Genomic DNA, 144,179 nt, shown 5'->3' on the forward strand with positions numbered 1-144,179 from the left:
TGAAATATAATAAAATTCAAAAACACTTACTGTATATGAAGATCCCAAAATACATAGTTATTTTTAACACTATGACATGACGCACAAAATCTATTAGCAAAATGGACACCTTTTGCTGTTACAGGAATTGTATCTGCCAGGGACTGTAACTCTTCGTTGGACACATTTTCACATAACGAATGTTCGGAAGTACTGGCATTTACCGGACAACTAGCAACTGTTAAATGTCCGAACAATCCATGTTTTTTAATAGCAGATCTTATTGTCAGTTTTTTTTGATCCCGGTATTTATACGGGTCCATACATATTAAATTGTCCAAATACTGTCTGAACAGTTGAAGACGGTGAAGGTGACCAGTGCAGTTGTTTGTTCGAACGTAAGACTGAAAGCAATCAAACATCAAGCAACAAAATGACTCATTCCTTTGAATAGTTGGCTTTACAGGAAAACTCCCAGGAAGAATGTCGGCACCAGACGGAGATACGAGATTTGGACATAGGGAATATAATGCAGTAATGTAAGTCTTCATCCATTCTTCTTTCATTTCTTTCAAAATATCAATAAAATAGATTTCGTCTTCACTGCCTTTGGCATTTTGGCATAGCCACATTAAAAACAGTGAAGTCATTATGGCTTTTAATTCTAACTCCATTTTACAATGTTTCAAATTCTAGCAAATTGTGCTAAGGTTGCAACTAAATGTTTGTCCAATAAATGTTAAAAAACCTTCAGAAAGAAATGTTTAACATGAAACTGACTTTATCAGTTAAAGACACGTGTGATCTTACATAACAGTTATATAACATGACGTTGACATTTGATACAGTGAATACAACTGTACTGTTGTTCTCAAATATTACATAATCTAAACATAACAACATTTATGTACTTTAACTGTAGGATTTTCATGTGTTGCTCATTTAGTTAGACTGAATCGTAAATTAAGTCCTAGTATTATGTCTGTGTAAAAAAATAATCAAATAAAGTACTGTAAGAGTTTCTAATAAAACATTTAAATGGTCTTTTAGAGATAACCACTGAATTTGCTTGAATAGAAGAAAAACACCTTAATCAGATTCTGATTTGATTTTCCTGAATAACGTCAATATTTGTTTTTTCATACAAATGCTAACAAAGGAAATTATTTTCAATGAAAAAGTGACATTTACAAAGAATTTAGATAATAAACTTGAGTTTATTTATGTCCAATTTCATCACAATTAATTTATATCTAACAATATAACAAGGAGAATGTAAGAGAGCGTCTTTTTACAAAAAAAAATTCTATTTGTCAATTATTCAATCTTAACATAATTCACAAATACTTATTAACGTAATAAAAAGTCTTCTCTCATTTATAACATAGAATGGTATTGTTATATTTTCTATAAAAGTGAATAATATATAATAGTTGTTATTAATAGTTGTTAGACCGAACACTGTTTATTTTCATCTCAACGTTCTGTCCTGTGATATCCAATGGAAATACGAGAGCTGTTCAAAAAGTTCGTGGACTGCGTCTGTACTGTTCACATCTTTTAATTTGCGAACACTATTTTACAAGAGACAAATATTAGAACATGTCCGTGTAATTTGTGCCGTGTGGCGGCTGTTAAAAGTCTCCCCGTACATTTAATCAATGATGTTATATTTTCGATCCTTGAAGATCGTTCAGCACGACATTATTTTAAATACAGTGAAAAAATCAATAAAATGCGTTTACAAATAACAATTCTGTAAAAATTACAAGTAACAAGGGGTACGCGACACGTCGCACGCTAATGATAAAAAAATGTTACCAGCGTCATTGCCTTTGAAAGCACACTTTCGAAAGTTCTGTGTTTCCAAATTATGTAACCATAACAATTTTTCTGTTTGTTTTGATTTAGCGAGAAAGAATGCGGTCACCTCTTCGCTCCATTCTCTGTAATACGGTCTGATAGCTGGCCACTTTCTACATCTAATCTTGACACTTAACGGACATTGTTTTAAATGAATTATAGTATTAATTTAAAATCACCATCGTCTGATCTTTAAACAATATGATTCTTAAAAGAACAAAAATAATCTATCAACTGACGATTGTTATGCAATAGTATATAAAACTTATTAGTTATGAGGATATAACACTGACTGATTGACATCAAGGGGTGTGTCTTCTAAAACATGTCGAGGCCGTTAGGCGGAGACAATTCTTTGCAGAAACATCCCGAGATGTCGCCCCAGTCAGTGTTATACCCCCGTAACTAACGAGTTTCATTTACTTTAAAAGTTTTATAGTGATTGCTTTATCGCATTTTCATTTTTTTGTTATAGAACTCAGAATAAAAAATACAAAAACGTGCATTTCTTTTTCTTGTGCACTTTAACTTTTTCACCTTCTCATTCGCAGGTAAAATGAACCAATACCAGCTAATGATACTGTAAGCTACTTAACAGCTTTTTTTAGTGGAAATAATTCATTCAGCGGATGTACCTTTTGATTTCAGCAGTTGCATAATTATATGAGAATAAATTAATTTAATGAATTTTCTTTCTTACTTATTATTTCAATTTTTTTTTCCAAACCATGCGATAACTGCGGTAGATCTGCGGAACACCGGCTAGTATTTAATATCAAACAAGTCAGGGAAAATACATTTAATACAAATAGTATTTATTTATTGTAAATACGCATGCATCCTGATGAATAAAATAAAATATGGTTTAAATTTAATTTTTTGGTCAGGATTGAATGTGTACGGTAATGAAATAAAAAAGTAAAACCAACGACTTTTTGTAAGCTGCCTGGATACCTTTCCCACATGGCACGATGTTCCTGGCAGTAAAGCCGACAGCTATGATGGGGTCATTGATTCTAAACTTTACAAAGCATCTAAAAAAGAATTCCCTCTAAAGGTTTTGCAGAAACAACAACTGACTTGTGATATAATCTTTATTTTCTTTAAAGATTAATTCAAATGACTATGAAAAAAAAACAACCACTAAAAATACATTATTAAAAGGAATACATCAGAGAGTCAGTTCTCTTTTGAAAGTAACTTATTGCACGATTGCAGAAAACCGATTTTACCCCATTTCCATTTTGTATAGTTTCTTGCTGGACAGCTTTCCAAAAGCAATATGAAAATGTCTGCAAATTTCTAATATATATTTCTTTTTCAATGTTGCCAGTGAAATTAAAAACAGTTTTAACCTTACTAACACACCTTTCTAATAATCGAAACTTATTCAAGAATGTTTTTAATTTGAGATTTGATTAAAGCTTTACTTTGAAATAATGAAAAGCAATTGACTAGTTTGATACAATGTACAGCTGCATGCTTTTAATCTACATAACATCATGCCATATGTTCTAAATAATTGTAGAATTAAAGAATAATTATTATAATCTTATCTTAACGAGTGTAGGGGCAATTAAATTATCTAAAACAGCGAACAAAGCGGCGGCACGTTTAAACTGACATTATGCTCATTATCGTAAATCTCTTTTTCCCAGGTTCTATATTAATCCCAATATTTTTAAACTTGACAGATAAATGAATACATGTGTAGTTGTGATAAAAAGATTCTATGAAACTTGTCTTTATTTTGTAAAAACATTATGTTAAAATTTAGATACTTAATACTTCTCATTCTCCGTTCCAATTTGTTACAATGTAAAATACATGTATTGAATTCAATACTTGAAATGAACAATATGATCTCCTTTTTTGTTTATTTAGCTAGTCATAATTGTATTCCTTTATTGTGATATTAGTGATTTTGTCTGATATTTTTCTGTTTGTTTGTTATAACCTGTTGCATATTGTATGCCTTGGTTAAATAAAAACTGAAACTGATTTTTTTACTGTCAAGCTGAGATAAGTGTGTTGTATATTTAAAAAGATTACATATTTCAATTTCGATTGAACAATAATTTATAATGCCATATGTTAAAAAAAAATTATCAAAATGGACCCAAAATGAAAAGTCTACCCCACACATTTTATCGGACAGATAGTATGTGAAGGATATTTATAGATATTTATGTGGTAACGGGGATTGTAGGTAAGAAGATGTTTATTATACAATTGAAAACAAACATATGACAAAATATTAAGTTATTTAAATTTTACTTGAACATTCCTATATACTCTCGGATGTGCTGTCAGTAACCATGTTTAATGGGCGTAACTTTCTTTGTATCTGTTCGCAAACCAGTTAGAACCAATGAAAATTTTGAGGCGTGGTAGTACTCGTGGAAATTCTCAAAATGAATATTTGTTTAATATTTAATAAAATATACAGCCAATAATAAGATTTTCTGATTTGTTACCCTTACTATGAACAAGCGTAGGATCAATTAACTTCAAAATTTTATTTGAATATTGAATAATAGCGAACCATAAATATAGATGTAAGCAATTATCAACGGTGTATTTTCCCTTAGATATAACGCTTTGATAATAGATGGTGTATCATACAGAGTAACTATACATTGTAATCGGAGTTTTATCATTTAATCTAAATATTTGATATAGTAAATGAAACCCGCTTCTGTCATTAACGATAATATATGATATTGATTAAATTCTTATTGCATTATGTTTACTGGTAAGTTTATTTCTTTATTGATAAAGGCTAATTCAGAAAACAAGTTACAACTATTATTTACAAGATAGAGTGATTTTTTGAAGAAAAAAAATGCTAACTTGTTAGAAATGGGACGAATGATTTACCAGCAGAACAACATGATTAAAATTACAGCGTTCTTGAAAAATGATGCATTATTTTGACACGAATACGTTGATAACACGTATATCCAGTTAAATTAAATAACATAATATTTAAAATAAATGTTTAATATTAAATCCGTTTGTCAGAACTGAATAAGTAGACCAAATGCAGACATCAAACATGCCGGACAGTTCGCGGAATGTTTACTGTCGATCTTGTTGTAGGCATTTGCAATTGATGCCAATTTGCCGCTATCATCCTTGCCCTTTTCTATTTGTGATTTTGTATTCGTTTTCTTTGAATTGCCTGAGCAAGCTGTAAATATATGTAAGTGTTCTGATGTCCGATTAACTGTACTTTGTTAATTTCATATGTTCGTGTGTATCTGAAGGTGTATCGCCAGTCTGTTTGCAAAGTTTAACGATTGCATACATTTTCTGTTGTTTAACGAAAGTCATATTTCTACATTTAACGGCATGACCACTCACTGCTGTTCAAAACTTAAAAATATAGCTATTTTATGTATGAAGAACGTCAAATATTGACATAATGCCATTTAAATATAATAAAACGTGATGGCGGAATATCTGGAAAAATAGAAAATGAGATATGAATAAATAAGAGGTACAACTTAGCTAAAAAATCTTTGTTGATGTGCTACATCGGATACGTGTTACCATGCTTATACAATATTACAAGGAACGAGTGTTAAGCGCTAGTACTTTGATAATTTATTTATGCTCAAATTTCAAACAAAACAACATTTTACAATCGTTGTACATATAAATATTTTTAATTGAATGTAATATGAAGATGCAAGACTCTTAGTCCTATTACTTTTTTAACAGCCCTCTTATAACAGACTTAGAAATATTACGGGCGTTCACCGAGCAAGGGAGGGGCCGTATTACTTAATAGCAGCAAACGACCAATTCACTAGGGCAGTCTTGAAAAAAATACTTGACTAGATTTGACCTAAATATTTTGACAATGTTCCATTGCATTCATTTACTTTTAAAAAATTCTCACAAGTTTCTCAAATGTGCTAGGATGTCTGTGCTATCTAATACGTCCTATTTTAGCAAAAGTTCTGTGCTATAACTTAAACAACATTGATTTATCTAAATGGACTTAATAATTCTGCGGAAATGCGTTCAATTAATCTTACGTTAGTGCATACGACATTTTAACGAGATGTTTTAAACCGTCAGTTTAGTTTTTCTCTCTAAATATCAAATAATAGTTCTCAAAAGCTGTACCATATAGTTATATAAAGAAACTTTGTTTCAAAGAAACGAATTGATATAATAATAATTACAATAAAAACAACAAAGTTGGTGTAACTTACCTATTGAAATGCTGATTTTCTATTTCTGATATTTTTACGGTTAATTTATACACAGTCATTATGAAATAATGTGTTTACACGTGCTTATTTACTCTTTCTTAAACACAAACGTAATAATATGATAAACAAGATCGACAAGGAAAGGCGGCGTTCAATGAACGCAGCCTCCACCCGACCCAGCAACAAGTTTACTATTGCAAAATATTTCACACATTTGTATAGTACATCGTTCGTTATCTTAATCAACATTTTTTAATATGCAATATCAAATGCATCTAAAAGAAAAGTAATTTGTTTTGAGGTGTGTACAATATGGTACTACTTGACATATTAACAGCAATGATGTCGCAAACATTGCGATTTTTTTGCAAGTTAAACATGGTTTGATTCTTTGCATATTTTTGTAATCACATAACTTTTTATAGTAAAGTTAAATTGATTTTTTTTCATTTGAGAATACTCCTGACTTTTAAATATAAGAAAACTTCTTAGATCTGAAATGTATTATTTCACTGTAAACTCCTTTCTATTTTTCTCACCGCATGCTTTATATGCTTTTCTTAGTTATTTTCCCGCCTTTAATTAGTATTGAAGTTAATAATTTAGCATAGAAGTCACAATTAAAAGTCTTGTTTAAATTTGCAGTGTTATTTATGAATAGAACATGGATAAGAACGGGATTTTTCTACATACTTTTCAGTGTTATAACTTATCTTTGTCTAATACGTATACACAACACAAATTTCTAAATAGTAACATAACAAATCTTAAATATTGCTGATAGCCAGTTAGTATTTTGAGAAGCACAATAGTAATTGAAACAATATATTTCAACAGGGAAGATCACAGTTGAAAGGTCTTTCAATAAGAGATTCATTTTTATATTTTATTTTACAATCTGATTAGAATCAGCTCATAAACTACACCACATGTTTTCATAAAAAGATTTGGTTAATAAATTTGATGTTGATTCGAATTTACAAATAATTCAAGTTGCAGTGGCTTTTTGCAGGGGGAAATACATACAATCTTTTTGTGGGTTTTCATCAAGCCTAATTTGGTAACTTTCTGTTTTCTCATTGGTTTTCTGTATTTTATTCAGGCGTATAAAGCGCGAACGTGTCGTCATATAACAGTGTTTGAAGTGTAATTATTTTCCTATACTGAATTTTATCGAGCATTTAATATGACATACAGAATATAAACCCAACTCAAATAACGCAAGCCTAAACGAATGACTTCATAATTTAATAATTTAAATCTTGCAATGTTTGGGGACTTGTCACACTTTTCCATTATCCATGAAGAATATCTGCAATTCTCATGTGTTTTTTTTTTTTTTTGTTTGTTTTATTTCTTTGTGTGTGTTGTTTCCATTGCATCTGAGGGGTCTCCCTTTTTCCAGATTTTATCGGATTATTCGGATATAATATTATTACTTTCGAAACTTTAAACTTCGAAAGCTCCATGCTCCCTGCCATTTTAACATGTTAATCATCGGCTTTTTGCTACGCGGGGTTGTGGGACGAAAACACGCTAATTAGCGGAGGGTGCGAGGCGAATTTTTATTTATTTTACTTCGCCTCGCGCCATCGCTAATAAGCGTGTTTTTGTTTGGCAGAATCGCGGGGCGAAAACATGAATGGCACAAATCAGCCACCATAAAATCCGGATTTACATTTTAATTCAAGAACAGTAATAATGCAAGTTATCGGTATTAGTAGTAAAACGAGAAACACTCTTTGCTCTATGCGCACATGTTCGCACAATTAAAAACGTTACATTTAGTTTTCACAAAAGATATTTCTGCACATGTTTGATTCATATTTTGTGTGTGTTTTATATGCATACATGGCATTGACACAAACGCATTTGTGTTCATTATGCAGAGAAAAGTAAGGTATAAATTGTGTTTCCATAGAAATCTTACTTCATATAATATTACCATACATATTATATGTTTGACTAATGCAGTCACATCAAGAACAAATCATAATCAATTTTCATTCTATATTTGGTATAAAACAATAAGTAACTGGAACACAGTTCTATTTTGCATTTATATACACGAAATCTTTCAATAAATACAAGAGTTTTCTGAGTGTTTACATTTATTTTGACTGATTAAGGTTGAAAATACAACGCAGTGCCGGAAGTTCATTTAATAACTAACCGGAAGTTATTGAATTGATAACTCACCGGATGTGTATTCGATTATTCACCGGAAGTTCAGTATATCAGTTGGTGTGATATATGTTGTATTAATTAGAAAATAAGCATATGCCACAATTTGATATATTATTTATTTTCTGTCAGAACATTTAAAAAAGTATAAGACAAGTGCATTTTAGTACTCTTATTCAGTTCATAGTTTTTGCATTTTAATAGAGAAGTGCATTAATTCAGTGATATTTTACTGAAAAATATTGACAGGAAAAATAACCAAAATGTCAACAACTGAAATCGTTTCTACATTTCTGTTTTTGTTTCGGGAAAGTTTAACGATAATTTAAAATATGATATTCTTTCCATTGAATTAATCAGAACTTTAGAAAAACAATTCATCACACATGCTTGTCTTTGTTTATTCAGATAGGATTCTCCACTTGAATTTAGGTGTAATATTTGTAGTTGGTAAAAGGCTGCTGAGGTTAGATGGCATTGATGATGAATCGGCCTTAAAGTCTCAAAACGTTGCTCAAATATTTTCACAAAAAAGCAATAAAGGATCGGGATTGAAAACCATATTTTCCAATTCATCCACAATTGATGGTTTTTATACTATGTTAAAAGCTGACCTAAAACTAACTAAAACGGTGAAATGTAAGAACGTTTCTTCGTTACTTAGGATATGTGCTTAAAAATGATACAAGTTTTGATCCCAAACGTTCTTTTTTATCATGGTTCTTGAAATATTTCACTTTTGTATTTTTATTGTTTACCTATTCCAAAACATTATCCTTAACTATGCTAATTTCGTTCAGCTGTTTTTCTTTTCTTTTTTTTTCAATACCTTACAAAGATTGTTAGCCTTATACAATATTCTTGAATGTTTCATATAACAACGATTAAAATTAATTAACTTATAATTTAAAGCGGCATGCCTCAAGATTCTTACTAGTTTTCATGAAACTTTTAAAACTTATTAAAAAGTTAAATATTGTCATGTGGAAAAAGAACATATTAAGGCAAAGCAAACGGTACTATTGATTTATTTAAATTATCCCCTCCCACCCATCCCCTCCAACCCTCCCCCTCCCCCAAAAAAACTGAGTCATTAATTGCATGTAAAATGTAACTGATTTCTTGAATTCTAAATAGTTTTAATGTTCATAAAGGTTTGGTAAATTTTTCTCAGTGTTGATTTCTTTGAAATATTTGGCTCACCTGGAATAATGGATTTGGCATAATTTAAATTTAGGACTTTTAAAAGAATAATTGATTTAATTATAAAACAAGATTGCATTTGTGAAAAATGCTATGCCACCGCATTAATAAAACACTTGATAGTAGTGTAGGAACAGATTTTTTTCTATACAATTGAAGATAGCCATAAAGAATAGATCCCTGACCTATCTAATTCTTCTTACCCGATTAGTGGTTAAATCTGTTGTTATTCAAATAAAAGATCAGAGTAAGAATCTATCAATGCAGTTGAGTTTATTGAATCTGGTGCTGAAGGTCATATTTCACATGGCCGAAATTCCATGACTGTACATCAAAGGACAACACATAAAGACACGTTGTCAAAATCTAGGCCAGCTGATATCAAAGTTCAATTATAATGTTGAATCACCCTTAGGATATGTTGCCTGCTTTTTAAATTTGTCTTTTGACGTCTTATCTGTGATACGCAGGCTTCATAACCTCTGATCCCCTTTCAAAATTCCATTTTATTTGGTTCCGCCCATTGTTTTCTCGTTTAGGGCACACGCATTCTATTACTTGGGGACCATACGCCGCTTTTCATGGAATGGCACGGAAGTGTCACATTGAAGGTTCCATGATAACCGCCGTATGAACACATCTACGGATGTTTCTAAATTCAAATTTTGCTATTTCACGTTTAAATGTTGAATTCTGCTTAAGCCGGTGCTAGGGGGCGTGGACGGTAACTTGCACTTTCCAGTACCGTCCATGAACAGGCTCAATCAAACCGAGCCTGCAACATTTTCAATTTTGCCGCGTTGGGCTTTCTTTAGGGATTCTGTATTCATCTATTTTATGATCACATCCGTGTTATTTGTGCCGTGTGGCGGCTGTAAAAAGTCTCCCCGTACATTTAATCAATGATGTTATATTTTCGATCCTTGAAGATCGTTCAGCACGACATTATTGTTGTGCTTGTGTCATTTTTAGTTGCAAGTTTTCGGCATTTTCTAGTTGGGTGGTTCCAATATTCCTACTTGAATAATGTTGAATCACCCTTAGGATATGTTGCCTGCTTTTTAAATTTGTCTTTTGACGTCTTATCTGTGATACGCAGGCTTCATAACCTCTGATCCCCTTTCAAAATTCCATTTTATTTAGTTCCGCCCATTGTTTTCTCGTTTAGGGCACACGCATTCTATTACTTGGGGACCATACGCCGCTTTTCATGGAATGGCACGGAAGTGTCACATTGAAGGTTCCATGATAACCGCCGTATGAACACATCTGCGGATGTTTCTAAATTCAAAATTTTGCTATTTCACGTTTAAATGTTGAATTCTGCTTAAGCCGGTGCTAGGGGGCGTGGACGGTAACTTGCACTTTCCAGTACCGTCCATGAACAGGCTCAATCAAACCGAGCCTGCAACATTTTCAATTTTGCCGCGTTGGGCTTTCTTTAGGGATTCTGTATTCATCTATTTCACTTTACATCTTAATCTGTGCACACGGTTCAAATTTTATTGCTACACATCAAAGGACAAGAAAGTATGTCACATCATCAAAATATAGGTCACCTGATTTCAAAGTTCAATCTTACAACAAAAGGTGTGCAAATAGTCCAAATCTCATGGCTTTACATCGAAGGACTAGAAAGTAGGTCACTGTCCTCTTGAACAAGGCAAAATTTTGACCCAAATGTTAAATTAAAAAAATCTTGATACAGGTCTACCAAACAACATTTAATGTCAAATATTTAAGCTGTAGCTTTCTCCAATTCAGAAAACATTTGTTTTACTTTCTGTTTTACTATGTGTACATAATGAAGTCAATGCCCCCGGCAGGGCCAATTTTGACACCCAGAGAATAATTTGAACAATTTTGGTAGAGGACCTATGGATGATATTATAAAGCAAACATCAAAGCTCTAAGCTTTGTACTTTCAGACAAGAAGATTTTTTAATTTTTTACTTTGTGTACATAGTGAAAATCAATGACCCCCGGGGCGGGGCCAATTTTGACACCAGGGCTATAATTTGAACAATCTTGGTAGAGGTTCACTACATAATGTTTCATGCAAAGTATCTTACCTCTAAGCTTTCTTAATTTCGAAAAGATGATATCTAAGTTTTTACTATATACATCAAATGTAAACCTATAACCCTCGGGGCAGGGCTAATTTTGACACTAGAGGCAAAGTTTAAACAACTTTAGTAGAGTACATATAGATAATATCATATACCAAATATCAAAGTTCTAAGCTATATATATAGTGAAAATTGATGACCCCCGGGGCGGGGCAAATTTTGACCCCAGAGCTATAATTTGAACAATCTTGGTAGAGGTCTACCAGACAATGCCTTATGCAAAATATCTATGCTCTAGACCTTATTGGTTTTTACAAGATTTTTTTAAATTTATTCTTATAATTCCTTTTGGTTGATATGGCAACCAGTTTCTGCATGGAATGAAATTATTTGACCAATTTTGGAAGCCCTTTACCCAAGGATCAATCCCGCCAAGTTTTGTTGAAATTGGACAAGTTGTTTTTCACAAGGAAATTTGTATAAGTTCACTAAATAATCTATATAACACAGTTTTTGCAAAAAAAATCTTTTCTCGATCACTAACATAATTCTTTTTCAGAATTCTAGATTATTTGCAGATAAAGGGGAAATGAGCATCAACCAAATAATTCAGCTGAAAATAAATCTTGATATCAAGGCTGCAAATTAGCGTCTATACATTATACTATTTAAAATTACCTACATTACTTGACTGAGAAACGCACTTAATAATATACCTTTCCCAATTTTGAATGTCACATTATTTGGTGTGTTTGAATCATCACATATGTAATCCTATTCAATAACAATTGAAAATATGTTTTTGTTTTCTGTGCTCTTTTGGATGTCCGTCATTACTGCCGGTTGTGTCTAGAGCTGCATTCTATGCATTGTTGATAATTTGTTTCATTCTCTCATTTTCTGTAATATTAAGAACTATTGACTGGTTTCTTTGCTATTCTTTGAAAGGAGTATGTACTGCATTCAATAAATAATCGCCGAATATCATTTCTGTGAAATCAATAGTCAGTTAAATGTACACTAAAAGTCAAATAATCTGTATGCATACCTCGTGCAATAGCAGTAATCATATTTACGGGTGTAAATGAGCACAAATGTCTAGCAATAAACATATATTATGAACCATAAAGGCACATAAAATCAGGCGAAATAATCCCGTTGTCTCTTTACTGATAATATACACCTATACTCCCACTAGATGGAAAGTAGTTAAACGTTATAATATTGCCCAGACAAAGATAAATATTTTCTTTCCATATTCTGTATAACAGATTATTGATTCATAAATACCAAGTATATCACAAAATACTTCCAAAGCAGTTTCTGATGAGTTCTTATTATATGGTTGGTCCTTGTTGCTGGATCGTGTTGGAGTTGCGTTCATTGCACGCTACCTTTCCTTGTTGATCTTGTTCATCATATTTTATAAAAAAATATTTGTTCATGTAAACAAAACAACTTTTTGAACTTTTATTTACAATTATCTTGATGAAAATTGTAATAGCGCATTTATAATTCAAAATGTTACATAAAGGTATTTTCCTTTTGGAAACCTTAATCAAGATAGCTAAGAGGTTAAAACAGGGAAATGAACTTTAACTGTTACAAGTTTCTAACAAGTTTAACGTTAAATCTTATACAGAGCTTGATTGTTGAAAGACATACTTAAGCGTGTTGAATAACTGATAATTCATTTTTATATTTGTGTTTGCATCAGAATGCTTCAGTACAGCATTTCGTCTTTTCAACACATTTACTTGGGATACAATAGTATAAATATTAATATTCCCTAGGAAGTCTGCAGATGTAATTACTTTACAGATATTTCATGGAATAAGCTTAGAATAAAAGACGAATTTATCACTAGTTTGTCCGGTTTAAATCATAAGTGTATTTCCTAGTAACAAAATCTTTAGACATTTTGCAGCAAAAGTCAGCAATGACATATTATGCCAGTAGCGTAAGTACAAAGATCAATGTCTCTCATTTCTTTGTTTAGATATCGGTATAATTTTCTGCTGTTAAAAAAAGATATAATTATTGATGTGTTCCGAGGTATGATTTTATATTTTTGCTGAGGCAATTCTTCATTTATTATCTTGTAAACTATGTTAATTATTTTTCATTAATCATGGTCATTAAATATATCATTTATTAAGCTATTTATTAAGCTAAGGAAGCGATTATTGTTCATGTTATTAAAGGGAGACACAGGCAAAGTTTTCATTTCTTAGTTTTGAATTTTTCATTCATTATTCTATAAATGCCCACAAAATGAATATATTAGACAGTCAAAGGAACAAAACTTTTCTCTTTAAAAAGAATAAAATGGTGGTTTCCTTACTTGACCAGCGTGGGTCAGGTTAGAGCGCTAGCATTTCACAATAGTTGTCAAAGTGAACTCTGGAAACCTTAGAGAACATGTAAAATGGATGACGTAGGCTTGTTTCAATCATACAATATCCACAATATCTGTTATTGTAACTTCAAGGATTTGCTCAAGTCACCTGACTTGTTTAAAAACTATTTGGTGATTGATCCTATTGGCGTCTAAATTTTGTTCAACAAATATAGATATATTTACGCTTCAAGCCCAAAATATATAGAATTTAAACAAAAATTCATGCTAAAACTTCAATAAAAGTCATTTAAGCGTGATTTGGGTACATAAGATCATTTTAATATTTTTGCCTGAATATCCCTTTAAGATTTAATTACTAAAAGCGATGATGAAGCTGATACGACATTGTCAGTATATTACTTTAAAAAAAGTGTTAAACAACTTGAAGTTTTGTTAATCACGACTTCCATTGGTTCTTGATGCACACGAGAAACAACTTTATTCCGGAATTAGTGCTACTATATGTCACATACGACAGACATATTAGATTCCGGCGATATTACAATGTGTAAGATCTCAACGCCGAAAATGAACGACCTGTCTTTAAATAAATTCTAAACCCTACTTTGTACCAGATCAACCAAGGTTACCACCATTCAGAAGTTGAATGCTCATCCCCGTTCACAGTTACAGGTAAAAATTTCACTTTATGTCCGAGAAGAAACCGATAGGGATTCTAAGGCTTAGTTGGGTTTGTTTTGTTAACTTGCGCATCCACTCGAGCTACATACTCGAGAAGACACATTTATGCAAGAACTTTGGCGATTTGTTAGCAGACGGTCACTGCATAAACTCTGACAACGCAACAACATTTCAAGCAGTATCAAACATTTTTAAGTCCTTGTTAGAATAACAGACATTGAAGGAAAAGCTAAGTTATACAGGAACCGATTGGCGATTTATAGCAAAACGAACCCTATTGTTTAGTGGATGGTTGGATTTTTAAAGACAGCTTTTAAGAAAGTACTTAGTTGGTTATTCGTTACGTTGGAAGCTCTGCAGACGGCATTGAGATTGAAGTTATTTTCAACGACCGACAAGTTAATCACGTAACGTCAGATACGTAACAAAACAATTTCAAATCCAATGAGTGTTAAATAACATATTGTGGACGAAATCGAAAATTGATTATTTGACGTCATTACGTGAACAACACACAAATGTGGTCATAACGAGCAGACGATGGTGACGTTGTACAGGTGTGATATTTATTTAATATCAGATATATTCAGATGAATCTCACTCAAAGGATGATTTACTTCTTTATGCTTAAACTTTTGGTAGAAAAAGAACATACTCCGGCTCGAATTTTCTTGTACAATTGTTCGAATTCCTTCTGATGGAAGCTAAAATATTTAAATATTTATCCACAGAAACAGCTATCGCTGCCATTCGTAATTGTTTGTATAAAAATATAATTAGATTAAAACAAGTGCTACATTTTAATGTAATATTTTTCATATGTTATGCATGTCTATTTTAAAAGATAAGTAAAGTATTTTAATAAGAAATCATTCGTTTAAAACATTGTCATTTACACCAATTAATTTCAGTCATAAAACAGAAACAAGAGTTTGTGAAAATCCATAATTATATTACCTTGATACAATGAGTGCCATTTAATCTATTGTTTTTTCTTTAATAACAAATTTACTCTCTTATTGGTTTTTGTTTTTTAAGAGGACGTTTACCTACTTCTTAACAGACATTTCAAAGCTTTTTACAGGTGATATCATTAAGAATTTAACAGTAATACTATATGTAAATGAGTAAAAAAATATGATAAACAAGAGCAACAAGGAAAGGTGGCGTTCCATGAACGCAACCCCCACCCGACCCAGTAGCGGCAAGGATGTGTCAGGACATGGATATGATATATGAGGACATGTATCAGGATTCAATATTTTATTGGCTGCAAATTTGTATTATGTTTCACTCACTTGAAATACCTTTCGGGACATTTCAACAATACAAATGTATTTTCATGCTAAGGAAAGACAGTATGTTTGTCCAGTAAGCAGTACAGTATATACGTAAAAATACGTTAACTTTTTTATATAATGTTTTTTGTAAATCATATTATTTATACAGACGCTTAATATTCTTAAACAATTAAATGTATATGTCAAAAAGGTGAGAATCAATTCCGGAAGCAAACACATTCCTTTGAAATAGAATTCCCCGTTTTGTTACTTGAGTGATTAAAGGAATTTAACGTCGTTTAAAGAATTATATTGGAAATCTGAAACATGAGAAATAATTATCAGAGGAAATTTCCTCTCTGAATTATTTTTGAAGTTCTTTAGGAAAACATATTGATGTTCTTATCACAAATCATGCACAATACAGTATTCTGCATACCAAAAAATAAATAAAACATTATTTATAGTGAAATTGAACAAAAACAAGCTCTATCTTATTAGGAATAAGAATATTGATTTTTATGGGATATTAAACAACAAGTCTTGTAAACGGTTTACTGACAAACGACGATAATATTTGGAAATATGCTACTTTATCAAATTCATACTTATTTGAATGCTAATAAGCTATAACTAACGTTAACAAAATGTCTAATTCACATTTATACATAAATGTTCTTGTCCTTAATTTTGATTTCTCTCCCAACACGATTTATCGTCACAAAGCCACTGAGTTACTAACATTCTATTGGAAACGTGTACAAATTTGAGAGCTCTGACTTATGTTTATATTATTATATTATAATATTCTTGTAGATAAAGTGCATTTAAGTCGCATTTTAGGCTTATAAATCTAGAGGTGGGAATTTTTTCTCATATTTTGAAATGATTTTCAAAACTACTCTTTAAAAATGAAAATACCTCAAAGTTCATTATTGAAATATGTTATGTTTTTCATTGACAGCTAAACGTTGGGACATTCCATTAAAACAAAATAATATGCATTTATTTAATTTATAATAAACACAATAATATATTCAGTTTAATGATTATTTAATACATTTAATATCAAGTGAAGTTGTTAGCTTAAAAGAGCACGTCTATTCCCTTTCCTCAAACTGGGCAGTATTTGGTAGATGTAAAAAAATCGTTGTGACCCACGATCTTTGCTGAGAGGCAGACACCTCAAAATGTTTAATAATGTAAGGTTTAAAACAATGCAATGTTTTATGTTGTAAATTAGAATTGAGATATTATAGCATGAGATTTTAACATTACATGGCATCTACTTCATTATTTACATATTAACTTTATCGTAGTTGTATATACACTACAAACATATGTTGAACAAAATCAAAGAAGCTTTCTTCGGTTTAACTTTTCTTGATATATGGCGTAAGTGACATGTTTAGACAACATATCATCTTGACATACATCATTTTACCTTCAAGCGTATAGAAATACTGACACAAATCACTTCAGACAAAAGGTAATTCAATACAAAGGGTCCCGAATAATACTGTTTGATCCATAATTAGATTTTTCAAGAGCAAATTTGATTTCATATGAGCGAAAATTCCTTAATGTTCGATCAATAGTTGCCATCAAAACAGGAGATAAGTTATTGTATCACGAATTTGACGTTGGAATTGTGCATATCTAGTTATGCGTGAGAAAAATCCCTATAACCTATTCTAGTGTCGGTTTCGTGATACAATAACTTACATCCAAAGCTCTTTGCATCCATAATAACTCAGAATGTCAGATTCATTAATAAGATAACATATAAACATATCAAGCAGATTTAGATGCATAATTTAAACTGCGACCATGACGTTTCTTGATTTCATAACTGGATCAAATTGATATAAATAATGATATATTGATTTAAACCATATTTCCGTAAATTTTGCAAATTACCAGAAACTCAAAGTGAAAGTTGATAAGCAAAACTATTATCATATTTTTGAAGTTTCTTTCGGGAAAATTCATTCATCGAAATGATAGCAAAACATCCCCTAAAAGATGTCTATATTTGTTTAATACCAAACATATAGACGTGCCATGCTAAAGATTTCAGATAAAAATCAAATACTTATTTCTACCATTGATTCCATGATTTAATTTTGTACGGACAAATTGGATTTCTTATGACCAAAATAGCTCTTTTTACTTAATTTATACTTAGGTTTTGCATATTCTGGCGGCAATCCTTACCCAGACATTGACCGGATTTCGATGTATATTACCCAGTTAGGCTTCTATGTACAAAATGGGGCACATGCCACTTGCACATGAAACACCCGCCTTGAACTGATGTTAGCCAATACAATGATTTCTTTATTCTGTATATTAACTCAAATGCTCGTGAAAACTGGGATACCAATTTGTCGGTTTTCTTTGCAATAGCTCTAAATCTAGTGCAAAGAAAACCTGATATTTCCGTTTTCGAAAATATAAGGCGCGTGACACTTCATGCACATAATATAACATACAATGTATAATTTTTATACATTGATCAACTTTTAAATTTAATGACATAATTTACGATGTTGATCTTTGTAAAATGTACTATAAATTATTGTGAAGTGATATACGGTTTATTTAAAGAATTAATGCATCGACGAAAAAAACGTATATCATATTTGAGTGTGTTGTTTTAGAATAACGGCTCGAGTTTGGCACATCCTTTGATTATTTGTCAACTGGGGTGAAGTGTTTGCTTCGTATGACGGTCGAAAAAAACGATGTTCTTTTTTTCAGTGGAAATGCAGCCTACGACAGACAGACTGTAGAGATTTAATCAAGATATTCAAATGTACAGATTGCTTTAAAAGATGCCAACACAAAAAGGTTTGCAGAGTATAGTATCGATAACAACATCATTATTAGATTTGGGGTTAGATATTAGATGTCAAAAATATACAGTTACAAACAATACGGATAAAACAGGATGAAGGGATGCCTTTTCCGATTTACATCGCAATTCTTTGTTAACAAAATTATGATGATAATTATAGAATGATATCTATATCAAATATCTATTACCGGTAACAAAAATAATAATTGTTAGCGTTTTTATCAATTTGTATCAATTTATTTTTTATATATATCAGAAACACACTTTCAACCTCCTTTATATTTACAAATATAATTTTTATAGCTGTTTCACACCCACGACTCATCTTTACTGGTATATTTACATGATTTTCTGAACGACCGACCTGAACGAAAATATATGGATAACAAACGGTATGTAAAACAAAAAAGTAAATAGATTTTGACTTCAAAAATCTTTAAATGATCAGAAACAATCCTGAAAGCACCCATACTAAGCCCTTAATAAGTTCTAAATGTTATCTTTCCTATTATTTCGAGAATTAAGCTACCATTAATGTTTTGAAACTATTGAAAACAATAATACATATTGCACATACTTTCGTTGATCATTACAATAATTATATCATTAATCAATTACTGCAATTCCTCATTTGTCATGTTTACATTCTATTACCTCAAGTTAGCTAGCACCTTTCACATCATAGATTGGTCTTTTTGAAAATACAAAAAGCATATTTCCCATTGCCTCCTATTTTAAAGAGTGTTTTAGTTATATTTGTTAGTTAACATGTTACATGGTGATAAATAGATAATATATGTTTACTATAAAATACATGCTTTATGTTAAACGTTTTCATAAATTAACTTTCCAATACATGTTTTCTGTTAAACGTTTTAATTAAAAAAACACTTCCCTGATTAATTAAAAATATGGGATCTCTTTTCCATGACAGAGGTCGCGGGTAGGTAGCAATACCACCTACTCGAGTCTTACCTCAAAACCTGTATTAATCATTGGATAAGAAAAGATATATCACGATTCCATATAACGCTTAGACCATAGCGTTTGATTGTAAAACCGGAACAACTCTGAAGTAAAGAAACAAAGTGATTTATTTAGGGAGTAGTTAAAAAGGCATAGACCAGTGTTTCTCTTTGGTGCTGATCTTGTAGCAACTTATCGACAAGATGAAATATCAAATTTGAAAACTTGTATCAACTATTTGTTCAAGTTTTGTTGAAATTCTGTTATGTTGCGGTTTAAATTTTTCTTCATTACATGTCAGGGCATATCAGGGCAGTATTCAGTTCTTAATATTGTCAAGGTACTTCTTCCACTAGAACTCATAAATAGATTGGGCAAAATAATAATTTCAACTAACTTTAATTGTTTTTTTATTAATCTACTCAACTGTATAGCATTTGTACGTTATTTTAAGTGTAATATTCCGGCTACACCAGGCTTTAAGATCAGATTTTTTTCTGAGTTCTGTTTCGTGATTTTCATCGGTCAATAAGTTTTTGTGCTTGTGTCTGATCAATCAAATACCTAAGATACTCCTCCGGGTTTTTGTCATAACGGGACTCGAAATATTTTTCAGAGGCTTGTGTAGGTCTGGACCAATAACTTGTGTGCAATTTTTCAGAACATACCATAACACCCCAGATCATCATTTTGATTGTGCATTTTTGAATCAGATAAATACATCTTTAAACATTTTAAATAAACTTAAGAAAATTGTTTATAATCTTTCCTCAACCAGTGTCCCTTTCACATTGAATTTTAATAATAACCAACAAAATATGGAAGGTCAAACTGAAAATCTTTAATCTTTAAATAATTCAGAAATTCAACGACATTTTCTACAGAATAATTTAATTTCATTTTTTATGTATCATGTTAAACTATCTGCACATTTAAAAACATATCAATTAAATCGCCATATCAGTATGTTGTTATTGATGTTCCATTGAAAAACATGTATCTTAATATTCGAGCTTTATTCAAAACAGCATTTTTATCTTTCAATTAAAGTTGATGAAATTCTATTTATTCTTAAAACGTTGATATTAACATTGAAATACTATCTCTTGGTTTAAATGTACATATAAAAAATTTCCAAACAACTTGGTATTTTATGATAGCTGTATTATATTGTTTACTTTTCTACAGAAATGATTTAATTTTATTGTACAAAAAATGACTTCCTTTATATCGTGTTTTTATGTTATAAAAGTTATAAAACTATTGCCATAATGCCGCCTGTATTTTCGTTGCACTCGTGTTTATATTTTCATTGAAAAAACTGAAACTTCAGCAAAATTTATAATATTTGCTAGCTTTTTCTGAAAACGGAAATCACTAGATTTTCTGTTCCTGGTTTCCATGACATCAATCATTCAATATTTCGTGTTGCTTTCACAATAAACATTCTTGTTGTGAGCATTAAATATAATTATGTCATAATATTTCAAATAAAGTAGGCAGATTAAAACTCTCTGAGGTGTGAGTCATACAGCAAAGAAAGAGATCCTTGGATCGATATTCAAAAGAAACTATAAATGCATTTCTAAGACAACATTAATGGATCCGAAGTAGTTTAATAGTATTATATTAGACAGGTCGTTAATTCGTTTACTGTCAATAGACATATATAGGGCATGGTTATTTGATTACATACAAATACGTAGCAAATAAATTGGGAATAAAACCATTAAATCAGAATAAAATTTGTTTTGGATAATACGAGTATAGGTGGTTCGGTCAAATGTCAGAAAATGGATTTGATTACTTAATAAAAACACATTCGTAAATCTGAATGCCTATGCATGATCATGTTACATTTAAGAAAGGAGACACTCCACCGAGAAAAATAGTCAAAATTACTATATTTGATTTGTCGCAAAGATCTTTGTTATAATGCTATTACCCACTTAAGTAAGATGTCATTCATACGGTGTTCCGTTCGGACAATTGCGAATTTTTATTTCGTCTGTACCAGCGATGCACACGATGGTACGATGATGAAAACGCGATGGTACGATAGTGAGATCAGGACGGCGCGGTAGTACGATGTTAAATCGCGATGTTATATCGCATTTTCACGATCGTACCATCGCGTTTTCACCATCGTATCATCGCGCCATCGTGTTCTCACCATCGTGCCACATAAAGCTACTGTATGTTTATGTAACGATGTGGAAGTCAAAAGATATATGGGGAAATGCATGAAAATAACTTCTTCACTTAACAAAATAAAATGTTAACATTAGTTTTATGTGTATTTAAAAATTGTTTTTGTACAATATTTTAATGCATAATAATACATATTAATAACTTTACACATTGCTGAAATTGTTATTATTCAAATATTGAATAGAGATATTTCTTAATTGAATGTGTTTAAGTATACAAAAAGGAGCTATTCTAGCGTTTAAAATTGCTGCCTTGTTATTTTGGGAATGTGGATTCGAGCCGCGAGCCTAAATGTCTAATTGTGGCTTCTTATCCAAGTTCCTAGAAAATTTAAGCTTTTAACCCATGAAAAACGGTCAAATACTAGTACTGTACTTCCTTGGAATTTTCACTTGATATTAACACTGTACAATGTGTATTATAAGCGGCCCTTTAATAAACTCATTTACTACTTCTCACATTTATAAATAACGAAGGAATGGAAGCATAATAAGGCACTGTAATGCTGACCAATGGCAGTCTTCATATGCAGTTAGTTATCTGAGATAATATGCTTAGATACTTAAAGTGTTAGCCCTTTTAAAGGCTGTCTCGTAAACTGTATATTGCCATTAAACTTTCTTGCCACTCAGATATTTAATGGGTATTTTAAAGTAAATTCACAGAGGAGCTCTTGCCCAAGACTTGAAATCATTGTCTACATGAACAAAATGTAACGTATTGAAAGCATCTTCAAGACTCCTGAATATCTGAACATTATAATAAATCATCCTAATACAATTTTTTAAACAAGGTTTGCTTGACATTCGATATAAGTCTTTATTATGCAAAGTATCTTAGGTTTGATAACTTAGAGAGAGAAAAAGTATTACGTTCAATATTTCGACCTAACATTTAAAGGGATATCACAAACCTACTTACGGCGTGGAAAGTAGCTTGCATTAAACACTAAGGTCCATGAACAGACTTAAACCCGAGCCTGCAATAATTTTGCCAATTTTGGCGTTTAATAAAGATTCTTTTTTTCCCTATCTTAAACGAAATAATTTTTATATAAATAACGATTTACTTTCTAGCAGGCAAATACCTCCATGTATTAGGATCAGCAGACGGATACATACTTTAACTGTTCAATTGAATATCACAGTTTTTACTAATAGCAAAGCTAAGAAAACAAATTGAAAATAAATGTTTAGATATTTTGATTACATATCGTTTTTATAGCATGCGGCTACCTCGTACTTGAAAATTTGCGTGAAATCTGTAATTAAAGCAGCAAAAGTCTTGATCATTAAGTTAAAAATGATATATAATAACATAAAAATACTTCATTATCTCAATCATAATATTAAGAAATAATTGCTGTTCTGTGAATGAAATATGTATCACATTAAAAAAGTGTCGTATTTTATTTCTATAAATCTAATGGTTAAAGAACACTAAATGTCAAATAATTTGCATGCATATTCCGTTCAATAACAGTTGTTATATCTACGGGTGTATATGAACACAAATGTCTGGCCATAAAGATACCTTATGGCACATAAAAGCCGTAAAAGCAGGAGAAATAATCCCGTTGTCTCTTTACTGAGAATATACGTCTATACTTCACGTAAACTGATCTTACACTTGAGGGAAAGTTAAAGGGTGTTTGGACAAAGATAAATGTTTTCATTCCATCGTCAGTATAACTGATAATTAATTCGTGAAAATCAAATATTCTGCTATATACCCCTCAGGAGTTTCTGGCGAGTTCTAATTATATGGTTTATAGACATATATTTTTTCATGTAAAATATAAAGATCAATTAAGAATTCAAGCATGTTAACTCACGTTCCACATAACATTGCTATTTAAAAGCATCTTTAATTTACAATAAAATTGATAATATTGTAATACTGCATTTATATTAACAAAATGTTATATATAGGTATTTTCCTTTTTGAAACTTAAATCAAAACGATATTGAGGTAAAACAGTCAAATACAATTTAACAACCGTTATAAGATTCCAACAAGTTTAACAGAGCTTGATTGTTGAAAGATATACTGAAGCGTATTGATAGTTCGTTTCATTATTGATATCATCTTCTAAGCATTCCATAAGGATGCTTCAGTTCGACATTTTGTCTTTTCAAGATATTTACTTGGATGCAATGGTATAAATCCTAATATTCCCTAGGGAGTCTGCAGATGAAATTACTTCACACATTAATGATGGAATAAGCTTAGAAAAAAAGATGAATTTATCACTAGTTTGGCCAGTTTAGACCATATGTGTATTTCCTAGTAAAGCAGCAAAATTACATCTCCTATATCTTCAGCAGATTTCTACCTTCACCCAGTGAAAAAGAAATTGCGTTTTGTGGCTATAATATAACGAGCTGCAGTCTTACATATATAGGATATATACGTCAAGATAATCGGCAGGACACAACTGTAATATTACAGAAACTATATATTTTTAGATATATAATCTATTAAAAGCTTTGAAATGCTTTTCTCCGATTGGTTAAGAGGTTTTTTTAATGATAGCAGGCCAATACCTAAAAACATAATTAATTGCGAAAATAAAACAGTTAACTCCTAAGTCTTCTTATGAAAATGACACTTTTTTCTGAAAAAAGAAAAGACATTTTCTTAAGAAGAAAATATTTATTAGGTATAGTGTGCCTTAAACTTTTACATCTTAAACTGATTACAGAAAAGGCATTTGACAAAAAATAGTTTTATTCAAAGGCCTCCTAATCAAACAATTTGGTTCACCGTAATTACATTTTTTCACAAATAAATTTGATTTCCTGTGGCCATGATAACTATTTCTGTGCGATCAAAAGCTTCCATCAAAGGGATAGAAATAATTGTCCTAGATAACCCAATCCAGAGTAAGTTATTCTAAGTTAAGAAAATTATCCTGGTTTAGTTTAATACAGAAGTAAGAGATAAGAACGCAGCATTTGTAAAAACAAATATGTAACTTTTGCGTGTTTTTACTGTAAAATAAAGTAAGTCTAGACTATTAAAACTTCCTATTATTCTGTATGATTTTGCAATTCTATCGAATACATTGTTCAATACATTATCGGCAGCTAAAGGCAGTAAAAATCAAATGAAAAAGCGGTAAGCGTTTGCAATTGAAATGACTCATGCATCGAAGAATGCAAACAGAAGGTAATATTTTCACAGACATAAACGTATAATACCCTTATACTGGTTAGGGAAATAAACGCCTCCCATATATCTAACAATCTAAAATGTATATTCATTTTTTTTAATAAAATATTTATATCATAAAAACACATTTTAAGCATTATATAGACAATCACAATTACAAGTATTCTAGTATTATTTTTCGGACGTTCTAGGTGGTGCTATTTACACTTGTCTGTATATTAGATTTCAATATACAGTAGTCACAATAGTGAACTTATCCAACCTTACATTCACTTTAATTGTATTTAAAAAATACTTATTATCTTTTGGAAATGTTTCGATTTCGTCCAATTATGTCATTTATCAAAATACCTTAATATGAAAGTAACATTTGTGTTCATTAAGATATTTTGATGTTTTGCTACCTATTGTTATAATCAAATTTAATCTAGTATATTTATGCTTGATGTTCATTTATAACAAGAATTGCTTAGATACTATTTTGTTAATGCATCTGGTAATAATACTGAATGTTTTGTTCATTCAGTAAATCTAAGTCATACTGAAATATAAAAAATGATAACAATAGTAGAAAACAACAATATTCAAGTACACAATTGGATGAATAAAAAAGTCAATGTTCAATTTATATATATCAGTGGATAAGGATTTTTAACATTGAGCAAGATCTCGGTATCCTCTTAAATGCAATTGTATTTATTAATTTAACTGTGATTATTTCAATTATATACATGTATAATGTTTCGTAATAAAAATATATATAATCAATCTTGACTTTCACAGAATAAAGTACTTTTGTTATTCAAATTTGAATCGTAATTTTCATTTATCAATCAGTCATAATATCTCCAAGAGTGCGCATGCGTGCATGTGGTATAACACTGCTGAATATGTAAAATGGTTTTACGCTGCTTAACATTTTATACAAAGCTAAGCGAATTTTAATGTCAATTTACAAAACTTGGGCTACCAATAGTACAGAACCTGGTCAGACTGGCAACTGCTAAAAGCATTCTAAGGCTTGAGAAAGGTCTTTTGTTGACCAATCTTATCATGCAATATTGTTTCAATATTTACTTGTCATTATCATATTTATGCTTTTGTAACTGATGACATACATATATAACTGACCACTTTACTAGATGAACGTATACTATGCCTATTTTAGATATATGAAGATTGATATGGAGATTAATATGGAGAAAATTAACTGTCACAGGGCAATCTATAACTTGGACAAGTTTTTATGACAAATATACACAATGCCCCCATGTAAATGGGAATATAAAACAACACTTTTTGGAGACGGGTATTCCAGCTTGACACAGAAAGACAGCATGTCTACACCACATGGCCCTTACTACAATTACAAGCAAATATACTAATACTATACTTTTAAATATACATAAAACACCGCGTTAAATTTGGTTGAAATATCAGAGACAATGTTTTAGTTATAAAAATTTGCAATGAATGGAGAAAGCAACATCAATATATAACCTTTCATCATTCACAGAACGCAAAAGAAATCACGTACGAGTATATATTCCCTCATATGTAGTCATGACTTTAAAGATCCTATATGCAACATAAATATAGAACCTTTCATCATTTACAGAACACATCAAAATTTCCCTCTTGCAATGATATCCTCCGGGATGTCCTTAGTTGAATTGAATCATTAAATTAGTCTATGTTAGTATGCACATTTTGTTAAAAATGTTAATTGCTCGTCTGACAGACGTGTTAAGAGGTTATCAGACTGTCCGTTAAATAAAACTTTAAGGAATAGACACATTAAAATGTCCAAAATAAAGTTTAAACAAGCTACTTTAAAACACAAAAAGGCCACGTTAGAAGTTTTATTCTATGAATATAAAATGTCATTTTATGACGTCTGATGACAAAACAATTAAGAAAATGTGTTTTATCACTAATTGTTCTAACTTGAATAAATCTAATAAAAACTGATTATGTCTGCGATTTCTTTCCACAATCGCTCAGAGAGCTCGGCAAAAACACCTTTGGACAATTTTCTGTATATAAGTGTCAGACATTATCAATGTATTATCATATTTGCAATATCATTATGACAATTAATATATATTTCCCTAAGAATCAGGTCGTAGTCCTTTGAGCGTTTGCATTCATCTTAAAAATGTTTGAGAGAATAATATAATTTCTTATTTTTAACAATGCTTATATAACAAATAGAAAATATCATGCTTTGAATAAATCGGTTTGTCATAAAATCAAAGTGTAAGTGTCATCTGTCTGAGGCTATTATCTTATATAAGCATAATTGTTAAACCGGTGATTTCTTGTAATTATATTAATTTAAGTTACCTCTGTTCAAGTATTATAATCGACATAATGTCAATTAATTAAAGGTCTCTAACCAAGAATAGGCATGGTTTTTTTTTTTTCAATATATTTTGATACGTAGATTACATAAAACGTCTGCCGCCATTTATGCTGTTGACGTCTATATTCCTACCTTATTGTGTTGACCTATATCGTCGGTCGTTTATGTCAAAATATTTCCCACACATACATCAACATATCTACGTATCAGCTCTAATTATTATGTCATTAAACGTGTTGGAAATTTTTGTATCATCACTCATTTAATGTGCTATCCAGTCAAGTTCGACAATGTCTTTATCCATTGGTAAAAAGACTACGCTAGTCTTTTTATAAATTGAACATTACCTATACATTCCGAAGGATATTTATAGAAAGTATTTTTGTAAACCATATGTGATATTTATTTTTTATTGAAGTACAATATATAGGATAGGCATAATATCACTTGAAAATAAAACACCCAAACGAAATTATACAACTGTTATAATATTATCACAACTTTAAAGGAAGTCCGATACAGAGCTTGATTGTTTATAAATATACTTAAGCTTGACAAATAATGAATAGTTTTGTTCATACGTTGAAACTATTTTGTTTGCTTGTTGATTACTTCGACCTTTTGTCTATCTATAGCATTTATTTGGTATACAGTGTTATAAATCCTAATATACTCTAGGGAGTCTGCAGATGTAATTACTTTACACATATATCATGATATAAGCCTCAATTCACTTCAGAAAAAAGAGACAAATATATCACTAGTTTGCCCGATTAAAACCATAGGTCTTCTTTTTAGTATCATCATTTAGACCATCTGGAGCAGAAGACAGAAATGATATATTATGCCGGTAGCTTAGAGACAAAGATCAATGTCCCTCAATCTTTGTCTAGATATCTGTTTAATTTTTCTACTGAAAAAAGGTAATTTAGTTGATGTATGATTTTAGATGTGTGCTTATGTACGACTTTATGTTGATATTATGAAACTACTTTTTTATAAATGCAGCAAAATTACATCTCTTCATCAGATTCCCGCTTTTTGTGACTGAAATAAACGAACGTGCCATAGTCAGATAAGAATATGATATATACATACGTCAAGGTAATTGACAAGACATAGCTGCAGCATATTTTACTACTACAATATAACCTCTAAAACGCTTTGACGTGTCTCGCTCTGATTCATTATGACTTATGTTTATAAACAGAAACGCATATAAATATAAGTGTTAAAAGAACAAAATATTGTCAAAGATCCTAAAATACTATTTAGTTGAAGGTATGTAAGAGAAAATAAATTGCGTCTTATTCTGAAAATGAATCTTTGTTTATCTTCTGAAAATAAATCTGTTAAAATATATCCTGTTCCAATGATTTTCGTTAATTGATAAAAATTGCGAATATTCTTTCTCTTTAAAACACTTTAATCATATACATGTACGACTGATGACATAAATCACATTTGATCAAAAGGTTTTTGCTTTCAAAGGCCTCCTAATTATACCACTTGGTTCACCCTAATTGGATTTTTCACGAACAAATTTGATTTCGTAAGGCCTCGATAGCTAGTTCTATACGATCAATAGCTTCAATCAAAAGGGATAGGAATAATTTAACTTGAAAACCCAAGTAGAAATAGGATATCATGTCTGTGATGTGGGCCAAGTATACTTAGAATTTAACACTTTTTTTAGTTTTAATGGAATATTAATGATAAACTAGAATTATCTTTAATACTTGGCTGTTGTAAATGTGGTTTTACTTTATATTTTTTTACTTAAAATTATTTCGGGTTTTTGTATTCGTGAAGAACGCTAGCAGTGCTTGTTCAATGATAATATAATGACAGTAACTACTCGTGCAAATTCAAAGTTGTGGTTGCAAACAAATGTGCAGGACACTCAGAAGGTTTTGTCCAACAAACTGTACTACGAGTTGAATCACTGTTTTTCTTACATTACTTATATAACACAATACTTTACTTTTGAAAGTGATGTATAGTTATTAAAAATAATAATTATCAAAAGTATTATTTATTGTATATTAACCTTTAAACCCTAAATATGGTTTCCCAATATCCCAAAAGTATTCCACTATAAAATCCATTATCAAAGATCGAAGACGCCAATATGTACATAAGACACATTGATTCTTATAATTTATTTCTTTTCTTTTTTACCCACCTGTACATCATATTTAAGATTATGAATGTCGGTTTAGATTGAAACAGAACTTTTTCATCAATATTTACAATCATGATTATCATTGTGGATTTCAAGAGAGTTACTTAAGAAATTAAAGTTTAATCAAATCGAAATTTTAATAGTTTAAAAGTTTATAAATGAAAATGTGTTGTCGATGCTAAATCTATGAATTTGCATTTTATATAAAAAAGGAAGTATCCTAACAGTGTAATCTAAAATACTATTGAGAAACCATTACAATTGACATTCTATATAATCGTTAGAGATAACATAATAATTTCAGTATGTATAAAATAATGAAAAATAAACTATATATCAATTCAACACAAATATTTGAGTACATTTTGCTATCATCAACAAGTGACAAACTTTAATGCTAATAACGTTTGGTTCCATTAAAGAATGTGCTCTATTGGCTAACTTATTTTATCTTTACTAAATTGTGTCAATACTTTTGTACAAAAGTAAGATTTGCTTTTCTTGTATAAATGACAAATATATTCCACCAACATACATTATATGACATATGTACACAACGCAGTCGTGTAAATAGGACAATAAAAGTTTTTGAGGAGGGTATTCCGGTGTGGTTATGCAACATCCAAAGGTCCTTACTACATTGTAAATGTTTAAAGAATATTAACAATTACAAGCAAATATACATTACCATAATATAAACTGTGGAAAAAAAATGGTTGAAATATCACAAACAATATTTTAGTTATAAAACATTTTCATCCAATGAAGAAAGGAATAACGAAAAATGCCTTTTCATTCACAGAGCTGTATATCATTTTATTCTTGCAATGAAATCTTCAGGGATTTTGTTTGTTTTTTCAAGGACTTAGCTGGATGAAAATATTTAAATCGGTTGTGCTTAAATGCGTATTCTGTGGATAATGTGGATTTATCGTCTAACATGTTAAGGACTCACAAGACTGTCCGTTAAATAAGACAATAAGGAAATGGCACAATAAAATGTTCAATATAAAGTTTAAAACAGTACCATAAAACACCGGGAAAGCATTTAAGCTGTTTCATCCTATAGACAGTTAATGATAATGGCATTTTATGACGTCTGATGAAAAAATTATAAAGAAACTGTACAATTATAGAATATAGAACAGCCTTATCTAGATTCAGAACATCGTCACATAATTTAGCTGTAGAATATGGAAGATATCGTAATATTCCAAGAAATGAACGTTTTTGTTACAATTCCCAATTTAATCAAATAGAGAATGAATATCATTTTTTACTTATTAGCCCTAAGTTCTCCTATTTGAGAAAAAATATCTTAAACGGTATTACTATACATGGCCGACTTAGCAAAAGTTTATCAATTTAATGTCTGAATCATCGTTAACTGTAATTAATGCTTTAAGCAAATTTATAAGTCATGCTAACTCTTTAAGAAATTGATTCCAATAAAATATGATATGTATTTTATTCATATGATCGTTAGGCTCTTCTTGTACGTGACACATCCACCGCATCAAAGCAATGTCTTAGACAAGCGTCCTGGCCAAGTTTGATGACAATTGAGTCATAAAAGGGGACCTCTAGTGTGTTAAAAAGGTTTTACCATAATTGGGCAATGTGACCTAATTTTTGACCGGAGACGACCCATATTAAAAGTTGACCTAGAAATCATCAAAACAACCTTCCTAACCAATTTCCAGGTAATTTTAGCTCCTGTGACTTAGTTTTTGACAGGACATGACCCATCTTCGAATTTGACCTAGAAATAATCAAAACAGCCTTCCGGACAAATTTCCAAAATATTTGGATCAAAACTGCAGCCACTAGTGTTAACAAGCTATATCTACTTTTAGCTCCTGTGACCTATTTTTTGACCGGAGATGACCCATCTTCAAACTTTACCTAGAAATCATCAAAACAACCTTCCTGACAAATTTCCAGAATATTTTGATCAAAACTGCAGCCACAAGTGTTAACAAGCTGTTTCTCTTTTTAGCTCCTGTGACCTAGTTTTTGACCCGAGATAACCCATCTTCGAACTCGAGTACGAGTCAAAATCACTTGAATGTACTAAATAATATTACTAAATTCATTAAATGAAACCACTTACAACTGTCAGTAGCATCTGATACACGCGATATTCGAGTTTCACACATTTACATGGTCTTTCAAACGCTTTCTATGCCATTAGTAGTCCAACTAATTAGACTTGTCAAAGAGACACCGAGATAATTTTGGACGGGCGCTGTCTTTTTTCCAAGACCAACCACGAACTGCATTTTTATGCACGGACGCTTCCCAATTAGAAGTTGTTGGGAGCAAAAACTAGAAAAGTTTCAAAGAAACGGTCTACATTACCTGAAAGAGAATCGTTTTTTTATGCAAGGTTCCAAATAATCATACTTCAAAGTCGAACAGAAGTCTAAATATTTCACTTTAATTTTTTAATCGTTGAAAATTATTGAAAGCGGCCATATTGGAAAGCGGTGTCATGGTAAAAAGGTAAATTCCCATGGTGTAATACAGGTATCGGTGGCAATCGATTGTATCTGCCAAGCTTTATTATACTATTTGTTTATGTTATTTATATGAATTATTGCAGAATAACTCTTTTATTCACACACAAATATTTCAGCATTAAAAAGAGAATGTGAAAAGGAAATTCTGATAACCTTACTTAGAAATTAAATAGTTTATGATGTCCTATGTCAGATCATACTGCATTTAAGCCCGTTTAAATTGTCAAATTAGATATTATTAAGTTGGATTTTTTAACATTTGTGATCATAAGGTTAAATTTCTGAACTACCTTTTTATTTTATAACCCTGCCATGATTTCCCACATACGAAAATACAATGTAATTGTAGGTGCATCTTGATGAATTATAATTATACTATACATGATGAAGCAAAGAAGAATTTCAATTTATATAACATTCCATATCAATTTCTAGTTTATCATCTTTAAAAGAAATTGAGGACGGTTGTGTAGGGGAAGAAGTTCAAAACAACCAAAAATAACTTTAAAAAAAAAACTTCTGAAAAAAAAATCTTAAAATTTCAAACTATAAAATGGAATTTCAGACAGTTCTCAGTAAAATACAATTGTCGCACAGATATGACGGGGTTTATGATAAAAACGCAGCAAGCGGAAATTTAGTGACCGTTATTTAGACGTTGAATAGCATAACAATGTAAGACAGATGGGAGAAATGTTAGAACGACTGTCGCAAAAGGACACCAAAACCTCTGATACCCATTTAAAATTCCATGTTATCTAGTTCCTGCTTTTCATTGAACAGCACCTCGAATGTGTCACATTGAAAGTTCCATGATTACCGCCGTATTATGTACACATCTGTGGATGTTGATTAAAAATTTCAACATTATTATGTTTAAGTGATCAATTCTGTTTAAACCGGAGAAAGGGAGCACTTGCACCTACCAGAGCCATCTTTGGCACTTAGTGTATTTATGTTCCGATTTTTCAGTTTCAGGCGTTTTGGTGGGGTTTTTTTGGAGGGTGGATACATGTATGTGGATAAGTTTTTTCTGTTTTCTTTACATTTCTTTGCTTGCTTGCCGTACCTTGTATTGATAATCATTATCTGTTTGTTACGGTTCGGTATACATGTATACAATATGATAAACAAGATGAACAAGGAACGCAACCCCCACACGACCCAGGTACAAGAACCATTGGCAATGAGCCCAGGAGGATCCTAAATTAAAACGGGACAGGGCGCAAGGGAAAGCACGGTCAAGCTTATCACTTAAATGTAACTGAGAAGGAAATCAAAGAAAATAAATAAATGAATGATTAATAGGACCACTAAGTTAATGGGCACAGGGGAAAGGGATAGGAAATTCGGGGAAGGGGGCGAAATAAAGAAATAAAACTAGGGGCAAAGGGAAGATACTTACCAAAGACGAGAAAACAACAAGGGACACAAACAAAAGTGTCACCAAAACAGTATGAAACAGGACCACTAAGCTAACGGGCACAGGGGAAGGGGATAGGAAATTCGGGGGAGGGGGCGAAATAAAGATATAAAACTAGGGGCAAAGGGAAGATACTTACCATAGACGAGAAAACAACAAGGGACACAAACAAAAGTGTCACCAAAACAGTATGAAACAACAAGACATACACCTTATACATTTATAAGTCTATTAATCTGTTCATTTGAAAAATCTCATCTTGTCAATGACTTTTTTTTAATATCCTCTACTTAAAATTTATTTCATTAAAATATGTGACCCTTCCTTTATAGTTACACAGCATATGACTGGATCACAATAAAGTTCCTTTTTAGTAAATTAAAAAGTATGTCAAGAAGACATTTAACTTGATCAATAGGTTTAATATGGTATTATATATCGGCAATCGGTGAAAAAGAGCTCTTGAAATATTATTTGTACAAATACTGAATAATTTGAAGTGTATTTCAAATAGTTTCTTTCAATATTTCTTTTACGTTATAAATTGTCATATAAATATGCATGTATAAATGAAGTCAGTATTTTATCCGAGAGTGACATTTGGCAGTCATTAGCAGTAAACAAGAAGGCAAACCACCAATTGATAAATGTTGATTACATGTATTAAAATATTTGAAAAATATTAAACAACAGTACTTTTACGGAGCCTTTTTGCGACCATTGCATTTTAGGTTAAATACAATGATACTTTTCAATAGTATTTAATAATGCACACATTTATTAAAAATAATGAATATATTTATTTCCCCCGATATTTTGTTTAATTTAATCTTCATGCGTAACCCACACTTACCTGCTAGACACACTGGTAGCTACTACCAGCTTTCACGGAATCGATTTTTTACGATGACGTCATAACATGTCCGCCGAAGATAGAGTAGACAGTACAAATTAGAAATAAATCGCATGTATGCATTAAGACAGGTACAATCTAATATTTTTTCTAGGAGAAGTTAGTACTAAAATTTATATTCTATTTATCTTAAGAGGTAATTGAAGTTACTTTCAGGTTTAAGCAGTAAAAATCTGTCCAAACTATCGATAGTGTTACCGGTAGATTTTCCGTGCGTAAAAATGACAGTTAAAATTAGGCGTAACGGTTTGACAGTAAGAAAAAAAGTCTGTAAAATGGGTCAAACCGTTCACGCCGAATTAATTAGGCTATGCCATTAGGCATCCTTGTGTGAAACGTTGCGGTTTCGTGACTATTGGCAAATCAGGAGACTCGTTACAAAATATCAAACAGCTGATTGACAATGGCTTAGAAAGGAATCTTAAGACCGTGGAAAGGTTTGAAATTCGAATTTCGAGTGTATAAGATGCTACTGACAATTGTGAGTGGTCCAACTTAATGTATTTAGTAATATTATTTAGTAAATTCAAGTGATTTTGACCCGTACTCAGCTGACAAACATGTATTAGTCTATGTTTATATACCGAATCGTTGTGCCGCAAGTTTGTCTACCAAGTAATTTTAGCACAAGTTCGCTCGTTTCCTGATAGATATTTCATGAACGGGAAGGGCTAGAGACTTGGAGTCGGTCTCATTTGGAAGCTTAATACAAACGTAAAATAGTTACAAACGTTTTTTGTTTAATTGTCTGGTCAATTGTTTTTACAACGGCCTGGGAAATGAATCCTCGTAGGCTTGATGCTAGGTGCTAGGGGGCGTGAGTGATGTTGCACCTATTCATTATCACTCATGTACAGACTCAATCAAACCGAGTCTGCAATTCTTATGTTATTTTGATGTGATAAATGCTTCCGAGGGATCACTTTGTTTCCAGAATTTTGTACTTCACAACAGCAGGTGTCAAGTGCCGTGTGGCAGCCGTAAAAAGTTGCCCCGTACTTCACTTCAGTGTTGTTATATTTTCTGGTCCTTCGGGATCATTGATGCCAACACTATAAAGTGTTGAGAATTGAGTACCGCTCAAGCCGGTGCTAGGGGGCGTGAGTGATGTTGCACCTATTCATTATCACTCATGTACAGACTCAATCAAACCGAGTCTGCAATTCTTATGTTATTTTGATGTGATTAATGCTTCCGAGGGATCACTTTGTTTCCAGAATTTTGTACTTCACAACAGCAGGTGTCAAGTGCCGTGTGGCAGCCGTAAAAAGTTGCCCCGTACTTCACTTCAGTGTTGTTATATTTTCTGGTCCTTCGGGATCATTGATGCCAACACTATAAAGTGTTGAGAATTGAGTACCGCTCAAGCCGGTGCTAGGGGGCGTGAGTGATGTTGCACCTATTCATTATCACTCATGTACAGACTCAATCAAATAATATAGATAAATACAGAATCCCTAAAGAAAGCCCAACACGGCAAAATTGAAAATGTTGCAGGCTCGGTTTGATTGAGCCTGTTCATGGACGGTACTGGAAAGTGCAAGTTACCGTCCACGCCCCCTAGCACCGGCTTAAGCAGAATTCAACATTTAAACGTGAAATAGTAAAATTTTGAATTTAGAAACATCCGCAGATGTGTTCATACGGCGGTTATCATGGAACCTTCAATGTGACACTACCGTGCCATTCCATGAAAAGCGGCGTATGGTCCCCAAGTAATAAAAAGCGTGTGCCCTAAACGAGAAAACAATGGGCGGAACTAAATAAAAAGGAATTTTGATAGGGGATCAGAGGTTGTGAAGCCTGCGTATCACAGATAAGACGTCAAAAGACAAATTTAAAAAGCAGGCAACATATCCTTAGGGTGATTCAACATTATTCAAGTAGGAATATTGGAACCACCCAACTAGAAAATGCCGAAAAGTTGAAACTAAAAATACCACAAGCACAACAATATTGTCGTGCTGAACGATCTTCAAGGATCGAAAATATAACATCATTGATTAAATGTACGGGGAGACTTTTTACAGCCGCCACACGGCACAAATAACACGGATGTGATCATAAAATAGATAAATACAGAATCCCTAAAGAAAGCCCAACACGGCAAAATTGAAAATGTTGCAGGCTCGGTTTGATTGAGCCTGTTCATGGACGGTACTGGAAAGTGCAAGTTACCGTCCACGCCCCCTAGCACCGGCTTAAGCAGAATTCAACATTTAAACCGAGTCTGCAATTCTTATGTTATTTTGATGTGATTAATGCTTCCGAGGGATCACTTTGTTTCCAGAATTTTGAATCTGGAGTTTCCGGCCTTCTCTTAACTTATATTTTTAAAGGGGGTCATTATTTACAATTTTGTTTTGGTTTTTGACACTTTTAAGATGAACACATTTTTTTTATCAATCTGGTCATTTTATCTTCCCAGGCCCGATACTGGTGCCTGTGTGACAGCCATCAGCACGAAGAACAAGTAAACAACCCAGCGTTCCTGAGCCAGCTTCCAAGTTTTCCATTTTCCTGACTGCTTTTTTGAATGTTTTTACATCTCTCAACACTTATTTTTTGTCTGTTACAATCCTCAAATAAGTTTTCTTTCTTTTAAAAAGGTGTATGACTAACAAATCCAAATGATATAACTCTGAATCAAACATATATCCCTCTGAATCTGAATCTCATGAACTTTAAAAACATTATTCTCACTCGTGGCTGTTTTTGAAGCCCACTCGATGAAATAAAATGAAAAGGAACTGTCTGCTGACCATAAGCCTCCACAGGTAGTTCAAAGTTCGTCTTATATCTTTTATTTACCTGCCCCCTTTCCCGGGTCTCATGTCCCCTTCCCCTGTATCCTTTGACCTTATGGGCCTATTAATCAATCATTTATTTATTTTCGTTGTGTTACTAGTACTAATCAGTTATTAATAATTTCTTCTTATGTATGAGTTAATCAATGATGTTATATTTTCGATCCATGAAGATCGTTCAGCACGACATTATTGTTGTGTAAACATGTTAGATGGTATTTTAGTTTCTTGTATTTGGCCTTTTTCAACTTGGTTGGTTCCAGTATTCCTACTTGAAATTTCCAGTACCTTCCATATACAGGCTCAATCAAACCGAGCCTTCAACAGTTCAGCTGGACAGATAATCCCACAATATTTTGTATTCCCAGGAAAGCGCATGAGGCCAGAGCTTTAAGCAGGATCATCATCTGGTGCTAAAGGAACTGTCAGTGAAACTGGATGGTCCAATGGTGTAATTTTCAGGGATCTTGAAAACCATTTTCTGAAATATGTTCCTGGTGGGAGTAACCAGAAAGTGCTTCTGATAGTTGATGACCATACGTCGCATGTAACTGTTGGTCTTTCTGATTACATCTGACGGACCAAGTGGGAGACTCTATGATGGACAGTTCTTTCAGCCCTTTGGGACTGAATTGCCTTAATGTTCGTCTTCCGTCTTGCTTCAGCGGGCCCTTGTAGGTGATTTTCGTGTTGCTCTGTCTTCCTTTAAGAAATTGGGTGCTTTTGTTATGGTCATTGGGTATACTTTAATATGTTTCTACATGATCATTTTGGTGTTTCACTTATTTAACCTTTTGTAACCGTAACAACTGTTAGAATTTCACTTGAAGGGGGTTCATTTTATTTACACTGTCTCGTTTATAGGAACATGGTGGGGCTAAGAGCGAGGTTTGGTGCACCATTAACCGGTTTAAACTTCCCAGCAGTATGTATGCTGCTGACCGTCCCTGTGTTCCTCAGATGTATGTCTATGTTAATTCATATTGTTTTGGTGACACTTGTGTCCCTTGTTGTTTCTCGTCTACGGTAAGTATCTTCCCCCTTGTCTCTAGTTTTTGTTTGTTTTGATTATCCCCAACCTTCCCCGGGTCTCCTGTCCCCTTTATGGGCCTATTATTCTATCATTTATTTGTTTTCTTTTAGTTCCTTATCAGTTACTAATAATTTATGATTTTTGTGGTAAATAATTCTGGAAACAAAGTGATCCCTCGGAAGCATTAATCACAACAAAATTACAAGAGAATTGCAGACTCGGTTTGATTGAGTCTGTACATGAGGGATAATGAAAACGTGCAACATCCCTCACGCCCCCTAGCACTGGTTTGAGCGGTACACAATTCTTAACACTTTTTAGTGTTGGCATCAATGATCCCGAAGGACCAGAAAATCCATCACATTTTCGAGGGCTCATTCACATTGCCGATGGTGCCAGCACCTTGTCGATGGCTCGATCACAGTAATAAAAATGTGATTATTTGGTTTTCAACTAAGTTCTGTGAGTTATTTTTTGTGTTGGTCCTAAGAGGAGGTTGGGACAATGCTATATGCACGATTAAATGGGCCAGCATCTACTTTATGGTAGGGAAATCACTCAAAATGTGTCTCCTCGTAAAAGAAAACCAACGATATTATATTTGGTAAAAGTTCTAGCAACGTCATTTCAGGGTATTTCTTATCGAAACTGCACCCAACATGATGAGAAAAATGTTCTACGTGGCATGACATTCTTCGATTTGTGAAAAACAAGCATGATCTTTTAAAATTGATATTATTACATAAATTTCTTACCTTTTTCAGCCTTGTTTTCATCGAGGGCTCTGCAACGGAAGTGTCGATGGCTCTCATTTAAACAGATCACCAAAATGTGAAAGAGCCACCGTTTAGTAGGCGTGATATTATAGTCATAAGATGTTGCATGTTATGGTCCTTTTCATGTACAGTGTCACAAGGTAGTTCGTGAAACTTCATCTGCTAAATCACTTTACAATATATGTGAGTTGGGCCTGCAACGTTTTCAATTTTATCGTTTTGGACTTTCTTTAGGTATTCTTATTTTATCGCCACATCAGCGGGTGGTTCCAATATTCCTACTAGAATAATGTTGAATCACCCTTAGGATATGTTGCCTGCTTTTTAACTTTGTCTTTTGATGTTTAATCTGTGATATGCAGGCTTCATAATTCAAAATTATTCCATTTTATTTAGTTCCGCCAATTGTTTTCTCGTTTAGGGCACACGCGTTCTATTACTTGGGGACAATACACCGCTTTTCATTCGCAATGAAGTGTCGCATTGAAGGTTCCATGAAAACCGCCGTATGAACACATCTGCAGATGTTTTTAAATTCATAATTTTCCATTTCTTGTTTTAATGTTAAAAAAAAAGAAGAAATGGAAAATTATGAATTTAAAAACATCTGCAGATGTGTTCATACGGCGGTTTTCATGGAACATTTCTTGTTTTAATGTTTTATACCGCCTCCGTGGTCGAGGGGTTAGAGTCGATGACTTCTAATCCAGTTACCTCTCTGGCGTGGGTTCGATCCCCGGGAGATGCTTTGGTAGTTTAGCGCGGAGGAAGGTTGTCTAGTACTGGTGTAACTCTCCAGGAACGATGGTTAGGAAACTACCCGCCTATATGACTGAAATACTGTTGAAAAAAGAGGAGAAAAGAAACAAACAAACAAACAAATGTTTTAATGTTGCATTCTGCATAAGCCGGTGCTAGGGGGCGTGGACGGTAGTTTGCCCTTAACAGTACCGTCCATGAACAGGCTCAATCAAACCAAGCCTGCAACATTTTCAATTATGTTGTTTTGGGCTTTCTTTAGGGATTCTTATTTTCCATATTTTGGCTTGCCGTGTGTACACTAAAGCTCTGACTCGAGACAATATTCAATCTGAATTTCGTCGTACTGGTATTATTCCATTTTATGCTGATGCTGTTCCAAGGGTGTATCTTTAACCAGCAGAGGTGTTTCAATATGATGATTGTCAGGTAACTGTTGAGGGTAGTGTTCTTGTAGATGATTCTGAGGAAGTCATGTATGTAACTGTTAGTATGTTTGAAGAAAAAGAAAAGCAATTGAAAAAAAGTGAAATCTGAAAAACAAGGTAAAATAAGATGAACAAGAACAAAAAGGAAAGGCGCAACGTAAACCAAGAAACACTATGGGTAAAATTGTTGCTGGTCGTGAACGTTGTTGTAAAAATGAAAGAACGTGAAATTAGTCAGAAAAGGTTAAAAAAAGTCAACAAAGTCCAACGAGACACCTAAGAATCAATTCAAAATAAAAGGTAAAACCAAGTTAAAATCAAGGTCTCCACAGTCTGGTCCATCTCATATAAATATGGCTTTAGATTCAGATACTGATAGTGTGCAGTCAGACATTGACAGTGATGATCTTTGCTGTGTATGCAACAGGTTCACACCAGAAGAAATATCTAGGAGCACATCAGTCATCTTTGTAAAATGGGCAAAATGTGACGGGGTGAAAAATGGTTGCCACTGCAAACATTGGGTCAATTTAATATACTGTACCCCAGAGGTCTTAAGAGACGAGACACTTTCCTGTGTCCTCACTGTGTAACAGAAGAGTAAATTAAAATAACAAAAACAATTAAACCAGTTAGAACAGTTACATTTATTGTTTTCTTCAAGTTAAAGTGTTGTTGGAACATTTTTTTATTTTTTTGTAAAGACCAGTTAACCCATTAATTAGATTTGTGTGCCTAAAATGTCAGTGCATCTGCTATGTGACGTCATCGATTTCAAGGACAATAATGGCGGCCGTTTTGTTGACAGATAGTGTGATAATTTTTAAACTTTGTTGACTTATTTGATGTGCATAACTGATGAAAATTATTGCAAGAGTTAGCGGAAGGGTTATGTTATCAAAGTAAGTTACTGTAGTGTTTTTGTTGTTTATTTTTATACGGATCTGATTGCTTATGTCATCGGAATATGGACTCTCGAGGGTATGCAATTTATATACATTTTCAACAGAATATTGTTAAAACTAATAGTTTTGAAATGACATCAATACTGTGTCCTCGCTAGCCGAGTGGTCTAAAGTGTTGCTTTTCTAAGCATACTAATGACGATTCGCAACCGGCACCAGACTTATTTTTTATATCTATATTTTGTATAAAATCTTTTTTTTAAGTATAAATTATTTTGACTTCTTTAAGCTATTAGATGCACTTTAAAGCGGGAAACAGAGTTTTCAGGGAGAATGAGAAGAGCTTGTTCAAACCCACCTGAGGATATTTTTTTAAAATTTTATATTTTGTTGTGTTTGGTCAGATTTTGGTTTTATTTTTATTTTCTTTGAGAAATATTTATAGACTGCAGTTACTTTTTAATATGACATGAGTGAAAATATGGTGGTTTGACAAGTTAACTTATTTATAAATTATGCATGAAATTAGTGAAATTATAGTTGGAATTGTTCTAATTTTCGGCCTAGACAAGTCAACAAAATGTATTCAATGTAAGAGGAAATTGAATTTGAATTTCTGTTCAAGTTTCTGTCACATATCAGCATAGAGTCAGTGCTTAAATTCCATAAAACTTAAATATAATAATAGTGATATACCTATGATTATTTATATCCTGCTGTATAATATGAAGAAGAATTCACATACAGTTTTAAAGAGATAAAATTCTGGAAACAAAGTGATCCCTCGGAAGCATTAATCACAACAAAATAACATTAGAATTGCAGACTCGGTTTGATTGATGTACATGAGGGATAATGAATAAGTGCAACATCCCTCACGCCCCCTAGCACCGGCTTGAGCGGTACTCAAAGTTTAAGTTTGTAAGTTTGCGGGGTGACAACAACATCCCCGATTTGGTACCATTCGAGGGCTTACGTTAGCAGCAGTAATATCAAAACAAATCAGATTGATGACATTTAATTTGTAATAAGATTAAGTTTAATTCATAAACATTCACATTGTTTAATTTATCCCAATCTCAATATGATATGATATTATCAAATATAATGTAAACTGATGAAAATAGGAGTTTATATTTAACTTGCAATATACTTTTGAAAAAAAACAAATCATCAGAATTTCATAAACAATTGGCTGGAATTGAGGAACGTACTTTTGTTTGCAGGAAGGGCTTTCATGCACTAAACATACATGCAGTATGTGATTCAGAGCTGAGGTAAAGCAATTCACTACTAGTATATTTTAACGTGGCAAACCTTACGATTATTAAATTGTGTCTAAAGAAAAACCTACTCATGATTTAAAAATATGTAGATGTTCACAATCCAGTTAAAACTGTGGGTAAAGTATGCACAATATAACAGTTAAATTAACTTGAAATTTTTTCATCAATATTATACCTCATTTTAATGGAGTAAAAGTAATATCAGAAAAAAAATCACAAGTTGATTAAATTATGTGGATATTAAAAAAAGAAATGTGCAATCTAAGTTAAAAGTTTAAGTAATTCAATCTTTACAATTTGCAACATTTTTACACATTGGAATGTTCTTTGTTTTTGTTGCGTTTGTTTAAAGCAGCACGTTTCCAGATTCATCCTACTTTTCATGAAAATTTTGAAAAATATTTAAAGAAAAAAATATTGTGAAATGAGCAAAGAAAGTAATTAACACATTGCAATTGGCACTTATAACCCATGTAAATTACCAAAAAGAGGTCAAACTATGCAAAAATAGCCCCAACTGTGTTAGTAAGACAGTAGAAATATGGTGATAAATACATAAAAAAATACAAGAATGAAGATCAACAAGGCAAAGGCAAAGTTCACAGTACGCGGCCCCCGACACACTCAAGTAGGGCACTAGAAGGCAAAGTCATAAATTGCACATAAGATATAAATTATCACTTGAATATTTAGTCTGTCTACTTTTCTTAAAATTTTAGTACAGTTTTTCCAACTTAAACTTGTCTTGAAATATTGTGGCTCATCTGAAGGCATACACCTTTAAAGTTTATGTAACAATTATCAAATATCTAGAGGTGTGCGTCTTCTTATCAGATATAAACTCATTCTTTAAATCACATTTTATGATAGGGTCTGTAATTATCCTAACTGTAAGTATTGAGGACATACATAAATGCATTCATCACTTATGTTGCAATAATTTCTGTTTACTAATGATATTCCTAGGTTAACGAATATTGTTGTAAGATGGCCAGGCTTAACCCATGATGCTTTCATTCTTAGCAACTCATGCTTACAAAATACCATGGACAAAACAAATGGCTGGTTACTTGGTGACTCTAGATATCCCCTGACGAAATGGCTTATAACACCAGTATCAAACCCCAGTAACCAGCAAGAGGTCAACTTCAATCTAGCCCACACCCAAACAAGAAACACTGTAGAGAGAGCTTTTGGTGTGTTGAAAAGCAGATTCAGGTATTAATTCTTGCACAATTGTTTGATACTGCACTTGCAGAATTAATTACTTTTATTTAATTTCACCAATGAAACATGGTACTATATCAGTCACATTTACTTCTTAGGGAGTGTTTCTCTCAGAGCACCATTTCTGACAGTCAGTAGCTTCATCTACATGTATTCATTTCATTATCATAAATTGTAATAAATAATTAATCATCATTAAGATTTGTTAAAAAAAAATATTTTTTTGTATGCATATGATATATCAGAAAAAGATATGAAACATTTAGAAACATTTATTTCAATGAAATTTATATCTTTCAGATGTATGCACAAAACTGGAGGAAGCCTTCAATTTACTCCAACAAAGTGTTTGAAGATAGTAGAAGCTTGTTTCAAACTTCACAACCAGGCACTGAAGGACAAACTTCCAGCAGAAGTGAACAATTTTGTTAATATTTATCATAATGATGACATTTATGTTCAACAGGGCAACCAAACTGAAGGGCAAGCAATTCGACAGAGGCTCATTCAACGATTTTAAAGATTGTCAACTAGAATCAAAATAATGTACTTAACAATGTTCTTTATAATTTACATCACATTGTTCCACATTTTGACAGAAATTTGTAATCTCAAGTGAATATGATATTGAATTTTGTTTGTTTGGATTTTTACGGCACGTCAACACATAACTGGCCATATCGTGCCGAATGCTATAATAGGCTTAAAATGTTATGTTAAACTTTGTGAATGACAATAGAAATGAACCAATTAGATCCAAGAATACAAGTTTATCTCTTTCAAATAATCAATTATGTTTTTTTGATGGAATTGTATTAAAAAGTTCTTTGAGTGAATTTAGGCCATTATTTTTTGATATTTCGGTTTACTGACCCGCCGCATCCATTTTTTGGGAAAATGGAAAAAAAAAATCTGCCCGAAAAAAAAGTACTCAAAATATGCGGTAATCAAATTTAGATCTAAATGTTATATGGGAGATTTATAGAAGTCCAACTTATTACTTATGAGACTTGTCAAAGAAACGTCGAGATAATTTTCGACTGCGTTGTATTTTGCATGAAGAAAAATGTCTGCAAAATGAGTTAAACCATTCTCGCCAAATTAATTAGGTTAATATATATTTATTTAAAATATAATTCATGTATGTATGTATAAAATCATATGTTTGAAGGTCCAATTGTATAGAAATGTCAAAGAAAACAACTACAAAAAAAAAGAAAGAAAAAAGCCAAAATACGCAAGTTGTCACTTTCATGGATACAGCGAGAGAAATCTTATTCAATGAGAATCAGATTAAATTAAATTTAAAAAGAAATATAGTGACAAGATCACTATTTACAGATTTAACAAAAACAATAGTCTTTAAAAGGAGATTAGATAGGGGTTTCCTTTCAAACAAAATAAAAAAATGCACTTACTATTGATAATTTACATGTCAGTAATTGACCGCTAATTTTCCGATAGAAATATTTTTCAACTTGATTATGTCTATGTCTCTGACTTGGACAATAATTTAACATGTGTAATCTTTTCTTGACAGGTTTTTAAACTTCTGTTATATAAATAAATGAGTGCAAGTCAGTTGAGTTTCGGCACCTTTGATGATTCGGATTAAACAACTGGGACTACATGTGTGTGAACATCAAAGATTTACCGACTCTTTTGAAGGGTCGGCGAGGTCATCTCGTGTGTATATTAAATAATAGCAACATGATATTTTATCAATTTGTGGATGCTATTTTGTTGTTTTGTGTATTTATAAGCACTGTGGAATTTAGACAGTCGGTCATTTAATTTCTCTCGTAAGTACAACATACGCATCACATTTATCAGAATGGGAATGGACTAATCATAAGAGAAGGGATACTTATAAAGTATCTCACCTTCCAGACATGAAGATAATTATGAAAACTTTTTTCTTTTCCTTTTTTTTTTTTTTTTTTTTCCCTCCTCCGACCCTACCTTTTTTTGGAAAAAATCAGTAAACCAAAATATAAAAAAAAATGGCCTTACAGAATAAAATCTATTACGGGCCTGTGAAAAATCATGACATTCAAGAAGAAAATGCTTGACAGTAAAATTTTCATTACAACCTACACAGAAAGGGGCATTGTCATTTGTAAGGAGCTACGAATGGGTAATTTTAGTGTGTCCAATTCGGCATCGAAGAAGAAATGTTTGATCACGGCGGTTTGACAGAGATAGAGATGGTAACACAACAAGAGATGGGTTTGTATCGTGAAGTTTATTAAAAACGGCATTTTCCCAATTTGCTTTCCATTCAGATGATACGAGTTTATTTATAGCCGGTCTAAAATCACAAGCGGGTAACAATAAGTCAGTTTTTTGAAAATTTAATGATTGTTAGCTAAAGCATCTACTTTTTCATTTCCTCGTATTCCTATATGACTTGGAATCCAATATAATTTAACATATTTTGTTTTTTGTATATCATGAAATCGTAAAAAAAAGTTTCTTTACCATGATATTGTCAGATTTTTTTTATTTTTAATGGATATTAAAACAGAAAGCGAGTCAGAAAATATCACAAATGTATCATGGTTATGCTGTGCTATGTATGACAATGCTAAATCGATAGCTTTTGCTTCAGCAGTAAGAATTGATGCATTATCTGGAAACCTCATACTAGATGTAAAATTATTTTCAAACACAGCCGCACCTACTTTGCAACCTTCTTTTGAACCGTCCGTATTAATCACGCTTTTTCATTTAAACGGTGCTAAAAAGCAAGTATAAAAGACAAATTCTTAACATATCATGAAAAATATGTAAGTGTAAAATTATAAAAGTACAACCTTTCAAGAAATAATGTGCAAAACAGTTTGAACATAGAAAGTCCACCTTTCAAGAAATGATTCTTCATAGTAAGCATGTATCGATTTTATTTTTTTCGTAATGAATTGTCCGTTACGTGAAACAACATTAAAAACACTGCAATTAAATTTAACAGTCTGTATGCAAAAACCCATTTAAGAACTGTTCATGTAATTATATTCATTTTTCTTCTAAATTCTATCATTTACAAACGTATCGTTGTATCTATTATTGAATTCATTTGTGCCTTTTTACAACCATTGAAAATTATCGTTTGATAAAATGTATGCTTTAAACGCAAGTGGTTATATTTGTTTATCATAATAAACAATCAGAGTTGTTTTTATGTATAAAAATTGAAAGGCCTTTGTTGTAGAATCTGTATACAAACTTTAGAACATATAACTTGCCGTATGAAGCAAACATTTATCATGTCACCTATTATTACAAATAAACTGTGAGATATAACGAACATTTCATGCATACCATATTTAGACAGTTTTTATATGCGAATGTAATTGAAAGCGTTTGACCTGCAGTTTGCATATCCTTATATGTAATTTATAAATTACAGTGTTAAATTGGAATGCCGTTATTCATCCAGCGTTAAAACACTTATATTTTGCCTAATTGTTGTTAAGACTGTACACAATTAAAAAATAATATAAAGCACCAACAATATTCCAGAACAAACTTTATTAAACAATAACATGTTATTTAAAACTAATTTGAAAACTTTTTAAAGAAATATTTAACTATTAACATCTGAAACTAGCTTTATAATCATACATATGCTTTAATCTTTAATAATAAATGTTTGACATGTTCGATACCAACACTTTACTTAGCTACCTATGAATATCACTTTTTGACCAAAGTCATGTTATTAGCTACAATAAAGATGAAATCGGAATTAGACATACATTTTTCTCAGTAACTGTCACTTACTTATTGAAAATACTGCATTAAACAATTTTTATTGATAACGAACATTTCATAATTTAATGTGTTAAGACTGAAACTATACAGTAACAAGCTCAATCTATAGTTACTAGTTGTACAGGTTTGTCACGTGCATATATGTAGGCATAAACCAATGACGCGGTAACTGAACTGTTTTATGCAAATAAATTCTCAATTTTTTCAATATCAGAAACTGGTAAACTCAGCATTCGACCGGTCTTTCCAGATTTGACAGGCGGAGAAACCTTGCATAGTATGTCATGGATGTCAACCCAAATAACATCTTCACGTGATGGCCATTGGAACAAAGCCTTCTTGTTTTCCATGAATGAGATTTCAAATGTATTATCGTTTTTATCTGTATTAAGATTTTTTCCAATGTACCATTTACCGCAATATATTGCAGCAACAAAATCACCTTCCTGATAAATGTCGTTCGAAGATTTGGCCTGTTTTCTACTGGACATTGTGCTTTCTTCTCTCCAGGATTCACATGGAGCACCAGTCAACAAATCTGGCAATAGCAACTTGTATCACGCACCGCAACAATCCCATAATCTTTGCCAACGACTGCGTGTATTTTCATAGTTCCGGTAATTGTTTTTACAGGCAATTGTTCTATATCAACGTTTTTTTTTCTGACAACTTTCAGATGAGATAAATACAAATCGAACGTTTTTCATTGTGCAGGCGGACGACTGTGTCCACGCGTAAAAATCGGCCGCGTCTTGAATGCTAGTTTTTCCGGTCTTTACTGCTTCGTCGGCCATTCGTTTAACCGTGCCTCCCAAGCCATCACAAGGGCCCTTTCCATGACCCGCCTCCCAGTAATTCCACTTCGCTTTCACATGAAACTTCAGTTCATGACAAGCAACAAAATTAAAGATCTGTTTATTGCGATACTGGGAGGTCGGGCCATCGGTCCAATAATTGATGCAAGATATATTTGGATTAAGCTGTTTTATATGTGGAATCAACTCATCTATGATTGTTAAAACTGTGCTAGCATTATGACCCATTGTGTCTGACACTACAACTGTGCTTTTATGGTGCAGTTCATTTGAATCATTTGTTTTATAGTACACTACAATTGGGTGAAGTGTGACGCTAGTCTGGTTCCAATAAGCGGATTGAACCTCATCTACTGACTTGCACATATAATTCTCACTAAAATCCATGTGCACTATACACTGGTTACTGGGTAGCTTCTCCTTTAAGATCTTCATAGCAGCATACTGAGATTTAATTCTTTCAACATGACTTTCAAACTCTTTAACTTTTGTCTTTACATGTTCTGCAAATTCAGCCTTTGTCATATTTACTTCGACGATTCTCATTTTTAATTTCTTTTGGCCCTTAACTTCAACTTCTATCCTTTTCCACTGACTCACAGCAATATTGCCGTTAGTTATTTTGTTTTCAATGTCAGTTAGCAGATCATCCTTGTGTTCCAACATTTTCTCACCATGTATGCTAATGTCAATATTTCTCGCGCCTCGCTGCTTTCAGGGTAAGTGATATGTTTTGGTGTTTTGTACACAAACACGTATCTCTTGTTATCAATGATGTCAGCAGAATATGTGATGGTCTTATTCGTGTAAAAGATGTAAATGACAACTTTGTTCCGGGATTTTCACTCATGTATTTCTGGTATAGAGTGGCCAAATAATCTGTTAAGATTCTTTTTTGATTTGTGCAGCCATCTTTATCCTTAGAACAATCTGCTTTCCCTGGCATAACTCGTGAATTGTCATCTCTATTGAAAAATTCAATGACTTTGTTTCTATTTCTGTTTACCTCTCTTGAGCGTGTGATGCTTTGCACATGTATGCTTTTTGTTTTAGTACCAGAGAGCCTATTTCTGCTTATCCCTGTTTTATTACCAAATTTTGTTAACAGTTTATACTTTCTTAAGATATTCCCGGCAACCAAATTTCGAAGTACCTTTTTTACTTTCAGAGGAGCTTTTGATGAACTGTCTTTAATTTCTTCCACAAGTGCGTTTGCAAAGGTTAGTTCTTTTCGTACACTTGCTTTGTCTTTAGGTAATAAATTAGACTATTTCAACATTCGTGCCGCCTTTGACCTTGGCGTGTTTGGGCTGGCTTCTGCTTTTCTCTTTAGCCTTTGCATCGATCTCATTGTTGATCTATATTTTCTGTTCAACGTCTCATAGTTTTCTCTCATCTTATCAAGCTCTTTTTTCGCCCGCTTCAACTCCTTTGAAATCCGCATCCTTGGTCCATTTCTCCGATTAGGGAAGTTCATGTTGACCACAAGCCGCGAATTACTCTGTCCACTCTCGTACCCGCTTGTGCCTGGTGTTGCTGGTTGTTGCTCATGTTGATTTCGTGCAAGCTCTTCAGCCTGTCTTTCTTTGTTACGAAAAACTTTCAGATAATCTCTATTTTTTTTGTTACGTGCATCCCTCTCTTTGTTTGATAAAAGATGGCTTGGTGTGTATGACTGTTTCCTCCGCAAGCGTTCTTTTGCCAAATATAAATCGTTATTTTTCTCTTTAAGCCTTTGCCTATACGCTTTCTGAACCTCAGCTCGAGACTTCGGCATACCTGAAAATTAGGAAAAGAGAAATGTTCGTTACCATCAAATGAAATGTTCGTTACCACGATTAATGTTATTTAAAGTAATACTGTAACATACTTGTATTTTCGAATGTCATATTTCTATAAACAAAGGTAAAATGTATACTAAGCTAAATAAATACACTTAAATGATGTGGTTATTATAAGAAATTGTAAACTTTTGTATATTATATCAATATCTTGACTAAAGTATCTAATAACTCTTTTAAGTAATAATTTATATATTAATGTATGATATATCATTCAAATATATTATGTTTTAAGACGGAAATATTGCAATATGACAGAAAAAAAGTAAGTTTTAAACTTAAAATTACGTTTAAATGTCTATGAAATGTCCGTTACCACACGGTAACGAACATTTCAAGAATCATTTATAATATATATTCGTGTCCACTTGCTTCATAAACACTTATTATTTCTGTTTTAAGAACCTGGTACCAATATCTTTGCATACATATTTTATATATCTTCTATACATATGTAGAAATAAGAAAACTTTTAACAAAAAAATAAGCGACTTACCTTATTTTTGCAGATGATGATACGAAAAAATATATCAACTTTCAGCGTCCGTTGAAAGTCACTGAAACAATTCTTTCTTGTGATGTCATCAAAATCAATGACGTAATAAATATTATGCAAAACTATCATATTAAATTAATATTCATATTTTGATAACGAACATTTCGATCACGAACACTTCAATTTTTATTAAGGTCGATTATATAATTACAATATTTTATTGATATAGTGAAACTGCATGTTATGTGAATTCATCAAGCTTTAATCTTTCGCATTAAAACACAATTCATAGAGTTTATAGCAGCGTTAATCTGTCATAGGCAGTAACGAACATTTCATTTCAAAGTGGTTTACTCTACGTTGACTTTTAAAACGTGCTGCTATAAGGTAACTATAAAACATTTAAAAAAAATTTAATAGGACAAGTAACAACGATGAATTATACAAATGGTCCTTATATTAATGATCTTATGTCTGATCAAAGGATTATTCAAAACATCGTTACAAGATACAGTAACGGACAATTCTTTCATTTATCACGTAAATAAAGTTCAGAAAAAGCTGATTATTTTTTATATTTCATAAAAAGAACAGCATTTTTTGTCTATTTGTACAAGTTTTGAGTTCAAATTTATAAAGATAAAACACAACGCATTTACAACAATACGGTTTTATTTCTCATAAAAGTACATTGAATTTATAGCACCATCGAGCAGCGACGGTAACGAACATGTCATTTATCATTCTTTTAAGACAAAATTTTCAGACACACATTCGGACGTATTGAATTTTATACATGTGATTTTAAGCATACATGTCACCTTTCAAATACAAAAAGAAAAATAATCAAATTGATTTCTAGATTGTGTATTATTCTCCGGCGACATTAAATGCACCGTTTTATTGAAAATGCGTGTAATATGTATAAAATTTTCATGTTCTTCCTTAATTGCTAGAAACTTCTCTTTGAAATGTTCATGTGAATTTGATGACTGTTTGATATTTGAAAGGTTAATATTTATTTCAGGGGAATTATACGTCCAAGATGGAACATCCTCATCGTCATTTTGAAGGATATTGACAGGATTAATTTTAAGTTTATCTAAATCATCTTTTAAACGAAGGCCTAATGGTTTTATTTCCTTTGGTTTGTTAACAAATTTTTCAATATAACTTGGTTTGAAAATAATATTTTTGGCTGGATTTTTGCTATTTGATGAAATTCTAGTTGCATATTGAAGTGATAGCTTTTTTCGACGAAGTTGAAGCGATGGTTCCCCAGCTTCCGCATATAGACTTTCTACAGGTGAGGTGCGAAATGCACTTAAAGCTAAGCGTAAACCCTGGTGATGTATGGTATCTAGCATTTGAAGATATGATTTTCTTGCAGACTCATATACAACAGAACCATAATCTAATTTTGATCGGATAAGACTTCTGTATTATTTCAGTAATGTGGAAGAATTTTATCCCCAATTTGTACTAGATAAAACCTTAAGTAAATTTAAAGCTTTAAGGCATTTAGTTTTCAAATGTTTAATGTGTGGTATAAAAGAAAGTTTTTTGTCAAATATAATTCCTAAAAAGTAAATGGGTTGAACACTAAGCATGCGGTTTGTCTTAAAATAGTAGGGTCATAACCCTTTTTAATATCACGTTTAATAGTTTTAGTAAACACACCAGAGAAATTACAATGACCCATGATCTTACGAAGTTTGTAAACAACCTCCCCGTAAATATCAGGCTGGCTAATCCCCTGTCGCAGAAGTTTTTTTTAGATCACTATTGATTTTTTAAATTAAATCAAAGTTACGATTGTAAAATTTTGTAAAATTTTACGTAATTTATAATAGCGGTAGCCCTGTTTCAGTAGCTTACCGGTTTCGCTCGTTAAAATCCTTTACGTTGCTAGAAGCTCAAGCTAATCTAATTAACTGAGATATATAAACCACGTAAGATGTTGCATGCCGGACGTCTCCATCCAAATGAGGATAATTTACTATACTAAAATCAAAGTCATCTCTTTTATCATGAAAAGAGTCCTTTCTTTTATCTTTAAATCGATGAAATCGATACATTTATTAATAAAGGTAACTATTAGGAAAATGGCTGTCATGGTTAAAAGTAATGTCAATATGAGGTCTTAGAGCTGCACGCCTCCAGATGAGTGAAAATATTTCAATAAAATCAAACAGGAGAAAAAGGTACTAAGATTTTAGGAAAAGTGTAATGATTCAAAGTTCTAGTAATAATTTACATGATATGTGCGATTAATGACCGATTTTTCAGTATTTATAACCATATTTCTACTGCGTTATTTACGCAGTAAGGGCTATTTTTTGCATATTTTTAGTAATTTATGTACGTTGTAAGTGCCATTGATATTGTGTAAATTGCTTCCTTTTGGTTATTGCACTGTTTAATACTTTTAAAGACTTTTTAAAAAGTGTCATGAAAATAAGCCTGAATCTGGAGGCGTGCCGCTTAAAGACATGCTGAGTGTAACTTTGAATAAGATAAGCAGCTGTATATAAAGGATCTGTTTGAATAACTATACTATCTGCCTTCGCGTCAGATATGATAATGAAAGGGAAGTAAGACGTGATAACATTGCATGTTTACCAGACCTTTTTAAGATATTATTTAAGTCGGTGACAGACAGGGTAATTTTAGATTTACGTTTGATGTTACGTACTCCATGAGATCGGGATTTACGTTTGCGAATGTTCAGAATAGAAAATATATCACTGCAAGAATCTTTTTAGATGTTCCTTTGTTGAAAAAAATATTGTCATTTAGGCCCAGTGTGAGTTCTTGATCCACTTTAATTCTGCCAAGTGTCTAACTTTTTCTTTAAAACTAGCCGAAGCATCAGAATCAAATTATATGTTCCACTGGTTGAATTGAAACATTTTTAAATGAATGACCATCTTTACGAAAATGTTGATATAGTAAAGTTGTAAATTTTGTGCGATTTCTCACTTTATAAAAATGTTCACGGAATCGAATTTTAAGAGAACCTTCTGTCTGACCAACAAACTGTATGCCACACCCAGGGGTGTTTCAAGTCAAAACATAAACAAAATTAGTTGCCTTTTAGTAAATATCTGTATTTAAAATTACATTAAATGTTCTGCCATTGACATTAGAGCTTATTGTAGACCTGTGCGATAGGCACTTTAAAGTAAGACTTGGTAAGCACAATTAAGTGTTGAGAATTGAGTACCGCTCAAGCCGGTGCTAGGGGGCGTGAGGGATGTTGCACTTATCTATTATCCCTCATGTACAGACTCAAACAAACCGAGTCTGCAATTCTCTTGTAATTTTGTTGTGATTAATGCTTCCGAGGGATCACTTTGTTTCCAGAATTTTTGGTTCAACTTTTTCTGAATATCACCAACAAGAACAAGGTGTTCCTCAAGGAAGCATACTTTCTGTTACACTTTTTGGCCATAAAATAAACAATATTGCTAGCGCTCTTACGCCAGGCATATATTGTTCTCTATATGAACATGATTTTCTTATCTGCTATCGATCGAAAAGTATGAGAACAATTGAGAGGCAACTTCAACAAAATTTAGATAAAATTCAAAAGTGGGCAAAAGAAAATGGTTTTAAATTTATGTCAAAACCTCAATGTGTTCATTTTTGTAGAATGCGGAAACACCATAATGATTCTGAACTTTACATATCTGGTTCTAAAATTCCAGTAGTTGATGAAGCTAAGTTTTTAGGAATTATATTTGACAAAAAAACTTTCTTTTATACCACATATTAAACATTTGAAAACTAAATGCCTTAAAGCTTTAAATGTACTAAAGGTTTTATCAAGTACAAATTTGGGATCAAATTCTTCCACATTACTGAAATTATACCGAAGTCTTATCCGATCAAATTTAGATTATGGTTCTGTTGTATATGGGTCTGCAAGAAAATCAAAATTCTGGAAACAAAGTGATCCCTCGGAAGCATTAATCACAACAAAATAACATAAGAATTGCAGACTCGGTTTGATTGAGTCTGTACATGAAGGATAATGAATAAGTGCAACATCCCTCACGCCCCCTAGCACCGGCTTGAGCGGTACTCAATTCTCAACACTTTATAGTGCTGGCATCAATGATCCCGAAGGACCAGAAAATATAACAACACTGAAGTGAAGTACGGGGCAACTTTTTACAGCTGCCACACGGCACTTGACACCTGCTGTTGTGAAGTACAAAATTCTGGAAACAAAGTGATCCCTCGGAAGCATTAATCACAACAAAATAACATAAGAATTGCAGACTCGGTTTGATTGAGTCTGTACATGAAGGATAATGAATAAGTGCAACATCCCTCACGCCCCCTAGCACCGGCTTGAGCGGTACTCAATTCTCAACACTTTATAGTGCTGGCATCAATGATCCCGAAGGACCAGAAAATATGACAACACTGAAGTGAAGTACGGGGCAACTTTTTACAGCTGCCACACGGCACTTGACACCAAATCTTTAAATGCTAGATACCATACATTACCAGGCTTTACGGTTAGCTTTAGGTGCATTTCGCATCTAACCTGTAGAAAGACTATATGCGGAAGCTGGGGAACGATCGCTTCAACTTCGTCGAAAAAAGCTATCACTTCAATATGCAACTAGAATTTCATCAAATAGCAAAAATCCAGCCAAAAATATTATTCAAACCAAGTTATATTGAAAAATTTGTTAACAAATCAAAGGAAATTAAACCATTAGGCCCTCGTTTAAAAGATGATTTAGATACACTTAAAATTAATCCAGACAGTATCCTTCAAAATGACGATGAGTATGTTCCTGCCTGGACTTATTATTCCCCTGAAATCAATATTAACCTTTCAAATATAAGTCATCAAATTCACATGAATATTTCAAAGAGAAGTTTCTAGAAATTAAGGAAGAACATGAAGATTTTATACATATTTATACGGACGGATCAAAGGAAGGTTGCAAGGTAGATGCTGTGTTTGAAAATAATTATACATCTAGTATGAGGTTACCAGATAATGCATCAATTTTTACTGCAGAAGCCAAAGCTATAGATTTAGCATTGCCATACTTTGAACAGCATACCCATGATAAATTTGTGATATTTTCTGACTAGCTTTCTGTTTTAATATACATTAAAAATAAGAAATCTGACAATATCAGAAACTTCTTTTACGATTTCATGATATACTTAAAATAAAATCTGTTAAATAATTTTGGATCCAAGTCATGTAGGTAATGAACAAGGAAGATGCTTTAGCTAAACAATCGTTAAATTTTCAAAATAAACTGACTTATTGTTACCTGCTTGTGATTTTAGAACGGCTATAAATAAACTCGTTTCATGTGAAAGGAAAGCAAATTGGGACAATGCCGTCTTTAATAAACTTCATGATATAAACCCATCTCTTGATGTGTCACCTTCTATGTCTTTGTCAAATGTGGGTCTATTTCATTTCTTTGAATTCCTAATCAGTTACAAATTATTTATCATTTAATCATTAACCTGTCCGTACTCTGTCTTTGCCCTGTCCTGTTTTTGTTTGGGGTCCGCCTGGGCTCCTTGCCGTTGGTTCTTGTTGCTGGGTCATATGGGGGTTGCGTTCATTGAACGCCGCCTTTCCTTGTTGATCTTGTTTATCATATTAGTCAAACCGCCATGATCAAACATTTCATCTTCGATGCCGAATTGGACACACTCAAGTTACCCATTCTTATCTCCTCACGAATGACAATGCCCCTTTCTGTGAAGCTTGCAATGAAAATTTTACTGTCAAGCATTTTCTTCTGGAATGTCATGACTTTACACAGGCCCGTAGTAGATTTTATAATGTAAATTCACTCAAAGAACTCTTTAATACAATACCATCAAAAAACATCATCGTATATTTGAAAAAGATAAACTTGTATTCAAGGATCTAATTGGCTCTTTTTTATTATCATTTTCAATGATTTACATAATATCTTAAGCTTATTATAGCATCGGCACGATATGGCCATTTATGTGTTGACGTGTTGTAAAATCCAAACAAACAAACGCTTTGCGATAAAAAGTTTTATTTATCCGTGTTATTTGTGCCGTGTGGCGGCTGTAAAAAGTCTCCCCGTACATTTAATCAATGATGTTATATTTTCGATCCTTGAAGATCGTTCAGCACGACATTATTGTTGTGCTTGTGGTATTTTTAGTTTCAACTTTTCGGCATTTTCTAGTTGGGTGGTTCCAATATTCCTACTTGAATAATGTTGAATCACCCTTAGGATATGTTGCCTGCTTTTTAAATTGGTCTTTTGACGTCTTATCTGTGATACGCAGGCTTCATAACCTTTGATCCCCTTTCTAAATTCCATTTTATTTAGTTCCGCCCATTGTTTTCTCGTTTCGGGCACACGCTTTTTATTACATGGGGACCATACGCCGCTTTTCATGGAATGGCACGGAAGTGTCACATTGAAGGTTCCATGATAACCGCCGTATGAACACATCTGCGGATGTTTCTAAATTCAAAATTTTACTATTTCATGTTTAAATGTTGAATTCTGCTTATAATAAGCCGGTGCTAGGGGGCGTGGACGGTAACTTGCACTTTCCAGTACCGTCCATGAACAGGCTCAATCAAACCGAGCCTGCAACATTTTCAATTTTGCCGTGTTGGGCTTTCTTTAGGGATTCTGTATTTATCTATTTTTACAACATCCGCACCTCTTAGAATTACACTTATAGATCGATCTAGAGTGTATCCTTCTATTTATAAGGATAATTTGTATTAGTGATATTATATTACTTAAGAATAGTATGATTTATTAGGGAAAGCCTAAAGCGTAAAGAATTATTGACAATATTAGAATTTACGGATCGTGGAATATAAAATGAATTAACAGATGACAAATTTAAAGGCGAAAGAACGACGACTGGAGCTCGTATAGGTGTACAGTGATGTTGCATTTGTATAGAAGTTGTACACGTAGAATCTACCCGAAAGGGTGAAAGAAGGTGTATATTATTCCTAAGTTATCGCATGGCTGTGAGCTTTTCCTTTGTTCTTTCCAACCCATTATACTCAGTACACCTCAATGAGCATTTCAAAACTGTATTGATATATAACAGTACAGTTTTTTCATTGATTCATATAGGAAAAAAACTGTACTGTTATATATCGGTCTAGTTTTTTTCGCACCTTGTATATATCAATACAGTTTTTTCATAGAGGCTCCAATGGGACAGTGGTAACGACCATTCCAAGTAGCAAAAAAACTCATAAGATAATAAAAAATTAAATCAATAAAATAAAATAAAATAAATATATAAATACAATGAAAAATATAAACAAAGATAATTAATGAAATGAAAAAGCCCTTTAATCTTAAATCAATCTTGGTAACAGTATACAATCCGCCTCTTATATTGGATGTCTTTTGTATATTTTTTTTTGCGGCAGCGAAAACAACTTGAAAAACTGCCTTATGATAAATAACTGTAATGAAGCTAACGATTAATTTATTTATTTGTTTCTATACAAAAAAGAAAACATTATGCCATTGCGATAAAACAGTTATAGTATATGAAACTCGTTAGTTACGGGGGTATAACACTGGCTGGGGCGACATCTCGGGATGTTTCTGCAAAAAAATGTCTCGGCCTAACGGCCTCGCCATTTTTTAGCAGAAACACCCCTTGATGTCGCCCCAGCCAGTGTTATACCCTCGTAACTAACTCGTTTCATATACTATAACTATTACTTATTCATAATTAAGTGTAGTAATAAAATGACTCTGTGTCAAGTGGGGCACCAATATAAAAGTAACGAGACTTAAAATTATCAAACGGTTTATTAAAGGAGGTTATGACCCAGTTATGTTAAGGCATACCGCATGCTTGGTGTTCAACCCTTTTACAATTGGACGCTTCGCTTTCCTCTTTTGTTTGTTTGTTTAGTTCATTTTACGCCTTTCCCAACAGTATTTAAGTCATATAGGCGGGTAGTTTCCTAACCATCGTTCCTGGAGAGTTACACCAGTACAAGAATACCTTCCTCCGCGCTAAACTACCAAAGCATCTCCCGGGGATCGAACCCACGACAGTGGGGAAACTGGATTAGAAGTCATCGACTCTAACCCTTCGACCACGGAGGCGGTCACATCCTCTTTTGTTTCCTCTTTTGATTACATCTGACGGACCAAGTGATAGACTATGATGGACAGTTCTTAAAATAGATAAATACAGAATCCCTAAAGAAAGCCCAACACAGCCCTTTGGGAACTGAATTGTCTTAATGTCCGTCTACTGCCTTGCTTCGTCGGGTCCTTGTAGGTGATTTTCTTGTTGCTCTGTCTTCCTTTAAGACAATTAATCCCGTGTGGCAGCCGTTAAAAGTTGCCCCGTACTTCACTTCAGTGTTGTTATATTTTCTGGTCCTTCGGGATCATTGATGCCCACACTATGAATTGTTGAGAATTGAGTACCGCTCAAGTCGGTGCTAGGGGCGTGAGGGATGTTGCACTTACTCATTATCCCTCATGTACAGACTCAATCAAACCGAGTCTGCAATTCTTATGTTATTTTGTTGTGATTTATGCTTCCGAGGGATCACTTTGTTTCCAGAATTTTTTACTACCGGCGGTACCCCTTTGTGTTCTTGTCTGTACTGTTACTTTTTTTGGATGTTTACATGTTTGTGATGTCTGTCTTGTTGAATTTCCGTTGTCGGTAGGAATTTTCTCTCCCCCCCCCCCTTCCATTTTAACCCCCCCCCACCCTTTTTACCCGTACAGCCCTTTTCCCTTGTGGGCCTGTTTTTGTTTATATTATTTCACATTACATGTCCCGCTCCTTATGTCCACTCCAGGTACTTGCTTGGTGCCTTCTGTGTGTCCTGCTTGGGTGTGTCCGGGGTCGGCGTCCTGTGAACGTTGCCTTTACCTTGTTGATCTTTATTCTTGTTATTTTAAGTATTGGTGCCACATTGGACACAGAACATGCAAAATGGTAAGATTAAAGAAAGTTTGAGTATGAAAATTATAATAAGTTGAAATAAGTATAAACCAGTTGACTATGAAGACTGGCCAAGGAGGGGGACAACCACACCGAACGCCGAACAATCAACATTGATTGCATGTACGGGGCGACTTTTCACAGCCGCCACACGGCACAAACAACACGGTTTTGAGCATAAAATATGATAAACAAGATCAACAGGGAAAGGCGGCTTTTCAATGAATGCAAACCCCACCCGATCAAGCAACAAGAGCAAGTGGTAAGGACCCTAGGAAGACCCCAAACAAAAACAGGACAGGGCACAAGGCAGAGAATGGGCAGGCTAACCACTAATTTATCAGCAACTGATAAGGAACTAAAAGAAAATAAATAAATGATTAAATAAAAGGCCCATAAAGTCAAAGGGCACAAGGGAAGGGGACAGGAGACCCGGGGAATGGAGGGGATAAATAAAACTAGGGGCAAAAAGCAAGAAACTTACCGCAGACGAGAAAACAACAAGGGATACAAGACAACAGAAAAATCACAATGACCCAAGATCTTACGAAGTTTGTAAACAACATCCCCGTAAAATCAGGTTGGCTTATTCCTTGTCGCAGAAGTGTTTTTAGATCACTATTGAATTTTGAAATTAAAGACGTTTTCGGTAGTTTTCTGTGCGCATCGTTATGCTCTTCCAAGAAAGATAATCACGGATAATTACTCTTCAAATGAAGGTCAAGTTAAATAGTATTCGGATAAGTGTTTAAATTTCGGCTATAAGCAAATAATAAATAAATAATACAGAATAGATATTTCTAAATGTTCAAAAGGAGATCGGTTCAAAAGAATAAGAGGTCGTTTAGACAACATCACATAAAGGATTTCTCAAAGCATTAGTACGACAGCATTGGTGATAATTCTGTGCGCGTTACCCCACCCACTTGTGGTATAGTGACGAAAGTGCGTCGCGACTTGATTACTGGCAGACAACTGGGCAAATGTGTTTAAAATGATATATTTTAAAGTGTTGACTAAAAAACAAAATTAATATCCAAGAAATGTTCTGAATTTTATAATTTTATTTGTAAATTTCTGAATACTTGCTTACTGTTCGGGTATGTTAGTCGAGTTAAAAAAGATATTGCCCTCGATATGTTTTAAAATAATATTCAGTATCATTTACTTAATACAATATCAAAAGAAAAAGAAATTTTTATTGCAACATGTTTGACAATACATTTAGTATAACACTGATATTTCTTAAGAAAGCGTGGTAATTTTGACAGTTGGCATATGCGGTAACCATGGAAACTGCCCGTTTACAAAAAAACCAACACGTCAACATATATGTTTTATTTCTATTTTTGAATCCACCATCAAATATTACTTGATATATCAATAATGTAGAAAATTCTATAAAAGAAAATTCTTGATAGCTTTAACTTTTTACAGAATTCATGTTTATTTTTCTCATTTTTTGTTTAGTTAAAAAGCATGAAAACTCATTTTTTAAAGAAATATGTTAAAATTATCGTTAGTTTTATACAGAACCCTAAGATAAAGCAAGCTTTGTATAAAATTATGTTTATTGTGAGTGTAATAACACAGTATGTAAACGATTGTACCCCAACTGGATCTTGTGAGAAAATCTCAACATCAGTTTAATACAAACAGGCGGGTGACCCATAAAACTTTTAAAGACGGCTTGCATTTAATCTGTGATTGTATGTAAACATTTGAATCATATTTTAACAAATAAAACATGGGCTTGAGGGCAATATGCAAGTTTACGGACTGGTTGGTCAGACTGAGGAAGGTGCGCTTCGGGCCATATTCCTTCCGAGGTCTGACCAACCAGTCCGTAAACTTGCATTTTGCCCAAAAGGCCATGTTTTATTTGTTATATTATACCGAATCTAAATCCTTTCATCCATTTTTTTTTTGTGCTGTCATTTTACTATTATTTGCTTTTAAATAATAATTTTACTTGTTCAGTGAGTGAAATATCTCAAACCCTACTTTGATTTTGTTTAATTACTTCCAAGCGATGCAGCAAAAAATCATGCTCTTCTTTTAATATTCCATTTTTGTTATATAATGTTACTAGGCAAAAAACCCGGACTTTAAGGATTTCACAAACTGTATAAATAAAAGTTTTAATTAGATTAAAGACAAATCATGACTTTTGATCAACATGTAATAAATTTATTTCTGTTAACCAGGCGAATCGCCTGGCCATTTTGACAGTTATCGTCTGTTTGTGTCGTCGTGAAATTCGCACGTCCTGAAAGTTACGTTTAAACGGTCTTCATAACAATTATGGACCGCCCCCGGTCTGTATGCGGTTTATGGACCGGGTGACGTCATATTAAATATAGAAGAGCGTATGCAAATGAGGTATAATATTAAGAAATATTTTTCCCTATAGATATATCTATAACCAGCTTTTTTTTAATTTATGCACATAAAACGCTGTGCTCTTCGCTTCGTGTTTTGTTTATGTCAACACACACCGATTACACAAGCAAATTTATGCCTAAATTGTTTTATTTCACTATAACTCGTATCTGAATCTTAATTTTATTGTCTTACCTCGTCTTAAAGCACAGACACTTGTGTGGATATCTTTGAATATTGATAAAAACATAATAAATAATAGAGAAGAACATTCTGATAACTGTACCCGTCTTGCTAAAACAATTTTAATGATCTGTACCTTACTTGTGTTTTCACTGAACCATAACTTGCGAGTCACTTTTGATGATTTTTATTGTTTTTGTCCAATGTTCCTTTATATCTTGCAGAATATGAAGTTATTGTGTCACAAGAATATGACACATCTTTTACTTCTATATAAGTTACTAATACTGCACATGAATGGACCTTCATCAAGTTTTCACTTTCCATACATGTTTTTCAGATGGATTTGGATGAATCATTTGTAGTTGAGGGTCTTGACAGTAGCTTTCGTGTAACAAACACTTCTTAAATGTGGGATCTGTGGAATAAGTTGACACCAAATTTAAACTTAAACTCTTGGTCATCTGTACTAAAACGTATCTTTTGTTGAAGTGTGAACATCTTTTACAGGTGTTTTCGGACATATTATGTTATACCCCCTGGCGTCTGTCCGTCCGTCCGTCTGTCCGTCCGTCCGTTAGCAATTTGGTTTCCGGAGCATAACTTAAGTACCATTTGGCCCACAATATTTAAACTTCATAGGATGATTGTCCATATTGGGTAGAAGACCCCTATTGATTTTGGGGTTATAAGGTCAAAGGTCAAGGTCACCATGACCTTAAAACTGAAAACAGTTTCCGGAGCATAACTTAAGTTCCATTTGGCCTACAGTGTTCAAACTTCATTGGATGATTGTCCATATTGGGTAGAAGACCCGTATTGATTTTGGGGTTACAAGGTCAAAGGTCAAGGTCACTATGACCTTAAAACTGAAAACAGTTTCCGGAGCTTAACTTAAGTTCCATTTAGCCCACAGTGTTCAAACTTCATAGGATGATTGTCCATATTGGGTAGAAGACCCCTATTGATTTTGGAGTCACAAGGTCAAAGGTCAAGGTCACTATGACCTTAAAACTGAAAACAGTTTCCGGAGCATAACTTAAGTTCCATTTGGCCTACAGTGTTCAAACTTCATAGGATGATTGTCCATATTGGGTAGAAGACCCCTATTGATTTTGGGGTCACAAGGTCAAAGGTCAATGTTACTATGACCTTAAAACTGAAAACACTTTCCGGAGCATAACTTAAGTTCCATTTGGCCCACAGTAATCAAACTTCATAAGATGATTGTCCATATTGGGTAGAAGACCCCTCTTGATTTTGGGGTCACAAGGTCAAAGTCACTCTTACCTTAGAACTGAAAACAGTTTCTTGAGCATAACTTAAGTTCTATTTGGCCCACAGTGTTCAAACTTCATAGGATGATAGTCCATATTGGGTAGAAGACCCCTATTGATTTTGGGGTCACAAGGTCAAAGGTCAAGGTCATTATTACTTAGAAATTGAAAACAGTTTCTTGAGCATAACTTAAGTTCCATTTGGCCTACAATATCCAAACTTCATAGGATGATTGTCCATATTGGGTAGAAGACCCCTATTGATTTTGGGGTCACAAGGTCAAGGTCACTATTACCTTAAAACTGAAAACAGTTTTCGGAATACAACTATCATTGATACAAGTATCATTTGGCCTACTGTGTTGAAACTTCATAGTATGATTGTCCATATTGGGTAGAAGACCCCTAATGATTTTTTTGCGTCACAAGGTCAAAGGTCAAGGTCACTTTTACCTTAGAATTGAGAACAGTTTCTAGGGCATAACTTAAAGTTCCATTTGGACCACAATATTGAAACTTCAAAGGAGGATTGTTATTTGAAGGAGGTAATACTTTTTTTACTCCCATGTCTTACAAATGCTTCATCTTTACTAACAAAAATCACTTTCGGGCATATATTGCTCCGCCTAGCGATGCTCTTGTTGACATTTCTTGATTGGAGATTATTTTTCAAGTCCTTCTTGTCTTGAAACTTTTACTGTTTTTGTAATATCATTTGCTTTTAAAGACCTTCTTTATTTATTGATTTCAGTTCTTTTGTAATAATTCTAAAGTCTTTGGAGTATGATTTTTATGTTTCTGTATTGCTTTTGTTCTTATGTCAAAATTGTGTTTCCGATTTTTTTGAAGAGAAAGGGGACAAAGAAGACAACTGAATTCTTCCATTTTGCCTGTCAATAAACAATAGATACGTTAAATGATAATGGTTTAGTAGTTCGATATCACAATTCAAAGTTTAACTTAATAAATCATAAAATAAGACAGATTTTTATTCGTGTTCAGTGTTGATCACCTGAAAGCAGTTCGTGAGTTTCGATTATTTTATAGCTTTAATGCTAACATTTATATTTTGCATAACTTAAACGTTTAATAAAGTATCTCTTCTACGATATAAATAAAGATTTTACTAACATAACGTCCACATGTATCAATATAAATACAAATCGTATATATACTGTGAATAAGCTATTTTATACATTATTATAACACAGTTTGGCTATTTTGACAATTTTGTGATATACGGTTACCATGGAAGCTGCCATTTTTCAAAAAAAACCAACACGCCAACATATATTTTTCTTTTTGAAGTTGTCATTAAATTTTACACAACATACAGAAAAATTAGAAAATCCTATGAAACACTTTTTTCAATATCTCTAATTATTCTGAGAATTCATGTTCATTTTTCTCATTTTTTGTTCGGTTGAGGAGCATGGAAAACTTATTTTTTAAAGAAATATGTTCAGATTATCATTTGTTTCATACAGAATTATTAGATAAGGTTATCTTTGTATAAAACAATACTCGTTGTGTGTTTTAAGCTATCTTATACATTTCTATTCGTTATAACACAGTTAGGCTATTTTGACAGTTTTTAGATATACGGTTACCATGGAAACTGCCATTCATTTTACAAGAAATCAAACATATATTTTTATTTCTATTTTTAAATTCGTCATTAGATTGTACTCATCATACAAAAAAATTAGAAAATTCTATGAAAGGATTGATTTTTCATAAAACTGTAGAAAATGTCTTTAAATCAAAGTTACGACTGTAAAATTTTGTTAAATATTTACGTTATTCATAAAAGCGGTAGCCCTGTTTGAGCAGCTTACCTGTAATGAAAATATTCGCTCGTTAAAATCCTTTACGTTGCTACATGCCCTAGCAAATCTAATTAACTGAGATTTATAAACCCCGTAAGATGTTGCATGCGGTACGTCTCCATCCAAATGAGGATAATTTACTTTACCAAAATCAAAGTCATCTCTTTTATCATAGATCTTCGTGTTTTTGATAGTTATATGAAGATCCAAAAATGATGTAGTTAAATTTCAAGAATTCGTTTTATCAAAAAAAAGTTGTAGCTCATTATGATAAATATTAGACACCATTTGATCAAAAAAAAATTATCTAAATTAAAAATGTCATTGAGGTATCTGGAAGTGTTATTAAATGCTGATATAACATCTTGTTGTGTATTTTAAGAGAGAGAGACTCAACATAAAATCTCTTTCTTAGCAATATTAAAACAAATCGGCGACCAGGGGTGCACAATTAGTACCCAAAGGAATTTCTGTGATTTGTTTGAAATTGCTATATTATACTATTTTACAATACAGTTTGTATAGAAGGCGTTATAAGAGTTACATGCAAGAAATGTTGTTTTTTTTAAAGCCTTTGGTTTTAACCTAAATGCTGGAACACACGCTGTTCGTATTCCTGCCACGACAGACAAAGATGTCAAAGCTGTCTTGCGGGTATCAAGTCATCCACAAACTTGGTCTCAAGCAAAGCGATCTCATTTCTGTTACTTTGAAAATGCATGGTGCAAATAACAGGGGCATTAAAATCATCGGTGCCCTAAAATCCGAACACATATTGTACAATCCCATCAACCACTTCACCTTAACCAAGAGGTCACACCCCTAACACTTGTTTGGATGTTGATGCCCCGAAATGCCTTCCGACTTATCTCGGCAACACCAAAAATCATCCAGCTGATGTCCCACCTCCCAGTGATAGCACAAACTTTCCATCGCGTGTTACCTCCATGTCAAATTTGGAGTAACGCAAATCTAGTCGTACCCGTCAACCACCAAGATGGAACCGTGATTTCGAGATGAACTAGTGTTATCATTACCTATATATGAACATACATTTAATTGTTTTTGAAGTTTCTGTTTTTCAGATGCTAACAGGAGTTTAGTGTTCATGGACCTATAATTTCGGATGTTAATTTGTTATCAAATGTTTTGACTTAAGTTTTAAACCGACCTATGCATGAAAGACATATTAGAAGGCCGTTTAAAAACTAAGGGGGAGATGAAAGATTATAAACATTTACTTATACAATTATTTAATTAACATTAGCTTAGTCATATATTTTATGTTAATTTCAGATTGACCGTGGTCATTGTTCATCACAAAAAAGACATATGAATAAATGGACCTTGTTCTTATTTAATGACTCATACTTTTCATTGTAGATTTTCATTTTTTAGCAATCATTTATTGTTTTGTGATTAATTTATCGCAAATTAAATCTATCTGAATGGTGTATTTAATCATTTTCACACACAGTAGCATGCACTCTTTTTTGTTAATTTTTTGTGTATTGAGAACGAGGCTGTAAAACGGCCAATAATGTGATTGCAAATAAAAAAAGTTACCACTGAAAAAAATTGTTATATTTTTTAGCCCAGGTTAGTGTGAAAAATAATCAATCATTGTGTTAGATAGAAGATAGGGAAATCCCAACCCTCGGGCATTCGGTTCCATCGGAAACTCATCAAGGCTCGTTCCCAATTGAACTAATCACCCTCGGGTTGGGATTTCCCTATCCTCTTTCTAACCCGATGATAGATTCTTTTATGCTCAATATCAAGGGAAGAAATTCAAGCAAACTTGTTACAAAAAACTGAATATATAAGCGTTACATATATGTTACTAGGTATTACGCTTGTAACAAATGGCAACTTTTTTCTTTTAGATTTGCGCCCACCGTTTTTTTTTCAAGAAAATACCGGGATGAAACACTTGCAATTTACTTTTTCCCAATTTTTTAACGATTTTTCATTTTATTTACAATAACTTTATATCCTTTAAGTGAGTTTAAAGATATAACGTCCTACCACTACGTTCTACAAAATAGTGACCCATTTTCTGTTTTGTTTCTTGTTCTTTCTGTGCTCTTACTTCTTACCTTCTATTACCCAGCAAATTTGTTTAACTTTCTTTGTACCAATTTAATGAAGCAAATTTTTAAGTGAACATTTGTTAGTTATTTTGAACAAAACAAGCGACGATCGACAATGCGAAAAACGCCGAAGCAACATTTTTAAACAAGTCCGCCTTATTACCCGCCCATTTGTAGGCAACTTTTGCGATATTTTCTTTTTCCCATTGGGCCGAGTTTGCTTGTCCTTTGATTATTGGAGGCATCGCCTTCACATTGTCCGAATCTTCTTCTTGTCATTGTTAGACGCGACCGGAAAATTTTAATTTAAAATGGCCCGTAATATTAACTTATTAATGAAGCTGGAATAAAATTTTATATCATTGTGAGTCTCAGAAAGAAAACAAGAACAAAACCGAGTTCAATAAAATTCAATAATGAACCCTACAGGAAATATAATATTCCCTTATTTATCACAACCCTAAATAAAACTGTTTTAAATATAGAAAAACAGAATCCCTAAAGAAAGTCCAACACCACCAAAATTGAAAATGTTGCAGGCTCGGTTTTTGATTAAGCCTGTTCATGGACGGTAATGGAAAGGCAAGTTACCGTCCACGCCACGCCCCCCTAGCACCGGCTTAAGGGCAGAATTTCAACATTTAAACATTGAAATAGTAAAATTTTTAGTTAAAATTAAATATAATTTTTTTTCCATAATGCGTTTTAGGGGAAAAGCTCACTTTTCAGCGCTTTTTTACAATATTTTTTTAAACGCAAATGACGTCATGTCAAAATATATGCATGGACGCAAAAGCGGTAAAATATGAACTGGCATGTGATAAAATACTTACCATGACTTTAAACTCATTGTTGTCACTGGTATATAATAATCGTAGAAATAAGAAACATCAGTGTCTCGATGTACAGGACGACGTAATGTACATGAGAATATAAATGTCAACTTCCTCATTATAATTTGAAAAATCTAATGTTTTATGAAAAACAACTCTACGTTTCGACTCAAAAATCTTCATCAGGGTACTTTTTATTTTTAGGAAATAACGTCTTACGACTTCAGGCAAACTCCACACAGTGAGTACCTCTCTTAGGCAGGTTGTACGGTACTGTTAAGGGGTAATCACTGTGTAGGAGATTGGATGTCTAAATGCTACAATAATGACGTTCTAAGTCAATCTGCAGGATATTAATAAACGAAAGGATTTTAAAAAACGAAAGGGTCTTAATAAACAAAAGAACAACAAAAGCAATACTTGCAATAAGTTTATTGATACATTTCTAGTTTCATGTTGCTTTCAACAAATAAGATATATAACTGCATAAATCATACATTAAGCTATATTTTTTAAGCAGTAAAAAAAGACTTTTTTTAAAATTTTTGCCCTTTTTTTCCCCCAGTCGCAAAAACCCCAATGGGCGTTTATTAAAAATTCAAACCCAGCTTGGGGAAGGGGCCCTTTTTTTTCCCTGTGTATGTTTTGTCGGGTTTCCCCTTTTTGTTTTTTGGAGGGAAACCAAAACTTGCAGGAAAATTTTTACATTTGGCTTATTTTAAAAAAGCGTAAAAGCGTTTTTTGGAAAACTATCACATTTGACTGGAAAAAGGGAATGGGTTTTGTTACAAAAAACATTTCATAAAACAATTTTGTATATAAAAATATTTTAATTGATGTGCTTTTATATTAAAAATTTTTTAATTTAGTTTTAAAAAAAAATATTTTTTTTCGAGATTCTAAAACTACCAGATATATACGTTAAAAATTTTTTTCCTAGGGAACCCAAATTGTTTACAGTAAAATGTTATTTTTTCCCTAGAGTCGAATATAGTGTAAAAACCAAAATTTTTCCCTGTAAAAAAATATTATGTTCTTTTTGACCGTTTTTCTTCAAAAACATCTTCATTACAAAAAAATTTTTTGGGGTTTGAAAACTAAAAAAAAAAAATATTTAAAATTTAAATTTTAAAATTTGAAAATGGGCATATATTTAGGTCACGTGATTTAAAATAAAGATAAAAAAGACCCTTTAGGGCAACACCAAAAAATACAAAAACGACCTTTTTTATTAGTTACATTTCTACTTGATTTTTTTTTTCACTCTATTTCTAAAAACCATTTTAAATTTTAAGTTTTTTTTCTTAAACCCCCTTTAAAACAAAAATGTCATATTGGAGGGTTTCCCCTTTCATACGTTTTTAAAAGGGGAAAAAAAGGGCTAACTTCCTTTTGTTATAAAAAACCCTTTTTTATCATTTTCAAAATGGGCCCTTTTAAACTTTTTCTTTATAAATTTAAGCACCCCCTTTAGGAAAAATTTTTCTATTTTAGGGGTATATTTTTTTAAAAAAAAAAAGTTTTAAAATTTCGAATGGTCACGAAAAAATACAATTTTGACTGTTTTTCTATAAATATCTTTTTTATGCTGAAAGGGTTTTAAATACCTGTAGCGCACCTTTTGGGGCTGAAACGAAATTTAAAACCCCCGATACCTTTAATGGAAAACCTTTTGAAATTTTCAATTTTGCCCTTTTTAAGACATGGACTGAAAAAAAAAACAAAAAAAGAAATTTCAGCCAAAAAAATTTCAAAAAAAAATAAAAAAAATTTTTTTTTCACCAGTGGCCCCCATTCCTCCAGAAGAAAATTTTATACAAATTTCCCCGCAAAAACACATTAACTTTTCCCTTATTTTTAAAAATTTAAAAATTACATTTTGCACGAGTTATATTGAAAATATTTGTTTAAGAGAAGAATAAGCAAAGTTATAACGGCCAAGCCGCTGGCGTTATTACAGTCATCTGAAAAAAATAAGACGTAATGCAGATTAGTTATTATTTATTATTATTATTATTATTATATCATTATATTATATTATTATATTATTATTATTATTATATTATTATTAATATACCCAAACTTTTCTAAGCACTTGTTTCATGCACATTACAACGTTCGAAAGTAAACCTCCACAGTACAACCAAATAAATAATACAATGTGTAAAAGGAAAAAAACAACAACACAAAAACAAAAAATAAAACATCAATATCCTCAAGTCACAAATTCAAATCAAATGTAGTTTAAAAAAAGTTAAAAAGAACCCCCAATCAATAATAAAAATTCAGCTTAAAACCTAAAAAATAATCAGTACAAATAAAAACATCTAAATAAAGTGCGTTTAAAAAGTGCTTCTCTAAAACACTGTAAGGTTTCACAGCTTTTTAAATTTTAGGGAGGGGATTCCAGATTTAAGGGGTGCCCATTATAAAAGCACCAAATCACATTTCCCACACGCGTCAAAAAAGGGTAAGCAATCATTTTGGATAAGTGGGACCGGATCGTATAAGTCTAAACCTGTTTTGTCCTTCCCTTTTAAACGCTTTAAAAACATATTTTTAAGGGAAACATTAAAATCATGCTGGGACGTGAAAAAAAAGAAAATCCCAAAACGACTATTTGATTGTAAACGACAAAGGGGGTTTTTCCCCCAATAAAAAAAAATGTCGGTATTTTTATTTCTTTCTCTTTTTTTCATAGGGAAAAAATTTAAAACATTCCCTCTGTTTAAAATATGGAACCCCAAAAAAAAAAATAAACCCAAAAAACATTGCGAAAATTTTATCGTAAGGGCTTTTTGGGTTTTTTTTTTCTCTGTTTCACAAAAAGCCCCCAAAAGAATAGCCCATTTAACGAGAAACCCTAAAGACAAATGGGGTGCGGGGAAATTAAAAATTTTTTGATTTTTTTAAACCCGGAATTGATTATTTTCACCCAATTTTCACTTATACCCCCAAAAAAATCATATAATTTTTTATACACCGGTTTTTCTTGTAAATTTCCAAATTATCATTACAAATTTTATTTATAAAATTTCTTTTTAAAAAAAACTTTTAAAAATTTTATTTTAAAAAAAAGACCTTTAATAAAACCCTGTTTTTTTTCCCAACTTCCAGGGAAAGGAAATTTTGTCCCTTTTCCCTCTTCCTCCACACAGAAAAAGAGAAGCGGTTTTATTTCCAAACTTTTTTTTAAAAGTCTCCCCCCAATTTTTCCCCCTTTTAAGGGGGCCCCACGTCAAAAATAATGGTTTTAAATTTTTAACATTTAAAAATACTCAAAATGGTTTTTACAAAAAAATTTTTGAAAGTTTAAACTGAATTTACTAGAATGAAAAAAATTCCCGCCTTTATATGATATTGACAGCGATTTGGGGCATCGTGAAACCCATGGCCCAAATTTAAAAAAAGAAAATTTTTGTTGAAAATTTTTATTTTATTTCCGTACAATTTTCACATAAAAAACGTTTTGTTTTGTAAAAAAAAAACCACTCTTAAAATAGGCTTTATTTTACTATTTAATTTAGAAATTTTTATAAAACAGTCAAAATGTATACATTAGCGTTTGAAAATTTTTAAAAAATTTAAACCGGCCCCAATACCCCCATTTCCCAAATGCCCAATATAAAAAAAGAAAGTATCCCTGCGTTTTTTCCCCAAAACAAAAAGATATAAAAAACACAAAACTTTTCCCAAATTTAAAGGGAAAAAAAAGACAAACAACTGTTTTCTTTTATATCAATTTAAATAATAAAAAACCAAATTGTAAGCGCGGGCGTACTTAAAACAGGACAAAAAAAGGTAAAAAATCACAATAAAATTCATTAAGGTTTTTTTATGTTGAGCCTTTCAAATGTGAGGGAATTGGTTTTGGGGCGGCTTAAATTAAAGATTTTTTTTAAAATAAATTTTTTGGCTCAAGGGGTTTAATTTAATTAATATTTTAAAAAATTTTTTTTTTAAAAAAAAAATATAAACTTTTTTTAAATCCCCGTTAAATTTAAAAACTTAAAACGTCTTTAGCCAATTTTCCCTTTTAATTAAACCCTAAACTTTTTATTTTCAAATTCCCGAATTTAACCCTTTATTAAAGGTCATTTTTGAGTAAACTAAAAAATAATATTTAAATAATAACATATAAACCAAATTTAAAGAAAAGAACTTTATTTAAAGGTTGGGTAACAAACGAAAATTAGATAGTTGTTCATGTACAATTCCTGTAAGGTAATACTGTGACAGATCTTTTTAAATCACCGATACACTAATACATATAATGCATTTATAATTAATTAACGTCCGGTCTTTAATTGTAGTTAATAGTAAACAAACAATTGTATTGACAAAGATCTTAAAGTGACATTCTGCTCATAAACAGAAACGGAAAACGGTTTATATTAAACTTAGTTGTAACGATTACCCTCGATCACGTGACACATGCAAAAAAAGGGAATATGACAGTCACAGAGTGCAATTTGAAAGTTGCATAGTATTCTTATCAGAGAACTTTGTACAGATTTTAAGCAACTGTTAAAAAACTGAAATACTGAGCCGAAATCAGTGATGATCAAACTGTATAATCATTTTCCTCAAAAGTACAAATCTTGCTGCATTAATCTTACTGCAATGCAGTAATTGAGACGCTCCGCGCAAAAAATGTGGTCATAATTGATACCTTGCCGAATCAGCCCTACGCACAGGTCATGTTCTATTAAGATTACTATTGTACAGTATTTCGGATGTTTTGTAAATCATTTACATATGCATGATAACGAAGTAAAACAATGATTCTTTTAATCTTGAAAGAAAAACTAACATTCTAAAACATTTGAACATGTTAGTTTGATTATGAATAATAAGTGATGACAAACAAACAACTTGTATTTCTATGTTCCGGATTAATAGTAAAAATGTTGACCTTCTTGTACATATTTTACATTTGTATTTAAGGAGATCACTAGGTGTGGACATAGATTCGTAACGTTTTAAAGATGAAGAAATCTATTCTTATTGTAATACACCTTTAATTGTACATTATGGTACATTTGTTGTATTTCCAAACTACCAAGTCAACTTATTTTTGTGTGGCTTCCATCATATCCCTTATCACAAACAAGAGAAGCGTTTGATCCATACGTTGCCCCCAAATAAATCATAATGCCGAGTTTTTGGATGTTCTATTATATCATAGGCAAAATTAAAAACAGTTCCCTGTAGTCACAATATGGAACCCAAAGACAAAAGTAACCGATGAACAATGCGACATTTCTATCGTTAGTCTATATTTCTTTTTTCTCTGTCGTCACAATAAGCAAACCTCAAAATCATAAGCCTATCAACGAGCATGCTCTAGATAGACAGTGAGTGCAGGTAATTAATAATTTTTTTGATAATATTAACCTGGCAATTGCTTACTGATTTCCACGGCCAATACACACAACATATTAATCATCAATATTATAATTCATTAACGACCGGGATTTCATTGTAGTTTCAATTATACATAACAAATGTATTGATAAAATTTCTTATTATTAAAAAGAGGTTGAAATTGATACAATTAAAATTGACCTTTAATAGAACATCTTGGTGGTGTTTCCCAACTTCCAGTGTCAAGGCAACTTATTGTCCCGTTTCCATCGTATCCTCCATCACAGACAAGAGAAGCGGTTGATCCAAACGTTGTTGTGTTAAAGTGCAAATTACCATTGCTCACATTTAATGGGGACGCACAGTCTAAATAATGGTTAAATTCATTAGTTACATTTAACATTAATATCATGCGGAAAATGGTTTATACTCAGCTTCTTTGTAACTTTAAACTAGAATACCTAGAATGAAAGACTTCCGCCGTCTATGATATTGACAGCGAGTAGGGCATGCGTGAAATCATGGCCCAATTTACAAAGAATAGCTTCCAAATATTTTGTTCCCTGAACATTTTATCCTATTTCCGTACAATATTCACATAAAAACGTTGTTTGTTTTGTAAACAAAACAAAACATCTCCAAATATAGCTTTATATACTTTAATAAGTTTTTCATATATACACGTCAAAATGTATACATTAGCGTTTAATGTACACATTTTAATAAACTTTAACGGTCCATACACCAGTTTCCCAAATGTCAATATTAACAAAGAGTGTAGTGTCCCTGCGTTTGTTTTCAACCACATAAAGCCATATAAGAAACACGAAACTTTTACCAATTGAAGGAAACAAAGACAAACAACTGTTTTCTTTTATATCAATAACTACATAAAAACCAAATTGTAAGCGCGGACGTACTAACACAGGACAACAAAAGGTAAATAATCACAATAAATTACATGAAGAAGTTTTTCTATGTTGAGCTACAAATGTGAGCAGATTGTGCTCTGGTCGGCTTAAATACGATTTTTTTATATAAATTTTAGTGAGAAACTCAGGGGTCAATTGATTAATATTTAACATTTTTGTAAGAATTGGGAGGAGACATATATCTTTTATCAGATCACTGTGACATTAAATCTAAAACGTCATGAGCCAGATCAATATTTTATCAGCAGCGTTATCTTAACATAAAATTGTATTTTCAAGTTCCAAATTTTAATTCGTTGTCCTAACGGTACATTTTTGAGTAGCTAAATATAATATTTAAATAATAACATATAAGACAATTAATGAATGAAAACTATATAAAGGTGATAACAAACGAAAATTAGATAATGTGTACAATTCCTGTAAGGTAATACTGTGACAGATCTTTTTAAATCACCGATACACTAATACATATAATGCATTTATAATTAATTAACGTCCGGGCTTTAATTGTAGTTAATAGTAAACAAAACAATTGTATTGACAAAGTTCTTAAAGTGACATTCTGCTCATAAACAGAAAAAGGAAACGGTTTATATTAAACTTAGTTGTAACGATTACACTTGATCACGTGATACATGCAAAAAAAGAATGTGACAGTCACAGTGTGCAATTTGAAAATTGCATAGTATTCTTATCAGAAGACTTTGTACAGATTTTTAGCAACTGTTAAAATACTAAAATATTGAGCCGAAATCAGAGATGATCAAACAGTATAATCATTTTCCTCAAAAGTACAAATCTTGCTGCATAAATCTTGCTGCAATGCAGCAATTGAGACGCTCTGTGCAAAAAAAATGTGCTCATAATAGATACCTATCCGAATCAGCCCCACGCACAGGTCATGTTCTATTAAGATTACTATTGTACAGTATTTCGGATGTTTTGTAAATCATTTACATATGCATAATTACGATGTTAAACAATGAGTTAAAATGATTCTCTTAATCTTGAAAGAAAAACTAATATTCCAAAACCTTTGAACATGTTTGTTTGATTATGAATAATAAGTGATGACAAACAAACAACTTGTATTTCTATGTTCCGGATTAATAGTAAAAAAGTTGACCTTGTTGTACATATTTTACATTTGTATTTAAGGAGATCACTAGGTGTGGATATAGATTCGTAACGTTTTAAAGATGAAGAAATCTATTCTAATTGTAATACACCTTTAATTGTACATTTTGGTATTTCCCAACTACCATTGTCAAGGCAACTCATTTTTGTGTGGCTTCCATCATATCCCTTATCACAAACAAGAGAAGCGTTTGATCCATACGTTGCCCCCAAATAAATCATAATGTCGAGTATTTTGACGTTCTTTCTATTTTATATCATAGGCAAAATTAAAACAGTTCCCTGTAGTCACAATATGGAACCCCAAGAAAAAAGTTACCAATAAACAATGCGATATTTCTATCGTTAGTCTATTGTTCTTTTTTCTCTGTCGTCACAATAAGCAAACCCCAAAAGAATGAGCCTATCAACGAGCATGCTCTAGACAGACAATGAGTGCGGGTAATTAATAAATTTTTTGATTTTATTAATCTGGCAATTGCTTACTGATTTTCACGGTCAATACACACAACATATAAATCATCGATTTTAAAATTCATTTACGACCGGGATTTCATTGTAGTTTCAATAAAACAGTCATAACAAATGTATTGACAAAAATTCTTAACATATAAAAGAGACTGAAATTGATACAATTAAAATTGACCTTTAATAGAACATCTTGGAGGTGTTTCCCAACTTCCAGTGTCAAGGCAGCTTATTGTCCCGTTTCCATCGTATCCTCTATCACAGACAAGAGAAGCGGTTGATCCAAACGTTGTTGCATTATAGTGCAAATTACCATTGCTCACATTTAATGGGGGCCCACAGTCTAAATAATGGTTAAAATTAGTTACATTTAACTTTAATATCATGTGGAAAATGGTTTATACTCAGCTTCTTTGAAACTTTAAACTAGAACACCTAGAATGAAAGAATTCCGCCGTATATGATATTGACAGCGAGTTGGGCAAGCGCGAAATCATGGCCCAATATACAAAGAATAACTTCTAATTATTTTGTTTCCAGAACATTTTATCTTATTTCCGTACAATATTCACATAAAAACGTTGTTTGTTTTGTAAACAAAAAAAACATCTTCAAATATAGCTTTATATACTTTAATTAGTATTTCATATATACACGTCAAAATGCATACATTAGTGTTTAATGTACACATTTCAATAAACTTTAACGGTCCATATACCAGTTTCCCAAATGTCAATATTAATAAAGAGTATCCCTGCGTTTGTTTTCAGCCACATAAAGCCATATAAGAAACACGAAACTTTTACCAAACGAAGGAAACAAAGACAAACAGCTGTGTTCTTTTATATCAATACCTACATAAAAACCAAATTGTAAGCGCGGACGTACTGACACAGGACAATGAAAGGTAAATAATCACAATAAATTACATGAAGAAGTTTTTCTATGTTGAGCTACAAATGTGAGCAGATTGTGCTCTGGTCGGCTTAAATACAACGATTTTTTTTTAAATTTTAGTATGAAATTCAGGGGTCAAAAATAGATCATGTGTACAATACCTGTAAGGTAATACTGTGACAGATCTTTTTTAAATCACCGATACACTAATACATATAATGCATTTATAATTAATTAACGTCCGGGCTTTAATTGTAGTTAAAAGTAAACAAAACAATTGTAATAACAAAGTTCTTAAAGTGACATTCTGCTCATTTTCTCATTGACAAATTTACTTAAATTGACTATATATTTCAATAAACTGGTCGTTATGATGGTGTTCGATCAATACATGATATTTGAAAATGTTTAGGATAAAAAGTAAATCTACCTAAATATATAAAAAGACTGCCCCACTCTTTTTATAAATTGAAAGTTACTGATACATTCCGACGGATAGTAACACACATTTTACAGGGTCTAGTAAGTTATTTATCGTTCATGTGAAGTGAATTATAGAATTGAAAATAATTTTGAGAACTTATTTTGACTTTCACCTGTCCACTTTATATCTACCCATGGATGGGCATAATGTCACTTTAATGTTTTACAAAGACTGAAATTGATACAAATTAAAATTGACCTTTAACAGAACATCTTGATGGTGTTTCCCAACTGCCAGTGTCAAGGCAGCTTATTGTCCCATTTCCATCGTATCCTCTATCACACACAAGAGAAGCAGTTGATCCATACGTTGTTGAATTATAGTGCAAATTACCTTTGGATACATTTAATGGAGACCCACAGTCTGAATAATGGTTAAATTTATTAGTAACATTTGAAATTACTATCACGACGATTAACAGAAACGGAAAACGGTTTCTATTAAACTTAGTTGTAACGATTACCCTTGATCACGTGACACATGCACAAAAAAGGAATGTGACAGTCACAGAGTGCAATTTTGAAATTTGCATAGTATTTAATACTTTTGTTCTTATCAGAGAACTTTGTACAGATTTTAAGCAATTGTTACAATACTAAGCCGAAATCAGTGATGATCAAACAGTATAATCATTTTCTTCAAAAGTACAAATCTTGCTGCATTAATCTTGCTGCAATGCAGCAATTTAGACGCTCCGCGCCAAAAATGTGCTCATAATTGATACCTTGCCAAATCAGCCCTACGCACAGGTCATTTTCTATTAAGATTACTATTGTACAGTATTTCGGATGTTTTGTAAATCATTTACATATGCAGTATTACGAAGTAAAACAATGAGTAAAAATGAGTCTCTTAATCTTGAAAGAAAAACTAACATTCCAAAACCTTTGAACATGTTTGTTTTATTATGAATGATAAGTGATGACAAACAAACAACTTGTATTTCTATGTTCCGGATTAATAGTAAAAAAGTTGACCTTGTTGTACATACATATTTTACATTTGTATTTAAGGAGATCACTAGGTGTGGATATAGATTCGTAACGTTTTAAAGATGAAGAAATCTATTCTAATTGTTATACACCTTTAATTGCACATTTTGGTATTTCCCAACTACCATTGTCAAGGCAACTTATTTTTGTGTGGCTTCCATCATATCCCTTATCACAAACAAGAGAAGCGTTTGATCCATACGTTGTTGTGGAAAAGTACAGAGTTCCATTGACAACATTTGAAGGAATCTCACAGTCTAAATAATGATCAAAAATGGAAAAACAGAATTATAGACATAATAAGTCACAGTTATTAGTGATGGACAGAAGACAGACTGATATATATTTGAAATTTGAAGTAGATATTGTAAAAAATAAAGAAGTTATAGAAACCAAACATTTTTTATCTCATGAACATATTAAGTTCAATGATGAAAATACTGACAACATAGGTGTTATTATTAATAACCTTTGCCACAAATGATGCGCGATACTCAGTTTAATTGGGGCAATTAATCTTGGCGATAGACTTATGAACCTTGTCAAATATAATGTGGCCGATGAACAGAATAATATATGTGAAGTGTGAAGTAGTTTTCTAAAGAAATAAAGTGGTTATAATGAAAAGGTTGGACTGTCTTAAAACTTAAATCTGGACGCAGTAGGCGACTCATCTCAATATACCACGAAAAGACAAACATAAAATAACGTGCATTACTCAACACTGCTATCCATCCATATTTAAAGTTTCATAGATATATTTTCATTACTTTTTATTTATCACAATATTATTATATCAGCATACTTTAAGTCTATTTGTTGCAAAAACAACAAAGTTCAATATAAGAAAGAAACGTGCACAATCTCAAGACTGATATTAACCCTATATTTCAAGTTTTTATTAAAAAATTCAGAACATTAAAATACATTACATTAAAGTTCTAAGGATTTTATAAAGAATGAAATATGTAAAAATTTAAATATACTTTTAAACAGGTCATTAACAAAATTAGGAATTAAAATAATGACGATATCAGTGATAAATGTGATAATAATTCAACTACATTTATGTTACCATAACAAACAAAACATGAATTCATTTCTCACTGAGAGAAATAAAAGCAAAATGATTGAAAGTTGCATTACGTTTGAATCTTGAATTTTTTAAGAAGGTCATTACATCGATTCAAGATTGCTCTGACCACAACTTTTAAGCGTTAATAATCAAAAACAAAGTTATGTTTCTTTCTTTTTCAGCGTAATTATCTCAAGAAATTCAACTTTGAGTAAAAATGATTTTCTCAATCATCAAGGTAATGTTGACGCTCTAAAACATTTCAAGATGTGATTAAAAGTAATGACAAACAATATATTGACATTTTTTATAAAAATTATCTTACTGTTACATCTCTTTTATAGTTTATTTATTGTATATAAATATAAAAACCTTTAAAGGTATTTACATTATCAAGACTTTTAGTCCATAAAATTCTTTTACTGGCAAATTCAAATCCTGTATAGCTTAAATTAAGTACATAGATAAATAATAAATAAGAACATTATTTATGTAAGAGAAAAACGTAAAATACAATATGTACAAGTATTGTAAGCAGTTACAGAGGTATTATCAAGCGGTTTAATAATAGTTTTGATATCATATATTGAGAAGTTATTAACGGTTGTGCTTAAGTTTTGTGTAATGAATACTGAATGATACCTTTGATTTTGCATCTTGCTGGTTCCCATTTCCCGGTATCTAAACAAACTATTTTCTCTTGATTTGGTCTATAACCAGGGCTACATCTTAAAGTCGCTGTTGCTCCTACCTTCGACGTTTTTGTTTTGTCAAGGGTGACTCTTCCATTCAAGATTTTTTTAAGAGGACCGCATCGAAAAGTAAAAAAAAGGACCAATTAAAAACATAAATGAGATGACATTCCAAAAATTTTTAACGACAAAGAAAATCAGGGTGGTATTTTTACATTTTTAAAAGGGGTTTCCTTGCAAAAACTTCTGTCAAAGGACAAACGTTAAAACATTCATAAAACTGTCTTTAATAATTAGAAATTGGCCGGTCGCAGTGACCAGTTAATGACATTACATTGCAAAAAGTAAAGTGACAAACCAAATAACTTAATTCAGTCAACATATCATTTATACGTTCGAAGTGATACCAAACGTTTTTTAAACTTTATACTCTGAAGAAACATCGAAAAAACGTTAATAAATTCATATTAAACAAGGTCAGCATATAATTTGGAAATATTCATATTTCTCGAGACAATAGGAAATGTTAGTCTCCAGGGTAGTTTGTAATACTAGAAATATCACGGAACGCTTTGATAAATTAATTCTGCTTAATAAAAAACAAGTTACTGATACAGTCTTTGTTACTGTCTGCCAGGAATGCAGGTTCAACTGTAAATACTTGTCAAGCTGTATTAAGTGAATTGATTCTATATTTTGTTGTCCCCATATAAAATATTTAATAATTATACACCCGTCTTGTTTGTAGAACGTGTGTGATCCTACTGGCATTTTGCATTATCAATTTACTCCAAATCTATACTATCTTTTTTCAATATTGTACGAGTATACATTGATAGTTAAATACATTTGATTGAATGTTCATTAAACGTTTGTACTACAAAGTATTAAATGTATTTGTTTAACACATTTAATTGACAATTTTATATAATTAAAAAGATAGTATTTGTATTTATTCTGCTTTGCTCTTTAAATATGTATTTTAAGAAGAAGGAGGCATATTTTCCGGTATTTCTACATATTGGTAATTGATATGTTTATCATTTACCTATTGATTTATATTTTTGATGAAGCGTAACACATACACATTAATAAGAAATTACGTTATGACGTGACGAAATGGTAAAAGCTAAGAATTTGTGAGAACCATTAATTTTAGCTAAAAAGACGCTGTCTAAATGGGAAAAGATTTATATAACAATAAAACATTTTCACATTTTGCAATAAATCATTTTGTTGTAATAATCTCCAAAAGTATTAACATGTTCAAGGGTTTAGTCTTAAAAGTAGTTTTACTGGTACCTGCCTTGTAACACCGCACTTTTGGGTCAAACGCACGTTGGGGTCCAACCCCAGAGTGTGTTACGCACTTTGGGGTCCAATTTCGATCCCCAAAGTGCGTTAAACAGGTACATATGCATTTTTAACATGAGGCAAACGACGGCACTTTGGGTTGGGGTCATAGAAAATTAATGTCCATTATGTTTTAAATAATATATTGTAGTCAAAGCGAATGATAAACAAAAATTAAGGTATTAAATAGATGCAAAACATGTGCCCTAAATTATAGCAGAATCAATAGGGACTTAAATGGTCTTGGTTAGTAAGTGAAGAAATTTCACCAAATAAATCACCTTATAAAGAATTTGTATCAATTATTAACCTTAAAATATTTTTTCTCTCAAATTTTCCATTTATTTTTTAAAGAATGTACACCTTTCATTAACTCCATTGTTTTTAGCTAAATGCATTATTTTCCCGTTTTTTACTTACACATTTTATAGAAATATGATAGTCTTAGCATAGACAAGGTAATCTTAGTAAGACATTTCAGTAAAAAATGTGCCTGATAATATGTTGAAAGAGCAATTTATTGAGCTTAATGTGACATATAAGATAAACTTGACTAGGTGTATATGCGGCTTTAAGTAGTAGTCCGTACAGGCAGTACTTCGAAACTTGAGGCTTCAAGCAAAGGTCAAATGTACAATATATTTAAAGAAAACACATTGTTTGAGGAATACTTTTCCATACTCCCGAATTCTCTCCGACTTGCCCTTATGCATTTTCGCACGGGCAAACAAAGATTCCCGATTGAAGTAGGCCGTTGGAGCCAGTCATTTATCCCCCACGAGCAACGTAAATGTAATATCTGCCCATTAAATGACCTAGGTGACGAGTTCCATTATTTACTCGTCTGTCCATTTTTTAAAGAAAAACGAAATAAGCTTTTAAAACGAAGATTTTACAACAATCCAAATATCCTTAAATTTAAGGAACTGCTTGCCACTAATGACCGAATACAGCTGACAAATCTCGCAAAAAACGTAGCATTCATTATGAAGTTTTTTAAGCGATCGTAAAATTTATTATCTTAATTTCATATGATTATGCATCAAACTTTAGAAATATCATAGATCAATGTTGTTTATTAATATAAATACTGCAAGTTTGATTTGCTATGTTATATACGTTTACCATGGCAGGCGTTAAAAAGGTATGCATAAACTTAGACAAAAACAGCAACAACAACAAAAGCAATTTGTACAACTTATTACACTCACCGGTATATAATTCCATGTACGCGCACTTCTTACGATTCAACAAGTACATTAAATTCCACTGATAAAATCCCATCCGAACGAAATTAAGCACACTTCCGGCTTTATTTTGTGTAATCATCCAGGTCAAGTGAAATAAACATTGATTTTATGAACGCGTGAATAAATGACCAATCATGATTACATTGGGAAATCCATTTAGGTCATTCCTTTAAATTATTTATATAATTGGTAACCTAATACTAAATATCTTTCATCCAAATATATATTATTTTTCGTTTTTCATAAGCGCATGTCGTAAATGTAATTGTAATTTTTTAAACCACGCCTTAAAAATTAGCTATGAATGAAAATCACGATTCTCGTGTTCGAACGAAATGGATAGTAAAAGTTGTAGTAGTTATTTTCCCACGGCAAAATGATTTCACTTCGCACCATGATAGCAAAATCTTTGTATGCTGTATTTTTTGTTCTTACTGTTTTCCTATTGCTATAAATTTCAAATAGTACTTCTGTATGTGTGTGTGTGCGGGCGTGCGTGTGTGTGTGCGCGCGTGTGTGTTTATGTATGCGCGTAACAAATATATTATTTCTGTTTGTGCGTGCAAATTTGTTAATTTTTCCCTGATTTCTAGATAACTTGAGATTAAAATTTGCAGACATATATATATATATATATATATATATATTAGAACTTGTGTTAAAAGCTTATAATATTTACCTGTGAAATTTGTATGTTGATAATATACACTTTCCCCACATGAAACTTTAAATTATGATACCCATTTAATATTGATATATATATATATATATATTTGTACACATGTAATTACAAAATGTCACCTTGTAATCTGTGCATCTCAAATAAAGATTATGTTATGTTCTGTTCTGTACTAAAGATATTAACTATTTAAGTAGTCGCACATTCAGAGCGGGGCTTCAGAATAATGTTAATTCTCACTGGGGATATAGAGGTGATTGTGGGGTATCGATCTCCCCGATGGTTGAAATAACCTCTTAAAGGCCCATTATGCTTTTATTTGTTTCTTTCTTAAAAGCTTTTCATTTTGATGTTCTTCTTTATTATCCAAAAAATACACATTGGCCAATTACCTTAACCGTCTTCATCTGTTGCTTTTTGGCAATGATGAGTACAGTTATAGTGAATTAGTATTTTATATGGAAGTCAAATACTACATTGATTTGACTACTTTTATGACAAAAAAGTTCACATTTATCGCCACTTTATTTAGGTAACAAGCATCTTACATTTCTCCGATACCATTACTTTAACATTATTAAATTCATGTTTGCTCTTTTTTAAAAAGTATGTAAGATTTCCCTGGCGAATGGTTGTTACGGAGCTTACAAAACCCTTTAGGTTTGTTGATAAGCTTAATAATGTATTTGTAAAACTCACTTTTTATAGCCCGATCAAAAAACTTGATGTTTCACCTGAACATTGCAATCGAGTTTATTCATAGTTATTTGGAAAAAAAATATTAACTGCATTTTATTTCATTCCATGGGGCTCAATATGGCACCAAAAGTTATCAAGTAAATGACTGACAGAACGGGACATTTTTCACGGCATCTTTTAATTTTAGGAATACCCAATTTCTGTTATAGAGTATTTTGAACGGTGGCATAAAAGTGACATTTGCATTTTTTCTTTTGATACTTTTTTTTTGTTTTTCATACATTTTTTTTTGTCGTACATATTTTTTTAAGTTTTGAATACATACTTTTTTTAGTTTTTGAATACATACTTTTTTAGTTTGTATACATATTCTTTTTAAGTTTTGCATACATCTTTTACTCTAGTGTTTTGTACGTATATTATTTTTTTTGGTACATGCTTTTACATGTCGCCATTTGCAAAGTAGATGTTTGGATAATCACACCATTTGTAAAACACCATTTTTAAACATTTTGACATCTGTAAATTACATTACCCCATTTGCAAATGCCATGGCCAACATTTTCATTTTGGAGGTATCAAAAAAATAACAACACTATTAGTATATATTAGTCCGCGGTAACCCAAAGAAAGGTTCTGCATACTGTCTCGATGTGGTTAACATTTTACACAAGGTGCCTGAAAATCCTTAATGGGGTTTTGGAGATAAGGAGCGGACATGAAACCCAAGTCTTAATCCTTTGATTAGGTGTGACCCCCGACCTTGAGCCGCCACTCCTGGCATTTAAGTTCTGCACATTATCTGAATGTGCTAAAGAATTGACCCAAGATTCACAAAAATCATTCGAAGCTTTAAGCATTTTTTTCTAAATCAGTGGAATATAAGGAGCTTTTTAGATCTTTTAAAAAGCATTATTGTAATACATCAGTCATTTGTAACCTAGTACGGGTTAAAAAATTATCGTGTTTTGATGTTTGCGCTGTTCCGGAGAATAAGGCAGGAATGTTATTATCTGAGTATCCCTCGAAGGGCGAAGATTTTACCAGTGGTCGGCTTGGTTTTAAGTCAATGCCCCCACCCCCTCTATTCTCAGGGGGTGGGGTTGAGTGGTGTATATTCATAATAATAACTGATCAGCAATCAACAGTCCTTCCCAAATAGACACATATATATTAGTATATAATAATAATAATAAACGATAATTATATGAAATACGTATAATTTAAAAATGTTCGGCCGAAACCATACTTGCACGGCCGAAAACGACTGGGCCGATTCCAAAAATGGGCCAAAATGTGACCAAGCCACTGTGATAATTATATACCCAAATATGGGCTGTTATGAGATGTGAAGGCTGTTTTGATAGGCAAAATATTTTCGAAAAACAAAAATAAAATGTGTACGAAAATCTAAAATAAAATATGAATGCAAAACTAAAAAATAATATGTATGCAAAACTAAAACAAAATGCAAATATCACTTTAATGCAATCCTAATTTTGTTATATGTACACAATTTTAAGATATTTCAAGTGGTAAAATTAATGAACTTTTATCACTTAAGCATCATCAAAGTAATGCTCACCATCTTGAACTCCACCTCTTAAATTTCAATGTCGCAGATCGAAAATAAGTCAGTACTCAGTATTTAAGCAGAACTCAGATGACACCTTTAGACCTCTGGAACTTAAAGTGCGTTGATATGTAGCACATTAACGCACTTTGGGGTCAATTTCTCGAGTTTGAACCAAAAGTGCGTTAGACCCAAAAGTGCGGTGCGAGGTTAAACGCACTTTGGGGTCGGACCCCAAAGTGCGTTGGACCCCAAAGTGCGGTGTTACACCGCTTAACATAGCTTGCATATAGTACTTAGACAATAACATAAACGTATTTTAAATGAGAAAGGGAACATCGTTACAGACAATATTTCAAATATAATAAGCAGATAGAAGTGAATCTTTACAGAAGAATTGGTACTTTAAAAAGTTTAATTATATTTCAATATCATATATTGAGAGGCTATAAACGGCGGTTATTATTTTGTATCTAATACATACTGAACGTTACCTTTTATTTTGCATCGTGCTGGTTCCCATTTCCCGGTATCTAAACAAACTATTTTCTCTTGATTTGGTCTATAACCAGGACTACATTTTACAGTCGCTGTTGCTCCATATGTCGACGTTTTTGTTTTGTCAAGGACAACTGTTCCGTGTACAATTTTTTTAACACGACCACAGTCTGACGATGAAGAGAAATATTGTTAAAATTGAAACATTCAAAGTAGATCACATTTACCAATTGGAATTCAATATAGTATAACTAAAAAAAAAGAAAATGAGTGATGGTATTTATGTACGATTTTTAAAGGGTGTCCTATGAACAAACTACAAAAGGAGAACGGTTTAAAACGTTTGTATAATTATTTTAAGTCATTAGGAAATGACCTCTCTCGCACTGAATCGTTTAATGCATTTCATCCTCAATTGATCCTAATTCGCATAATGTAATGTAAATAGCCTCTGTTTTGGTAATACACCGACATATCTTCCTGTTTCTTCACGAATTGTTAATATACCGGAGCGTTATTGTGTGAGCAATGAACGTTCGTTTCTTTTAGGTTGAGTCTAAGGTATGATTCCTGCTCGAAGTGACTTGTAAAGAGTCTATATGTTCTGAGTTTAGACAATTAAGTCAATTTCTCGCTCCACTATGACTTATTATGATTTTTAATAGCCGATTAAACGATCATTAAATTCACTGGCGTACGATTGTTAAAATGTTCTACCAGGCCTGTATAATTTTTTATCCAATTTTTATTCAAATCATCAAAGAATGTAGGATCGATTATACAAGCATATAAACTTAATTTTACCTTTTATTTCGCAAATGGATTTTTGCCATTTACCGGTATTCAGACAGAAAATTTTCTGCCGACTTGCTAGATAACCATTATCGCATTTAATAGTCGCAGTAGCTCCAACGGACGTTTTTGATTTTTTGTCAACAATAATCTTTCCATTTTGAATGTTTTCGACTGAGCCACAATCTGTAAAAAATTAAAGTCTCCAAAGTTTTCGTATGTTCAATATAATACGATGTAGTAATTAATTTACTGAAACGCAATTTACCCAGGTTAATTTTTATGGAACAGGCATGACTGGAATCTATAGTTTTGGTTTGGAAATAAAGTAACCTCTTTGAAGATCTGTACTGTTTGTTGTTGTTTTCTTCTTCACCTAAACTGCGAAATAGCTCATGTAAGACCTAATAAGTTGAAACATATGAAGATAATAACACCTGCACATTTTTACAGTCAGTTCAGTTAGAATGTAACTTCCTGAAAACAATTTAAATAGTGTTACTCTTATAAAAACCTTTCACCTTGTTGTATCTGATATAGAAAGAAATTTAACATGAAGCCTTTTTCAGCAGATTTTTCCCAACGTCCAGTGGTAAGGTGAATTATTTTCTTTTGGTCTGGTTTAAAAACAGGATCACATTTAACAAGCGCGGACGCTCCTGTTTACGGTTGATTTTTTTTTTTTCAAACGTCCCTTTTCAATTTTGATTTTCATTCAACAGGGCTGCAATCTGTTATTTGTTTTCCTCAAACGCCAAATCTTACACATTCAAACAGTTTTTTTAACACATTATGCATGCTATAAAAAATAAAGTACTAATTTTCTTAACACAATAGGGAAAAACTTCGAAAAAATGTTTATTTTGTTTCTCTATTGGCTTTTTTCACATTTTCTGTATTTGTATGCCTTGGGAAGTAAGAACAGTAAGGAGTGAAAGGCCAAGTTTACATTAACCTTATAAAAACCGTATAAAAACAGATTCCTACCAAAAACTGAATAATCGATGGGCACTTAGCCCTCAAACTTCAAAGGTGTATATGTCTTGCCCATTGGTTGACCCATTTATTTGGTGTCAAAGACTCAAAGGCCAAGGTCACATTTACCTTGCAATTAAAATGGTTTTCGACAAGTAACTCGTTGACCTAGGGTTCATCGGCTCCAAAACTTCACCGGTGCATTGGTCTTGGCCCCAAATTATTTTGATCAAGGGGTCAAAATTTAAGTCCACGTTGACCTTGTATTTTAATAGGGTTTTAAAACAATACCTCGACAACCAATTAGCCCTCGATGCTCTTACTTACTTACAGGTGCACCGGCCTTAGTCAGAAGATGAGTACTTTTGATTTTGCGGTAAAGTTCGCGGTCAATTTATGCTGTGCTTGAAGACTTCATAACCTCTGATCCCCTTTCAAAATTCCATTTTATTTAGTTCCGCCCATTGTTTTCTCGTTTAGGGCACACGCTTTTTATTACTTGGGGACCATACGCCGCTTTTCATGGAATGGCACGGACGTGTCACATTGAAGGTTCCATGATAACCGCCGTATGAACACATCTGCGTATGTTTCTTAATTCAAAATTTTACTATTTCATGTTAAATGTTGAATTCTGCTTAAGCCGGTGCTAGGGGGCGTGGACGGTAACTTGCACTTTCCAGTACCGTCCATGAACAGGCTCAATCAAACCGAGCCTGCAACATTTTAAATTTTGCCGTGTTGGGCTTTCTTTGCCGTGTTGGGCTTTCTTTAGGGATTCTGTATTTATCTATTTTGAAATTGATGCCACTATTAAAGCGTTGGGCTTTAAATTATAGGGACATTACATTTCAAGATAGTTTTACCAGTCAACATACAATTCAAGAGTGGGTGTATTTCTTATATAAGGGTCGTGATTTATGTCACTTTTGTAGAGGTCAACAAAGCAATGCAAAACATGTATGCTCCGGGCATTCTAGTTCAACACAATAAAACTAAAAGTGACCACCTCCTATTGGTTAAAAAAAGCTGACTGAAACCTAATTGCTCACAGACGGACTGACAGACACACATCTAGGTGCACAACAAATGAAATTGCTCGGGCGTTTAAAAAATGTGCATAAATAACTTTTGTTATTACTTCCCATTATTTGATACAAGGAATAAATTCCTTATTCCATCACTTTTATGTACACAATCACAATAATAAAAATAAGAGTAATGAATTGTAATAAGTACCCAAAATGACCGTGTTTATCCAGCTCACTTGCGGTTTTATGACCGCATATGAATAAAGCGATGATGAGCAGGAATCTGATGATGCTACTGTCAGTCCTTGCAACATGACTTTGTTTTCCTTCGATCCAAATATTGGGTTTCCTGGCTAAAATGATAAAAAGAAATGAACACTTAGATATAAATTTCTTTGAAATGTATTTTCTGCCGTTTTTAACATCAAAACTTAATCCAAATTAGTTTTTGTAAACTTTTTCGAAACAAATTGAAATCTCTACGCAGCCTTATAACTATTGTAACAAGGCAAAACACATTAAAGGAATGGTATTATTCATATGTGCGGTGAATCTAATTGATAAGTTATATACTTGTTGCAAACTAAACTTCAAGCTACGTTTGCAAGCAAACGTTGTTTCGCATGAATGCATTTTATTATATTTCAATAAAATATATATAAACAGTACCTTAATCATATGGTCAATTCTCGTAAATAATGTAATAGAATGTCACTGATATTCAAATATTTATACGTAAACAGAATGAAGCGTTCCGGAAAAATTATCGTGCAGCTTCTTTGAATGTGATAACTCTTTAACCGTACATGTGTCATTTTCTTTAAAAGAAATATATAAAATTAATTCTTACATAATCTTTTATATAATCTGCAGTTTTACAATATTAGTTTTTAACTGCAAGCAGGAGATATATAGATATTTACACTTTAAAGTGTCTAATCTATTCATTAAATAACATAACTGGATTAATTGTACTAAACGATGATACATATTAGATGCACAGTTGAAGAAAATAAAAAAAGTTTTATAAAGAACTATAAATCCTAACAATTTAACCTACGAAACACTTAGTAGTTTTGGCAATGTTGACTCTAAGGCATTTGTGTGTCTCTCCAAAATTGCCTTCAATGCCTTTCTTCACACATTGAATGCCTCTGACAAAAACAACATCATTTGCAGTTACTTTATCTGTAATATTAAAGCAATAAGCGACTTTAATAGATTATTGAAGGTAGTAAAGGAAACCTAAATCTTATATGTATAGTTGTGCTGACTTATTTATAAAACGGACATTGGTTATATGATATCAATTGTACATCATGAACAAATGATCTCTCACCTGAAAGCAATATTTGTCAAAAATCAATCTCGTTGTTTTAACTTATTAACGGTACTTGTAATATACACGTTAAGAATTTCAAAACGACTTCCTATGTAATAAGTTATAATAACAGGAATCATTTGACTCAATTTAGTGCATATGCTACCGATGTCATAAGTAAAAAGGCAAACAACACTCATAGATAATTTGATTTTTACATTGATTAAATGTAATAACACAAAATATCATAAAAACAAATACATCAGTTCATTTTTATTTTATATAGATTTATTCCACCAGTAAATGTATGTTATGGGACGGGACTCAACATGAGTTGAAGTTTACATTTATATGGACAGGCCCAAATATCTCAAAATATGATACCATAATAGCTTTGAATTGAAATAGATGTGCCCACTTAAAAACAAAATATCAGGCACCAAATGATCGTAATTAATTTTGGAACCGTTGGATATAAAAAATGTAAAGATTTTCTGAGTCGGTTAAAGCAGTCTTTATATAGCCTTTCTAAAGGCAAACAATGTTATTTTTATATAAATAGTTTCATAGGTCCAAAAGTAAAGGCCAAATATCTTTTGAATATTAAAGGCTCATTGACCTTCCCCCTCCCTACCCCCTAAACTTTTTATTTTTCAAAAGCTATTTACTTTTCGTGCGCTGTTTCAATTTTCGTATTAGCCATATAGTTAGTGTCATCTGATTTTTTAGAATATTGGGAATAAGTACTGTTAAAGTTTTTGAGTATTTTGAATGGAAGTCAAAACATAATTTTGTTTACATTTTGCTACTTTTATGGCAAATTAATTCATTTCAAAAACATCTCTCTTCAGGTGATAAGCTGTTAACATGCTTTAAATCAATTACAGACAAACTGCCCTATTTATAAAGAAATATTTGTATAAAAAGTGTGCCTTTGATTATTATTAATTTGAAAATGAACGTTTTATGACCCCAATCTGATATGGGGCATTTTGATTTGTTCTTGTTCGTTTGTTCGTCTGTTCGTGCGGCTGTGCATACGTGCGTGCGTCCATCCAAAATTATTGCATGTCACATAGATCCGAAAGTAGTTGAACTAGGTTCATAAAATGTTGATCAATATAACTGCAGCTTAGGTGTCGGTTGTCGAGTCGGGCAGGAATGCCAGAAATATTCCCTTTAAGTCAAAATTGCAATTCTCAACTTGTGTCGCTCCAACAGTACTTGACCTAAGGTCATGAAACTTTACATGAATGTGTTTGTTAGTATATGAATCATCATACCTGGGGGTTTTGTTATCGTTTTCCGTACTACTACTTCTACTTACTTATTGCTAGAGTTAATGCCCTTGAATTTGTCAAAATTATCTATTTTCATTTTCCGTGAAAATACACGTGACATATACGTTGCAATTTTTATTTTTTATTCGTGAAAAGAAAAACGTTTTGGTAAGCATAGAAAACTAGCTCAAATAGAATATTGCACATATGATTATGTTCCATATTCGGCTGAAGACTGTGCCGTATTCGATCGAATGTGTCACATGTGTGTCATAATCGGAACGAATATGTGACAAGAATGACATATTAGACCTCTGAATTGAACGGTCAGACAAATGTAAGTCTATGTTGCGTAATAAATTGCTCTTGGGACGGATAATCTCACGCTTCTCCAAATCCCTCAAGAGGCGTGCACGTCGCGGAGGAGGCACTCGGCAGGTCAAGGTCAAGTCATTTCAAGTACCAGAGGTGATTATTTGACCTGTCGTGACTATCTCTGGAGGGTGGCGCTAACAAGAGCCGTTTTATGTTTACCGCCTGTTTGCTGCCGTCACGGAATATGATGCTTTGCCAGTATTGTCTTTCCTCCATCGAATGAAGTACAGGATTAGGAAGATCGGCATGAAATAGACGCCCTAATGCGACTTCTAGAGTGGACCGGCATGGACGCTGAGATCTCGGCGCCGAGCGAAAATAAACTTAATAAAATAATAATAATCTCACTTAGCTTAAAGCGGACGTTAGAATGCATTTGATAAATCAAACATAAACAAGTTGTTTTCCTTGATTTTAGCGATGCATTTGATGCTATGGATAGGTGTTTCTATTGTGTTATAGAACGTATTCTTCGTTGGATAAAAACATTTTAGCTACAAGATCTATCAAAGTTACACTTGATGGCTCATTTTAAGAAGTAGTAGGGACTGTAAATGGATGCCGACAAGGAAGTGTCTGAAGTCCAATAATCTTTAGTTTGATAATGAACACCTTAAGCGAAACAAAAGAGAAATTTAATAAACCAAATAAAACAATTAACAACAAATTTCACAATTTTTGATGATTATGTCGCCTGGATTATATCAAGATCACAAGAACTGGTAGTAAAAAAGATACAATTTACACATTATCAACTCGTGTTTTGTTAAATTAACAGAAAAAAAGCAGTTTTTCACAGTCACAAAAAGGTTTGTCCAATATTCGAACTTGTAACCAGTTGTGACAATTCCCTTATTCTTATCACTACGTATCAATTTCTATAATATCATTAGAATCTTAAGAACAGAACAGAAATTTTATTCAAGACTTGTACGTGGTACATCATCTTACAATTTTTTACAATTTAAATATACTATACAATAGTCACATCACATTTTGAAATGTACATAAATATAGCTATAAATCTGAACTCACATACTGTTAACAATGAAAATATAGAGAATACAACGTGAAATATTCTGCTTACTTCCAACATAGAGGATAAACCATTCATTATTCAGGGAAATTCTACTAGCCATAGCATCTCTGATAAAGTAAGCCAAGTTACGCAATATTTTATTATTATTACAATTTAAAAATTTAATAAATTTGATAATACTTGGTCTACATAGTACTATCTCTTAATATATTTTTATGAATTTCAAGAAAACAGGTACATACTAATATAAGTGGTCCTCATCTTCGATATCACGAAGGTTACATATATACAATATCGTTCATTTCTAGGAATTCTGTCAGCGTCCGGTTTGAATCAGTTATGTATGTAAAGACATACGTATTCTTTTTATGCAAGTTCTAAGATTTCCAGGTATAAGATCTAAATTGTTCATAACTAAGTGTTACCTTAAGAAATTTCGAAACTTAAGAAAAACATCCCGAAAATTTAGTGTCTCGGATCAATATTGCCAACAAAGCCGTTAAATGATTAAAACGAACAAAAGTATTGTATGCTCAAGAAATAGTTCAATTAATTAAAGAATACAAACTTGACAAGACAAACCGAGCTACGAATCAATTAATGTCTATTTAACTTGTAAAATAAATAAATGTTGCATAAATAATGAATGCTTAGTAACGGCTTATTTACATATTATTAGAAAGTATGCGGACCATTTTCAAATTTAAGCAAAAGGCAGTAAAATTCGAATAATGGTTTAGCAGAAGCGGGAATAATTGAATACGACAGGTTTTAGGAAACTATAATAAAACAAAACAAATACGCATTTTATTATGCATGCGAAATGACTGCAATCCATTAAGACGGCATAAATAAAACAAGAAATGTGCCCATAGACACGAGTGCTGCCACTCTCCACCAATTTGTCAATCTTATGACTTATGATCATATATTGTTTGGGCTAAACGTGACACAAGCTGAAAACTAAAATTATTTTTCTAAGGCAAGGGCAATAAGTAGTTGAAAATGATTTTTTTACTTATTCAATGGCAATAACACTAGAGTCGTTGGATAAAACCACAAGCGAAACCTAAGGTGCAAAAAACACATACTGAACAACATTTCATGACACTAGGTTTAATACTTTTTGAGCTACGCACGACACAAATTTAAAATTGCAAGTTTTCACTTATCAATAGCAATAACTCTGATAAAAGAGAAAAAAATCTCAAGCAAACCTCCACCCCCACCCCCAGCCATTAGCATTGTTACTTTACGGAGGTTTTCGTAGCAATGCAAATACCAAATCTTTTAAAAAAATGCTTATAAGACAATTGTCTGATTGCGGATTGCCACTTTTAAATGATAACGTTTTTCCCGGAAAACAAAATGTTTGTAATTTATACCGTAAAACTATAATATTATGGACATTTAGCATGATCCATACAATCTGGCAGTGAATAAATGGCATTTATTTAAGGGAGATCATAAAGTTCATATGTTAATTATTATATGGCCACAAATTGTATGGTAATAAACATTTTTACTGAATAAATACTGGTTATTAAACGGACAATATGACTGAATAAAAACGCAAGTGTTTCTTATTAATTAAAAATGAAAAGATTGAAAATGAAGAATGAAGTACTTATATATAAATGACTTGTTAAACAAACTTTACGTGTGGTTTTAACAATTGGATTAGATACCTTTCTTTTCTGCTATAAAAATCACTATTGCTTAATATTTTGTAAAAAGGGGGAATACTAAATTTTCCGCCTGAACATTTACGTAAGGATTAATTGACTTGCAACATTATGCGTTCTTCTGTGTCTGTTTGTTGCGTATGTAAAATCATAAGTTTACATAATTCGTTGTTTTTTTTTTTGGCCAATATAAAACTGCCTACAGTTGTCACAAATTATTGAATATACATTTTTGTATCATATTTTCTGAAACACAATTCATACTTTGTTTAATTTTAAATGTCTCACAGTTACAAAATTGAATTTCACTTCTTTCTATTAAAGGACATGTCTTAAACCTACTCCTGTTGCATTTTTATCTATATAAAAATGAAATAAAATTTAATGTTGTCGACATCAGTAAACAACTGGATTCAAAATTAATAGATCACTTTTTGGCAAGCTAAATATTATTTAAGGACATGATTGGGGACATGTCCTCAGTGTCTGAAAAGGCGAATTGACCCTTATTTAACTAGGAACACATAAACACAATTTTAAAGAAAGCTTATAGTGAAATAATGCGTTTTACCAAGATTAAATTACTTGTAACAATAGAGAATTGTTTTTCTAAAAGAAAATAAAGTGAATGACGCTTTGATTACAATGCATAGAAATTAATGACATGTCGGATACAGACGCTGAAAATCAAATTTCAACCTTATAAACCGATTTAAATGTTCTTCAGCAAATTGGAATGTTGAGGAAACAACGAATGCAATACAATCAAACAATTTGTATTTCTTTAAAACTTACCTGACTCGTCCTTACTGTAGACCCGATAATCGTAGTCGGGTGAGGGTAACATTAAGTTCGAAAGTTTTGCAAATTTAGTTTTTGTTTCTTTAGTTGGCTTTATCCGAAGGAGAACGAATTCTTCGCCAACGGAGTCCTGAAAAATGAAATAAGTTTTATACTACGAAGGTACTTCCGGGTCTGGGTGTCGACATTGGCGTACCATGCATTGAGCCCGTCTCACACAGAACACACTACTTATACGGTTGACCACCCGTGTAAACCGTACAAACAATCGAACTAACCGTGAGTTTATCCGAGTTACACTTGGGCCATTCGAGTGTATCCGTGTTAACCGGGTATGATTTTTAAAACGTTTAAAAACCTGGTACGGATGTAATTTCCCTGTATGATCGTATAAACGGCCGTACAATACCTTGAGAGACCGTGTGAGACTGTATGAGACCGTATATACAGCTGTACTTGAGGTCCATTCCACGAGTGAGCCCAACCATGCCAAGATCGTAAGCATGAATATGTATTACTGCTAGATCTACCCTGAGTACTTTCTGTTTCATGCAAGGATGCACCCAAAGAAGAATATTCCCACGCACATAAAGAAAGAAAACAAGAAGGGCCATCCACGCCCGCCGACCACTCCAACTTTCTGACCCTGCCGAGCCTGATGAGCTGGGGGACTACCAATGTCTATCAGTCTTTTCATGATTTGTAATTCCCTTATCATGTCATCTATTGCATCTGCCATTGTTTAACATAACCAATATTCACATATATAGGTGTTCTTCGTTAAAAGTTCGAACATTTATGAAGCGAAGCCATTAGATATCAAAACATACACGAATATGTCATAATTCCAGCATAACTGGAACAAAAGTCGGCGTGGCCCTATGTAAACCCTGTGAAAATCGAGTAAATCAAGTAAAGGTCGTATTTGATCGTACCAGACCGTACTAGACCGCACTTGGAACCGTACAACAATCGTTTGTATTCGTATGCAAGTCGTGTTCAAACCTTGCTTGACCGAGGATCTCCATCCTTTATTCGTACATACTCGTGCTACATTCAAATTTAAGTCTTACTCGTGCCGACTAATCACCAGGCATGGTTGGAGCTAAATATTCGTACCAGTCAATCCGTGTTTAACCGAGTATACCGTATGGGAACCGTGAGTCCAACAGTATTCTGTGTGAGATGGGCATTTAGCTGAACTGTTTGAAACTTGGATTTAACTCCATACAGGATTGGAGCCAAAACTCCCCGCAGCGGTTACTTCCTCTAATCAGTACAGTAACCACTGCCACTGGATTTTTTCCGGCGAACAGTTTTATCTTGTTGAAATATGATTTTTTTTTCAAAACGACTTATATCAATTTTTTTATATATGATCAGTACATGTGCTGGATTTGACAAATATATATTTTATTTGGATTTTAAAGGCGTTTTGAGCTCCACACCCCAAGTGTCTGTGCTGTCACCACAAGTAAATTCGGTCGTCAGAGAGCCGAATATATTTTTTCACTTTTAATTTTAAAATAGAATACTTTATATCATTTTAGTTTTCTTTCATTAAATTGTTATGCTTAATGTACAAGAATGTAAAAAATATACGTTTTAAAATTATATTTTGTAAACATAACGAAAGATATTTTTACTGAGACACGTATGTATAGTAAACAATGACGAAAGTTAGACAGTTATTGAACGATTGCGCAAAAGAATTTGATCCGGCATTTGTTTTATAGTGTAAACGAATTGAGTGTTTTGAACATATTTTATCTGGTAAGGATGTAATTATAAATCTGCCAGTTAGATATGGAATCCTTGGCGTTCTGAAACTGGCCATCATGTTTTCGTCACATGATACAACTAGCGTCACGTGATTTCAGTGGTGGCAGTGGTTAAAAAAGCAAAGCGTGACGTAACCGCTGTGAGGAGTTTGGATTGGAGCAGTACCTCTAGACGTTTGCAGAAATAATGATCACAAAACAGACAAATATCGTTGTTTTTTTTTTTCGCCGATTTTTACATTTTTCATCCATTATCATACATAAATTGGTGTGAAAAGATGAATAAGACCCATTAAAGTTCACTCCGTTGGGTAAAAAGGCAAGATTTAAGCATTTTATGATTCAAGCGCTTTGTCCGGTATAAACCGGAATACGGTATTTAGTGTGTTGCTCCTATCCTTTTTTCAGTCTCACTCATTGAAGCTCAACAAAATTGCAATTGCGTCATATACAATACTTAAAAATCAAAAGTTCATATCCATTTCATGTAGAATGACAACATATTGTTGTGTTTTTTGTACAATTTTCCTGGTATTTTCTTAAACTTACACCACAGAATTAAAGTAAACTGGTGTATAATAGAAGGTCTGTAATACAGTCAATAATTCAGTATCAGACAAAAGCAAATTACGAAGCTATTATTTTTGGAAGTTGTTGGCAAGTGTGAGATACATGATCCGAAATTAAAATATCATGTATTTATATAGCATATAATAAAATGTTCTAGAACAAAATATTATTATTCATCATATAATTGATCATTCTAAACCAATAAGAACTTTATCAACATAAGTTTTCCTAGCTATGAGAATATCAATATCATAAATTTCTATTTTTTTAATCAGTATTTGAAAAAATATGGAAAATGTGCGCATTGTAAACCTATCCACTTTTTTAAGAAAATTATAAAGTATCGTGCATATAAAATAAAACTAATTTCATTTTTCACTCACCCTGTCTTCGGCAATGACCTGTTTTGAACCATCTTGGTATGTTATACTGTACTTTCCAAGCTTGCTAAAAAATTAATAAATACAAAGAAATCAAATAAAAATCAAAACAATGAGAAAAATGAATTTCTACGATATATGAAATATAGCCATCTAATTACTTTAGCATTTCAAACAGACGGGCAATTTTGCACACACAAAACTAATATGATATGTCAGAAAAATGAATTGATTTGGCAGGTTGTGATTGACGCTATCAATTTTTGTTTAGTTTTATTTAGTGGTGAGCTTTATTGTATTGATGTGAACAAAAATTGACGATGACGTCGACATTTTTACAATACATGTCATGAGAGAGAAATTATAAATAGAAAATCGCATGAAAAATCGGTACGCCGCAGCCGAGATTCGAACCACGGGTCTCTGGATTGCCTGTCCAGTGTAAGTACTACACCACAGCGGTCGTTGCGTTATTTTCGTGCTAATTGGCTTTATATATATTTAAGTTATTTTTTACTTTTTGGGGACGTCATCACTTTTATTACCATAGCGGCGAGCTATTTATAGCTATTTTACGCAGTTGGCTGATTCAATCACTGTTAATTTTTCTTATTATAAATACCTTTTGGCAAACATTTCTTATTTTATAATGCCGCTACCGTCCAAGAATGAATATATATAAATCATATAAATAAGAAATGCCATAAGATATATCTTATATATGTATTTTTGTTGCCTTTATGTGTTGACCACATACAACAAAGGTATTAGACAAGAACTATGCCAATGGTAGAACGGCGATTCAAGGCAATTTTGGAAATGCTAGTACTTATATATAAACATACTGATAACTTGTGAATCATTTGCAAAAGATATTGCAGCTGATAAAATGCAAATTATAGTAATTTTGTAATAATAATTATAAAGTTATTTTCCTTAAACAGTTAAATATTTTATATCATTAGAAAGGTATGCTACTCATATTTTAAACATTAAACAATTGATTTACAAAACCTTTTCCTTTTTCTTAGTAAATGGTTTAATTTGGCCCTTTCCGTCAAACTTCAAAACAAAAACAAACAAACAAAACAATTCAATAATTTCAATTGCGCATGTTTTCAAATCGGTAGGGGGAAAACCCGGGATCCGCGACGCCTGGTATCCGGGATCGTTTTAGATACATAGAGAAAACTAATAAACTATATTTGTGTTGATTTTTGTAGCAATGAAGGCAATGAAACGTTATCTTTTTATAAATCGCATGTAACGACGGGTGTATTGATTTCAAATAAAGATTGAAAGATATTCAGAGCTATTTAATAACGAAAAGAAAAATTAACGTTTTTGAAAATACACAATATTTGCCAGCATTCCATTTTGTTTAGTTCTATCCATTGTTTTCATGTTTAGGGCTCACGCTTTCTTTTATTTGGGGACCATACGCCGCTTTTCATGGAATGGCACGAAGGTATCACATTGGATATTCCATGATAACCGCCATATAAACAACTGCGGATGTTTCTGAATTAAAAAAAATCACAGTTTTCTTGTTTTAATGTTGAATTATGCCTAACCCGGTGGATTACTACAAGGGGCTTAAAGACGTCCAAATCTCGGTTTCGTCAGTCTCGTGTGAGTAACGATATTTCACGATGGCGACCCTTGTGCCCACTCTTGCGTTATAAATATTTACTTAAAACTTGAATTTGCCCTTGTAACGTGTGATTTATTTGGTTTGGTTTTACGTCGCACAAGCACAGAACGGGTCATGTTGCGATTTTACAGCTTTACTGGTGGAGGGGGACGATCACCAACATTCTTTAGGCTAAATAGATAGCTTACCAGATTGAAGAATCCAAAAGTCACTGAAGCGATTTTAACCTGTAGGGGTAACGGGCCAGTGGTAAAAATGCTTATTTGGCTCCTCTTTTGAAATAATTAATATCAATATAAAACAGATATTTTTCACTTGGTAATAAAATATGATACAACTTACATTTTAGTATCGATACAGTCAGCAAGAGTGAGAACCCAAGCGTCAGACATTTGTACACCAGCACAAACCTCATCCTTCCCAAGTTTTATATACACTATCAATTCTTCTATCGACCTCAAAGTGTTTTTTCTCTCACTGAGTATCTCCTGCGCATCTACCCTGTCCACTTGCCCTATAAACAGTACATGAAAAATACGTGAAACTGTAAATTAAATAAATGGACCCTCTATAAAAAAAGTTTCTTTTAATTTACTTATCACTATAAATTAGAAAATACCCCATAAATAAAAGAATGAAATATTTGTTCTCAAAATATTACAATTTTCTGAATTAAACATATATACTTACATAGCATTACAAGAAAAAATATTTTCAAGACATCCATTGTGTATTTGCTGCTACGCAAACAAATAAATGAAAATTATACAGATATCTGAGTAGTCACTATATAATAGAAAAAAATGGAATTGCCGAGGGATAAAAATCATAAGTCAATTATTTTTTAATTATTTAACTACCCTTCGGGAAATTTCAAAAATATATTGGATATTAGTGATTGTGTAAGAAATAAAGGAAATTTATTAAGTTGAATAATATTTTATTGCTCTTTGAATACAATTTAAAAACATTATTTCCACAAAAAACATTTTTAACAAAAGGCAAAAAGTTGAACAAGTTCTAGCAACATTAGTAACTGTCCTTCCTTTAAGCATTATAAGAAATAGAAACGAAAACATGTTTAAACACTGTACACATGAGCAATTTCAAATATTAAGACGGATACAAAAACAAAGTAGCAAATAGAATTTGACATTAAATTAAAAAAAAAAACATTTGCTAATCAATTTTTAAATATTAGAAATAATAGTAATTTTCCTGCACTTGCAGTGTGTGATGGTTTGTGTGGCTGTCAAAAATATGTCATTTATAAGGGGAATTAGGAGAATTAAAATTGGAACAATGATTGTTATTTTTACATGTACTTATTTGTTATTATTTGAATCTATCTGTATATTTATATATATTTTTGAGCCTTATGAAATAAAAAAGAGTTTTCCTCGTCTGATAAATTTTCTTTTCCATAAAGAAGAGTTCTTGTACTTAATGGATGAAAAGGGCGAGTGAAAGTGAAAAGTTGGAGTCTTTGATCACCAAAAAGTTTACAATTAAAAACGAAATGTCCAGCATCCTCCTCGATATGGCAAAACTCATAAACAAGGGAGTTTGCTTAGTGATTTCTATACAGATCATCATTCAAATTACTACATCTATTTCTTAAACGTGCATGTTAAACAGATGTTTATCTTTTTTCAATGAAATAATATTTAGGGACAAGTGTGGGTTTGAATTTATCCATAAGTTTAGTTTTGAACACATTTAAAAAAGGCGAGTCAAGTATATCATTATCAAGACTATTCCATGCCGAAATTGCTGAGGGTATAAATGATCTAGAAAATATTTATGTTCGTCGTGCTATTGTTACGTAATTATCGTTATTTCTAAGGTTATATTGGCTACTTTCTGATACAAAATTTGGGAACTAAGTTTCCAGATAACTTGGAAGCTCACCATTTTTGGCTTTATACATTATTGATATTTTTTGCATTAAACGGCGATCTGCTGAACAAACGCGAGCTATTTCGTGCAAAAGTCTTCCTATAGACACAGAGCGAGTCAAACCAGTTACTAAGCGCGCAATATCATATCGTATTTTTTTTCTTTTTTTTTTTTCTTATTCATATAAGGTACAACTATCCCAAATAACGCTAGCATATTCTAATACAGGCCTCATGTAGGAAATATAAATGTTATTTAATGTTGTTCTATTTAATTTGAACTTTAATAAACGCAAAGAACCTAATATTTTGGAAGCCGAGTTAGTTATATTATTAATATGTTCATGCCAAGTTCCATCATAACTTAAGGTTAACCCAAAATGCTTGTGGTGTTGACTGTAATTAAGTTGAACTTTGTTGAAGTACAAAAAAGGTCTTTCATTTCTAATAAGAGAACGCAATAATACGTCTTATTAGGATTAAAGGTTACACGCCATTGGTCTGCCCATTCAGTAATAGTTTTAAGATCAATATTTAGAGTCATTTCTATATTTCAATATTTAGAATCTTCGCTTGTTACTGATAAAGAACTATCATCTGCAAAAAGACGAGTCAATCTAAGTGGGTTTTCAGCAATGTCATTATCATAAATCAAAAATAGGTAGCAATCCAAGTATTCAAATTATTTGTTATGCCGTACTGATGCAGTTTATACAGTGGACATTTATGCTAAACACGGTCAAATGCTTTAGAGATATCAGAGAACACTATAAAAGTTGATTTCTTTTCATCATTTGATGATTATTGTCAATTAATTGATATACAGTAGAATGCCTGGAACAAACCCGGATTGATATTTGCAAATAAGATTGTTCATATGTAAATGGTTGTAAAAATATATTTGAATATAATTTTTTCCATAACTTTCCCTATGCAACTTATTAAAGAAATTGGTCTATAACTAGAACAAAGATCGTGCTTCCCTTTTTTAAATAATGGCATAACGCTTGCGTTTTTCCATCATGTGGGATATGTATTTCCTTGAAGAGAACATAGAGGTTTACGAATGCTAGCAGATGTTTATTGAATAATACGGTGACTTATCCAATCTGGTCCACTAGCCTTTTTTATTATTAAGCATGAAAGAATGCCTTTCACTTCTTCTTCGTTAATGATTATTTCACACAAAGATTCGTTTGTTTTAAGATTGAAAATTGGTAAAGAAGTCAATAGATGATACAGAGAAAAAGTAATCATTGAGCGCATTTGCCTTTTCTTTATCAGTAAATACATACAAGTCATTATTAAGTCTTAATGGCGGTATTATTTCACATTGTTCATTATCTGACACTCATTCAATATCCTCTATTTATTTTTCTAGTTATAGAATATAACCTAGTGGTTAAGGCGTCCGCCTTCGGATCGGGAGGTCGAAGGTTCGAGCCCCACGGGGAGCGTTAATTGAAGGACGAATGTTTCTCGTGGGACTCGTTCCGAAATGGCCGCTTCGTGAGCCGCGAGGTAGTTAAAATGAATGGTTACCGATTTCTATCCGCCTGGCGCCTGGTATAGTGGTAGAAAATTGGGAGGTACATGGTATGCAACCAATAGGTGTCTCATAAGTCAAAATGGCTGGCCCTTTCAGTAGGGGTGACACTATAATAAACAAGACCTTTACCTTTACCTTTTTATAGAAGCTGGGGAAATATGTCAAGTATATGTGATCTTTTGTAAATTCAACGCCACTAATGAATGTTAATGTTTGAACTTCTCACTTAATACTTGTTGGATATGATCCAGTTAATTTAAATTACAATCACCAAATTATGTATATAGTTTTAATCTTGATAAAAATCTCTTCGGGTAAACAACATTTATACCGGACCATGTAGATAGTATCACAAATAGCTGATAGCCATATACATATACGTCTTACGACAAAACTGAAAAATACTGACATAAATGTATGTCATAAATAATAAATGAAAACAAAGCTATAATACTTTTTATCGAGGAAAAAACACGAACAGAAAACGCGAACAAAAAATGATTTCCTTTCTCAAAGACTGTGAGGGCGGGAAGAGGCACAGGCACGAGTATCGGACATGGGAAGAAAAAATATGACCAGATTGATAAAAAAAAAACATGTGTTCATCTTAACAGTTTCAAAAACCAAAAAAAAGTAAATAATGATCCCCTTTAAAAATATACTTTCAGTTAAGAGAAGGCCGATAACTCCAGATTCGAGCCTACGAGCAAGGGATTCATATCCCGGACCGTTGTGAAAACAATTGGCCAGACAATTAAAAAACCTTTCATCACTATTTCAGGTTTGTATTAAGCTTCCAAACGAGACCAACCACAAGTCTCTAGCCCTTCCCGTTCATGAAATATCTATCAGGAAACGAGCGCATTCGTGCTAAAAATCCTTGGTAGACAAAATTGCGGCACAACGATTTGGTACGTAAACATAGACTAATACATGTATGTCAGTTGAGTACGGGTCAAAATCACTTGAATTTACTAAATAATATTACTAAATACATTAAGTTGGACCACTCACAAACGTCAGTAGCACCTGATACACGCAAAATTCGAATTTCAAACCTGTCCAGTTGATAGTGGTATGCATCAAACAAATCATGATGTTTACTTTTTAGAGGTTGATAGGGAATAAAATAACAGAAAGAAAAAAGAAAGAACAAAAATGTTATCCCATACATTATTTCTTTCCGTTTCTTCGGGGTCACCGATTCTAATATTTGAAAGTTTGATGAAGTTTAAGTCAATGTTGACAAGGGGTTTCTTTGATTTCAACAAGAGACATTTTTTACCTAAATTATAAGCGAGTATTGATGTACTTACAGTATTCCAAAGTTTAATGGATATGAAATATAGACTGTGCTGTCAAGAGTATTAAAGAGGATTTTCTCTACCTTGTTTCGGCAATCAGACTAGGCCTATTTATTATAAAGATATTTCTGATATCATCTATGTTGAAATTCGTCACAACTAAATGAGTTCAAATAATATTAAATTTTGTAATATTGATAATGATGATAAAAAGATATTAATAAGAATTCTTAAGTAATTAAAATGAAAGATTCGATGCATGATAAAAGTTGAAAAATTGGTCATGTTCATGTCATATTGAAATCGCTTTAAGCTAAGGCTAGATAATTTCTGATGGTTATCAGGATACAAAATCCGATGTTATCATAAAAATGTAGATTGTTTTTAATAAACGAGATCCAAACTTTAATAACATCGCTTAACATTCATTGAATTTGTCACTTTAACATTCAAATTATTAAAAAAAACCAATAATGAAAAATAATAATAATGTATTTACACTTTATATCTCAAGACATACATGTAATGGTAGTTTAGATATCATTTACAGTATTAATTACCGCAATGAAAATTGTATAACGATAAATTACTAAGAGATAGCTTTGTAATGCTATATGATACTTGGGCAGCAAATAATGCAGTCAAGATGTGTATTCCTGCATTCTCAATACTTAATTGAAGCATTTATAATGTTCGTTTACCAAGTCACGTGACGGGCTTGTCAATATAGTGTAAAGGAACGGTCTGATACTTACAACTGATAATAATTAAATAAAATAAAAAAAAATAAAACATTTATCATAAAAAGCAACGTTTGACACTAAGAAAAAAATGTAAGGTTGGTTTTTAAGATGTCAATATTTGTACATCGCATTTCATTCAGCAATGTTATCATATGTTTGAATTTTAAGGTTAATGAAAAATCATTTTGGTCTTTAATTGTTTGATTATTGATTTGGTTTTATTTTCAGATATTCTCCTACCAGAGATATCAAATTAAACTGTTACAAATATATTCGCCGGTTTCTATGTACAGGCGAGTAATAAGTTGGGATAGCTCCGATACCTACTAAGATTAATTTTAAAATGATCAGCATTCTTACATAGACAAAAGTTAAATATGAGGCCGAGACGTTTAAAGAGAGTACTGTCTCTTATATCAGTTCAATGAGTATTTAATGTAATAATATCATCTTTTATTTAAATATAAATTTATTTTTAAAGCAATGTCAGGAATTAACCTATTTCCCCTATTCAATGGGGACTTTATTTATTTGATGTAAAGAGGCTAATTATATAAGTGATACGTACATTGGAGTGCCAAATTCGTAAAAAAACAAATTTGTTTTAGCACTAATTGTTTGATAATTGTGTTATTTTATCCGAACACCTGCGTAGTTATCTTAGCTTTTAATGCTTAAAATATGGTCTCCTTTGGTGTGATCGGCCGAAACTTCATTGTTTACTTAAAAGGAGGTCAATTCGATTTGTAAAGTTTTGCAAATTTTCTTGTTTGTGTATAGACCTATATAGACAAGCTTAAGTTTGTGGCACGAACATGATGTACAGCATATTGTTCATGAACCAATGATGATAATAAATCAAAATTCTTATTTATTAATTATATATCTCTACAAATACATTGTGAAAGGGTATTTTGATTTATTGCCAATAATTAATTTGTTATTCTAATTTAGATTTGAAGGGAAAATGGTTAATAGATAGATATAGTAAATCTTTGAATGGTATTTATATGGTAGATAAGTGGTTAAGTTGTTTCCTCCAAACTATAAAATTGGTTCCGTTTATTAATATTATTGTTTTTTTTTTTTTGTTTTTGTTTTTTTTGTTTTGTTTTTTGAAAACAGAGTCAGGTTCGGCTTTTATTCTGATGTTTGGCCAGTCCACACGCTCAGGTCAACACTACCTATATCTGAACCTGTGACCAGAGCCAACCAGAGCCCCTCCCCGGCAACGTAGGATATCAATATCCCCTCCCTGATAAAACAGGGCGCCCTTGATGTGGCTGAGAAAATTCGTGTTCCCCTTCCGGTCATTTAGACCCGAAAGTGAATATAGAATGTCTCTAAACCCCCGCCACTAACAAAAAAAAATATGATGCTATTACTCATGTGTGAAGTTTGAATTTTTCCAATATTAAGTAGGCCTGATTATCTAAAGATAAATTAGGATTTGTTCAATTTATACAGATGTTGCTTCACATTAAATCTTTAGATGTCAGATGTATTGTCTTCGTTTGATAGGTGTTCTTTTGTGTGTGTGATGTGTGTGTGTGTTGGTGTGTGTGTGCGTGCGTGCGTGCGTGCGTGCGTGCGTGTTTGTTTGTTTTGTGGTGTGTTTTTTATTTAGAAGGCCCCATTGTAAATATTGTGTTACAATCTGTATATGTCTTAATGTGTTGCCTTCGGTAAATAAAGCTATTATAATCATTATTATTATTATTATTATTATTGTTATTATTATTATTATTATTATTATTATTATTATTATTATTATTATTATTATTATTGTTATTATTATTTTATTATTATTATTATTATTATTATTATTATTATTATTATTATTATTATTTATCATTTTGGTATATTTGGAACATAATGGTATAGAAGATTAGTATATTACAAGATATAAGCTATAATATGCTCACTTCAGAGTGGAAAGTAGATAACTCCTGCTCGTTGGTTTTAGATTTTTGATAGTAAAAATAATATTATCGCATGATTTTAATGAAACTGTCACAGGATTAAGTTCGTATAACCTTTTAAAACTTATTGTTAGTCTTGTTTGATTCTATCATGGTGTGTATTGGAATTATTATTCAGTTAATTTAGATTGTATGATGAAAAATCAGTAACAGAATGGATTTCATAGTTCCCTTGGGTTGTTTATAGCCATTATAAGTGATTTAATGAATTTTTGAGAGTCTAAGGTATCATAGGGAAATTGCTCGCTCAGGGTGAGATTTTAGGATCGTTGAATGTCCGTCGTCCGTCGGACTTCGTCCCTCGTCTTTCGTCCGTCTACATTTGTTCGTTAACACTCTAGTTGTCACATTTTTGCCTCAGTTATCATCAAACCTTGTCGGTAATTCCTCGGACAATTTCGAATATTATTATCTCAGATGACAAATTAGGTCACAGGAGCTAAATGTAGAAAATTCTTGTTACACTCCAGTTGCTACTGTTTTTTATCCAAATATACTGGAAATTGGTATGCAAATTTGTTTTGATTATTTCTAGATCAAGTTCGAATATGGGTCACCTGGGGTCAAAAACTAGGTCACACCGCCCCAAATATGGAAAAACCTTGTTAACGCTCTTGTGGTCACATTTTTTACTCAATTGTCATCAAACTTTAACAGGATGTCTAGGTAATTGCTCGGATTAGTTCGAAAATGGATCATGTTCAATGAAAAACTTGGTCACAGGAGCTAAAATAGAAAAAAACTTGTTAATACTCTAGTTGCTACTGTTTTGATCCAAACATCCTGGAAATTGGTCTGAAAGTTGTTTTTTTATGATTTCCAGGTCAAGTTTGAATATGGGTCACCTGGGGTCAAAAACTAGGCGACTTCGCCCAAATACCTTGTTAACACTCTAGTGGTCACATTTTTGTCTCAATTGTCATCAAACTTAGTCAGGATGCGCTTGTCTAGTTAATTGCTCGGATGAGTTCGAACATGGGTAATCTCGAGTGAAAAACTAGTTCACATGAGCTAAAAATAAATAATTATTGTTAACACTTGATTGGCTACTGTCTTTATCAAAATATCCTGGAAAATTGGTATGCATGTTTGTTTTTATGATTTCTAGATCAAGATCGAATATGGGTCACCTGGCGGAAAAATCCAGGTCACACTGCCCAAATATGAAAAAAACTTTGTCAACGCTCTTGTGGTCACATGTTTGACAATTGTCATCAAACTTTGTCAGGACGATTGTCTAAGAAAACGCTCGGATGAGTTCGATGGGTTAGTTGAGCGATCTAGGGCCATCTAGACACTCTTGTTTAATTTTCACTGGATTTGTTCGGATGTTCATTTAAAGTCAATTAAATATAGCTATTAATATTGTAGAGTCGGATTGCTTTATTACCTCCATAATGTTTCGTGACAAGTTAAATATTAGGTAAAATCTATTGGTAAATTAACTAAACTACTTATCATAGATAGCCTTTTGAAATTAATTGTGCAGTTAAATGTATAGTTGACGGCGGCACTGACGTTGCGGAGAATTTAACATCGCTAACATAAAGCAACAAAAGAGATTTGTCCTACAATAACAGCTTCCTTACTAAAGTTATACGATTGCATGCATACCGATAAGCCAGTCCCCCTTTAACATTGAACTTAAAAAAAACAACAAAACTGGAAGGTCAAACTGAAAATCTTCAAATCTTTGAACAATACAGACATTCAAAAACATTTTTTAAATTCCTTTTCTTTTCATGTATCATCCTAAGACATCTGCAGATTTAAATATATTGATTAAATCTCCATAGCAGTATGCTGTAGTTTGATATTCCATTGAACAGAATATCAGAATATATGTTTTAGCTTCACTCAAAACAGCAATTTTATCTTTAAATAAAAGACAATGAAATCCTATTTTTCTTACGACGTTGATATTTACATTGAAATTGAATGCACATATGTACATATACAAAATATACCACACGACTTGACCTTTTATAATAGCTGTATTATATTGTTTACTTTTTTGCAGAAATGATTTTATTGTACAAAAAATGAATTATGCTTTTATCAAGTTTACAATGTTATAAAAACGGTGCCATAATGCCGCCTGTATTTCGATGCACTATTGTTTTAATTTCTATTAGAAAAGTGAAACTTCAGCAAAATTAAAATTTTCCTAGCTTTTATTGAAAAGGAAATCACTATATTTTCTGTGTATGGTTTTCATGACATCAATCATTCAATATTTCGTGTTGCTTTCACAATAAACACTCTTGGTGTGAGCATCAAATATAATTATGTCATAATATTTCAAATAAAGTAGGCAGATTAAAACTCTCAGAAGCAAAGATAGAGATTCTTGGATCGATAATCCCATGAAACTATAAATGCATTTCTAAGACAACATTAATGGATACGAAGTGGTTTAATAGTATTATATTAGATAGGTCGTTAATTCGTTTACTGTCAATAGTTGACATATATATGGCATGGTTATTTGTTTACACAGAAATACGTAGCAAATAAATTAGGAATAAAACCATTAAATCAGAATTAAAATTTGTTTTGGATAATAAGAGCATTGTCGGGGTGGGTCGGTCACTTCTCGTAAAAAACTCAGAAGTTCAGAAAAAAGTAAAAGGGTTTATTTAATAAAACACATTCATACATTTAAACGCCTATATGTATAATCATGTTACATTTAAGAAAGAAGACACTTCACCGAGAAAAGAAAACTGCAACATTTGATTTGTCGCAAAGATCTAAATTATGAGCTGTGCTATAAAGCTATCGTCATTCAGCTACTGTATAAAGGTAAAGGTAAAGGTCTTGTTTATTATAGTGTCACCCCTACTGAAAGGGCCAGCCATTTTGACTTATGAGACACCTTTTGGTTGCATACCATGTACCTCCCAATTCCTACCACTATGCCAGGCGCCAGGCGGATAGAAATCGGTATTTATTTATTACTGTATATCTATTTATGTGACGATGTAGCAGTCGATGAATAGATCTATATGGAAAAAAAACGCTTGAAAATTATTTTTTTATTAACTAAGTGTGTTAAAATATACAAAAAAGAGCTGCTCCTAATTTTGAAGTTTAACTCTATGGTGTTGGGTTCGGGCCACGACCGTTAGCCAAAATACGACACTAGCTAGTTCCACAGGAGACGAACTTAAAAGTGATCAATATAAAGTATGAGAACATGTTTCAAATCCAGTGATAACTCCTATTCAATTGTAATACATGTGTTATTGTTGTATAGAGATATTAATGGCGACAAACAGTATTTAGAGAACCAAAAGAGTTAATACTCTTTAATATCTTGCTACTTAATTTTTTCAAAAGTAGGGAAACCTTTTAGCCAAATAAAAAAGGACATTTTTTATTTAATGCTTTTCAGTGGATTACTGATTTATCCGTGAAAATTATATTTGATAATTTCACAGTGAAAATTATCAAAATATAATTTCACATCTTTAAATGACGAAACTACGTTTTTTAATATTTTCCCCATGTGGTACCTCAATTTTATTTTTGCTGACAATGCTGATAATGTCAGGCTGTTTATAGAAAAGCAAAGCTGAAATCGATACTTAAATGTCAAAAGTAATACAAAAGAAAGAAAATTTACTTCTATTCATTCAAATTAATAATCACCAAATATCGTCTCTAATTTTTTTTGTTTCATTTTACACTCTGAAAATTGCATTCCTTCCACATGCAAAACTGCTCTTGGTGACATTTGGGCATATTTTAAGTATCCTACGAGCAATAATGGCAGTCATCAGCCCGAAGAATAAGTAAACAACCCAGCGTTCGTAAGGCAGCCTTTCAACAATTCCAAGTATTCCAATTCCCTAGCCCATTTTTTGAATGTTTACACTTCAGTCAACACTTATTTATTGTCTGTTACAATCCTCAAATAAGTTTTCTTTCTTTTAAAACAGTGTATGACTAACAAATCCAAATGATATCCCTCTGTATCAAATAAAATTATTTTCTTCCAGTAAAATACACAACTTTTAAAAATGACGGCATAAAGGGCTTACCAACACCAGCTTTCATTATTATTAGCATCTAAATGAAAGAACCATAAAAAAGGATTGTATTGCTGACCAATGGAAGCCTTAATTATGCAGTTAGTTATCTGAGATAACATGTATAGAGATATAAGATGTTAGTCCTTATAAAGGCTGTCTAGAGGGGTTAATAATAATTCCACAGTAAACCCACAGAGAGACTTTTCCATAGACTTGAAATCATTGTCTACACTTACCTAGAGTAACGTATTGAAACCATCTTCAAGACTCCTGAGTATAATAGGCATTCTATTTATAAACATAAAAAATATATAAAAAGTCTAAATTTTGATCTTGAAAAAAAAAGAACTTATCAATTTAACATGAATGGTTCAATTACTATTATCACATAATCCCCCGGCTTTAACATGTGACAAGTACTATGGTTTGCTTCAGCTGACCAGCCAACTTTCTGACTTTCAATCGCTATAACTGCTTGAATTATTGGTGGCTGAGTCCCTCTTCATCCCCACCGCCCCAACACCCCGTTCCCCGTTTATTACTCTATAAACAGATACCACAAATCTGTTATTAACATATCTGAGCGTCAGTAAGGATAACCTAAATATATTGTAGTAAGAAAGATACATTACTTACTCATTCTTGCTGATGAATGGCTGTCGATGTTATCATTAAAAAGAGGCGAACGGCTGATGACGTTACTAAAATTTTGATGACACTCGAACTTAAATACCCTATAGCTTTAGGAGAAAAGCATTTTTGAAGGTGTGGTTTGGAATATTAAATGACGAAATATTGACGTGTACGAATCGTATGATAAAAGGATTTATTATCATGAGAAAAATATAATAAATGACTGAAAAATAAAAATGCCGCATCTCATCGGATAGTGTGGTTATTTTCAGTCAAAATTCACGTGAAGTAAAGCTTGCACAGAGCCATAAATTGGTTAGCATGCTCCATTGGATGTTGACTATGAATCCAAAACATTGATTTAGAATTACTCGAACACAGTTGGATATGTTAAATATAGATGAATACTTACCGTCCGTCAATTGTGTTTTCTGCGCCGACATGTATATAGTGGAACAGCTGTCGACGCTTGAACTGCTGTCTGCCCATTTGATTGTACGGTGTGACCTTTGATTCAACGGATCTTTCCGAACCCGGTATAATTAGTTTGATACGTTTTATTTGGATGAAAAGGCGCATTACATGACGTGACATTTGACGTTAATGATTACGTAACATCCTGTTTATGAGTATGTTCATTGAACGCCGCCTTTCCTTGTTGATCTTGTTAATCATATTTTAATGATTAATCAACTCAGAAAATCGTAAAAGGTAGGAAAATAAAACGGTAGGTGAATAGTAATAATTTAACGGACACTTCCTATCATGGGCATTTTAATAGGCAATATAAGTATAATAAGATCAGTTTAAGAAATAATATATCCAAAACAGTGTGTTTCCGCTCAATAACATCAACTGTTTGTAGTTCGGATGAGAGGAATTATATAACGAAAGCGTGATAAAACAAATCGTCTGCTAATATGCTGGACAGCGCAACAGACAGTAGGATTTTGAAGTACAACACCAATTAAAACTAAGGTATACAAGTAAGTCTTAATGTGTGAAGGATACCATTTCTTGAATTCGTAAACCTTAAGTCTAGATGTAAGGTAAAGGACATGTTCTATTTTGAAAATCTTGTCGTACAGATTTCTACAGACCTCCCTCAATGAAAAGTAACAGATTACCAAATTATCTCCTGATAATTGGTGTAATGAATGAAATTCCAGAACAATTAGGGCTAAAAGGTAAACATAGTAGTAAGATGGGCTAAAAATGATGTTGAAAAACTCTTCAGGAGACCAAAAGTTGTGGTATGTTCGAATCCCAAATTGTCCGAAAAAGATTATGTTTCGGTATTGAACTGTTCTCTAATCAGGGGAGGTAGTTTGTAGGCGACCGGATAGCTCAGTCAGTAGAACCGCAGTACGGTATCCCAAGGTTCCCAAATTTAAGTCTCAGTCAGGCTGCATATTTAAAAAAAATAACATTTTTTTAAAGGACGTAAGTGGCTAGCCGTACGGCTAGCCAAAAGTTCTAGCCGTACGTGAGTCACGTACGACTAGTCAGGACAGACTGTATTGGCTAGCCGTACGGCACTTTTCACAATTATACGGAAGTTCGAAAATGCAAATGTTATTTTATGACTTTAAGCGAGGATTTTGTACAAGACACAGCAATTGTCTTCGTATTGTAGCAGGAGCGATATTTTCTATAGTATATTGTTCATTTCATATACTATCTATATAACCATATAATTATGTTGGTATGGCCTATTTTGAACTACTTTTCTTCAGTACACCTAGTGAGGGTTTATTAAAGGCATACACCTTGATTTTATATGAAGTACATTAGATTTTTATACATGTATGTATAAGTTAACTTCCTTTAATACGTTTCAGTAACGCAGTTATAACCCTGGCTTTTCATATATTCCAATTTTATAGAGTATTTACCTTTAAACTACATGTTTAATTAAGGACCCTGAAATCATTCTTTTCAAGGCAGTTTCCTTAAAATTATTCAGTGTTATGGTTTTATACACTTTTAAGTTACAGTATAAGCGTACTTGTACTTGCAGGCATGAAGATTTTCATGCTTCTTGTTTTTCCCTTCAGAGGGTTTGTTAAATAATAACATGAACTATGTGTAACAATTGGGTTTCACTATAGTTTTATATATGCAGTCTAATGACAGTACTTTGGATTTTATGTTTATTTTTTGGTAACAGTCCCTCAATTTTTGGCGGGGAAATCCCTTGGCATAAATAGGCTCCCAGCCTAATGCCCAGCGTTCAGTAGTTTTTGGTCGCCGGAGCTGAAGGTAAAGTGTTACCTAAATTTCATAGGCCCTTTTAAAACTGAAACCATCTTTCTCTCTCTTAAATTTTTTCTATTTCTTTTTTTAATTTAGAATTTTAGGTTTCATTTTGGCTCTTAGAGGAACATTTATTTAATTCTTACAATTATATTCAGGGTTTATTTCAGATTAATATAAAAATATGGTATTATAATTCAGTAATGTATTTCATACACGCTTGTCTGCTTATAAATAAAATTGTGAGTGTAAAAAGTTATTACATTTAGTTATTCTCTTTCCAAAATAAGCAACACACTATAAATATAGATCGAACCTGGGTATTTAAGCCAAACAGTCCTGGCTCCTGTTGTTACATTTGGTGCCGTGACCAGGATAGTTTTATTTTGGAAAAAAATTTTGTGTATTAATATAAACATATATATATATATATATATATACATTGTCCCGGGTTTTTGGGTGAAAATTTTTTTTTGGGAAATTTTACACGAAAACCCAATGTAAAATAACGGTTGTTTGGTGGGCCCGGGTTGGGGTTGGTGGGCCGTGGGAGTACAAAAACAAAAATAAAGCGTAAACCGGGCAAAATAAAAAAAAACAAAATTTTGAAAAAAAAACCAAGAACAGAGAAAGACAATTCCCCCTTGGGGATTTAAAACCCAAAATTAATTGACCCAAAACAAACAGATACAACAAAATCCAAAAATTCATGTTTTTGACCATACTGTTTCATTTTAATGGCCCAATGACAAAAGGGGCCTACAGGGTGAACACCAAAAGACCCTTTTGTTTTTCGGGGAAATTTTTTGATAAAACAAAGCCGGGCCCCTTTTCCATTTTCCTCTTTTCTGAAATGTCCCAAAAAACCAGGGGGAAAATTCCTGAACAGGGTTAACCAATTTTGAGGAATCTTTTCTCAAAGGTACAGGGTGAAACAAAAGTTGATACAGTCCCTACCAAGAGAAGTGCATTGAATTCAAAATTAGTTAACGATAGTTTGCAAACTGATTCTGCATTTAGACATGAAAAATAGTACGGTAAACGTACAGGGTGATAGCGAAAGTTTACCTTCACTTTTGATTGACGTTAGTACTTTAGATATGGTACCACATCATAGGCATAGTGTCCCGTCATCATACACACTGTCTAATACTGTTTTTTACCACAAGCAGTGTTATAACACCACGACCATCAGTTATGCAAAATGTACAGGGTGATGTACAAATATCTGATCCAGATTACATCTCAAAATACAGGTCTGTTGGAATAAACACAAGTCTAAATGATATATCACCAAACACACCTGATAAAATTATGAAGTCCTAGGTTTATGAGGAAAATATCTAAAAACAAAGGAGTCAACGGGCTCCCATGCACCAAACAGAACAGTATTTCTAACAATATGAACTCAGCAAAAAGGTTCGGTATTTTGGAACCTCATTGCAGTGGTCATCGCAGTCACACTATCAAGACCAAGACTTGCACAGAAACTTGTATACATATTCCCCAACCCTCACAGAACTAATAAGTAACCACAGTAATACCGGATATGTCCAAACATATGCTAACACAAAAAGTCCCTCATGGTTTCATATGAGGAAAAGACAAAACCTCAAATAGTTTCACATGATAGACGCTGTCCTTGGCATTCATTGCAATCCTGTCCTTGAATTACACATAACAGATAGAGTTAAATTTTCCTAATACAGGGTGTTTTTCCCAAAAAAATGCAAAAAAAAACATATATAGTTAAAAATCACTTCAAAGGGAAATTTTTGAAATCCAGGGAAAATTTTGAATATTTCCAGGGGAAATTTGGATTTCCCTTCCCCAGAAAAGGGAATGTCTATAACTTCTATTACAGGGGTTGTTTTGCAAAGGTTTATTCCACCAAATTTTCGTTCGGGACCCTTTTCCCACCCAATTTTTCTTTGGATTTGAAAAAGTCGCTACTAAAACAACATATTTTTTAAAAAACAGAAAATCACCCCTGAAAGAAAATTTTTTAAAAAGGGTTTGTTTTTTTTAAGATTCTGTAAAAAATCCCGGGGATAAAAACACATGGTGTTTTTTTTTAGTTTCCCTTTTACCACATATGGGAAACCACAGCAAAAAGAAGTTTTTATAAACCCTAATATTTAAATTTTTTTAACTCTAAGGGGTTAACCCATGATAAAATCTTTTAGTCCACAATCAAGACATTTCCCTTTAAAAAGGGTTTTTTCCCAAAGGTGGCATTTCCACCTAATTTTAGACACTCATTACCATACACTGGCTATACCTCTGAACAACAGGGAATGGGTAACATGGGTATTACACAACCAAAAATGTTTATGCACATCAGATACAGGGTAGGCCTCCAGGTCAGTCAAGTGCGGTTCTAAATAAAAGCAACGAACCAGCATATACGCCATACATAGAACCTCACGCAGAAACACAATTCGTAGAGCCAACTCGTATTGATCAACCAGGCAGCTTAGCTTTTCAGATCAAAAACAAGCAGAGACAACCTCTTACGGGATACCAACACAATCTTCAAACATTAGAAACCAAAATACAGGAGGTGCCACAAGAAGATATACCCAGTACTTTACAACGTAAAAAACAAAGTACCCGAAATACAGATACTTGTACTGCCACACTGGATCCTACATTGAGTGATCAAACTCAGTCCTGCCATGAGTCACAATCTGATCTTAACCACAGTGGAGCCAATATGCAACAAAGGTTTTCGGCAAAACCTAAAACACAGACTTTACAACAACATACCAGTATTCCATCAAAACACAAACATAAACACAAAGAACCTGACAAATTTGATGGGAAAAACACAGATTGGCGTGATTATCTGATACATTTCGAAAACGTAGCTAACTGGAATGAATGGGACGACAAAGAGAGGGCACAGCAATTGATAATGTCACTGCGAGGTCCCGCTCAAAAGCTGTTAAGTGAGATAAAATCTGAAAGTCTTACTGATTATGTGGCCGTCAAAGATCTTATAGGCCGTAGGTTCAATCCAATAGAACGCGAAACAGCTTTTCGTTGTGAGTTCCGAAATAGGAAACAGAAAAGGCATGAGAATGCCTCTGATTTCGGTTATGCATTGCAAAGACTGTGTTCACAAGCATTTCCGGGTGTTAGTTTAGAGGCTAGAGAGATTTACGTCATAGACCAATTTATAAATGGCCTTTTTCGCCCTGAAGTCCGTAGCCATGTGCAATATCGACACCCTACTACAATAGATAGTGCTATTGCTTTAGCTGTTGAATTCGAAACATTTGAAGGTTCACAGGGTATCTTAAGAAAACCTCGTTTTGAGGAAGACAGTCAAATTAATGCAGTCTCAGAGCCTACAAGTCAGTCATCCCAAACTCACAAAAGTAGAGCAGACTCCGTTTCATTAAATGATCTGGCCAAATTAATTGAACGCCTCACTCACTCTATAAGCCGGAGTAATAGTAGGAGCAAGAGTAGAGAAAGAACTGATAGCAAGGATAGAGCAAAACTTCACAATTTTGAATGTTACAATTGTCACGAAAAAAGGTCACATTGCCATTAACTGTCCCTAAAATCTAGTTCGGGAAACTAGGTCAGGCTGTTCTTGCGCCCGAAAGTACAGCCAACTCAGAAACTAAATTTAGAAAATGGGCATTATCACAACATCACACTTTGTCCTATACAACAAAGATCATGTCTCTATGCTAAGCTTTTGTATAATGATTGTTACTTTCAAGCACTAGTTGATTCAGGCTCAGCAGCCTCAATCATTTCTATACCAACATTTCAGAAACTTGGTCTCTCTAACGCCGATCTTAAACAGTGTTCAGCCCTCCTTACTGGCAGCCAATGGTACCGATGTTAAGATTGAAGGTACAATACATCTTTCTGTTTTGAGATTGACAATGAACCTTTTGAATTTGACTTTATAGTTGCACAACTGGATGATATAAATGCAATCATTGGAAATGACTTTCTCGACCAGTTTGATGTCAATGTAAAGTTTGGAAAGGGTCTCATGCAGATTGGGAAACATAAGATTAAGTTGATGAGAAAAGAGTCCAATGGGGTTGCTCGAATTAAGGTTAGCACAAATACTGTTGTTCCACCTGATACAGAAGTTGTTGTTAATGGTTATATAGAAGGTCACATTAACTGTCATGAAGGTCTTGTTGAGCCCTATAAAGTCATTAATAAGAAAGGCCTTCTAATGTGTAAAACTCTTGTTAGATCTGAAAGTTTGGGTGTTCCTATCTCCCTCATTAACATCACTGATCAAAACATTAAACTCAAAAAAGGAAACACGTCAGTAGGAAACTTTATGTCAGATTAAAAGTGTTCAATATTTTTGATTCAGCTAAATGGTAGTGGATTTGAAAGGTAGAATTGCCTGATAACCCTAAAAACCATTACTTGATGAGGCTTCTGAGAACTTGACTAACGAAAACTTGGGAATGTTTCAAATTTGTTAAAAAGAATAATCAAGATATCTTTACCGACGATTTTGGGAAGAATTAGGTCAAACACCTCTTGTGAACATGTAATAGATTGTGGGTTGATAGTAAACCTATTAAAATACCTCCAAGAAGGTTGCCATTGTCTCAGAAAGCGATAGTTGAAAACTGAAAGTCAATAAGATGCTTGATCAAGAAATCATTGAACCTAGTAATAGTAGTTGGTCTGCCCAGTGGTATTGATAACAAAGTCTGACGGGTCTATACGTTTCTGTGTCGACTACAGAAAATTAAACTCAGTTTCTAGAAAAGATGCCTATCCCCTCCCTAAAATTGGAGAATCCTTGGATGCTCTCACTGGGTCCCGGTTTTTCTGTACTTTAGATCTTGCTAGCGGGTATTGGCAAATTCCAATGTCAAAGAAAGACAAGCATCTCACTGCTTTCAACACACACATGGGGTTGCATCAATTCAGAGTCATGCCGTTTGGGCTTTGCAACGCTCCAGCAACTTTTGAGCGGTTGATAGAAAAGGTATTGAGTCAGATACAATGGAAAAAATGTCTTTGTTACTTAGATGATGTTATAGTTTTTGGCAAAACCTTTGAAATTGTTCTTCAAAATTTACGTGAAGTGTTTGAACGTTTCCGTATTGCAAAATTAACTTTGAAACCAAAGAAGTGCCATCTTTTTAAGAAACAGATAGATTATTTAGGTCATGTGGTATCTGAAAATGGAGTAAGTTGCTCGGTTTAAAAAGATACAAATTGTTCAAGAATGGCCAATACCTGAAAATAAGAAAGAGTTGCGTAGTTTCCTTGGTTTACTGAACTACTACAGAAGATACATCAAAGAATTCTCTGTCATTGCATTTCCATTAACACAGTTAACACAAAAGAACAGAAAATTTGTTTGGGATGAGAACTGCCAATTTAGTTTTGAATGGCTCAAACATCTTTTGGTAACATCACCTATTCTGGCTTATCCGGAACAAGAAGGTGAATTTATTCTCGATACAGATGGATGTAACATGGGAATAGGAGCCGTCTTATCACAAAGACAAAATGGCGAAGAAAAGGTAATTGCCTACGCCAGTAAGTCCCTTAATAATAAGGCACAACAAAGGTACTGTACTACCTTCATTGAACTTTTGGCTGTCGTTACATTTGTAAGGCATTTTAGGCATTATCTCTGGGGTCGACATTTCCTTGTTCGGTCAGATCACTCTTCTCTAAAATGGTTAAGAAATTTTAAAGATCCTGAGGGAATGTTAGCCAGATGGTTAGCCATTCTGGAAACATATGACTTCCGATTAGAGCATCGTAAAGGAAGTCTTCATGGAAATGCCGATGCTTTGTCCCGTTTACCAAGACGTAAAGGGCCTTGTAAAAGGACTGATTGCCCAGATTGTACTACACACTTTGTCGTTGCAAAAACCCCGTGTTTTCCCAATGATGTAGTTGACAAACATAGCCTTGAACTCAAAAGTTCTGAGGTTATAGATCACAATTTAGCATTAGTCAATGAGGTTAAAATTGGCCCGATACATTTATCTGATGGTAGCACTAGTTTACCTAATTCTCAAGAAGACGAACTGTCAAATTGGATGGCTAGTTGGTCCAGATCTGAATTCATCAAATTGCAGAATGAAGATTTTGCAATTTCAAAAATAGTAGAAATGAAACATCAGTATCAGGCAAAACCCCCAAGAGATGAAATTAATTTCCCGAATTTGAGTGTAAGGATTCTCTGGAGTATATGGGAGTCTCTTGTTGTAGAAAATGGAATTTTGTACCGGAAAAGGTATGATGTACCTGGTACAGAACATCCCTCATTGCAAATTTTGGCCCCTTCAGTACTTAGGTCTAAAATATTTGCTCAGCTACATAGTAGTCGTATATCTGCTCACCTAGGAAGAGACCGAACTCTCAAAAGTATAAAGCAAAGGTTTTACTGGCCCGGTATGACAAAGGATGTTCAAACCTGGTGCCAAAATTGTGATATGTGCGCTCGTAGGAAACCTGGTCCCGGTTTAGGGAAATCTCAACTCGAGCAAGACATTTCTACAAGACCATTAGATAGAATAGCCATTGATATTTTAGGTCCTCTTACTATGACTAGTAATGAAAATCAGTATATTATGGTGGTCGGTGACTATTTCACTAAATACTCAGAGGCCTACAGTTTGAAAGACCATACCGCATTAACTGTAGCAGATAAACTGGTAAATGAATTCATATGCAGGTTTGGGGTCCCCTCCTATATTCACACAGATCAGGGCCGTGAGTTTGAATCTCATTTATTCAAGCACATGTGTAAATTACTTGATATCGATAAAACTAGGACAACCCCTTACAATCCTAAATCAGATGGTATGATTGAACGTCTGAATCGCACGTTACTTCAGATGTTGTCTATTTTTGTCAATGAAAATCAAAATGATTGGGATGACCATCTTCCTTTTGTCATGATGGCTTTTCGTTCCACCTGTCATGAAAGTACTAAATTCAGCCCGAACAAACTAATGCTAGGTAGAGAAATTACTTACCCAATTGATGTTATGTTTGGTGATTGCCCTGACACAAAGGACAAACTTTGCCCTAGTCAATATGTAGAATGGATGAGACAATCACTAGAGATATCCTTTGATACCGCTTTTCATAATCTTAAAGTAGCAGCGTCTAGACAAAAGAAAGCCTATGAAAAAGGCTTAAAAACCAGACAATTTACTGAGCACAATTTAGTTTGGCGTTGGTATCCCCCAATAGCTAATACAAAACTTGGGCTGGGGTGGACAGGTCCATATACTGTAATTAAGAGAATCACTGATGTGACTTACACTATTGAACATGTTGAGACAAAGAAACGGGTTACTGTTCATATAGATCACTTAAAACCTTATCAGGGAACTAGAACATATACTGATTCTAGTGACAGCGAGTCTGAAATACTAAATGTACACCATCCAAATTATCCCGATGATGAAAACGAAGAAGTGGCTAATAGCACTTCACCGGATGATGACCAGCAAACAGAGGTCACGCCATATGTATCTAGAGCCGGAAGGCGGGTGAAGCCTAAAATTATATTTTCACCGTCTTAAATAAACCCAAACAGATACCAAGACTTTTTACTTGTAAATAATTTACCACAGATGCATCAACTAAATGTATCTTGTGCGATGTCAGAGATGATAATAGTTCCTAAGTTATCTTATCATCCCTGATAATAGATTTAGATTTCCACTAATCATGTATTGCAATGTACATATACATGAACAATCTATGAAATCATTATATTTTCTTGTCCCATGTATGCTGTCACATTAAAATAAGGTTTCCATGTAAATGTGTGTGGATAATATTTATCTACATGTAGGATATACGTTTGTGTATTTATAATGTCAAGTATCTAAATGACAATGTTATTGTTTTGTCATAACCATGTCTTATACAGATTACGTATATTGCTTTATATGGCATTATGTTTGTATTTTGTATTATCATACAGTACTAAATTACTTGTTATGTGTATTCTTTGGAATAATATGTATTGTTAATCATGACAAAATGTAATGTCTTGATATTACATATATATTCAGTTGGCGTTAGCCATGATAAATATTTCTGTTATTGAAAAGTATAAATTATGCTCGTATACATATATATATATATATAAAGGTATAGAGATATCTTAAAATTGTACATATGAGGGATTCTTGTTTGAAATAAAATAAACTCACATTTTTTTTGAAAAGCTAATTGAAAATTGATATTTGTTATGAGATTGAAAATTGATATTTGTTATGAGAGAAAAATGGTTCGGGTCTTTAATTGGTCCAGTTTGACAAAGTTATTTTATTGGTCTATATTAATTGACTAATTTTTACAAATATATCAATAGGTTTGCTGTATGTGTACTAATGTAAATTGAATAGAATAGTATTTCTGAATGAATTGATTTTTCTATCAGCGTGCGGTTAAACAATCAAAGTGAAGAAGATCACCTGTAAACATATTTAGAATTATAGCGCTACAGTTCTTCTTCTGTCAGTTGCATGATCTGACTTCATTATTTGAGCCTAGACTATAATGATATAGTACTACAATGGGGTTTATCTCAGAAAATCTGTCTTAACCAGGCTGAGACACTTTGGTAGAACTTCATTTCTTTCGGGTTTTTGTGCGATTTAATTTGCATAAGTATTTTTCAAAAAAAAAAAAAAAAAAAAAAAAAAAAAAAAAAAGGCACAAAATACACTAGTTTTGTTTATAAATATGTTGAATATGTTTTAAAGGTTACTATAACCTATTTTTGCAGATGATGCGTCCAGATATTTTAGAAGGGTACTTGGAAGATGTTCTTGATTATATAGATGATGTTGGTGATGAGATAGAAGGTGGAGGTGAAGTGTTGGCAGGAGGTGGAGGTGCAGTGTTGGCAGAAGGTGGAGGTAAAGTGTTGGCAGAAGGTGGAAGTGCAGTGTTAGCAGAAGGAGAAGGTGAAGTGTTGGCAGAAGGTGGAGGTGCAGTTTTGGAGAAGGTGGAGGTGATGGTTTGGCAGAAGGTGGATGTGAAGTGTTGGCGGAAGGTGGTGGTGGGTGAGGTGTTGGCAGAAGGAAGTGGCGAGGTGGTGGCAGAAAGTAGTGGCGAGGGTGTTGACAGGAGTGGAAGATGCCGAATCTGATGGAAGGCCATTGTGGCCTGGTCACCCGACCCCAATGTTCCCATAACACTATGTGGGGACCATATGTATGCTAGCCACAGCAACCTTTAATGAGACAGCTGGGGGCATAAGCACGAAGAGTTTATTGAATTGTGGAGGTGAAAACCCAAACTGTAGTAAAACTTCGGCAAAAGAAAAACGAACATTTCTCATCATCAAAAGACAAGCCACAAGATGAGTTCCAGTCTCTCGCCGAGTCTGGAACTCAACCAGGCATACATCAGTCCAGGTAATGTCCTTCCGTTTAAACCAGACATACGCGCCCAGCAGCAAAGGAAGCGGAAGCGTATAGCAGTGGAGGCAGAGGATAGGCTGGTAAATACCCAAACTCGTAAACAAATTGTTTGCCGGGATGAGGTTGCCATGGTTGAACAAGGGCAGTTGTTCATTCATCGAAAGCCTAAGTGGCACCGTATTCAACATTAATGTTTTTTTTATTCGCCTAGTCAGCCGAAGTGCTGCTAGGTCCGCCAAACCCAACTGGGGGCCGCGGATAAGTCGCCTATACTGGAGTAGGTCCATTTAAGGTCAAACCAGGCATAAGACCTTAAAATGGGTATGATGTGGATCCAAATGTTTCCTTATTCTACTTTCAATGCAGATGTCCGAAGACAAGAAGATCAACAGTGCTTTATGACATTCTTTAAATACAGTGTTTAATTTATCATAGTGAAACGCAGAATTTATTCTAAGTGTACTTCTACTTCATTTATTCAGGACTTTCAATTTTAACGCTTAAATTTGTTAGATTTTGATCAGTGAAAGTTTTCACTTTGCGTTTTGTTAATAAGGACATTTCTTATGTTACAATGAAAATATCTTCCTGCTTATTTTCAAAATTATTATTGACTAAATTAATCAATTTAGATCTTAAGGTGGGGGGAGTGTAGCAGGAGCGATATTTTCTATAGTATATTGTTCATTTCATACTATCTATATAACCATATAATTATGGCCTATTTTGAACTACTTTTCTTCAGTACACCTAGTGAGGGTTTATTAAAGGCATACACCTTGATTTTATATGAAGTACATTAGATTTTTATACATGTATGTATAAGTTAACTTCTTTAATACGTTTCAGTAACGCAGTTATAACCCTGGCTTTTCATATATTCCAATTTTATAGAGTATTTATCCTTAAACTACATGTTTATAAGGACCTGAAATCATTCTTTTCAGGCAGTTTCCTTACATTATCAGTGTATGGTTATACACCTTTAAGTTACAGTATAGCGTACTTGTACTTGCAGCATGAGATTTTCATGCTTCTTGTTTTTCCTTCCAGAGGGTTGTTAAATAATAACATGAACTATGTGTACAATTAGTTTCACTATAGTTTTATATATGCAGTCTAATGACAGTACTTGATTTTATGTTTATTTTGGTAACGTCCCTCAATTTTTGGCGGGAAATCCCTGGCATAAATAGGCTCCCAGCCTATGCCCAGCGTTCAGTGCTTTGGTCGCCGAGCTGAAGGTAAAGTGTTACCTATTTCATAGGCCTTAGAACTGAACCATCTTTCTCTCTCTAAATTTTTCTATTTCTTTTTTTAATTTAGATTTTAGGTTTCATTTTGGCTCTTAGAGGAACATTTATTTAATTCTTACAAATTATATTCAGGGTTTATTTCAGAATTATATAAAATATGGTATTATATTCAGTAATGTATTTCATACAGCTTGTCTGCTTATAATAAAATTGTGAGTGTAAAGTTATTACATTTAGTTGTCTCTTTCCAAAATAAGCACACACTATAAAATATAGATCGAACCTGGGTATTTAAGCCAAACAGTCCTGGCTCCTGTTACATATAGAATAGTCAGTCAATAATTATAGCGACAAATAAACTTAGATTCTTATGCTATAAAAATGGTAGTTAAATTGTATTTCATTAATATCATATTCTATGACGTAAATTGCACTATCGAAGAGTTTACATTCTATTTTTTCTGTTGAAATGGTGTAAATTTTCATAAATTTAAAACTACAATAAACAAAAACATATACAGGTTGCCATTAGAACAATATATCGTATTTCAATGACAGTAATGTGTGTGTGTGTGTGTGTGTGGCTGTGTATTTTTCAGCTTGCATTCTACACTATTTCAACATGCGTCAGGCGATTACATTTGTCCTCCCCTTTATTCTGATGTCTACGTTTTGTTCAGAGGAGGGGCGAGGAGGAGAAAAAGTTGCATTTATTGGCGAGTCGAGATTCGAGTATGAATACAAAGTTTTACAGAAATTAGTGCAGCTCGAGGAAGGACAATCAAAACTTGAACTGAAACTGAAGGAAAAATCAAATATTGTTGAACATTTAACCGAAGAGCTAAAAGGTAAAATATGATAGTGTTGTAATGGGTTTATGAAACTCAGAAAACTAACTAATATATAATTTATGTTTATGTAAAATGTATTTAATATTTTATCAGGAAAGCCAAGAATTGTAACTAGAGTAATAAAATTGTACATCTTAAATATATAGGAATTGAACTTTTTTGTCTTCTTTTGTGAAAATTTTAACACACACAAAAATCAGTACTTATGACGAAATATATTAATTTGTTACCGTTTCTAACACAAAGACTCCTCTAAAGGACACTATCTTATATTCTTTACACACCATTCTACACTGACCCCGTTTCCTCCAACATCGACAGGCCTCAAATATATAAAAACGCTAAGAGTTAAAACATTAATTTTGATCATTAATAATTATAATAGGTTCAATTTATGTTTAATTTATCTTTTAATGGCACCGTATGCCTCGTAGTCATACCAGTATATTAATATTAATTAATACATGCCTACAATTATGTAATCAAATATTAAGTTTGAATATGTTTAAATAATGGTTAGAAAATGTAGGATGTTTATGACCTGAGGAAAGTAGCTCTGAATGTAAAAGTATTTGTCATAAAGTAGCAAAATGTAAACAAAGTAGTACGAGGGGTTATTCAAAAATTCTTGGACTTCCTTTGTTGCGTAAAATATACTTGAGATATTGATTTGAAATTCTTGCACTGCTTAGAAGAATAAATAACAAATAATCACAGAAAAATTCATGTTAGAAGCTTTTTATATTACAACAATATTTAATTTTACATAAATACATGTCGGCGACAACGGCGCACTCCAAAGAAGATATTGACGTCAACGCCATAATAAAATAAAACTTGTGCTTCAACGTCACGCAGTCAATGAATGCTACTGCTTCTCAAAGTAATGTCCGTTGTGCTGTCCATCACTAAATCTCTTATATCACTAAAACACTAATCATGATCGTGAAATTTTCTCTGTTTGCCTGCTGAATTTTTTCAAATGTTTTAGTTTTTTAGTAAAAAATATACTATCACTAACAACGCTTATGTGCTTATTTAAAAGTAATATAAAATGATTATTTATTGACACAGTTAATTGTTCCTTTCAAAATATGTTGTTGATATTCAACAAGATATGCTGATAAAATTTCATTACGAAAAACGTTGACATTCAAAAGATATTTAAAAGTCCACGAATTTTTGGGTAACCTCTCGTATTTGGTAAATCCTCAAATAAGTATCTTTTCGGAAACTGTAACAGGACACCAACAATAAAGAAATATAAAAGCATATCTGGGGCATAACGGATCTTTAAACAAAATTAAATGTTGTCTTTGTTTAATATGTTTAACGAATAAATGTATATTTGTTTCCGTCGTAAAGAATATTGTTACATTGGTTCACCATCTTTTTATTTGAGTCTGCGAGTTGAATTATTACTAAATTATTCGCCCTTAAGTTGTTCGAAAATGTTTTTCATAAAACGTTAAGAAGCAATTTCGGTAAGAAATAATTTCCTGTTATTTCACAAAAAAAATACTATTTACTTTTTCCAGAGGCACATGCATCGATTGAAGCGTTAAATGATGTTATTGATAAGATGGAAGCGGAAGGGCCTGGTCAAGGCGAAACTTACGTAAGATGGGGACGAACAACATGCCCAGACAATGGAGCAGAGCTCGTGTATGATGGCTATACAGCGGGTTCTCACTTCACCAATAGTGGAGCAGCGGTAAATTACCTCTGTTTGCCAAAAAAGCCATTGTGGGCAAAGTACAATGACGGTTTAAATGAAGAGCGGGCGTACGTTTATGGCGCTGAATATCAGCGTAATGACGAATCCCCACATACCTATCAACATGATGTCCCATGTGCGGTTTGTAAAACCCCAAGAGCACCTGTTAGAATGATTCCTGCCAGAAACGAATGTTACAACGGTTGGACTTTGGAATACAGAGGCGTTTTAGTTGCTGGTAAATATAAGCATGCCGCTGCATCTGAATACGTGTGTTTGGACGAATCTCCGGAGAGCATAGAAGGTGGCAATGAAGATCTAAATGGAATTTTAATGTATTCTGTTGAAGGAAGATGTGGTTCACTAAAATGCCCACCATACATAAACGGTCGAGAACTTACTTGCGCTGTTTGTTCCTATGTTTCATATCAAAATACGAGAGGTAACCAAAACAGGCATTGGACGAGTGGGAAATAAATATGTTTTAGGTTTTCCATTTTGCTAAACAAAAATTAAGATTTCCGACATTTTATCCAGTTTGTTTAAATATTTAGGACTACCCTGTTTGCTCAACTTTGCTATAAAACCAAAGTATCGGCAGTTAAAATTATAACTAGCTGTCAAAGGGAAATAAGCAGTGGTTGGATTTTAGCAAACGTTTTTCACGGTTGTTTCCCCCCGGTTTAACTTCTACAAAGTACAATTGATGGAAACGAGTCATTGGTGCAAATTACAGTTTCAGGAAAGATATTTATACATATCAGTCTTCTGATTTGTTAAACAAATTAATACATTTCAATATTAATATATATTTAACCGTTACAAAAGTACGCTGGGAACAAAACGCTTAATTCCACAGACAGTAATATTAATACCCTTGCTCAAAAAGGGACGACAACACTTTGTTAATAATCTATTCAATAAAATGCTCATTATCTCCCTTTTATTGAAGATATAACCTATCTGTCATTGTTTTCTTTTATGAAATGTCGAGTGTTTAGCAAGTTAGTAAATGTACTTATCTGTATCATCAGCAATAAAAAATCAAACTGATTGCTGCTCCATTATTTATTACTTCGCAAAATACCCCATTGTGATTTAGGGGTTGCCTCTAACTGCATCAGAACTGCAGCCACCGTTTTATCCCAAAGTTAAGAGGCGACTATATGGGTTCGAAAAACTTGTGTCTATGCATAATTAAGCGCCAGCAGATGAGGTGGTTTTGATCCCTGGTGTTGTAATTTTGATTTATGATAAACTATTTTGGTCCGTTAACTTACCGTGATACTCGATTTGGGCATTATATAGCTTTGCACATATTTGGCGTTACTTTTGCGTCACATGCTCATTGTTGCGTTACTGGGTATACAAGGTGTTATTAGACTTTAACCGAATTAAATGCTTTAATTTAGTGTTAACATACTAAACAGTATTCATTATTCGAATAAACACAACTTACATCATAGTTGTTAAAATCTCTAAATTGCTGAAAATACTTCTGACAAATAAGACCACATTTATGTAAGTTTGTATGGAATCTTATTGTTGCCGTCGTCGCTTTTTTATGTATCAGACCATTAATTTATATTTTTTTACAACAAAAACTCTTTCAGAACAGATTCAGAAGTGACAAATACTAAAAGTAGATTATTTGTTCATTCTGTAGTGCGAATCTTTTTGATTTTAAATGCAGTTTTCATCACATTAGATGCTAAATGACTGGCGAATTGAATAAGTGTCTAAGAAATTTAAAGAAAAAAAAAATATTCAAGGTATATCAGGTGAATTGATATTTTTTTATTTAAACAGGTGTGACTGTTAAACCTTCAAAACTAATTTTTCTTGGTTATTTAAAATAACATGCCAATGCATTATTGCCAATTTATCGGTTTTCAAGAAATATCGATTGAAGAACATAATTTATGTATGCGAATAAGTGTAATATTTTCCCTTTATGTAGTTGAATGACAATAAATTAAATTATATTAAAGTAAAGTATATATATATCATTAGTTAGTTTGTTTTCTTTTTAGGCACATGCTACCTAAAAAAGTGAATGTATGTTTCCTTTTTTAGAAAGGACATGCAAAATTTAACAATGTAAAACAATGGCTTTAAAGCATGTAAGATGCTTTTTACCTAATAACTTAGCGTTGAATTTTAAATCATTTATAAAAAAGTAGCAAAATATAAACAAAGATGTATTTTGACTTCAAAGCAAAATATAAAATCACTATATCTGCACTAAATACTTAAAAAATGATTAAATGGCTTATTATTTATTTTCTTTACAACGCAAAATTAGTTTTTGAGAAATAAAAATAAAACTATTTTTTGGGCATATTAGGCCTTTAAGGAAAATGAAATGTTATATAAGTATATTGTGTAATGCAGGTGCAGCATGTATCAAAATTAAAAAGATTTCTATTTTATTATTATATGCATGGTATTGCAATACGTGATTATGTAGGTTTGTTTATTGATTATCTGTATTCATGATTTGTTTTCTTGATGTTATGTGCAGATTCAATGTTACGTTATCGTTAAATACATATCCGAAAACATGCGTGTCACTTCCACCTGCAATAGACTTATGCAATAGACTTATTTGTTTTCATTTTTTAATTGGAAGTTATGTAAGTTAGATGTCTTATTATACCAGTTTACATTTATCAGTGACGATATTTTAAAAGTGCTGTTATTAATACCTTTTAACGGTACAAAGTTCTTATACACTAGATACACTTGCATTTACAGTAATCAAAGTACTGAAGGCGCTGAATAAGGTAAAGGTTGTGAGATTATAAACCAATTTGTATTTGTGTAGTGCCAGCAATGCTGTGTCCAGTGTTTTAACTGTAGTGAATTGCCTATAAGGCTGTATATATAAGCTAATTGCAACACTGATTATTCAATTCAATGTTTATTTGGCTTAAACAATCAAAAAAGAAATATGAGTTGCCTTCACTGGGATTTGAACTTCAGACTTCTTCCTTCCCAAACGAGCGTGTAAACCCTAGACCACGGGGTAGTTATAAGAAGACAGCCTTAAAACAGCACGCCTCAAGATTCATGCAATTTTCGTGAAAATTTGAAAATGTATTTAACAGTATAATATTGTGAAGTTACTGAAACAATGCAATTTACACATTATCAATGGCAAATTCAACCCACGTAAATTACCATAAAGAGGTCAAAATATGCAAACATAGCCCTTACTGCATTAGTAACGCAGTAGAAATATAGTTATAGATACCGAAAATCGGTCATTAATCGCACACAACATGTAAATTATTACTATACTTTTACTTAAATCTTAGGTTTGATTTCATCGAAATATTTTTGTTCATCTGGAGGCGTGCAGCAAACCACATTATTCTAAATCAGGATTTGTAATCCTTATTTATTTTTGAATTAAATATTTAAAATAGATTATCGATCGTCGACAGCCTAATGTTATCCCTGTCCTAAAGTCAACATCCTTACCTTATTTTTTAGAAAGTCTAAATAAAAAATGTTCATTTAGGCGATCACAATAATCCGAAACTTTACGGAAATAGCGGAGCAATTTTCATTGATTTAAATGATATTCATACAAAATTATTTGAATATTTTACCGGTAATTTGCGAAATGTTAAAGAATTACACAATATTAGAAATCTTCGACCAATCGGGAGCTTGTTTTCTTCCCTGAGAAGGTTTGAAAATTAATGTTTCTATCATTTGACAATATTTACGCAGGGATTTACCCTTAAGTTTTCGGCTTTTAGTGTACTTATAAAGGAACGTTACCGCTTCAAGGAGTTCATGACGGACTACTTGATGATTTTTCAAATAAGCATATCAGGGTCTGACATTTCGCAACCTTTATTTGTTTGGTCTGACGACCCAAACAAATAAAAATAAAACCCAGTGGCCTTTCAGAAATTAACATTACCAAAACGTGAGGGGTAATAATATGTAATTCTAATACGACCCGAATATTTCCTATAGAACATAGTAGGACAGAAAGTGTGTGTCATGATATAATAAAATCACTGTTGACTTTCTATTTTTAGACATGTGACATAAGCGTTAGACATGTGACGTAATCATTTAAAATGCGACGCACTGAAAATAAGTACTGAAAATAAGTACGGAAACAAATAATGTGCAAATTAGCTTGATATCAGGTACGGTCGTACCCATTTATTGATGTCGTGTTAGAATCGAATAACATATCCAAATCAGCCCTCGTGATATAATTCCTCTCATCCAAACTCGATACAGTGATTGTATTAAGCGATGAAATCACTGTTTTTTTCTTAAATAAACACATAGGTTTGTAGGTATCAGTAAAACAGTACAGTCACATACGGCTTCTTAAAATAGATTTATAGATGTGTATGAGCATCATTGTTGAATTAAAAATTTATGAATCCCTCAGTGCGCCGCTTGGAAAGTTTAAGGAATTACATGCCTCAGACCTCATGTATCTCAGGAAAACTTTAAAATATCTTATTGTCTACTATAAAACGTTATTTTTATTTTTTTGAATGCTAAATATTGTCACAGGGTGAGAAAAATGTGCAGCCTGACCGGGACTCGAACCCGGGACCCTCGGAATACCGTTCCGCGGCTCTACCGACTGAGCTATCCGGCCGCTTACACATCTTCTCCCCTAATTAATGAACAGTTCTAAACCGTGACATACTCCCCTGCTATATTGAAATTCGTCCTCGTTTTTCACAGAGTTACAGAGCAATGTAAATTAAACTCTGAGCTATATAAGTCACGGTCCCCCGTTGGGCGCCAAATGTCACTGGGTGAGAAAAATGTGCAGCCTGACCGGGACTCAAACCCGGGACCCTCGGAATACCGTACCGCGGCTCTACCGACTGAGCTATCCGGCCGCTTACACATTTTCTCCCCTATATAGTGAACAGTTCTGAACCGTGACAATATTAAACTTTAAGATAGATTAAAACACAAAAGGAATTAGTGTTCTATAAACTTCAATAAAATTGAAATCTCAAAAAGTTATTTAGATGGTAAGGGATCGAGAACCCAGAATTGTTAACAAAATGTACACTTTTCCAATTGTAAACGTGATCCAAGAAATCTTACGCATTTAACAATAGGTGTATATAAGCACTTTCATCTGTTAATGAATTTATATTTCTCAAGTTGAATAAAATGATATGACTATCCTTACAATATTGCACTTGTTCTGACCTGAAATGTAAGACTATATATTCATTGGGAAATTTATAAAAGAGCAGTTATTTGTCTTGATGTTTGTAAAGTTTCCAAATAGTTTTAATTCTCTGCTTTAATTTCTCTTCTAGAAAAAAGGAAAAAGGTTGAATGCTTTACAAAATCATATGCAACCCATATTATGCTAAAAGCGTTTTAAAAGACAGAATTAGGGTGAATGTGACATGTTTTATTCCGAATATTAAAAGAAATTTAACTTCTTGCACGAATCTAATTGAAATACATTGTACGTATACATGTATCATCTTTTGTCCAATTTGCGTATTCATACACGCCTGCATCATGGCATTATGTCATACCATTGCATAGCTAAACACAATCACAACCAAAGTCAAAATTTCATTATTTCAATTTGATTGACAGTCCTGGATGAAAATAGACAAAAAGAACGAGATTATGTTTTCAGTTAGAATGACATTTGTTGTAATTCAGAAGGAGGTTGTCATAACAGTGATGTATTCCATGAAATAGAAAGCAAACTAGAAATTCAAGGAGTTCAACATGAAGAAGATAGTGTTGAAACACAGTTGGTGACATGGGATGTATAGCTTCTAGAATACCAGTATATTGACATTAAATAATATATACCTACAACCACTTAATCACGTATTAAATTTTGATAGTCATATCAAAGTCAAAAGACAAAGAAAATTGTTCTTTATTTTTATCTTATGAATCTTTACCAGTGAAAAATTACGTATAACATAACTTACAGTAAAACATAAAAGGATACATACGGACAACCAAGTAATGTTTTATAAGTCATAAGCAAATACAAAAATGTTCTTTAGATCTAATAATTATTTTGTAAAGAATTACAAATATAACAAACAAGTAACATTTAATAATACATACGTACGATCCAGTAATCTAACATTTGGTAAAATCATAATAAAAGCAAAGACAATAATGTTATTTATGTCTAAGGATTCTTACACAGCGAAAGCTTAATTATTATTAGACTTGCAATGTATCTAATATTCATTTAGAGAAGCTTTTCTTTTAACAGTTATATAATATTGAAATACCTATACTTTTAAAGTTAATAAATAAATTTTACGTAACCCTGATTTCCTTCGTTTTATATTATTCTTGTGTTATAAATACTTTTATCATTATAATTTCATTAAAATTGAAATTAACTAAGATCATCATTATCATCATCATTTATATCTCAAGACTGTTCTTTTTGGCGTCCGCGCTGAAGCGCGGCGCCCCTTTATGGAATGAAATCAGATTTTGTGAAAGGGCGACAGCAACTTCTCGAGCCTTTAAGTCGGTCATAATAAAAGCCGATCATTCCGAACGGTATGAAGGTGCTTGATTATTAATTAATCCGTGGTACAATGAATAGCGAACTTGCAAAAATTTTCAAATGAAATAACCTTTTCCGTCAATAAATCGCGCTCTTCGGTTTTTTTTATTTACACAGTGGGTTATTATGGAATGTTATTGTTGTACATTTATCCGAAAGCTGTAAATAGAATGATGAGTTGATGACCTAAATATTTCGAAAATCTATTTATAGAGGGATGTGCTCCTATCGGTAATTCCCGGTCTCTCCCGGTCTATTTTGACCGGGATTTACTAGTGACCGTTTATTGTCCGGTCTCTCCCGGTTTTGGAGTAGATGTTTAAATAGTTACAGAACAAAACAAATATTTTACAGATAAATAAGCTTTTTTCCAAAATGAATGTTTGTCAGTTAATTTGGTTACAATAATTCATGAACACAGATCAACTCTCAAATTTATTGATTTTTATTATACATAAACATACAATTCGAAAAAAACAAAAACAACAAGAACAACAACAATACATGTTTCATTTTATCTATATGAGATAAAAACAATAAATATGTACAATAATTGAGAAAAGGGTACATTTTTATGGTAATAATACGACACTATCAACTTTGAAACATTTTATTTAATTTGTTATTCGTGGTTAGTAAAGATGCCGAGGAATTATTCAAAGTTACAAATTAGATTTTATGAATTATTCAATTGGTTGATAATTAAAAAATGATAAAGAAAAAAACAAATGTACATGGTTTAAGAATATAAGAATAAACAATATTATATATTGAAAGATTAACCATTATTTACTGACTTTTTCCAGTTAATTTTTGACTTATAATCGTCGGTCAATATGACAATTGAATTCTTAAAATTTATTTTACAATTTAAATTAAAAAAGTAAGTAAACATAAAAAAGCGCATAAAACACAAAAAAGAAAAGAAAACAATATTCATAAAATCTGTAATTTTTTATCAAAATTAATATATATTACATTTATTGTATAATAAACAATTATGCTGAACATGATCAACATGGTAATATAACCAGTGTCATATTTTTACTAAGTGTGAATAGATACTTTAAGAGGGGTCTTCGCTAATAGCGATAACATAATAAGGGACACAAGTGTGGTGTTGATCATGCGTTACACATATGGATTGTAAATGATTGTTTACATGTATATCCGTTGCTCGCCCATATGGTCTCTTTCCAGTGGCGAGGGTAAACAAACGCAAACACACAAAATCCGTTGCTATTAATAACCACGGTCATAAAGAAATAACAAGTAATATTCTAATCTCTAGCATGCCAATCAAAGTTCATAATGAACAATGTCTTTCGTCCGCTCATTCATAAGAGATATACAATTCTGGTAAAAACCATTGAAAAGATTATAAGAATATCTTGTCATCATATGTCTACTAGTTCATCTTCACTTGCTGCATTTCTTGCTTGGACGCCCTTTGATGCTTTGCATCAATGCTTTTCTTGTTAGCATTCTAAAATAACATTTCATTTCATTTATTGGCAAATCGGCATAATAAATGCCTTTGACCATTTACACATACTAATACACATGGTCAAGACATACAGTATACATAAAAGATACACAAATAACTACACAAATTATCTTTACATAATAAATAATCACCAAATATCAAAAATTAACAAATTTTTAACACACAAAGGTAATAAGTCCTACGAAGCAGCATTATTTTCATGGGTAAGACTTCTCAATTTATAAGCTTCTGTTAAAAACTTTGCATTTTTTACAATACTAGTACTACGTTTTGATGACATAATATTAATGAACTTTTGTACTGAAGGCCAAGCATTATAACAAGAAGGATTAAACAATTGTCTTATTCAAACAATAATTTGAAATGACACAGTTGTTAAGTTGTTCTTTCTGAAGTCAACGATAAATAAAATAAATTAGATTTTCACATTTACTCAATGTCAAAGATGAATGAAGTTATTTCATGATCGATACAGATTTCTCTTTTGCGTGATAGATTAACGGATGTCAGAGAATGAATCGTATCTGACATGTTAAAAGACAACATTAAAAATCACGCTAACATTTAAAACCATTTGTTTCCTTTTTTCAATTTTCAAATTCAATTTTTTAATTTTTAAAAAGGATGTTTGACAGAAAGTTTGACATATAGTGACGGGGATATTATGAAAAAAAAAGTTGTTTTTCTCTACTGCTTAAAACGGAAATAAACTTTTTTATTGAATTAGCTTAACAAAGCATTAAAATTTTGCGTGTGTTGATACAACTTTGCATGATAACTGTTAACAAGAACAGAACGTTTGCTTGAAATTGATAAACCCGTAGCTGTTTCATTATCCATTTTTCAGATTTAAGATTTTTACAACATATTTGACACTCGGAAAGTGTTTTTTCATTCTGTGTGAAACTATTCGGTATACATATTTGGCCGTACCATCATGCTTTCTGGACAAAATTCTAAAGTAAACATGGTTTGATTAATACTGGTAAAAATATCAATACCGAGCTATTGAATGGGTGACAATCTGGAAAGTGTAATCCCTCGGCAGCATTAGTAACAAAAATAGCAAAACATTTGCAGACTCGGTTTGATTGAGTATGTTTAACAGGGATTAGGGAAAAGTGCAGCATTACTGACGTTTTAATTGTTATTTAATATTCAACAACTAGATATGCTTTAATCAATGATCCTGAAGGATCAGACAAAAATATTACAACATTGAAGTGAAGTAAGGGACAACGTAACATGCGAAATAAACATGACAAAGAACATTCCATTTTTATCGTGACTGATCTACATCATAAATTATACATATATATGTAAAATGCTTTTAGACATAATTGACTCTAGAGAATATGCAATATTCTAACATAACGTTCAAGCCAATAAAAAATATCCGTATTTCTGTTATAAATGTGCACATGCGTAACAGGACCGCTAACATTTAAAAATAAAGCGAAAACACAACAATGCGGAAAAAAACTATCAAAAAAACCCAACAAAAATGCAAAAATGAGATGAAATAAAACGTGAAAACACATTAGGTTTTTGCCATTATTATCATCATTTCTTTCTCTTTTTCTTTTCGAAAATGTCAAAACACGAACGAATGTAACTTTTTCGAGAATAATTTGTATAATATCACATATGTTACCTTCTCTTTAATATGAAATATTTATGAAAGACTTCTGTCGTTTTAGAATACTGTAACACCTTGTTCAAGGATAAATTTGTATCCGGTGAAGATTCTAAATTGAAATTCAATTAGTAAAGTAATTTCCTAGAAGATTGACACTTACAGCTAAGATGATTCGTTTTGTAAAGTAGAGTCGGAAATTAAAATATAAGTGTAGAGTCAATACATGTTTCAACCCCTTAATCAGCGGCATTTTCACAATGCTAGATTTAAACCCCTTATGTATTACCTCCACTTTTAGGAGTATTCAAATAGCTTAGAGCCACTGTCAACTGCATTGAAACAGAGGGCGTGGGTCCAAACCCCAAAAGGGGCAACTTTTTTCTTTGCTGTTTTTTTAACATTATTTACATATCTCACATGTACCTTATGGAAAGAAAAAAATGTTTGATTTTACTTATTGTAGGTATTTTTTTTTCTCAATAATGCCAAATTTAATGGCCAATAAGATACCAGATACATTTTGTATTTTCAAGTTAATAAAATAAAAACTACACGGTAAAAATATTTTATATTTTGGAAGAGCAACCAATTAACTTTCAATAAAAATTTTAGGCAAACGTTGAAAACAGCCCCTCATTGTGGTTAGTTGTAGGGATATTTTCAATATGGCCTTTTGACATATGGAAATGGAAAAAAAAAACTTTTAAAGTGTGTCGCGTAGGGTAATATTTTTATAAAGTTAGAACATTATCAGAAGAGATTAACACGATAAAGAAAATCAATTGTTCGTGTTATTTTAGTTGAAAAGTTTGATAAATTACACGAATGGAATATGTGAATTATATTTATATCATACTACATTTTGTCATATTTTAAATATGATTTACAAATAATTTTATTGCAATCATACCCAGAGAATAATTTACTTCAGAAATAGCCTTGCTTTTTAACGACATTTACTAAAGTGAGCAAAATGAAATAATCCTTTTCAAAATGTTTAACAGTGTATAGTTTATTTAGAAGGTTTTGCATGCGAAGTCAGCTTTCTGCGACACTTTCAAGGTAAGTTTGTTTATCAAAATACAAATAATTGTTTTACCTGACACAAAAAATGTGAACAACGTTAAATTTGAATTAGCGACAATTCCTTTTTCATTCTAACTGTAAAAAATGAATTATAGTACTGTTATAATAAGTTTTTTTTTCTGACTGTAAAAAAAGAATAGTTAGAATTTAAGATATCTGAGATTTTATAAACAGAATTAGTTTGAAAAATTATAGTGTAATAGGAGGAATAGGCTTTTGAAGCAATGATGACGTTTTATTTTTTATCTTAAAGATTTATATTACACATTAAGCTTATTATATGATTTGAATAATGTATGTTGAACGTTTTAGAAAGTTTTTGAGTTTCTTATTATCAAAAATCCATCAGCTGTTTTTATTTAAAAAAAAAGAGATACAAAGAATGGTAAAAGCTTTTTTGTTGGAACATGTGGAAGGGAAGTATCAATTTAGTTAAAAGTTGAAATGAACTTTACTAGAAACGTTGCAAATATTTACGACAGGGCACGCAATTGTCTAATTTACGGGGATTATTCAAAGGTGATGTACACATGTTAAAACCAAAATGTTTGTAGAACCATCAAAATTAGTTTTTGTTGTTAAAATTTGAGTGTGTTAAACGATTAAGGATATTTCATGATTTACGGTAGCAGTGAAAGATAGATTATATTTTGTCCTGGTAGTTTATAGTAGCACACATTTTAGCAATCTGTCAGGGACATTTAAGTTGTGACTTGTATCGACAGATATCCATTTATTTTCCATTTACGTTTGTAAGCGTGTGTCAAAAAATCAAATGATTTAGTATCACGATTGCTTTGCGTTACTGTTTTTCTTTTTTGTTTTTTTTTTCTTTTGTGGTAAGAATCAATGGTAAATGACAGCGACACCCACCTTACATCCAACAAAATAAAACGTAAAACCTACATCAAAAACGTTCATATAAAATTGTATTATGTTTAACATAAGAAGGAGAATCCTTGGAGAACGCACAAAATGGCAAAACTATGAATGCTGATTGATTTGATTCAGTCTGTTCACGGAACACACTGTCCCACCATAAATACAGGTTCAAGTGCAGTTTCCGGGCAACATTTGTTTCAGCTTAATTTTATTAACTTTTAATATAAGGATAATGTTTATATAGTTATTAACAAATTATTTATATGAAAAATGTGTTTTTTTTTTTAAAAAATACGTTAAAAAAATGTTACCTATACCTTCCATAGGAAGTTATCTAGACTTTGACCTTAACAGTAACCATAACATTTGGATTGGCCAAGATTGTATTAAATGATAAACTGTAAAAATGTTATATATTTATTAACTCTTCATTTGTGTGCATGGACAACGTGAATTGCCTGTAAGACAGTACGAGTCACAAACATAATTATATTTTATTTAAGCTCGATTGCAAAATACAAGAGAGTTTGTTATCTTTTAAGACCAGACTCTTTTAGTCTGCTTCCATGCACTGACACGTATCAGCGTATTTTGGAGATAATGCCATGACATTGGTACGATTTGAACTCCCTTACTACTTTAACATACTTCTTTAAGTAATAATATGTTACACCATACTGTCTAGTTTTATTACGAAAAGGAGGTAAAAGTTCACAAACAATTTAAATGAAAAATAACGTTTGGCATACACACGCCTTTATACTATACTTATGTTGTGTTACTATTCCATTAAGATATTATTATAATAAAAGCATTTTGTTCGTACGTAAACGTTTGTCTACATACATATGCCATCATAAAATATTATAATATTCTTTAGTTAGGGAAATTGTCCACTGCTTATTTACAATGTTTTTTTTATTGGGTTATAAGTAACATCGCCACTGCAGAATAGTTGATGTTAATTTGGTACATGTACGATCATCCCTCGTATTGTGCACATTATTTCAACAAAGCAAAGGACTGTGGTCTGTGAACGCGTCTTTTTGTTGTGTATATGTGTCGTCGATGTGCATTATGCCAAATCTGGCGAGTATTAACTGAAAATAAAAAAAGGAAAGTCGGTATTGTTTTCATGTGCAATAGTCTAAATAGATCGTAGTAAACTATCTGGAATTTAGCTAGCTTTTTTACTATTATCAGCATATTTTTTTTGCTATAAAATTAAAGGAAAAGCAAATTTTATACCAAACTTAAATCCTGGTATCTTTTGCGAATATCCTGCAAGCTTATGATTTTAATTGTATCTGACAGAGTACAGCTTATGTTATAATTTCCTGATTTTACATATATAAACGATAATGTTATTAAATTGACTCTCACATTCGTTCAGCAGGCAAAGCATCTATAGATTTCCAACTTAAGCATGTAATAGGTCAATTAATTGTAAGCCATTTCATTGAAATATACTCACAAGATGTTTTTTTCCTCAAAATATAATTAGTACGACTTTGTGATTTGTGTTCATCTGTCATTTGTTTAAGTCAGTTGCATGTTTTGAAGACAACGATGTTACCATGTAAATGAAATTAAGTTCACCATGCCATCCGTGCATTTAATTGAATTGACAGGCTTTTTATCTGTTACTCTATTTGTCTATTCGTTAAACATTTGTTAATGATATATTTGAATTCGTTAAACGTAACTTAATTTAAATTTAAGTGTATTTTAAGCATTATTCCATGCAATTCTTGAGAGGTCTTACATGTGCTCACGACATATCCCAATACATCTTATTTCACGATATTATTTCACGATAAGATCCCACTTAGTTATAATAATACATATAATAATACTAATAATAATAATAATAATAATAATTATTATTATTTTATTAAATCTAAATATTTTTCCGTTCTTATAATTAAGATCAAACGTTTACCAAATGTAATATGTATATTGTGATATTGTGGTAGTTGCCAGCGTTATAATCTCCTTATTAGGCTTTTTAATGTCCGTTAAAAACTCCTCAGACTGTTTGATCTCCAACGTAAGAGTTATCGTCTTTTTTATATAATACAAAATGGCACCGGGACTCTTCTGTACTTAGAAATATTGCATGCGCTTGTGACAGTGGATGTTTAACTTGGATACTGGTCTTATATTTGTAAATATGGAAAGTAATGTGTTAAAAAAGAAACGGCCGATATAATGGTTATATTAAATTAAGTGCTCAGAGTTTTTCATGCGTTTGTATTGAAGCTTGAATACAGGCATTTATAGTTTTTCATACATCCTTTACCCATTTCTTACATATAATCAAAAATCATATATTATATCATACCAGACAGCGAAAAGCATTAATTTTTCAATCACTATAATTTCATAAGTGAATTTTTTCCTGGCGATAGTAAAAGAATCAAGTCAATGTAGCTTTGACTATTTTGTTAGGTTACATTCAGCAAAAACAAATCAATGCTTTCATAGGTTACCATTTCCAATGTGATACTTTGATCATTTAGAACATGAATAAAAATTCATAGATTGGGAAATAAAAATGTATGACATACTGTGATCAGTACAAACGTTATTTTCTCTGTTACATTGATACTATATAATAAAGGGTAGTTGAATAATAGTGAGTAAAAAGAAATAAACAAACAACATCTTAGATTCTTAATTTATTACAGGCGTTAAAACGGTAAACGTGTTGCACTTCCATATTGCAGAGCATTGCTTTTGTGTTATTGCTTATTGAACTAGTACATGCTTATACCATCCCATTAAAACCAACAAACATCCAAATGTTCCCAGTTCAGTGTCATACAAAATAAATCGTCTGCTTCACAGAAACACATGTATTCCTTAATTGAAATATTATATTTCCAATTCGCTCACTTATCGGCATGGATGTCTATCACAATTAATTACATGGCAGGATATCCCGATTGTAATTGAGTTTAAATCTAAATTTTCATCTCATATTATGAAATTATGTGTCAATTTGCCAACGAAGCTTTAAACGAATCTAATAACCAGATAGATGATATTCCATATGTGGTAGCGTCATGCAAAATGAGAAAAAAATAAAAAAAACACTATGTTTTTTACTCTAATTAATATTAATATGTATCGTATACTCTTTGTATCTCTAAGATATGTTACTAGAAAGTAACATTCAGAATTACGCAACGATTTCTGTATGAAAACAACATCAGAACAAAGCTGAACTATTATCAATTTTTTTTAATTTATTGTATGCGTTTTTAATATTTTTATATGAAATATCAGTTTATTGTTACAGCGTTTTGTTTAATTTGTCAAAATAAGCTGCATATAAGTGTTTATGGTTCTTCGTTATACAAATGTAAGACATTATTATAATATACTACAAAATATAGTAATGCTTTTATTGTATATATCAATATATAAATATGATACTTGATCGTAATAAAAGTAATAGATCAAAACCAGATGTTTCGCGAATTAAGATAATAACATTGATTTGTTTTAGCATATAGTTTAAATTCTTGTAACCAGCATTTCTTCAGAAATGTTCATTATTTTTTTAATTATAATGCAATTATTGCGGTGCTATTCTTATGATTTATGAAGCTAATAAAAACAACATCGCTTACAAATAAAGTATTTTTGGTGTATCTTAAATAGATGTAAGTGATTATTTCAATGATTATACACTCAAGAGCTTTGTTATGTTATATTTTTCATAAACGAGTACCAGTATCACAAATTTAGTTTTAAATTAATGATTTTATTTCATTACAAGAATGAGATATAGAATGATGTTTTTATCAATTATATTTGTATTCAAATATGAACACGAATCGAAAAGTTTAATCAGCACTGCAACATTTATAACCAGGCAATAGTAAAAACCTAAGATACTTTGGAATTCATAGACTTAAACGATAATTGTTAAAAAATACTTAACCTTCAATTTCCATCAGAATTACATTCTCAAATTATATTTGACAAATACAAGTATGCAGTTCCTTTTGCAATGAGACTATTGTATTAATCAGTTTATCCTTTTAAGAAGGCAATAAGTTTAAGACAGATATTGCCAATAAAGAAGACGCAGAACTTGTAATCCCATAAGAAGATTAACTTAAAAGCTGTGCACAGAGAAGATCATTAGACTGGTGACACAGTTTTTCAAATACTTTCGGCTATGTGAAGTCACATAGCCTAAACTTAAGACAATTTCTTTTAACATCATCTTGCATGTGTTACTCACGATGAATTTTAAGACTATAGTAATATGTACTGAAAGAACTAGGAAGAAGTTTATTTGCTAGTATAATTATTATTCTAGCAAAAAAGATTGACTTTGTCGCAAACATTATTCATTAATATATTATATATTAAGTTGAGAAATTATTTAAGCTGCTTAGTAGAATATATGACAATCTAGACATAACGTGTTCCCATTTGTGTTGTTATCAAGCAATGACGTTTTTATAAAGGACTATTATCATTTATTAGTTTATTTTAGTTTCTAATTAGAATAATAAATTGGTCAATTTTATTTATTACTGAACGTTATATTGGGAAACCTACTTTAATATTAAACATACAATTTTGACTAGAAAATTAAGCAATATACAGACAGTTTTCTCGAATAAAAATAATAAATTATGCATATATTTAGTTAAGTTATGTGTGTTTTTGTTTGTTAAGGTTTTGTTTAGGTAAAATAAAAAAAATACAATTTTATATTAAATAATGATTTAATCACATTTTAAAAACCAAGTGTATTTCCCGTCAGTAATTGTTGAGGTTTTGGATACAACTAAGTCTAAAAGTTGTGTTGGTGAAATTACTCGATAATATTTATCACGGAC

The 144,179-nt window shown here is 32.3% G+C and overlaps 3 protein-coding genes across 3 annotated transcripts; 2 read left to right on the forward strand and 1 right to left on the reverse strand.

Moving 5' to 3' along the window:
• The first annotated feature begins 40,622 nt into the window (after positions 1 to 40,622).
• Positions 40,623 to 44,475, forward strand: LOC132733323 (putative nuclease HARBI1). Its single transcript, XM_060719955.1, has 4 exons — positions 40,623 to 40,773; positions 42,352 to 42,451; positions 43,427 to 43,678; positions 43,988 to 44,475. Exons 1-4 carry the CDS (start codon positions 40,623 to 40,625, stop codon positions 44,205 to 44,207), a joined length of 723 nt encoding a protein of 240 aa, XP_060575938.1. The 3' UTR covers positions 44,208 to 44,475.
• Positions 44,476 to 49,543: 5,068 nt separating this feature from the next.
• Positions 49,544 to 100,782, reverse strand: LOC132733324 (uncharacterized). The gene is made up of 9 exons (XM_060719956.1): positions 100,681 to 100,782; positions 100,333 to 100,504; positions 98,340 to 98,403; positions 95,600 to 95,735; positions 90,165 to 90,292; positions 89,313 to 89,457; positions 87,111 to 87,284; positions 86,303 to 86,476; positions 49,544 to 50,055 (listed from the first exon to the last, which is right to left on the reverse strand). Exons 1-9 carry the CDS (start codon positions 100,715 to 100,717, stop codon positions 49,544 to 49,546), a joined length of 1,542 nt encoding a protein of 513 aa, XP_060575939.1. The 5' UTR covers positions 100,718 to 100,782.
• Positions 100,783 to 125,635: 24,853 nt separating this feature from the next.
• LOC132733322 (uncharacterized) lies at positions 125,636 to 128,813 on the forward strand. The gene is made up of 2 exons (XM_060719954.1): positions 125,636 to 125,909; positions 127,451 to 128,813. Exons 1-2 carry the CDS (start codon positions 125,684 to 125,686, stop codon positions 128,104 to 128,106), a joined length of 882 nt encoding a protein of 293 aa, XP_060575937.1. The 5' UTR covers positions 125,636 to 125,683; the 3' UTR covers positions 128,107 to 128,813.
• The last annotated feature ends 15,366 nt before the right edge of the window (positions 128,814 to 144,179 follow it).

The sequence above is a fragment of the Ruditapes philippinarum genome, unplaced genomic scaffold (assembly GCF_026571515.1).
Source record: "Ruditapes philippinarum isolate M1 unplaced genomic scaffold, ASM2657151v2 ctg4553_1_1_1_1, whole genome shotgun sequence".
Classification (NCBI taxonomy): Eukaryota; Metazoa; Mollusca; class Bivalvia; order Venerida; family Veneridae; genus Ruditapes; species Ruditapes philippinarum.

What these genes read in the sequence shown, in the direction of transcription:
- LOC132733323 (XM_060719955.1), top strand. Translation starts at nt 40,623, where the DNA reads ATGGCTTTAGATTCAGATACTGATAGTGTGCAGTCAGACATTGACAGT. An exon ending in ATGTGACGGGGTGAAAAATG is followed by an intron (nt 40,774 to 42,351) that starts GTTGCCACTGCA and finishes ACAAATCATCAG; the next exon opens with AATTTCATAAACAATTGGCT. An exon ending in GTATGTGATTCAGAGCTGAG is followed by an intron (nt 42,452 to 43,426) that starts GTAAAGCAATTC and finishes TGATATTCCTAG; the next exon opens with GTTAACGAATATTGTTGTAA.
- LOC132733324 (XM_060719956.1), bottom strand. Translation starts at nt 100,717, where the DNA reads ATGGATGTCTTGAAAATATTTTTTCTTGTAATGCTAT. An exon ending in ATTTTTTCTTGTAATGCTAT is followed by an intron (nt 100,505 to 100,680) that starts GTAAGTATATAT and finishes TACTGTTTATAG; the next exon opens with GGCAAGTGGACAGGGTAGAT. An exon ending in ATCCATTTGCGAAATAAAAG is followed by an intron (nt 86,477 to 87,110) that starts GTAAAATTAAGT and finishes CTTCATCGTCAG; the next exon opens with ACTGTGGTCGTGTTAAAAAA.
- LOC132733322 (XM_060719954.1), top strand. Translation starts at nt 125,684, where the DNA reads ATGCGTCAGGCGATTACATTTGTCCTCCCCTTTATTCTGATGTCTACG. An exon ending in TTTAACCGAAGAGCTAAAAG is followed by an intron (nt 125,910 to 127,450) that starts GTAAAATATGAT and finishes TACTTTTTCCAG; the next exon opens with AGGCACATGCATCGATTGAA.